Source organism: Cynocephalus volans, chromosome 1 (genome assembly GCF_027409185.1).
Source record: "Cynocephalus volans isolate mCynVol1 chromosome 1, mCynVol1.pri, whole genome shotgun sequence".
NCBI classification, from domain to species: domain Eukaryota; kingdom Metazoa; phylum Chordata; class Mammalia; order Dermoptera; family Cynocephalidae; genus Cynocephalus; species Cynocephalus volans.
The window spans coordinates 191,245,575-191,389,753 of record NC_084460.1 but is presented as its reverse complement, the minus strand read 5'-3'; the positions used below and the strand labels follow the sequence as shown (position 1 = coordinate 191,389,753).

The 144,179-nt window shown below is 43.9% G+C and overlaps 1 protein-coding gene across 1 annotated transcript; it reads left to right on the top strand.

The window, feature by feature from the left end:
- Positions 1 to 51,956: 51,956 nt before the first annotated feature.
- Positions 51,957 to 93,512, top strand: LOC134385562 (glycophorin-C-like). The gene is made up of 3 exons (XM_063107244.1): positions 51,957 to 52,330; positions 91,285 to 91,335; positions 92,822 to 93,512. The coding sequence occupies exons 1-3, from the start codon at positions 52,291 to 52,293 to the stop codon at positions 93,016 to 93,018; spliced, it is 288 nt and encodes a 95-aa protein (XP_062963314.1). The 5' UTR covers positions 51,957 to 52,290; the 3' UTR covers positions 93,019 to 93,512.
- The last annotated feature ends 50,667 nt before the right edge of the window (positions 93,513 to 144,179 follow it).

The window sequence follows — 144,179 nt, the reverse complement described above, 5'->3', positions numbered from 1 at the left end:
AAATGGAGAAGAAAAAAACAACTAAAAATGCTGGACAAATGTTGAAAAGTTATTTTTCAATATGTTGAATATCTGGCACAGAAGTAGGAATACTTCAAATGTCAAAAGCTAAATAAAATCTGGAACCTACGGAGTTAAGCCAAACACAGAAGCAGGTTTTCTCCTTGAGGTTATTGAGCAGGCATTATGACATTGCAGGACTCAAGGATCAAGATGCAAAGCCTGGGGCAAGCCAAGGTAAGAAGTCAAATTCTATGAGGCTGGAACCAGAAAGTGCTATACTTTCAGTGGAAGAGTGAACTGGAAATAGAAGCACATTCCACAATCATTCCCTCTGACACACATCTACATCCACTTTGAGGTCTGAAAGGACTCCAGGTGAAAACTCAGTTTAAAATATCAATCCCAGATAAGCAGTAGAAGTAAATGTCTAACATAGGCTTCAAAGAATCCTCACAGATAAACTTCCAAGGATTTGGATGTCACAGTCAAAAATAAAAAAATACACAAGGAAAACAGGCATCTTGTGTGAGAATCAACAGTAATAAAAGGAAGCAACACATTCTCACTAACTTCATATTCAAAATTACTAGCAAAAATGTAAAAGACATTCAGTTAATGAGTTTAAAGAAATAAACAGGGTACTGAGAAGAGGAGCAAAAAAATAAAGGACTATTAAAATGCCCAAACCATCTGACAAAAATATAGGATGCCAAAAGTTTTTTGAAAGATGTCTAACAATTAAAATAAAGAACAAAATGAATGGTTTTAACAGAAAAGTTTCTAAAGATGAAGAGATATTTAATAAAATGGAAGCTAGATTTAAATACATTATCTATAATGCAGTACATAAACACGAAGACTTGGGAAATAACACAGAGTGTTACAGGACATGGAGGAGAGAGTAAAGAAGTCTTATGTTTGTCCAATTAGAGGCCCAGAAAGAGTGAAGTGAGAAATGGGGTGAGATACTTGAAGGAATAATAACTGAGAAACTTTAGACTTGTAAACAACATTAATATTTACATTACAAAAGCAAATGTATCTAAAGCAGAATAAAAATAAAATCCACACTTAGAAACATCATCGTGAAACTGCACAGTACGGAAAGTAAAAACAGACAATCCTAAAAACCTTCAGAGAGAAAAGACAGAAAATAAAGGAATGGCAAATACAAATGGAAATTAGAAGACAGTGAATAATATCTTGAATGTGCTAAGAGAAAATAACTATGTATCTAGTGAAAATAACTTTCTAAAATGAGATGAAGTTAAAAAAAAAAAGATTCAGACTAACAAAAACTGAGTGCTGTACCCAAAACACCTTTAGCAAATGTTATTGCAAATGTTATCCTCTAGGTAAAATGAAAGCAATCAGATGGAAAGTCTCAGATGTAAGAATAAATGGAGATAATCATAAAGATATAATAAATTTAGCAATGATAAATATGCTAATTACCCTGATTCAATTATAACACATTGTATACATGTATCAAAATAAATCCCTGTACCTCATAAATATGTACAATCAATGCATATCAATTAAAAAATTAATTAATTTAAAATAAAGAATAAACGGAGAGCAAATAATATGGTAATATGAAGATAAATCTATTCAAATACTGACTATCCAAGACAATAATAATAATAATGTTCATCAATACTTGGGGTAAAAATAAAATAGATCTAAAACAATTATCTACAATGGCATATCAGAAGGAGACAGTGAGATTTATTATCAATTAATTTATTATCACCTCTTATATTGTTCATTAGAAGGGTAAAGATAGCAATCATCTTAAATGTTCCAAGGTAACCATTAAAATAACAAGAAATAGAATTAATTAGTTCCAAGATAGTAGAGAGAAAAAGGTGCAATGAGAAAATATGCTCAATCACTAAGAAAAAAAGGAAAAGAAAAGGCATATAAAATGCATAATACACAAAAAGCATAAATAAGGTGATATAAATAAATATAAATACAATGATAATTAGAATAACTGTAAAAAAACTAAATTCAATAATTAAAAGACTAAGATTGTCAGACTAGACAAAGAAATAAAGGCTAGCATATTTATTGGTAAGAAACACTTCTAAATCATCAGTATTAGAAAGAATAAAAGAATGCAGAAAACTAAACAAAACAACTATATAGCTGTATTAATAACAGAAAAAAAATTTACATTTTCTGTCTTTTTTTGTTGATTTTTGTGTCATATTTTTAAGTATTTTGTCTATTCATATAAGTTTTTGAATTTTTCCTTGTAAAATTCCTTATTAAATTCTTTTTTGGTTTTTACTTTGTGCAGTATCTGCACATTTGTACAGATTTATTATTACCCTTACAAAGGATTTGTCAATTTTTATTGAATTACTCTCTGCTCTATATTTCCTTCCTTTGATTTATGCTGTGACCTTTCAAGTTGGACTATTTAATCATTAAATTTCATACTTTTTTGTATTCTAATACAAATTACTAGTTTACACATTTTCCTCTAAATACTGCTTTAGTTGAATCTCACAAATTTGTTGTATTTTATTGCAGTATCATTATTGCTCAACTCTAAACATGAGGGGTCCTCAAAAAGTTCATGGAAATGTGTATTATGAATATGCATTGATTTAAAATTTTTTTGCACTAAAATAAAGTTGTACAAACTATTATAACATGTCTGAATAGGATCTAGTTTGAGGTACTAAAAAGGATAAGACATCAACTTTAAAAGAGCCCCTACCAGAGAAACATGAATTCTGCTAAAATTGAAATAAGAACAAACGATAAACTTATCATGAAGCTTGGGTTGGTGAGGATGGAATTATTGATGCTTTAAAAAGTTTATGGGGACAATGCAACCAAATAAATCAGCAGTTTACTAATGAGTAACTCATTTTAAAAAGGGATGAGATGATGTTGAAGATAAACAGTAGCAGACCATCTGCATCAATTTACAAGGAAAAAATTAATCTTGCTTGTGCCCTAATTGAAGAGGACTGATGATTAACAGCAGAAACAAGAGCCATCACTATAGACACCTCAACTGGCTCCGTTTACACAATTCTGGCTGAAAAGTTACAGTTGAGCAAACTCCATTCAATGTGTACCAACAACTGCTATGCCTAGATCAGCTGCAGACAACAGCTGAGCTTTCAATGGAAATTTTAAACAAGTGGGATCAAGATCCTGAAATGTTTCTCCCAAGAATTGTTACAGAGATGAAACATGGCTTTATTGGTACAATCCTGAAGACAAAGCACAATCAGAGCAACAGCTACCAAGAGGTAGAACTGGACCAGTCAAAACAAAAGTAGACTGGTCAAGAGCAAAGGTTATGACAATAGTTTGGGGGGATGTTCAAGGCATTTTGCTTACTGACTTTCTGGGGGGCCAAAGAACATCCACATCTGCTCATTAGATGAGATCAAGCGTGTTCAGGGTGGTATGGCCATAGACCACATCTGCTCATTAGATGAGATCGAGCGTGTTCAGGGTGGTATGGCCATAGACCACATCTGCTCATTAGATGAGATCAAGCGTGTTCAGGGTGGTATGGCCATAGACCACATCTGCTCATTAGATGAGATCGAGCGTGTTCAGGGTGGTAAGGCCATAGACCACATCTGCTCATTAGATGAGATCGAGCATGTTCAGGGTGGTATGGCCATAGGCCACATCTGCTCATTATAAGAGTGTTTGGAGAAAGTTAGACGAAGCTTTAGCACAAAAATGCCTGGGAAGATTCACCAGAGAGTCCCTCTCCAGAAGGACAATGCTCCTGCTCATTCCTCTCATCAAACAAGGGTAATTTTTGCAAGAGTTTTTATAGGAAATCATTAGGCATCCACCTTCCAGTCCTGATTTGGCTCCTTCTGACTTCTTTTTGTTTCCGCATCTTAAAAAAGGGAAACCATTTTTCTTTAGTTAATATTTTTTAAAAGACCATTTTGCTATGATTAAATTCCTAGGACCCTAAGTCATTTAAGAATGGACCGAATGGCAGGTATTATTACTTTTGAACTTGATAGAGGTTATGTTAAAAAATAAAGCTTTGAGGGACTTCCAAGAAGATGGTAGACTAGAAGTGCCCAGGATTCATTCCTCCCACAGAAAAAGAATGAAACAGGCTCATCATCACCACCATCACAGTCACCAGAACCATTGTCCATTCCAAGAAACATCAACCATTTCAGAGCAGGTCCCCACAGAGCAGCAGTCTTGTGGGTTACCCATCAGTATAGCCACAGACTCTCCACAAGCAAGGTAAGGGATGCAGCCACTGTCATCACTTCTGCTGCCAAGAGTTAACCCCACTGCTGCTGTACAGGCAGACCATTGACCACTCAGCTGCATTGACACAAGGAGAGTCACTAGCAGAATCCATGGAAGAATAATAAAAGAACCAACTGCTCTACCAGATGACCAAACATTAACATAGCATACTAGAAATCTGAGAAAACAAGAAAATGAGAGTCCACCAAAGGAATAAAATAATCTCAAGGAACAGACTCCATAGAGCAAGGAACGCTTGATATGACTGAAAAGGATTTTCAAGTAAAAATCTTAAGGAAACTCGATAATAAACAAGAAGACAGAATGATATAACATAATGAACAGAGCAAAACTAGGATTTAAAGGATGAAATTTACAAAGAGATTAATACTTTAAAAAAATGTAGCAGAACTCATGGAATGGAAGGAGTCATTTATCAAAATCAAAAAAAAAACACAACTGGGAGCTTAAGCAGCAGGCTACAGCAAGCAGAAGAAAGAATTTCTGATATGGAAGACAGTATCTTCAAAATGACTCAGTTGGACCCAAAAAAAAGGAAAAAAAATTTAAAAATGAAGAAAGTCTAAGAGATATAGCACACAACCTCAAGTGCACTAACATCAAAGACATGGGTATTTCAGAAGTGGAGCAGAAACATTGAGAACATGTTGCATAACATAATAGCAAATAATAGAAAATTCCCAGGTATAGGGAGAAACACAGACATTCATATTCAGGAGTCTCAAAGATCCCCAAAAGATTCAATCCAAGAAGGTCCTCTCCAAGGAACATTACAGTCAAACTGGCAAAACTGAATGACAAAGAGAGAAACCTAAAAACAGCCAAAGAAAAGCTTCAAATCATCTATAATGGAGTTTGCATCAGACTAGTAGCAGACTTCTAAACAGAAACTCTGCAGGCCAGGACAGAATGGGATAATATATTAAGATACTAAAAGAAATAAACTGCCAGCCAAGAATGTTATACCCATCAAAGCTATCCCGCAGAAATAAAGGAGTGTATTTTCCAGACAAACCAAAATTATAAGACAACCAGCCCTACAAGAAATCCCCAAGGGAGTCCTGCATCTGGAATCCAAAAAAATGATAATCACTTCCATGAACACACAAGAAAGAAAAAAAATCCACTGGTAGAACAAAAATGCAAATAAGAAAAACAAAAAAACCTATCTCACCACCTCCAAAAACCAACAAACATGGAAGACAAACAGTAAAAGGGAAAGAAAGAAAAAAAAGATATTTTTAAAAAACTAAATGAAAATCAGTAATAACCCAGAAGTAAGACAATATCTTTTAGTAACAACCCTAAATGTAAATGGATTAATTTTCCAACTCAAAAGACCCACCCTGGCTGACTGAATTAAAAAGCTAGACCCAACTGTATGCTGTTTACAAGAGACACATGTAGACTAAGAGTGAAGGGATGGAAAAATATATACCACACAAATGGAAATCAAAAACAAGCAGGAGTAGCTATTCTGATATTGGAAAATAGACTTTAAGCCAAAAACTATAAAAAGAGACAAAGAAGACCACTATGTAATGATAAAGGGGTCTATCCAGCAAAAAGACATAACAATCACAAATACATGTGCACCCAACATCAGAACACCCAGATATATAAAGCAAACACCTAAGGAAAAAGATAGATCCAAAGAGGATAATAGTTGGGTACCTCGGGGACCTGAACAACCCTCTCTCAACGTGGACAGGTCATCTAGGCAACAAATCAACACAGAAAGATGGGATTTAAAACACACTTTAGACCAATTTGACTTGGCAGATATCTACAGAACATTTCATCCAATAACCAAAGGATATACATTTTTCTCATGAGAGCATGGAACATTCTTCAGGACAGACCACATGTTAGGTTACAAATCAAGCTTCAACAAATTTTTAAAAATTGAAATTATTTCAAGTTTCTTCTCAGACCATAGTGGATCAAAACTAGAAATCAATAACAAGTGAAACATTGGAAACTATATGAACACATGGAAATTAAATAACATGCTCCTGAACAACACATGGGTCCAAGAAGAAATTAAACAGGGAATCAAAAAATGTCTTGACACTAATGAAAATATAGACACATCATACCAAAACATGTGGGACATTGCAGAAGCAATGCTAAGAAGGAAGTTTATTGTGATAAATACTTACATCAAAAGTACAGAAGGATTTCAAATAAAGATCCTAATATTAGACATCAAAGAAACAGGAAAACAAGAACAATCCAATCCCTAAATTAGAAGGAAATAAGTAATTAAGATCAGAGAAGAACTAAATAAAGTAGAAACCCCCAAAAAATGATACAGAAGATCAATGAAACAAAAAGTTGGGTTTTTTGAGAGATAAACAAAATAGACAGACCATTAGCTCAGGTAATTTGAAAAAAGAAGTAAAGACCCAAATAACAAAAATTAGAAATGAAAAGGGAGACCTTATAGCCAATACCACAAAAATGCAAAGAATCATTAGAGATTATTATAAACAACTATACACCAACAAATTTGAAAACCTGGAGGAAATGGATAAATTTCTGGACACACACAAACTACCAAGACTGAACCAAGAAGAAACAGAAAACCTGAACAGACCAATAACAAGCAATGAGATTAAAGCAATAATCAGCAGTCTCCCAACAAAGAAAAACCCAGAACCAAATGGCTTTACTGCTGAATTCTACCAAGCCTCTAAAGAGGAATTAATACCAATTCTCTTCCAACTATTCCAAAAAATTGAAACAGAGGCCATTCTCCCAAACTCATTTTGAGGCCAGCATCGCCCTGCTACCAAAACCAGACAAAGATACAACAAGAAAAGAAAACTATAGCCCAATATCTCAGATTAACATAGACACAAAAATCCTCAATAAAATATTAGCAAATAGAACATAGCAACACATCAAAAAAAAATTATACACCATGATCAAGTGGGATTCATCCCAGGGATGCAAGGATGGTTCAACATATGCAAGTCAGTAAATGTGATACACTGCATCAACAAAACTAAGGACAAAGACCATATGATTATCTCAACAGATGAAGAAAAAGTATTTGACAAAATTCAACATCCTTTCCTGATAAAGATAATTGGATAATTAGATATCAAAGGAAAGTATCTCAACACAATAAAAGCCATATATGATAAACCCACCACCAATGTCAAGCTTTTTCCTTAGGAACAAGAACAAGACAAGGATGGCCACTGTCACCATTCCTACTTAACATAGTATTGTAAGTAATAACCAGAGCAATCAGGCAAGAGAAAGAAATAAAGGGCATCCAGATTGGAAAAGACAAAGTCAAACTGTCCCTGTTTGCAGATGACATGATCCTACACATAGAACATCTAAAGACTTTACAAAAAGAAAACCTCTTAGAGCTTATAAACAACTTCAGTAAAGTTGCAGGATACAAAATCAACATGCAAAAATCAGTAGTGTTTATATATTTCAGCAACAAATTAGCATAAAAAGAAATCAAGAAAGCAAGCCCAATCAAGAAAGTAACACGAATAAAATAAAATACTTAGGAATCAATTTAACCAAGGAGGTGAAAGATCTCTACAAGGATAACTACAAATCAGTACTGATAGAAATTAAAGAGGACATAAAAAGATAGAAAGACATTCCATGCTCTTGGACTGGGAGATGTAACATTGCAAAAACGTACATACTACCTAAAGTGATCTACAGATTCAATACAATCTCCATTAAAATACAAACACTGAATATCAAACAATGATATTCTTCACAGAAGTAGAAAAACTATCCTATGATTCATACGGAACAAAAAAAGACTCTAAATAGCCAAAGCAATCCTGAGCAAAAAAAGTAAAGCCAGAGGCATAACACTACCTGACTTCAAATTATTCTACAAAGCTATAGAAACCAAATCAACATGGTAGTGGCATAAATACAGACACTCAGACCAATGGAACAGAATAGAAAACCCAGAAATCAACCCATAAACCTACAGACAACTGATCTTCAACAAAGGCACCAAGAACATAAATTGGGGAGAAGACTGCTTCTTTGGGAAAAGTGGACATCCATATGTAGAAGAATGAAAGTAGACCCATACCTCTTGCCATAAACCAAAATCAATTCAAAATGTACTAAAGACTTAAATATAAGACCTGAAACTATAGAACTCCTAAATGAAAACATAGGGGAAACACATCAGGAAGTAGGACTGGGCAAAGACTTTATGAATATGGCCCCCAAAGCACAGGCAACAAAAGAAAAAAAATAAACAAACAAGATTATATCAAACTACAAAGCCTCTGCACAACAAAACAAACAATTAACAGAGTGAAAAAACAACCTACAGAGTGGGAGAAAATGTTTGCAAACTATGCATCCCAAAAAGTACCACTAAAGAGAATATACAAGGAACTGAAACAACTTAGCAGTAAAAAACAACAACAACAACAATAATAATAATGATGACCCAATTAAAAAATGGGAAAAGGAGCTGAATGGGCATTTCTGAAATTCCTTTTCAGAATACAAATGGTATACAAATGGCCAACAGACACATGAGAAAATGCTCAACACCACTCAGCATGAGAGCAATGCAAATCAAAACCACATTGAGATATCATCTTACCCCAGTTAGATGGGATACTATCAAGAAGGAAGAGAATAACAAATGTTGGCAAGGATGCAGGGAAAGAGGAACCCTCCTACACTGTTGGTAGGACTGTAAATTGGTGCAGCCATTATGGAAAACCGTATGGAGCTTCTTCAAACAACTGCAGATAGAACTGCCATACAATCCAGCAATGCCACTACTGGGTGTATACCCAAAAGAATGGAAATCATAACGTCGAAGTGAATCTTGCACCCCGATGTTTGTCACTCTCTATTTACTATAGCCAAAATTGGAACCAACCTAAATGTCAGATGACTGAATGAGGTAAATGTGGTAAACATACACAGTGGAATACTATGCTGCCATAAAAAAGTGTGAAATACTGCCATTCACAGCCAAATGGATGAACTTAGAGAAATCATCTTAAGTGAAATAAGCCAGGCACAGAAAGAGAAATACTGCATATCCTCACTCATAAGTAGGAGCTAAAAAATAAATAAATAAATTTTAAAAAGAAAGATACAACACTCACAATAATATATTGAACTTTCAAAAGAAGAAAACAGAACTGAGGTTACCAGAGATGGGAAAGGAGGAGGGAGAGAGGGAGTACGGGAGGAATTTGTTACATTATGTAATGTTGAACATACTAATTATCCTCATTTAATCATCACCTATTACATACAGGTAATGAGAGTCAACTCTGTACTCCACAGACATGTATGATGAACTATGTTACAATAAAATAAATAAATAAATATAAATAAAATTTTTTAAACAGAGACAAAAGAGTACAAAGTACAAATTTTAAAAAAGGGAAATAGTTTATATTTTTTATTTTTATCTTTTAATTCCATTTTTTTCACAAATGCTTTATATCCTCATATTTTATTTAACATAGTTTTGACTTACTTGATCCACAAATTATTTAAATTGTATTTTAAAAAATATTTGCTTATCTTTTTGTGGTTGCTTTCTAATTTATAAAAATAAAAGACTAAATGAGAAATTCTATTTTCTAAGAATATCAAGAATTTTTAAAATTATCTTTTCGTTATTAATACATAATTTAATTACATTAATTCTTTGTTATGTGTGTGCCCAAACAAGATTTGTATTCTCTACTGCATGGGTTACTGTGCCAGCTTTGTGTGCTTAATTAAGTTTGCTAGTTGCATTGCTATAGTTTTATAGGTGTATAATAAATATTTTCCTGATAGATATATAATTTATTATGAAAGTTGTGTTAAAATCCCCTACTATGATATTGTTGTTGTTGACAATGATTTTTCCTTCTAGTTCTTTCAATTTTTGATTATTATATTTCAAGCTATATTATATAAATAATCCTGTAACCATTCAATAAGTTAAATAAGCAGTTAAAAATCTTTCTGTAAAGAAAATATGTCTCAGATAGTTTTCTCTATTAGTTTTAACTGTCAAGGGAAAATAATTCCAATCTTACACAAATATTTCAGAAAATAAAACTGTGGAAATATTCTACAACTCATTTTATAAGAGGACAAAATTATAGACCCATCTCACCCATGAACTTAAACACATACAAAAAATTAAATAATTGTTAGCAAACTGAATCTAAAATATATGGAAAAGATAATACACTATATCAATAGGAGCACAATGTTAATTTAACACTAGAAATCAGTTTATATAAGTTCTATATTAAATTTAAAAGATAATAGTCATAGAATTTTTTATTTGATGAAAAGACAATTTATCTCATGTTTAAAAAATAAATTCTTATCAAACTAAAAGTAGAGGCAAATTTCCTTAACTGGTAAAATTTATGTACAAATAACTTAAAACAAGCATCATACTAAATGGAAAAATGCTAAAAGCATTTCCTTTAGGAGCGTGAGAAGTCAAGGGTGCCAATTATCACAATTTCTAGTCAACATTCACTAGTGATTTGTCATGCAATAAGAAAAGATAAAGATATAAAAAGCATAAGGACAAAAAAAAGAAAGAAAAAGGAAGGAAAGAAGGGAGAAAGGAAGGAAGGAAAACTTTACAAATAATGTGATTGTCAAAGTAGACAGATAAATTATTACAATCAATAAGTGTATTTTCCATACTTGTTTGATTTAAAAATCAGTAATATACAACAGCAGCACACATTTTAAAGCTATAATTAAATGAAAGATACCATTTAAATATCGTGAAATTATAAAGCACCTAAAATAAATCTAGAACGAGATTCTAAGCTTTTTATGAAGAAAATTATAAAACCATACTAAAAGACATTAAGGAACATCCAAATAAGTGAGAGAACATACAATTTTCACGGATTAGAAGACTCAACAACTTAAAGACATCAATAATCTCCAAAGTGATATACAGTTCAGTGCAAATCCAACCTAAATCCTCAAAGCTATTTTGTGGTACTTGACAAGCAAATTCTAAAATGTATATGAAAGACCTTAGGAGTAAGAATTACCGAAATACTCCTGAAGAAGAAATCAGGTAGGAAGTTCTACCTAAAAAGCCATCATAATTAAGAAAATTGCTGAATTTGTGCAGGAAAGCATTAGTAGACCTACTAAGCAAAACAGAGAATCCATACACAGACCTGTGCGTATGAGAAACTTGCTATATAACAATGGAGTGTGAGCTTTTCAATAATATGTATTGAGGCAATCAGTTACCCACATTACAAGAAAAAAAGAGGAAGAAATTAGAGTATTGCCTCACACCATACATAAAAATTGATTCCAGGTTCATTAAAGATTTAAATGTGTAACATAAGACTATGAACATTTTAGAATACCTTATGAAAGAATATCTTTATGACTTCAGGTTAGAAATTTCTTAAGATTCAAAACAGATCATAATGAAAAAATTAAATGTAGACATATTAAAATGAAGAACTTCTAACTGTCATAAGAAACCATTTTTTAAATGAACATAAAAGACTTCTGGTGGAGATGGCAGTATAGATGGTCTCCAGCGTCACTCTCCCACAAATCAACAAATTTACAACTTAAAAAAAGCATCAACAGCCAAGCTGGGGCCGCTAGAGCTCAGGGGAAGAGAAGGAGAAACCTACGGAGTGTGTGAAGGTGGGAGAAGCCATGACGAGAGAAAGAAAAACCACTCTAGGGCCGGCCCGTGGCTCACATAGGAGAGTGTGGTGCTGATAACACCAAGTCAAGGGTTAAGATCCCCTTACTGGTCATCTTTAAGAAAAAAAGAAAGTAAGTAAAAACCACTCTGACCGTTTCGAGCCCTGGCTGCTTCCAGTCTGGGGCTGCTGAGCACACAGAGCAGGAACCAGCAAAAGCCGCAGCTGTGCCCTTCAGATGAAGTTGCTTGGAGGCAGCAGAGGAGAAGAGGGCCTTGGTGGCCCCCAGGCCAGCAAGACCACTAACGGTGTTCCCGTGGACCCACATAGGAGTGAGGGGCCACAGACAACTGAAAAAAAGGAGCCACTCAGAGGCCAGTGAGTCATCACAAGGGACCAGCACACAGCCCATCCCATGGGAAGTGTTTGCAGCATAGGTGGTGGGGAGATGAGCCCACTAGGAGAACACTGGGCACAGCAAGGACAGCTGATCTGTACCCCAATGAGCACAGGACCACTCAAACAAGAATGGTCAGGAATATAGAACTGCATGGGGTGCAGTTTGATGAAAAGACTCAGGCCCAGATCAGAGTTTCTACACAACCCAGGTGCACCTGATCTCTCCAGAGCCGGAAGTACCTATAAAACCATTAAAACCTGAGCTACACAAAAAGCCTTCCCCAGGGAATCAGCAGCAAAGCAGCAATTCAGCTCAACCACAGGGCTCAAGTGCTGGTCACCACAGGAAGTTCCTCGATTTTAGAAGTAAGCAAAGGACAACAATTTAGTTCCAGTGGAGAGTTTAAGTGGTGGGAACTGCAAATAATCCAACACAGAACTGAAAGAAAAAACAAAGTACCCACAACCAGAGACAAAGTTTCATATTAACTAGTAAAGGTCTTACTTCACCAAATAACACCTATAACACTTAGAAGGACCAGAAGTCCCCTGGGCTAAGCCAGAAATGGGGAAGGGCCAGGGGCCTCAGAAATGCCCCCTGACACTCGCCACCAATCCCAAGGATGCGGGCTGTGGGCCTCAGCCATGCCCCCATGACACATGCAGCCAGCCCAGTGGTGACCACCGAGCCACCACAGGAAGCACCCCAGGCTCTCCCAAGCTGGAGCAGTGGGGGCCTGAGGGCCTCAGCCATGACCCGCCAACATGTGCAACCAGCCCAGCAATGACCACCAAGCTGCAGCAAGAAGGTCCCTGGGTTCCTGAGCTGGGATGGTGGGGGGTAAGGGCTTTTGCCACACCCCCTTGACATCTGCACCCAGCCCAGCAATGACCAAGCCACCACTGGAAGTGGTCTCCCCTGTGGGAATGAGGGGGGTGCCACAGGCCTCAATCCCACACCTCTTCCTCCTTCTTCTATCCCATTTCCTTCCCTTTTCCCCTCTCCCCCCCAACTGCTCCACAGCAACATCCTAGAATGTAAAAAAGAATATTAATAAAATTACATTTTCTTTAAAAAAGAACATAATCCACAAATTGAAAATACATATACATATTTGCAACATGTATAACTGACAAAGAATTAGAAACAGAATACTTAAGGAACTACTACAAACTAATAGAAAAAAGGAAAAATCAAAAGAGAAATGTGCAAAAGACGTGAAGAAACACTTCACAAAGAAACACCAATGGCTAATAAAAATATGAAAAGATGCTCAACTTATTATTAGTCAAAAAATGCAAATTAAATCACAATTGACCATTTCACACCCATTGGATTGGCAACATTTTTAAAGTCTGACAATACCAAGTTTTGGCAAGGATGTTAGGAAAAACCTGTCTACTGCTGCAGGGTAACAATCTGGCATTATCTAGTAAAATTGAAGATGTGCTTTCCAAAGAAGCATGAATTCCTTCCCTAGGAATATGTGGAATGTTTGTGCACATGTGTTCCAGGGAATATCTATAAAATGTTCATGAGAGCACTGTTTATAATAGCAAAACCTCAGGAACAAGCCAAATGCCCAATGGCAGGAGAATGCATAAAGATTTTGGTAAAGATTCATTCCATGCTGTACTATACAGCTATGAAAATAAATGAACTACAGCAGTGAGCATATGGTGACTCACTCTCTGGAGAGTATGTTGAGCAGTATAAAGCAAGTTGCAGATGAATACTTATGTTATGATTCCATGTAAATAAAGTTTTAAATTTGCAACACTAAGCACTATATTCTTTTGGGGGGTGCAAGTCAGAGCTGTGTTGGCCCTGTACTGCACCATGTCAGCAGATAACTCCAGGAATTTTACAGTGCATATTCCTGAAAGCATTGTATAATGGCCCTGTTACAGATTCAGCCATAATTGTTAAAACTGTGGGGAAATGCAAGGAAATAACAGCAAAAAATTCAATATAGTGGTTACCTCTAGGGAAGGGAAGATGAGACCAGGGAGAGGTATTCCGTGGGCTTCAACGATCATGCTAATGTCGGTTCCTTAAACTGTGTGAGTATATATTGCCCTTTATTGTATAATTATTTTACATTTATTATATATATTTTATCATTATTTTGTACCAAACCAATATTTCATAAAAGCATTTAATAAAACGACTTGTTTAGCTGTGGCCTTACTTGTACAATGTGACCCATGATGTTACTATTTCTATGTAACATTTTTTTCTTCAGGATCCCTGCTGTCTTCTCTCCTCTCAGCATGAATAAACCTTTACTTCCAGGGACTACAGAAACCAGTGGACACCTAAAGAAGCCCTGATGGCACAGACAGTGAAACAAAAACAAGCCAACCTTGGAAAAATCTCCATTGGATTATATAAAACTTGTGTGACATTGAAAAACTTAACCTATCTATACCTTCTAATCTTTAAAATGGAGACGGTAATATGTAACTTGCAATGTTGTGGGAAATCAAACCATATAGGCAAAGGAAGTGTAAATCAGATGAAATATTTTGGGTGGACAATTTGTAGAAACTATTAGAATATTAAATGTTCTTGTCATTTAATCAGCAATCCAATTACTTCAAGTCTATTCCAGAAAAGTGCACTCCAAAGTTTATGTAGATTTATGGGCTAGCTAGTCCATTGCAGCATTGTTCTAGATCGAAAAAAATGAGAAACAACCTTCAATATGAAAATTTCTAAATAAATTATGATACATCAATATTAGAAAATATATTAGGTAGCCATTAAAAGGAATAAGGTAGATAATATATTGGCCTAGGAAAATCTCTGTGACATATGGCTAAGTGAAAAATAGTCTCAACCACGTACATGGAGTCTGAAGCCCAGAAAAGTTCAGAGATGTCTAGTATTTCCCAGTGAAGAGGCGGTAGAATAGGGACTGCTATTCACAAAACCTCATTCTCAAGCAAGAATTATTTCTGCTCCAACACACAACTGTCCTTAAAAATTCTACTGATACCTATGATTCACTCTTTTGCTCTCCTAAAAGGTTTTTGTTTGTTTGTTTGTTTAGTTATCCAAAGTCATAACTGCAACAATGAAAACATGATGATTTTAGGGGTATTCTGAAATCTAAAAAGCCACTTGTAAAAGACAAGTTCTGTGAGACTAGGGCACCTGTGTTCTGCGGGGCTTTGTGGAGAAGGAACTGCTGTATTTGGAACATGTGGTTTATCCTCCTTCACATGGTCACCACCTGTCTGTGGTACTATTTTTTGCCTGAACTATAGGTTGAAATGCCACATAAAGGCATCTCCAAGGCACTCAGATGGAAATTTCGTCATTCCTAGATGTTTCAATGGTGCTGAGCCTGTCTTGCAAGTGTGACCATAGAAGGGAACAAAAGGGTAACCCTGACCCTGTGTCTTCATCTGTCACTGCCACATCACACTGGTCTGTCTCCCTTGAGGGCAGTCTCAAAGAATGATTAGAAGAGTCCCTGGAGGTAGGGGGAAAACAGATCATTGCAGAAGGGGTTTCTTGAGTGTAGAGACGGAATAGTCCATACTGGGTCTCAAAGGCAGAGATGTCCTTGGAGTTAGTAAAGTGATTGGGTTTTGGTTTTTGTTTGGTTTTGGCATTTTGTTTTTATTTCTTGAAAGGGGGTGGCTGAACCCTTTTCAAAATTAACTGTGATATTGCCACAAAAAGGTCGCCCTTGTTAACCAGTTCCTTTTCCACAGGAAGAGATGAGACAGGCATGGAGGTGCTGGTTTGCACATGCCTAGGCAGCCAGGAGCAGGTATAGGGTCCAGCTCCCTCACATTCAGATGCCCTGCCCACTGCCCTCACCCACAGCTCTGGATCAGAGACATCTGAGACCTCTGAGAGAAGCCTGGTATAGGACACAGCCTCTGGAGGAAGCTCGGTCAGCCACCCTGTGGATGGACTTCTTTCTGGTAACTGTCGATGGTGCCAGACAATGACAAGCCTTACAAAAGGTGAGCTCCATCAGCACCAGCCTGCCCTGAGGACTTTCAGGCGAGGGCACAGGAAGTGGGACCAGTACTATTGATGAGCCAAGTCTCTACATAATCTCATATAATCCTCACAATAATTATACAAAGTCAGTGTTTATATCCTAATTTCATAGATGATGGATCTGAGACTCAAAGGTTAAGGAACCACCCAAGATCTCTCTATTCCTAAGTGGCAGGATTAGAATTTGAACCCAGCCGCATATAATTCCAGAACTTTTCCCACAACATCTCCTTCCACAGACTGATGTGGTCTGTGGAAGAGAGAGCTGTTCTGAGCCATCATGAATTAAATGTCATACATAGCATTTTCTACAAATTCCAGCCACAGCCAGGGTTCACAGAAGTCTAACCTTAGATCCTCAAAGACAGAAAACCCAATGGGGATTAATCTTCTCTCCCCATCCCACAAACAGGACCCCATTACCCCACATGAGGACAGAGGCTGCTGTTCTGCTTCCTCTACGTCGGTGCCAACAGGGACGTCCTCTAAGAACAGTTCCTCACCGTGCTGTTTCCACTAGTCCAGGACAGCCTTGTAAAAATTGTGGAAAGACGTGCTGCTTCTCGGGAAAAAAGTAAAAACATCGTTTCAGCAGCACTGTCAGGAAACGAGGGGTTGGGGTACCACAACAAACAGAACACCTAAAACCACTATATGAAATAATACCTGCATCAGTGCCTGGCACAAAACAGGGACTCAAAACTGCTTCCATATGCCAAAAACTGTTCTAGGGGCTTTTTGTAATTTAGATACCCCTATGAGATTTCAAAGTAAGCGTGATGACTTCCATTCAATTTAGGATGAGATCGAAGTTCCAAACCCATGTTCTGCATGAACCCACACTATCTATTCACCCATCTCATCCATCTACTGAGTGTATGAACCTGAGCCTTGTATTAATGAAGATGCAAAAAATGTACACAGAAAGGTCTTATTCTGCTCATCAAGGATCAATACAATATGAAAGAACTGCAGCAGCAAAAGATGACAAGTTGTCCGTGTCACATTGGCTCGAAGGCTCTCTGGCCAGGCAATACCTCCTCCAAGGAGTCCTCCCCCTACCCCCAGATGATATTAAACACTTTATCTTCTGAGCATTTCTACTCCCCCTGGATTCTATCTATGCACATTTCTTTCTTTATGTACATCACCTGTTTTGGAGGCAATTTGCTTATGTCTCCAATAGACTTTATAGGCTCACTGAGGCAGGCATTATAACTTTCGCTTTCTGTGTGTTCCTAAGATCCAGCAAAAAGCTGGTGCCAGAAGAAAGCATGTTTACTGGTGTAGGATGTGAAAGTGAGAGCAGGACTTCTGGGTCTGACTTAGGCTAGGAGCTCTATATAGAGCGATTTCTGCAGCAGAGAACAGGACAGTTAAAATAGTCAAAACCTCATCTAGTTGGAGACCTGTTTCTATTAGTCTCTCTCTCCTGTTACCCAGCTTTGCCTTTTTAAATGCTAATTCATGGTGGTGTGTGAATTATTTTTTTTTAACCTTAAAAAGTGTTCCAAAATAACAGAGTAGGAAAGGGGACACTACACTGAGCCTAGGGGTCTGAGTTTGAATATTGGTTTTGTCAACAACATGTTCTGACAGTGAGGTGACCCAACACTCTCTGAGCCTCAGCTTGCCCATCCATAAAATAAGAGTATTGAACTAGCTAAACCCAAGACCCTTCCCAATGCCCAAACTCTACCAACCTGAGATGAATGACATGGAGAGGCTGGTTAGCACTCCTAAAGCCAGTAAAGGATGATATTAAGCCTAGACAACAGGGAGAATGGGAGCCTTTTGAATAATGACTTTGCAGATAGGCAGTGGAGCATCATAAACCTCCCCTGCCATTTTCCAAGTTATAATTCCACCTTGTTGTCACTAACACCCAAGTTCCGGCAGTAATTTCATTTAATTTTATGGCCTGGCTCCTCCAGCCTTCCTAGTCAGATAAGCAGGTTAGACAGCACTGAGGACAATGCTGGACAATGATTTGCAAGGTTGGGAGCAGTGTATAAACCAGCCAGATCAACAGCACAGGTGGAGGGATTGATCTGCCTCTGGAGATGAGAGCCAGACCCGTTTGCAAGCAAAATGATCAGGCCAGTGTGGTTAAGGCTGGCTGGGGTGGAAGCTGATGGTGTGCCCACCAAAGGCGTAGAGCTCATAGGTTATCACCCGGACACAGATGAACAGGTAACATCTGGTCATGGGTACAAGGAAGGATCAATACCCAGTTCCTCCCTGGGAGGACCCTGCCATGCCCAAGCACAAGAGCAGGAAAGCATGTATGTTTGAGGTGGAGTGGGGGTCACTTATTGTTGCCATGTGTGAAAGAGGCAGGCACTGCTGGGTTCAACTCCCTTGGGCAGTTTACTTAACTTACCTGAGCATTAGGACACACTTGAAGAGGGCTGAGGGCACTCATGGCACATGGAAGGTCATGGAAATACTGCTTTCAAACAGATCTGGGAGTGGGAAGGAGGTACCCAGAAGGGAAAGGCCCATTTTCTCTTCTCTCCTAAAGAGCCCTGTCCAACTGAGGCTCTAAAGTGATTAAGTGCCTACCTGCCTTGGTTCTATCAAGCAGGTTTTCTGGAGGTGAGTTAACCAGTGGGTCAAGGTTAAACACACAGAAGGCCAACTCCAACTCACCAAGTGAGTTTGAAATGCAAATGTGGACCAGAGGAAAGAGAAATAGGTTCCCACATGTTGTACAGAGCCCTGACCAGGTAGGTGTGACTGGAGTCCAACAGAGCAGCTGATGCATGGGGTGTGATTAGAGGGATTATGGCTCCCTAAAGGCCCAGAACTCCAGCCCAGGGATTGTGTTGTGGGTCCAACAAGGCACTGTTACCAGGCATTGCTTTGAGCACACTGCAAGAATTAACTAATTTAGTCCCCTCAACAGCTGTAAGGCAGGTGCAAACCCATGTTACAGATGAGGAAGGGAGCCACAGAGAGGATGAGAAACCTACTCGGGAGCACACAGCTAGTAAACAGAGAGGAGGAATTTGATCTTCGAGCAGGCTGTCTCTGCTGCAGCACTATTGACATTTGGGGCCATATCATGCTTTGTTGTGGGGCTTTCCTGTGTGTTACAAAATGATTGGCAGCACCCCTGGCCTCCACCCACTGGATGTCAGGAGCACCCCTTTCCCAACTGACAACCCAAAATGTCACCAGACATTGTCAAATGTCTCCTGGGGAATAGAATCACCCTCAGTGAAAAACCACTGCCCCAGAGGTTTGTGGAGACAGATCAGGCAGCAGATGATTTCAATGTACAAATTTATTGCTTTCTGAGACGGAAACTAAAATCTGGGGTGAAGACCACTGAGAGAGCACAGGGGAGGGACACTGAGCTCAATCTGGTGGGTCAGGTGAAGGAGTGAGTTGGCCTGAGGATGGGGAGGAGTCAGCTAGGGAAAGGGGCTGGGGGAGGGTGTCCCAGTCAGAGGGACAAGGACATGAGAGTTTATCAGAACCATCTGAGAGTTTTTCACACACACAGTTGTGTAGAGCTGCCCTGTCCCGGTCAGCCTGCACTGAGGTCTGGAAATGCACAAATTTGGTGTAACTAATGCTTAAAGTGTGAGCAGAGGCTTATAGGACTCTCAGAGGACCCTCTGTATGTCCCACTTCTGTCACCGCTGTGGAACAGGCTGCTTCTTACCTGAAATTTAGTTATACCTGAGCTTCCTCACCTAACCAGACATGATCACAGCCTTTGCATGGTGGAGGGGGAAAAACATTTAGATTTTGGAGTCAAACAAAATTGAGCTTGAATCCACTATTTACAAACCATGATCACTGGCCTCTTTGAGATTTGGTTTTCTTATCTGTAATTTGAGTACAAAAACAGCTACCTCCTAGGCATTTAAAGGCAGGAATTATGTATTTGAAGCATGATAATTTAGTTGCCATCAAAAGTTTCTGCTGGCTGAATCCAGCACCAAGTGGCTTTTCAATACACAGACTTCCCAAGGTAATGATGCTTCTAAGAGGCATTTGGGGCTTATTAGAAAGAGCACCCATGGGGGTCACCAAGAGAGCTTATTAAAAACAGAGGTCCAGATTAGGACCACCACATGGGACTTTTCCTCCCAAATAACTTCTAGTTTTAGCATCCCAACCATAATTTCTAAATCACAACCCAGATCTGCCCATGCCTGGGGGCAAAGTTCTAGCTGGTGCCCGATCCAGGCCCAGAACCCATTTCCAGGCAGTTGGCCCGGCTTTCCCAAGGCCTAAGAAGCTGCCTCTGACCCACACCAACCCTTATCACTATCCTCCACTCACTTCCTAGAGTGCCCTAATTCAATCATTTCCAATTGTTTCCTGAGCATAAGTTCATTCCACCGCCACTAATGAAACCAAGACCAGTGCCTATATGTGAACATTATCATTTACTTTCCTCACTTCTTGGGGACTGCATATTAATCAGAAGCTCTTAAATCCTTCCACACTGGACCCTTCATTATCGGTGGCCCTGGTCTGGCTTAGTTTTCTCTGCAATATATCCCAAATCTGCTAGTTGCACCCAAAACCAACATTTTAAATATCTATTTGCTTCATGGTTAAGAAAAAAAAAAAAATTCAGTGCCTTCCCCCACAAATAAAATCACAGCTCTCAAGCATAACACGTTACTTTTTAGCTGGGCCTCCAATTTGTGCATATGTCCATTGAAAATGTGAAGGAGAATGCAGTATCTGAGGCAGCTTTGAAAATGGCACTATCAGGGTTACTTTCCAATTTAAACCCTTTTAGGTAACTAGTAAGCATAACTGAAGAGCTGATCCATTGATTGTTCCAAACCCAGAAAATCCCCCTCCCACAGCCATGATTATAGAGGTTTTCTTCAAGATGGACGGATGAAAGGGTGTGGGGCCAGGGAAGAAGCAGCAATACTGACACTGTGGAATGGGTGTGCTGTGCCAGGCTGTGTGTGGAGACTTTGAGCGCATATTAATTATTGCTTAAGGCAGTCGTTCTCAGTCTGGTGATTTTGTCTCCCAGGGTCAATAACAATGCCTGGAGTTATTTTTGGTTGTCACAGTTAGGATGAAGGTTTCTTCTGGTATCTAAAAGATAGAGGCAAGGGATGCTGCTAAACATTAAGCTCCCCACGATGAAGAATTATCCAGCCCCAAATGTCAATAGTGTCTAGACTGAGAAACTCTGGCTTTCAAAGCAGCTATTACTATCTTTATTTTCCAAAGGGTGGAAACTGAGGCTCAGAGAGACTACATCACTTCCCAAAGATCAGTACACAAAGGAAGCAGGGTTGAAGCTGAGTTCTGTCTGAGCTCACAGCTACAGCTCCATAGTAAACCTTAGGAAGTCACCATTTTAGCTATAGGGAATCCCTGAATTCAACATAAAGACATCTGTATGGACTGTTTTTAGCATAATCTCGAGCTATGTAATCAACCACATGCCTAAAGGGAAGCAGAGGTGAACAAATAAACAATTGCACACATAATATTTAAAGTCAAGAAGCCCTGATTTTGCAGTTGTTTTCTTTTCACAGAAAAGTTAAGGAGCACATTTTGCAGGTATCAAATTGCCATGTAGCATTAGTCAAGTCAATGAACTTCTCTAAACCTGTTTCTTTATTTAGAGAAAACAATTCATACTGAGGTTGTAATTATTGAAAATGACCTAATGTTGTCATACTTGTCTGAGATTCTTCCAGCTAATTAATCAGTATGAGTTCAATCTAAATTTTGATTTTCATGTTCAGAGGGAGCCATACCTTAACCCGAAAGAATGATGGGTGAGTGGGGGCACTTCAGGCACCATAGCACATGGCAAAGGAGGCACTGTTGGTGAGAGGTATCCTATCTATTTGTCCCAGAACTGCTTCATCCATCTTGGCATCAAGTGGAACCAGCATAAGGACAAACTTGATGGGCAGAAGAAGGTAGAAACTGCCAAAACTCCCAACCCACTGCAAACCTCAGGATCCACACCTTGATAACAGCCAGGCTCACTGCTGTCTTGTGAGCTCTCTGCACTTGCTCTGGGATAATACAATGTCACAGGATGCCTTGCTTTGTGGATTCTTCTCCTTCTGACATAGAGACCATTGCTCTCAGACCAAAGAGTTAGAGCTAACTTAGGCAACGGAGGGCTCTTGAGATCTTATGATTGTTGGACTAACATCATTACTTGTTTTCTAATAAAATGATTTAGAATATATTTGATGTAAACAGGTTTGTTCACAACATTTGCCAACATAATTGTTTATGTAGAAAACCGTCGTGAAACCACAAAATAAAAACCATAATAAATTTACATATCTAATAAATGAATTTAGCAAGGCTGCAGGATAAAGGATCATACACAAAAATAATTAAATTTTATGTAATTAGCAACAATTAGAGAAAAAAATTGTTTAACTTCACTAACAATAGTAACAAAGAATAATTAAATGTTTAGGAATAAAATTAATGAAATATGTTTAAGACCTCCTCACTGAAAACAACAGTCCTGAGAAATATTACTGACTAAATAAATGGAGAGATATACCACCTTCCTGGATTAAAGAATTCAAAATGTGTATTTTAATTCCCCTCAAATTGATCATTTAAAAATATAACCATAGTATTCTGTCTTCCATAACAGGTATTCTGTTTTCCTGCCGTCAAGGGAAAATAACTTCACCAGAGTCTCATCTGACCTAGGGAAGGGCAATTAGACAATTCCAAACCCTGTAGTCTTCCTTTCTCAGATGAGGGGAGAATAAAAAAGACTAAGAAACACTTATAAGGATCACAGAACAGGGACTCAGGCCCACTAAAAGAAAACTGAGATTTAATCAGAAAGATTACATGATGCTTTCCTTCCCCAATATCTTACCACCAACACGGCTACAATATAATTACAGTGGATTACAACCAAGAAAGCTGTAAGACAGAGACTCTTTTTACAAGGAAGTTCTCAGGGAAGCACAAAGACAACAGAAGAGGGAAAAAAAGAAATCTAGAGGAAACTGAAACCTGTGACACCTATAGCTGCAGCAATCAATAAACACAGCCCATATCTTAGGCTGATTAATACAAAAACTCACACCAACAGCCTGATTATCTCTCTTCCTATTACCAGATACGTCATGCCTGACTTTTAACAAAAACAAAAACAAACAAACAAAAAAAAAAATCACAATGCATGCTAAAAGGCAAAAACAAAAACAAAAACAAAAACCCCACATCATCTAAAAAGACAAAGCAAGCATCAGAATGATACTCAACTATAACACAAATTTTGGAATTATTAGGCAGGGAATCTAAACTAACTGTAATATGCTAAGGAGTCTATGGAAAAAGTATACAACATGTAAAAACATATGGGTAGACTAAGTAGAAGTAGGTCAACTCTAAGTATTGAAAGTAAATGCTAAAAATCAAAATGAAATGAAATGAAATCAAATGAAAACTGTCTAAGATGTTCTTATCAGCAGACTGGACAGGGCTGAGCAAAGAATCAGTGACCTTAAAGATATGCCAATAAAATCTTCTCAAACCAGCAAATACTGCTTCCACATGAGTGGTCCAACACCACCACTGCTGTTCAGATGGCCTGCCAACCACTCACACACTGCCAACCACTGCATTGACACAAGGGGAGTTACAAGAAGAGCCCAGGGAAAGAAGTGAGGAAATGCAAACTAGCAAACCAGAGCAAAAATCAAAGGGGAAGTATGCTACCATATGCAGTAGCACACCTGGGGGTGGGAGGTATGTGCATAGCCCACATGACTGCCTTGATCTAGGGAGAGACACAAGAGGAACCCCCCAAGGGTGCAGAAAGCCAGTATACCCAAGTAGAGTAATGAAGAAAATTCCTAATCACTACCAGCCCATTCCCCAATGGGGGGAAGCCAGGACTCAGGAGCTGCCTCTCTCTGCCGGTAGGGAAGAGAAAAGACAAACCCCACCCAGGGTCATGCATTCAAACTGAGGAACTCCAGTATACCCGACTGCACACATCAGGGTCACAGGGTGCCAACAAGCCTACCCAGGGTAACCCACCCCAGGCAAAGAGTGACAGAGCACTCAGGCACTTCTCCCAAGAACTCAAGAGCTCACCCATGTCCTCAACAAACCAACAGTGTCACTAACTTCAGCAAGGAATCACTAAGTGCCCGAGTGCCTAAGCCATGGAGGCATTTGCAACCCCAACACTGAATATGGCTGAAGGGTCCACATGGTGACTATACTACTGCGTCTGTGTGGAACCAATATTAAAACACCCTACTCAATGGTAATGGGTAGGCAAAAATGAACCAGTATTAAAACACATCTACAGGAGAAAGACTCTCTCCTTAAAGTCCACTGTGGAATAACGGAAGAAGCAACTGCTCTACCAGATGGCCAGACATCACAATAGACATACTAGAAATACAAAAAAAAAAAAAAGAGAGAGAGAGAGAGAAAGAATTCTGAGCAACAATCTTAAGGAAATTCAAGGTGATACAAACAGACTCAGGTAGATAATGAAACAAAATGAGAAAGAGAATCCAGGATTAAGGAGGAAATTTACAAAGAGATTAACTTAAAGAGATTTATAAGGATACCTTAAAGAATCTTTTCAAACTCCAGGAACTGAAAGATTCATTCAATGAAATAAAAAAATGCAACCAGGAGCTTAAGCTTAAGCAGCAGGTTAGAATAACCAGAAGAAAGAATTTCTGATCTTGAAGATGGTCTTTTTGAAATAACCCAAGCAGACAAAAAAGAAAGAAAGAAAGAAAGAGAAAAAGAAAAAAGAATTTTAAAAAATGAAGAAAATCTAAGAGAACTAGCAGATAACTGCATACAAACATTCAAAATATGGGTTCCAAAAGGGGAGGAGAAAGGAAAAGGTAATAAGAACATATTCAACAAAACAATAGCAGAAAACTTCCCAGGTATAAAGAGAGAACAGATCTTCAGATCCAGGAGGCTCAAAGATCCCCAAACAGATCCAATCCAAAAATGTCCTCTCTGAGAAACATCATAATCAAACTGGCAAAGTACAAAAGCAAGGAGAGAATCTTCAATGTAGCAAGAAAAAAGTGTCAAGTCCCCTATAAAGGAGCACCCATCAGACTAACAGAAGACTTCTCAACAGAAAATCCACTGGGCAGAAGAGGATGGGATGATACATTCAGAATACTAACAGAAATAAACTGCCAGCCAAGAATGCTATACTCAGCAAGGCTATATACTACAGAAATAAGGGAGAAATAGTGTATTTCTCAAACAAACAAAAACTGTTTGTTTTACACCACCACACAGCCAGCCCTACAAGAAATCCTCAAGGGAGTCCTGCATCTGGACTCTGAAAAACAATAACCATTACCATGAACACAACAAAGAACAAAACCAACTGGTAGACTACATATGCAAACAAGAAAGAGGAAGAAACTATATTTTATCACTTCAAAAAACCAACAAACACCAAAAACAAAAAATAAAAATGAAAGAAAGGAATAAAAGATAATTAAAACATCCAAGCAAAAATCAACAAAACCCCACGAGTAGTCAATAACAACACTAAATGTAAATAGATTCATTCCCACTCAAAAGACACAGACTGATTGATTGGATTTAAAAGCCAGACCCAACTGTGTGCTGTCTTCAACAGACTCTCCTCACCAGTAAAGAAACACACAGACTAGTAGTGAAGGGATGGAAAAAGATATACCACACAAATTGAAACCAAAAATGACAAGTAGCCAGTCTTTTATCAGTTAAAACAGCCATTAAGCCAAAAAGTATAAAATGAGACAAAGAAGGCTTTTACATAATGATAAAGGAGTCTATCCAGCAAGAAGGTACAACAATCATAAGTAAATATGCACCCATATTTGGAGCACCCAGATATATAAAGCAAACTCTATTAGACCTAAAGAAAGAGATAGAACTAAATGTGATAATAGTTTGGGACCTGAATGCCCCTCTGTCAGTATTGTACAGATGATCTAGTCAACAAATCAACAGAGAAACACAGGATTTAAATGACACATTAGACCAATTGGACCTAGCAGATATGTACAGAACATTTCATCCAACAACTACAGAATATACATTCTTCTCATCAGTACACAGAAGATTCTCCAGAATAGGACACATGCTAGGTAACAAATCAAGCCTCAATAAATATTTAAAAATTGAAATCATTTCAAGTATCTTTTCAGACCACAATGAATTAAAACTAGATATCAATAACAGGCAAAACTCTACAAACTATACAAATAAAGAGTAATTAAACATGCTCCTGAACAATCTGTGGGTCCAACAAGAAATTACATGGGAGATCAAAAATTTCTTGAAACTAATGAAAATAAAGACACATCATACCAACACATGTGGTACACTGCAAAAGTAGAACTGAGGGAAGTTTATTGCTATAAATGCTTACATCAAACAAATAGAAAGATTTCGAATAATCAACCTAATGCTATACCTCAAAGAACTAGAAAAACAAGAAAAATCCAATCCAAAATTAGTAGACAGAAAGAAATAATTAAGATTAGAGTAGAACAAAATGAAATAGCAACCCAAAAAATGATACAAAGATTAATGAAACAAAAAGTTGTTTTTTGAGAAGATAAACAAAATAGAAACCTGTTAGTTAAGCTAGCAAAAGAAGAAGAAGAAGAAAAGAGAAGAGAGAAGACCCAAATAGCAAAAATCAGAAAAGGAAAAGGAAACATTGCAACCAATACCACAGAAAGACAAAGTAAAATAAGAGGGTGTTATAAACAACTATATTCCAAGAAATTTTAAAACCTGGAGGAAGTGGATAAATTTCTGGACACATACAAAGTACCAAGACTAAACCAAGAAAAATAGAAAACCTGAACAGACCAATAACAAGTAATGAGATTTAAGAAGTAATCACCAGTCTCCCAACAAAGAAAAACTCAGGACTGGATGGCTTTACCAATGAATTCTACCAAACCTTCAAAGAAGAATTAATACTAATACTCTTTAAACTACTCAAAATTGAAACAGAAGCCATTCTCCCAAACTCATTCCATGAAACCAGCATCACCTCATTACCAAAGCCAGACAAAGACACAACCCAAAAAAAAAAGAAAAGAAAGAAAGAAGGAAAAGAAAAGAAACAGAAAACTGCAGGCCAATATCTCTGATGAACATAGATCCAAAACTACTCAATAAAATATTAGCAAATAAGAATACAGCAACATTTCAAAAAACTTATACACCAAAATCAAGTGGGATTCCTTCCAGGAGGAATTTTTTGCATGGATGGTTCAACACATACAAGTGATACACCACATCAACAAAATCAAGGCCAAAAACCATATGTTTATCTCAATAGATGTAGAAAAAAGCATTTGACAAAATTCAACCTCCCTTCATCAAATTAGACATAGAAGGAAAGTATCTCAACACAATGAAAGCCATATATGACAAACCCACCACCAATATTGTCCTAAATGGGGAAAAGACAAAAGCTGTTCCCTTAAGAACAGGAACAAGATAAGGATGCCCACTCTCATCACTCCTGTCTAATACAGTATTGGAAGTACTAGTCAGAGGAATTAGGCAAGAGAGAGAAAAAAAGGGCATCCAAATTGGAAAAGACAAAGTCAATTGTCCCTGTTTGCAGATGACATGATGCTATACATTGAAAATCTAGACTCTACAAACATACTCTTAGAGCTGAAAAACAATTTCAGTAAAGTTGTAGGACAAAAACATCAACACACAAAAATCAATAGCATTTTTATACTCTAATAATTAACTAGCAGAAAAAGAAATCAAGAAACCAAGCCCATTTGAGACAATAGTCTCAAAAAAAATTAAATTAAATTAAATGCCTAAGAATAAATTTAACCAAGGAGGTGAAAGATCTCTACAACAAGAACTACAAATCACTGCTGAAAGAAATTAAAGAGGACACAGAAAAATGGAAAGACATTCCATGCTCTTGCATTGGAAGAAGTAACATTGTGAAAATGTTCATACTACCCGAAACTATCTACAGATTCAATGCAATGCCCATTAAAATACCAATAACATTCTTCACAGAAATAGAAAAAACAAACCTAACATTCATATGAAATGACAAAAGGCCCCAAGTAACCAAAGAAATCCTAAGCAAAAATAAATAAATAAATAAATAAAGCTGGAAGCATAACACTACTTGACTGCAAATTATAGTACAAAGCTACAATAACCCAAAGAGCATGGTATTGACATAAAAAAAAGACATTCATACCAATGGAACAGAATAGAGAACCCAGAAATCAACCCATACACTTACAGTAATTGATCTTTCACAAAGGCAATAAGAATATACATTGGGGAAAAGAGTGCTTCTTCAATAAATGATGCTGGGAAAACTGGACATTCATACATAGAAGAATGAAACTAGACCTGTACCTCTTTCCATATATAAAAATCAACTCAAAGTGGATAAAAGATTTAAATATAAGACCTGAAACTATAAAACTCCTAAAAGGAAATATAGGAGAAACACTTCAGAAAGTAGTACTGGGCAAAGACTTTACGAATAAAACCCCAAAAGTACAAACAACAGAAGAAAAAATAAACAAATAGGATTACATCAAACTAAAAAGCTTCTGCACAGCAAAAGAAACATTTAACAGAGCATAAAGATGACCTACAGAATGGGTGAAAATTTTGCAAACTTCATCCAACAAGGGATTACTATCCATAGTATACAAGGAACTCAAGCAATTGAACAGTAAAAAAAAAAATAACTTAATTTAAAATGAACAGAGGAGCTGCATAAGCAATTCTCAAAGGAAGATATACAAATGGCCAACAGACAAATGAAGAAATGCTCAACATCACTAGGCATCAGGAAAACACAAGTCATAATCACATTGAGATATCCTCTCACCACCTCAGTGAGACTGTCCATTATCAAAAGGGACAGAGAAAAACAAATGCTGGCAAGGATGCAGAGAAAGAACAGTCCTACACTGTTGTTGGGACTGTAACTTGATGCAGCCACTATGGAAAACATTATGGAATTTCCTTAAACAACCACAGCTATCCCACTGCTGGGTATATACACAAATGAATGGAAATCATCATGTCAAAAGGATAACTACATTTCCAAGTTTATTGCAGCTCTACTTACATTAGCCAAGAGTTGGAACTAAACTAAATGTCCATCGACAGAAGACTCATTAAGGAAAATGTGGTATAAATACACAGTGCAATGCTACTCTGTCATAAAATAGAATGAAAGTCTGCCATTTGCAGCAGCATGGGTGAACTTTGAGAAAATTATGTTAAGTGAATGATGACAGACACAGAAAGTGAAATATCTCATGTTCTCACTCATAAGTGGGAACTAAAAAATGAAATAACAAATAAAGAAAGAAAGATACAAATCACAATGATTTATTGAGTTTTCAAAAGGGAAGAACAGAACTGAAGCCACCAGATATGAGAAAGGAGGAGAGGGAAGAGGGTAGTAGGAAATTGGTAAACAACCATGAAAAATGATCACATTGGGCAATGTTGAATATACTACTTATCTTGATTTGAGCATCACATATTACATACCAGTACTGATATTCAATGCTGTACCCTAAAGATATTTATGGTCAATTATGTTTCAATAATTTTTTTTAAATGATGGCATTTTCTAAAAGGTAGATGCAATAATAAAATAAACCATCACTATTAAATCACCTTTCAGTTTTCCTGTTGTTCTGTCCCAAATATCATAGCATCATTCAAGAGGATTTAAGAGAAGACTGAAAACACCTTCTTTATGGTTTTTTTCATATTTTAGTGTATACAGCTCAGCATTCATTATTTTCCACCCATCATGGCAAAAATAAAAAAACTTTACTGAGAAAGGTGTTTTACAATTATTAGACAAATGATAATATTTATTAATGTAAAGAGATTTTGTATAAGCAAAATCTCAGACTATGAGTTTTCAGATGATGATATCCTAGATGAATTTCCTCCAAGTCTAGAATCAGTGAGGGGACACTATATTTCTACTGACAAAAATAAAATATTGTATTCTCAACTAGTTAGTCACTTGACAGGAAGAACTTTAACATGCAATGTTTTGTGATCAGAACCTGGACCATCCTGTTTTGCTAAAAAGACATGTAACAATATTCTTTTGTCTCATGATGATAGTGCACTGATATTTGCTTGATATGGGTCATAAGCAGACAAGGCAAGTGTGCACGGAAAGGTGCATGGAAGAAAATAGATAACGTGGAAACCAAATAAATCCATTGAATCAGTTCTTCTAATCAACATTTATAAATCTAAATGTGAAAATGTTTTGCAACTATGAAACAAAGATGTTGTACTGTCTCTTAAATGAATTATGAGCCACTGAAGTTTTCAAAAGTATTATATTTTGATGATGTAACTGCAAGAAGATAAAATCAGAAGTAATGATAAGCTAAAACTTTTAGAGATGTATTCAAAATCTGGAATTGGTATTTACGTGATGAGTATGCTCCAGAATCATGCATGATAGTTGATGACAAGTTAATGGCATTCAGATAAAGTTGTCCATTTTAGGTATCTATGCCTTCTAAGCTAAAAAAAAAAAAAAATAGAAGAGAAAATTAGAGTTCTCTATGTTTCAGTTTTATTAAAATTTCTAATAAAATTGTTTTTCACAATGAAAAAGTTCCCAAAGTGATATGCAAAGAAAAAAAAAGAATTAAAAAAATGGAAGAGAATAGCCAAAAATTGTAGTACAGTGGTACAATTGCAAAAGCTGTAATGTACGTGTAATTAGTATACCAGAAATAGATGACATGGAGAAAGGAGAAGAAATGTGTGAAATAATAATGAGTAAGTACTTTCCAAAATTATTGACATTCACCAAACCATGGTCAGAAACCTCAGAGATACAAAAAATGAGGTCTCTAATATGCAAACTGCAGAAAACCATGGTTATATATTGCTATAAGGTTATATATTGTTGTCAGGTATGTATGTACTTGGCAACAAAGCATCAAAATATGTGAAGTGAAACCTGATAGAACTGCAAAGAGAAATAAATTAATTCACTGTTATATTTAAAGACTTCAACATCCTTCCATCATTAATTGACAAATCCAGAAAGCAGAAAATTGGTAAGAATGCAGTTGAACTGAACAGCTTCATCAATCTACTGGACCTAACTGACATTTATAAAATATTTTATTCAACCAAAGCAGAAAATAAATTCTCCTCTATCTCAAATTGAACATTCACCAAGACAGATCACTTTCTGGGCCATAAAAACACTTTAACAAATTTAAAGGAATAGAAATCAATGTCTGCTCTCTGACCACAGTGGAATTAAATTAGAAACGAATAACAGAAAGAGAGCTGGGAAATTTCAAAATATTTTCAGATTAAACTACACATTTCTAAATAACACATTGTTCAAAGAAGAAGTCTCAAGAGAAATGTAAAAATACTTTCAACAAAATAAAAATACAAACTATTGAAATTTATAGATGCACCAAACATAAAGTTAAGGGAGAAATCTACAGCTTCGAATGAATACATCAGAAAAGAAAAACAATCTGTAGCTAATAACAAAAACTTCCAAAATAAGAAACTAGAAGGAAGAAAATCAATATAGACCTAAAAAAAAGAAAAAGGCAGAAAATAATAATTTAAATTAAGGCAGAAATCAGTAAAATAGAAAATAGGATATTACTACAGAAAATCAATGAAATCAAAAGATAGTTCTTTGAAATCAAAAGCTAGTTTCCAGACTAACCAAGAGTGAGAGAGAGGAAGACACAAATTATTATTATCAGAAATGAAAGGGGCCCATCACTACTGATTTCATACATATTAAAAAGATATTAAAGAAATATTATAAACAACTTTATGCCCATAATTTTATAACTTAGATAAAGTGGAATAATTCTTTGAAAGATACTATCTTTCAAGAAGAAATAGGTAACCTTAATAGCCTATATCAAAAAAATTAAATCAACAATTAATAACCTTTCAAAACACAAAGTACCAGGCCCAGATGGTTTTACTGTTGAATTCTATCAAACATTTAAGGAAGAAACAATACCAATTCTCTACAGTCTCTTTCAGAAAATAGGAGCAGAGGGGACACTTTCCACCTTATTCTATGAGGTCAGCATTACCCTATTACCACAGTCATATAAAGAAATTATAAGAAAGGAATATCACAGACCAATATCTTTAATGAACATAAATGCAAAAGTTCCCATCAAAATACTACCTACTCTACTCTTTAATATATAAACAAAATTATACACCATAAACAAATGGGATTTATTCCAGGAATGCAAGACTGGTTCAACCATTTGAAAAACTCAATTAATACAATTCATTATATCAACAGGTTAATAAAGAAAAATCATAAGATCATATCAATAGATGCAGAAAATGCATCTTACAAAATCTAACACCAATTCATGTTAAAAACTCTCAGCAAACTAAAAATAAAGAGGAACTTACTAAACCTGATAAAGAACATCTACCAAAAAAAAAAAAAAAACTACAGCAAAAATCATATTTAATTATGAGAAAATAGATGATTTACCCTCAAGATCAGGAAAAAGGCAATATCCCCTTTCTCCACTCCTACTCAACATCATACTTGAAGTCCTGCTAATGCAATAAAACAAGAAAAGAAGGAAAAGGGCATACAGCCCAAGAAGTAAAAAATAAAATTGTATCTGTTTGTAGATTATATGACTGTCTATGTACAAAATCCTAAAGGATGGAGACAAAAGTTTTCTGGAATAAGTGAATATAGCATGTTTGCAGGATACATGGTTAATATACAAAAGTCAATTGATTTTCTATATATCAGCAACAAACAATTGAAATTTGAAAAGCACATTACCATTTACATTAACACCAAAAAATGAAATAGTTAGGTACAAATATGACAGAATATGCACTACATTAGTAGGGGGAAAACTATAAAACTCCAATGAAAGAAATAAAAAATCTAAATAAATAAAGAGATATTCCATTTTCATAAATAGGAAGACTCAATATTGCTAAAATGTCAAACTTGAGCTATGTTTTCAATGTAATCTCACTAAAAATTTCAAGAAGTTATTTTGTATATATGTACAAACTCTTTCTAAAATTTATAGTGAAAGGCAAAAGACCCAGAATAGCAAACACAGTACTGAAGAAGAACAAAATTGGATGACTGACACCACCTTAACTTCAAGAGTTACCATAAATAGTGCTAGCCATCTACAATTAACAATAATTTATTGCATGTTTTCAGATGACTAAAAGAGAGGAGCTCAAGTGCTCTTATCACTAAGAAATGTATGCTAGTTACCATGATTTGATCGTCACATATTGTATACATGTATTGAAATATAACTCTGTACCTCATAAATATGTACAATTAATACATGTCAAATAAACTATAAATAAAGATACTTAATAGAAAGCGATAGTAATCAAGACAGTGTGATAGTGGCAAAAAATAAATAAATAAATAAATGGATCAATGGAACAGAATAGAGAGCCCAGAAACAGACCCAAACAGACATATTCAACCAATCTTTGACAAAGAAAAAAGACAATATAATGGAAGAAAAAACAGTCTTGTCAACAAGTGTTGCTGCAACAATCAGACTTGCATATGAAAAAAATAAATGAATCTAGACACAATGCTTATATCTTTCACAAAAATTTACTCAAAATGAATCATCCACTATGTTATAAAACTAGAAGAAAACATAGACTAAATTCTCAGTGACCTCAGCTTTGGCAATAAATTTTTAGATAAAATGCCAACATCACCATCCATGAAAGAAAAAATAGTTAATTGTACTTTATTAAAATTAAAAACTTCTGGTCTGGCAAAGACAATGTTAAGATGATGCCAGAGGAAGGGTCTGGGGGTGCCCAGTAGCCAGCCTTGATCCACCCCATCCTCTTACCAGATTCTTGATTCCACCACAGGAAAGAATTCAAGAGCAGAGTCACAGTAAAAAGAGAGAACAGGTTTAATACAACGAATAAGAGATACGGATTTCACAGAGAAGTGTGGCCTAGCTCCACAGACTGAGCAGGGCCGACACCAAGATTAACACAAAAGTAAGAAATATACGCATAAAGTTCAGTACAGAGTGCAGGCTGACTCAAGAGTGTGAGCAGCCTCTTGCTGAAAGTTTGATACTAAAGAAATGCACACTCCACAGGCAGAGCATTAGCTGGCTGGAGGAGACTGAACAACAGCCCCATCTTCTCCTGGGATTTGGATTTTATAGTTTTGCTCTCTAATGAATATTCAATTAAGGAGGTGGTTCCCAGTTATGTAACATAGTCTTGAACATGCCTCAGTTGGTCTCTTCTTGGAGCATGTTCATTGGCCAAGTCCTATCACATGCACCAAGCACATTTAAGAATATTCTGTGCTCTTTAGCACCTCCAGTGGGAGGCATTCAACTACCAGGGTTATATAACCTCTCCCCACTGAGCATGCCCAGCCACTGGACTTGCATAAGCCAGCCTCTTGAGGTCTCATCTTCCCTGTGTTGGTGTCAAAAATAGGTCTAACTAGCAGTAGTAACTTTCCTTTAGTGGAGGGCCTAAAGGAAGGGCCTGAAACTTTGGGGAATGGCTTGAAACCCAGAGCTGTGTCCTGTAACCTGAGCTCATTGAAACTGAACACCCACTATCTCAAAAATACTGAAAAAAACAAGCCACAGACTGGGAAAAAAATCTTTGTAAAACACATATCTGATAAAGGACTGGTATCCAAAGTATACAAAGAAATCTTAAAACTCAGTAATAAGAATACAAATAACCCCATTAAAAACTGGGCAAGCAGTCTGGATGGATACCTCACTCAAGAAGGTATACAGATATCAAATAATATATGAAAAGACACTCAATATTGTATGTCCTTAGGGAATTGCAAATTACAATTAGAATGTTATGTTACTACACACCTATTAAAATTGCTAAAATCCAAAAAATTGACAATATGAAGTGTTAGCAAGGAGGTGGAGCATCCTGGTGGGAATGCAATGATAGAGCCACTTTAGAAGACAGTTTGTCAGCTTCTTACAAAGCTAAACAGTCTACCATACAATCTAGTAGTCACACTAATATTTACCAATTGAATTGAAAACTAATATCCGCAGAAAAACCTGCTCATGAATGTTTATAGGGCTTTACTCATAATGCCAAAAATTGAAAGCAACCAATATGTGTTTCAATAGATGAATGGATAAGCAAACTTCAGTATGTCTGTACAATGGAATGAAATTGTTCAGTGATTTTTGAAAAATGAGCTAACAAGCCACAAGAAGAAATGAAAGAACCATAAATGTACATTACTAAGCATAAAAGGCCAATCTGAAAAGGCTACATTCTGTACTATTCCACCTGCATGACATTATGGAAATGGCAAAACTATAGAAACAAAAAGATCAATGGTTTCCAAGAACTCAAGGGAGGGGGAAGACAAATAGGTAAAGCAGAGGAGATTTTTAGGACAATGAGACTATTCTTTTTGATACTGTTATCATGAATACATAACATTATGCATTTGTCAAAGCCCATAGCATGATACAACACAAAGGGCGAACCTTCATATAAACTACAGACTTTATTATTTTGGGGGGGGAGGTTATTTGTGTTTCAAATTTTAAACAATGAAACAAACTGCAAACTGCAAGGTATAATTTTGTTTAGTAAGTGCAAACTTTACCTCATGCATAAACTATTTTTATTTAATTTTAGTATTTTTTTTCTCATGAGGCCACAACATCCAAAGATAGGGAGGACCTAGGTTTTTTGTTTTTTGTTTTATTGATTATATGTATTCACAGGACACAGAGCTGATCCATCAGCACTTGTGCCCAAGATGTGGTGATCAGATCAATACTATCAGCATGCTAGTTCATAATAATACACCCATATTAGTCCATTGACTATAGCAAATGCACCACACTAATGCAGGATATTAACATGTCAGAGACACCACCTAAATGCTGGGGTGTTTACTAGAGTTCCTTCTCCTTTATGGGCCCAGAACTCCATGTTTTCCCCAGCCTCAACAGATTAGTGTCAACTCTTAGCTTTCTCAGACACCACTTGTGTATGAGCAAATGCCTCTGGAGAAAAACTGGTACCAAATGTCAGATCTACCTCCCTGCACTTCTCTTTAGTATGTACTCTTAGCCCTTTAAGTTCTCCTGCCTTAGTAGTTCTCCTGTTACCTCAGACTGATTTTCTTAATATTGTGTCCATGTTTTATAATTGTTCTTGGCTTGAGAATTTGTATCCTGTGCTATCCTAAAATTAATTGGAAGCTGTATACAGAGTGAGAAGATCAGTGGGGCACAGTTAAAAGACCACGACAAGAAGAAAACATTTGCATATGTAACAGTGAAAAAGTTATTCACAACATATAAAGAGCTCCAATAAGTCAATAATAATAGAGAGAAGCAACATGAAGAAAAAATGGACAAAGGATTTAAATAAGCAATTCACAAAGCAAGCACAAATAGGCTCTGCATAAATAAGTCTAACAGATGTGCAGGCTAACTTTTTACCAAGAAAGTGCAAATTAAGATAGCCAAAAGATGCTGTTTTTCATACACTGAATTTTAAGAATTTTACAAATTAATACATAATTTACCTATGGTGGTGAAACTGGGATTTTCACATTTTATGAAAGTGGGAGTGAAAATTGCCGATCAGCAGATATGTACCTATATTTCAAATTTACTTACTCTTTGACTCAGCAAGCCCATCTTTAAGACTGTCATTTAGAAATTTTCATATAATTACACAAAGATATATTAGCTAAAAAAATTTTGGTGAAAGCCCACTATTTGCCAGACATTGTTTGGTGCTTTACATGAACCAACTCATATAATTCTCACAGTGACATAGAGACAATGGATGTATCCCAGTCTGAATGATAGTTGAAATAGGAAACTAAAGCTGGAATAGAAATACACTATATTACTATAAACTATACAATAGTTTGCTGTTTTCTCAAACACTAGGTAGTAGCAGAAAATTTTAAAAGAAAAAATAATGGCTAAATGTAGACCAGGCTTGGTTATGGAGGTTGGGAACAGATCAGAAATTGTTGCCCAGGTGAATCAAGGTGACAGGGAACCAGGTGAAGAAAACCACAGGGCTGACTAGCCAACCCCTAAAATTTGATAACCACAGGGGAAGATTTCACTGCTTCCACACCAAATACTTTTATCACCTGCCACCTTCTTGCACTCTACTGTGCCAACGGCTGTGGAGTTTGGGGAAGAAGCACAGGACCTAGTCTCTGTTTCTAAGGGTCTAGACTTTGTTGTAGGAACACTGTACTTTGCTCCAGCCTCCCAGGGAAGGAGCTCTGGCCAGGCATTTAGGCAGCATCTAGAGCACTGTGTGTGATTTTGTGTAAAGTGATGTTCTCCACTGCTTGACGTTGCCCTTCTTGAAGGCAGCTCTGTATCTGATTTACATCTGTGTCTGCCACACTTAACACATCAGTGAACAGCATTGAATAAATGAATGGTTGGATCCATGGATGGACAGATGGATGAACAGGTGAGTGGGTGGTGGATGGGAGGTAAACAAGTACTTCATACTTATTATCATTAACCCTTTCCTTATTATATGTAGGTGAGAGGGTTGCACTAGAGGATGTCCCAGTTTACTGTTCTGCGAATGTTTCTATATTCTGATCTACCTTGTTTCCATGCTTAAAGATTCCAGTTTTGTGGAATTTATTTTCGCCCTTCAAGCTGCATCGGTACAGAGAAAACTATGATTTAAAATGGTGCTGATTCCTTTCATTGCCTTTCCTCTTTTAAAAGCAGAAAGATTTTTTGTACTTATGTTCCATATTTCTGAGAAGACAAACACTAACAGCTTTGGGGATGAATATCAGAGTATCTGTCCACTGTCAAATTTATTCTTATCTGAAGAGAAACTATTTCACATTTATTATTTTTTATTGTTGCCATGCACAATAAGATTCTGATGTATTTCAGATTGTCATGATTTCCAGCTATTCTCAATACAGGCATACACAGCTGAGTCAAGGCATCGAGATGGCAAGGTAAGAGCTGTCCAAGCTTTCGGGGGCTTAGGCTGAAGAAGCAGTGGCTATCTGGTGTATGTTCTTCCCAGGGTGGAGAGCTGGAAGACAAACCATGCAAGCACATTCCAAGCCTCTGCTGGGACACAGCTTAGGTCATGTCCACTCACATTCCATTAGACAAAGCAAATCCTACAGAACTAGGGCAGGCAAGTGCACTGAGCTCATGCTGGGGAAGGGAAGAGTAAATATTTGTTGGACAATACTACAAGCTGTCACAGGGGGACCATTCAGCTAGACCCCTGCTGCTTCCTCACTGTCCCCTGGAGGTCTTCCTGCTTTATCTGTGTTGGCAGCTTTTACCACTCAATGAGTAAAGATACTAAGTAAAAAGAGTCACCATTTATTGAGTATCTATTATGTCCCAGCCACTTTATATATACTATTTTTAATCCTCAACACAGATCTATACGGTAACAGCTGTTATGCCCACATTAAATAAGAAAAAGCTACAAATCAAAGACTGAAAGTAACTAATCCAATAGCACTGAGTACATGCGAAAAACAGATGTCAAGGCCAGTTCTACCAGCGCATCTAATTGCCCATGAGCTCTTTCCAGTTTATTTGTGTGCTCAGCCACATTGATCATCATATTTGATTTATTTATCAACCTATGCCAATTGAGACTATAATGAAATACTCCTACACATCAAATTGAATAACTAAATTTTAAAAACTCAAAATATCAAGTACTTAGAAGATGTAAACTATCAGGAACTCTATACTCTGTTGGTGGCAATGGAAATTGACACTCTGGAAAACAATTCAACGTTAACTAATAAAGTTGGGCTGGCCGGTTAGCTCAGGTGGTTAGAGTGCTGCCTGGTAACACCAAAGGCAAGGGTTTGGATGCCCATACCCACCAGCCACTAAAAGAAAAAAAAGTCAAATGCACACTGGATAACCCAGCAAGTCCACCCCTCCTGCGTATACAGATGAGCCAAGGCATCAAGATGTCAAGTTACGAGCCATCTCAAGATGTGATACGTATATATGTGTGTATAAAATGTGTGGTAAGTGTGTATATGTTATGTGTAGTATGTGTTTATATATATTATGCATAGTGTTTGTGTATATATGTTGCACATTGTAGTGGTGAGTTATATCCCCCCAAAACTCACTGGAGCTTGAATTGTGTCCTCCAAGTTTTATGTATTAGAAACTTAGCCCCCACTGTAACTGTTAAGAAAAGTGGAAAATCCTATTATGGTAGTTGAAAGATGGAGCCTTGAAGAGGTGATTAGATTGTAGGACCATGCAGTAGTGAATGGATTAAAAATGGTGGCCAGGGCATGGTTCTGAGGGCTTTAAAAGAAGAGAGTCTGTCTCTCTCTGCTCTCTCTGCTTCCACCATCTTGCAACATGAGACCCCTGGGTCACTGTTGCCACCACCAGATGGACTTTGGACTTCCTAGCCTCAGAAACTGTAAGCAATAAATTTCATTTTCTTATAAATTACCCAGTTCCAGGTATTTCTGTTATAGCAACACAAAACGGACTAATACTTTCATATAGTATAATATGTGTATATGTTATGTGCTCACATAGTACGTATATACATATATATTATATGTAGAATGTCTGTATATATATGTTATGCATAGTGTATGTGTGTGTGTCCAACAGAATGCATGTACCTGGACACCAGCATACATATACATGCACAAGAATTTTCATGGCAATGTTACTTATAATTGCCCCAAACGGAAATAATCCAAATGTCCATTGGTGGTAGAATGGATCAAATTAATTTTAATCTATTAATATATTTAAATACCTTACAGCAATAAAAACGAATGAACTACAGCTACAGACAATAAAATGGATTGATCTCATAGACATAAGTTGAGTGAAAAAAGCCAGGCTCCAATGAGTATATGCTATATGAGTATAAATTATATACTCCAATCAGTATAAACATTACTCAATTTAAGTAAAGTTTAAAAAGCAAACAAAACCATATTTTGCTTAGGTGAAAAAACTAAAAAGAAAAGCGAGAAAAATGAATACAGGAAAGTAGGCATAGCAGCTACCTTTGCATGGGGAAAAGGAAAGTAAGATTGGGTGGAGGCATGAGGAAGCTTCTGGGATGCTGGTCATATTCTTTTCGTGACCTAGATGGTACTTCCACGAGTGCTACTCCATGATAATTTGCTGAACTGTACGTTTTTATTTTGTGCATGTTTTATATGTATTTAGTGCTTCACGATTTAAAAAACACAGCAAAAAGAGAAAGACAGAATGAGAGATACAGAAGTGGAGGCAGTGACTCTAGACAACTTTCTTAAGAAGGTTTGCTGTAACAGAGAACAGAGAAATGGATTGGCAGCTGCAGAGGAACATGGAAGTGGTGTCAGAGCAAGGTGGTGGACAGTTGTGCTCTGATTCAAATGACCCAGAAGCGTGAGTGGCAAGATCCGATATGAACGTAAGAAGAGATGGCATCCAATGCACCTGTGAAAAGATGGCCATAGGTAGAAGCAAGACTGTCCTTCCAAGCCTGCTGAATCATAGATTCACATAGATTTGGTGGAGGGAAGAAGTGGATCTATTCTAGTTGCTTCTGTTTTGAGAGTAATAAGATGTATGATTATCAGCTGAGAATGAGAAGGGGAAAGGGCTTCAGGGGTCTGAGAAAAAAACAAACAGTAAAAATGTGCAATAACATTCTCAGAGAGAGATCAAATTGACCAGCAAATATAATAGGCCACCTTGCAGAGCTGGGAGTTTATATTAGTTTGGTGCTTATAAATTTAACATGAAATCAGCCAGCATGCATTGAGCTGCTGCGGTGAAAGTGTGGGGTAGGAGGCAAATCAGGTTTAATTGGGGTCAGGCTTCATCAAGACAGTGTATCTCAAGGAGAGAAGGGCGTGGTTGCTAAAGGTGAGGAGAAGATGGGTATGATGTTGGACTCCAGTGTCTCATCTGGATAAGGAGAGAATTGTGGACAAGAGGTGGGATAGATGATGACAGAGTGGTACAGTCAATGGATTGAAGATGCCAACAGCTTGAGGGATTGTTAGAATCAGTTCCACAGAGAGTGATGGGAAGATGGGCTGCAGATGGTCAGAGATGGAACACTTGCTACATTGAAGACGGAGCAGTTGTAAGGTCTGCATGTGACCACCAGAGTGGGGGCCTCTGCGGATGGAGGGAAGGTTGATGTTGAAATCACCAAGAATCACAACAAAAGTGCTGAAGAGAAAAACACTAAGCCATGTGTTATCTTCAGGAAACAAAGGAGAATGACTGGAGAGCAGGGAAGCAGGAATTATAACATAATGAAGAGCATTGCAAATATCTGGGGCTTTTGCAAGAAGGATGAGAAATAGTAAACAGGAGAGTTCAGAAGCAAGAAGGACAACTGCCCCTCCGTTGGTCTCAGAAGTATTTAGGGTGAGAAAAACAGAGAAGCAAAAAAACTCTCTCCTCATTTGAGTGGACTGAAGAGGAAGCAATGATCTTTAAGAAAGCCAGCCTCTAGAAACAGCAAGAACATGAAGGTAACATTTAATAAAAAATTATAGAACACAGAGAAACTTGCCACTAGGACTGTGAGTTCCAGAGCACTTGGTGGAAGGACTTGGAGAGTCAGAAGTGATAGGTGATAGATTTCCAATAAGGGGTTTAAGAAGAGATTGGGAAGCTTGGATCTTTGGGTGGAGACCAAGTAAACAGGGATGCAGATGGTATTAATCTGGATGGTGTATTGGGAGAAGGTGGTTATCATTTCTCCTTAGAGCCTCCAAAATTGGTCATGGGGTGGGGAGTCAGGGTCAGTCCTTCAAGGAGACCACAGAGCTTGGGACACCCATTCACACCCCTTAACCATGCTGTGGTTGAGGGTGGGAGGCTGGGCTGAGTTATACTTCCATGACCTTTTTTTTGAAACAAAGTCAAGGATTTAAATTAATTGCTGCTAAATTTATCTTGCTAAAGCGAGCCTATTTTCTCAGCCCACTGAGGTCTTTTTGATACTCTATGCTTTCCCTGTGGTTTATAAGTTTTCTTCAAAAATTAAAAAAATAATCATAGTTCAAATAGTACAGAGAACTTTTGTTTTAAAAGCAACCCTCTCCCACCACATATACCCCACCCACAGTCCTGCTCTCCAAAGGCCCCCTTTCACCATCTCTGGTGGTAGGTCTCCAGTTGGTTACTTCATGCTTATTATTTTAGTTTTTGACTTGCCAACTTCAGATAACGTCTATTGACTTCTCATGCTGGTTACTCTTCATTGACTCCCCACCCCAGATTCATTCTCCCCCTACCCTGTGCCTGGGGGAGGAAGACGGACAGGAGGGGCTTTATTCTCAGAGCCTCCAGGTAGGTTAGGCCAAAGAGGCCTTGCAGTGGATTGAATTATGTCCTCCCAAAACTCACTGAAGCTTGAATTGTGTCCCCAATTTTCGTATCTTAGAAGCTTAATCCCCACTGTAACTGTTGAGGGTGGGAAATCCTATTATAGTCATTGAAGGGTGGAGCCTTGAAGAGATGATTGGATTGTAGGACCATGCAGTAGTGAATGGATTAATAATGGTGGCCAGGGGTGTGGTTCTAAGGGCTTTAAAAGAAGAGAGAGGAGAGTCTGTCTTTCTCTCTCTCACTCCCTCTCTCTGCTTCTACTATCTTGCAATGTGAGGCCCCTGGGTCACTGTCACCACCACCACATGGACTTTGGACTTCCCAGCCTCAGAAACTGTTTATGTCCCTTGTAAATCCCCCAGTTTTAGGTATTTTGTTATAAGCAACAGAAATGGAATAAAATAGGCTTCAACTGCTCCTGCCCTCCCCCTGTGGCTCTGCAGTGTTGGGGTCCTCTACAGCAACAACTCTCAGGAGGCCTCCCACACGATGTCCCTGCGGAGCCCAGCCCTAATAACACCGTTCATTCCTCCCCTGCCCCTTGAGAATGGAAGGTGGTGCTCATCCCAGGATGCAAGGCCCAGAACCCACCCACACCTCTGAAATGAGCCCCCTCAAAGATCTGAACATTCCTCCTTTTAAGCGGGTCACCTTTTCAGTGCAGGAGCTTGCAGACGTGCCCCACATAGGAATGAGGGAAGTTCAGCACCTGGGCACCACTCCCGCTTTCTTGCCCCCTCTTTCTCCAAATGTCAGATACTTTTATTATTATATTTGTTTTTTCTCTTTGTTGATTGTCATCATAACTTCGGTAGAGCACACCTCCTTGTGTTGCACATGCCACCTGCTTCCCCATCCCCACTGCACAAAGTGAGACTGGCTGCATCCTCACCCTTCCCTCGCATTTTGCCGCCTTCTCCTTCCTTCTCTGTCACCGGTGGGCCTGGGCTTTCACAGTGTCTCAGCACTGTCCAAAATCACATTCTATTCAGTGACCCCAATTGTCTTCTGTATTTGTTTGTTTGTTTCCCAACTGGCTTATTCTAAACCTGAATGCCAACTAACAGTGACTGCGCTGTGGAACAGCTATGGAAATATTTCCCCCACAGAGCCAAGTGGCGTGAGTGGTTTATGTCTTCTGCCTCCAGTCTTCAGGTGTGTATTAGTCCATTTTCTGTCACTCATAACAAAATACCTGAAACTGAGTAATTTATAAAGAATAAAGTTTATTTCTTACAGTTTTGGAGGCCAGGAAGTCTAAGGTCCAGGGGACATATCTGGTGAGGGCCGCCTTCTTGGTGGGAATTCTGTACAGGGTCCCCTGTCGACTCAGTGTATCACATGGTTAAAAACAGCTGGGTGAGAGTGTTTGTAAATGTACTCACTTGCTCTCCTTATATAAAGCCACCAGTCCACACCCATGATAACCCACTAAACCATTAACCCATTACTCTGTGAGTGGATTAATCTATTCACAAGAGCATAGTCCTCATGAACCTATCACCTCTTTAAGGCCCCACCTTTCAACAGTGCCACATTGGGGATCAAGCTCCCACATGAGCTTTGGAGCAGAAAGATATTTGAGCCATGTCAAAATGCAATGGATTATCTTTTCTCATACTTCATCAGTATCCCAAAGTGATGCCATACTTTCGTTAGCTTATCTGTAGATTTTGGGGATTTTTTTCTGAGTTTTTAGCCAACATTTTTTTTCCTTTTGGGAAAAATGTGTTATCACCACATTTTCAGATGTATCCAGCCACCCACTCATCCTGTCTCCTCATCCTGTAATCTCCTTTCTTTTCTATTTTTCTACAGCATTATGCCTCCTGAAGTTCACCATCCTCAATACTAAACTAAAGCCCTGCAACCTCCCTGTTCTGCTCTCCAGTCACATCCACGCCTGGATCCTGGGCTCTTCGTCCTGGGCATTCTCCTTTGCTTTGATGGATTTTATTCTCCAACAGCTTTCTTCTGTATAAGAAGTAAACTTTTTCAGTCTTTACATGTCCAAAGACATCTTTATTCTTCTTTCATAGTCAATTGATCTTTAGCCAGGTATAAGATTCAAAGTCATCTCCACCCCATGAACTTTGAAGGCACTGTCCTGTTGTCTTCCAGCATCCTGTATTATTAATGTGAGTTCTGACACCAGGCTGATTTCATTCTTCTGTGGAAGGCTCTCTCTCTCTCTCTCTCTCTCTCTCTCTCTCTCTCTCTCTCTCTCTCTCTCTCTCCCCCTCTACCTTGTCAGTCTGTAAAAGCTTTTAAAAATCTCTTTATCATTGTTCTGAAATCTCATCATATGTAAATATATATATTTTTTAAATTCAGCCATTTCAGTCCAAAGTACTATATTCTTTATTAGCTCTGAAGTATTTCCTGCTCTTTCTTCTCATCATTTTCTTTATCTTCTTCATGTATATCTGTACTGTATGTAATTTTATCCCATTTCCTCTGTTCTCTCTTTGCAAAATTTATATTAGTTGAACCTCCTGTATTATCTCTCGTCTTTTCTTGCTTTGCTCTCAGTCTAGGAAAATTTCTTTCGCTTTAACTTTCAATTCTTTAATTGAATTTTCATTTCAGCCATTATATTATTAATTTTCAAGAATTCTTTCTTATTACTTGCTTTTCTTTTTCATACTACACTCTTATTTTGTGGTGTTAATATTTTCTCAGATCTTTGAGCATATTAGAGTTCTGCTTTGTTCCTTTGTTTTCTTTGCATCCTCTTCTTATCTCTGTATCTTTCACTAAAGTTAGTTTTCTCTTTTGTTCAACCTGGTCTTTTTCTTCCATGTTATGACTTTCATGTATGACTTGGTTGTCATATATAGTTGTCTATCAGTGTTTAAAAATGAGACGAGGCTAATTATTCTAAAGGGTTTTAATGCCTTCCTTTTCTATTGTCTGAATCCATCTGTTTCCTGATCTGCCTCTCTGCTAAGAAAAAAATCTGGCTTAGAGATCTGTGTTTCTGGACCATGTGGTCTCTGCCTTGGCGGGGGGGTGAGTGGCAGGGGAGTGCTGCCTGACAGGCTGCGGGCCCCCACATCCCAAGAAGTCGAGGGTTTTACTTCCCACACTAGCAACCTTAGCTCTCTTACTCAGTTTCTTAATTTTCTTAGAAACATTTACACTTTTTTGTTTCTGGAGGAAAACTTCTGTGGCCTGCCTGATATTTTATAACCAAAGCTGGGGAAATGGGAAGGTGCTGCCCCCACCCCCAAACCAACCTTCAGTCAACCTCTTTAATTCCCCACCCTCCAACCAGCCAACCCACCAACTCTGAGCCCACACCCCTGTGGCTCTGGCAGGCTTAGCCCCACACACTCCCTCCTGCTGCTTGTCCTCTGGGCTGCAGTGTCCAACTCTCTCTTGCTGCCCCTCAGCACGCTTCCACACCCATCCATCCTCCAGGAAATCTCACCCATGGCTGAAGGGACCCCTTATAGCCTCTTTACTTTGCAAGCTTGTTTCTTTCATTATTCCTTCATATAATTGTAATGAGCTATCAAACAAGAGAGAGCTCAAAATGTGCTATGTCTCCTGTCTTGAGCCAGATAGTTGGAGGAACTTATAAATGAAAGAAATAGAGAAATAAACCATCTCCCACATTCCCACAGCCTTGGCATGACCATCCCCACCTGTAGGAGGACATAGTTATATCTGGTTGTGGTCATGGCACACCTACATCCATGCATGTATTATTTTATGTGTGCATTACTTCACATGATATTGTGTAGTTGTTTTCTTTTTACAGTGCAATGAAGGTCTTGTCTTTATCATTGTTAATGAATGTGCAAACCTCCTATGGGAGCCTGCACCTGTCCTTCAGGGCACATCAGATGTACATGTCCTTAACCTACTTGGAGGCAAAGTCACTCAGCAAAGTGGCAAGTGGTGAGCTAGGAATGAAAGGCCATGTCTACCCCATTCCAAATCCTGCTCTGCCCTGGCTTGTGAGTTCATTCTGGGAATTAAATGAGATAAAATATGCAAACTCATAGCAAAAGTCTGGCAAATGTAATTGCCATTCCTGTTCCCCCTTCTTAGTCACAGAGCTATCTTCCCCAAATTCCTCCCTCCTCTTGGCCAAAGAGAGAAAAAGCCACCACAAAAGTTCCAAGGAGCTCTTTCCTTCCCTTAGTGAGTGCAAGAGCTCAGCTGGATGCAGATGCAGATGCAGTTTTTAGTTCAGTTTCACACCAACAACTTAAATCAAAGGGAAAGGGCTGTGACTTTAACAAGGCTTCCTGAAAGTTATCAACTCACTCCTTCACTGCTGGAAGATGTTCATTTCTGACTGTTCCAATGGGAGCCATCTGAAACCCATTCAGCAGCCCTCTGCCTCCTTGAGTTCTGCATGAACAGCTGCCATCGGCTATGCAGTAGTCCCAGCAGCCCACCAGGGACACTGGGGTATGCAGGGGTGGGGTGGGGTGGCCAAGGAAAGTGAACTGGTAGCACTGCCCCACAGCAGAGCTTTAGGGATAGACAGACCTGATGGAATTCCAGCTGTCACTGAGCAGCTGTGTGAACACGCACAGCTACTTCATCTCTCTGGTCCTCAGTTTGCTTTTCTGTAAAGTGAAGAAGAGGGCAAAGGAAAAATAAAAACAAAGCACCACCTACTGTGACAATTAACTGTAACAAGTAACAATGACCCTAGGTGCTCAGGACATTGTCCTTATTTGTATAAACTGACAACTACTGGGATGCATTTTTATGGAAAATTACACACCTCCTGGAGTAGACACCCTGGTTGTCTATATATAGTCTCCTCCTTTTCACTGATTTCCCTGCTAGAGATTCTAGCTCCCCCTGACATTTCTCTAGGCTTTTTTCCTTTTTTTTTTTTTTTTTTTCCCTCCAGTCTGAAGCTTCCCGGCTTTTCTCAATCCCAGTCCATACAGAATTGGCTTTGAGAGCTCACATGAACAGACGAGATTTTTCCTATGCATCATCTGGGGTTCTCCAGGGGTTTCTATGTCCTTCTGGTTCTCTTAGAGATGCCCTTTAGGAAGCTTTCAGAAGTGGGCCCATTCTGGAGGCTTAAAGCTCCACCCTTGGATGAGGTGCTACTATAAATTAGAGGCATAGGCTGCAGCTCTGGGGATATCATGTGTCCCTCAGCCTCAACTGATGTGTGGTGCCCTCCCCTTTGAGCTGGCCTGGTAAGAGAAAAAAAAAGCCAGCCTTTAGCAAGGTCTGGAAGAAAGAGGACCTAGCAACTCAGTTCCAGCAAGCAGCATAAGGTTTCCTTCCTTGCCTCGAGGCATTCATCTAGCCTTGAAACCTCTCCAAGCAATGGATTCTTCTCAGAAAGAATGTTCTTCTGTGAAAGGGAAGAGGTTCCTGGTCAGGCTTGTGGCCATTGATATCTCTTTGCCTGGATACAGGCTGCCTCTCTGTCCCCCATCCTCCCCACTCCCCATCTAGTGCTCCTCATTATTGGAGGAGCTTGTGACAGCATGAACAAGCCAAACCCCTGTTTCTTCTCTCCATCCCACTTAAATATGCACAACTACACTTGGGTTTTCTTAAAAGCTGCCAACTTGCCAATCAGAGAAGTCAAACTATTTCTGTGCTAATGGGAGAGAACCTGAAAAAGGCCAAAGGAGAAAATATTTTCAACACACTAGAAAAGCTGTTGTTGTCTTTTGAGTATATTGAGTTCAAATAAATCAATAAGAAAAACAACAGCCACCCTCCGAATGAGGAGACGGCACAAACAACACATTCACCTGAGAAAACGTGTGATTTGTAAATAAGCATATGACAGTACCTTTGACCTTACTGGTAATCAAAAAAATGCAAAACAAATAACTACATATGTTACTCATCTACAGAATTAATAACGACTTAAAATCTGATGTTTAATTCTGGCGAGAGGCTCTGAGATGAGCACTGGAATTCTTGATTGGGGAACATGTAAATTGCTACAGCCACAACTCATGAGTGTATCAAAAACCTTAAACACACTCTTAACCTTCGATCTAGTCATTCTACTTGCTGGAGTACAAAGTAAGAAAAAAAATATGAAATGCAGACATTTATGTTCACGTGGTTTATCACAGCACTGTTTAACTAGCAAAGCCAAGGAAAAACCTAGTAATTAAACCAAATTAAAGAGCTTTTATAATTTCATATGGAAAAATGGTTATGACATAATGTTTGGTATTGAAAGCTCAGCAATTGAAATCACATATTCAGTAAAATCTCAATAAGTATAAAACAAATATTCATAAATGCATAAAAAGACTAAAAGTAAATAATTTTAATGTGCCAGAGATTATGAGCAATTATTAGGGTTTGGAGGCATTTTCCATTATTTATTATTTTTTATATAAAGAGCATCTATTACTGTGATGAAGAGTAAAACTCTTCATTAAAAATGTTAGGGCCGACCCCGTGGCGCACTCGGGAGAGTGCAGCGCTGGGAGCGCAGCAGTGCTCCCACCGCGGGTTCGGATCCTGTATAGGGATGGCCGGTGAGCTCACTGGCTGAGCTTGGTGCGGCCAGTCACAAAAAGACAAAAAAAAAAAAAAAAATGTCAAAGGACCCAAGTAGCAGCTACCCACCTCTGCCTGTAAGGACTCACACCCAGGAGAGAGCAATAGCAGTAGGGGACCTCCAAGCCCCCTCCCATAAAGGAGCCAGCACTGCGTGTTAGTTTGCAGTGGGGATGTGGAGGGTAGGGGTCCCCTTCCCATGGGCAGTTCCTTCCCTGTATAGTGCTGGGATGGAGGAAAAATTCCTCCCCAGGACTGGATCACATCCTCTCACCCCTTGGAGGACTCAGCAGCTTTTACCAGCCATGAGGTACAGTCATTGAAGGGACAGCCAGAGCTGAGTCTCAATCCTGGTTGCACTGCCCTGGAAAAATTCTTGTCACTCCTCTGAACCTCAGTTTTCTCACCTTTAAAATGGGCCCTTGGCAATACCCTCTTTGAGAGAAATTAAATGAGATAAGAACTGTTTTATTGTTACAAGATATAGCTGAGTTTTTTCGCTTCGTGATTAAATATCCAACACATGAAGACACATTAGTAGTGCATTTCTGTGACTTAATGTCAGACTCTTACCACATAATCTAATTTTTCATAGTTATTTTACCTTCTTAAAATAGCAATCATTTCTTTAAAATTGGACATTTCCATGGTTTAATTTTCTAAAATATATCCATTTCCCGTCTAGCTAAACTGCTACTCACTTAAACACTACTTACTTTCTTTTCTGAATGGCCTGGTGTCCCTACTAAAAAGTGTGTGTGTGAAGAAGAAGACAAATATATTTAAATAACTCCTATGTGCTGAGTAAGACACTGGATTATCTCATTAATTATTAATTATCTAATGTATTGCAACCACCTCACTTCACAGATTGCTACAATTTTGTGGATGAGAAAATTGAGGCTCAGAGAAGTGAAGTGCGATGCTGAAGGTTACCCAGCTAGTAGGCACTAGAGTAACCCAGATCCAGTCCCAAAGCTCCTCAACAGGATATGGAGGTCATATCCTCCAGTTATGGCTGGAGCTGAGATGCTTTAGTTCTATAATAAATGCTGCTCTTCTTTTATATCTGACGTTTATGGTTTGTAGGGCTTTCTATGTTTGCTGTCTATTAGTTAGCTAGTTGGTTAGTTTATTTTTTTTGGCTTCCTTTCTGTAAGGAATTCTTGTTAAGTTTTGGTGCTTTTAACCTGTCCCACTCTGAGAAATTAAATAAGCAAACCTCTTATGATTATGTCAGTGAATTCTAACTGAGCTTCTAAAAGGTCCTGCTACAAGTGAGTGCAGTGCTTGTTCTTTGATTACCTGGGGGGACTTCCCTACAGCTCTCCAGCTGCATCTCAGGTAACTGAACTTATTATCTCTGAATACAGGGCGTACTATGGTCCAACAGGGACATATATGTATTATTAAACAAAATGTTAAACTGTTACATTAATCATTGCTAGTTTCTATTAAATGCCTTTTCTATTCCATTGGGATTTTATAGACATTGCCTCTGTAAAACACTTGAATGTAGTTATTCCTGTCTCCATCTTATAGATGAGGAAACTGAGACTCAAAAGTTTCCATACCTGGCCAAAGGCATTCTGTGACTATTTCACTTCAAATCAACGTGTATACGATGAGCATGGAAGTTTGACTAAAGGTCTATAAGCAGTGCGGGTCCTTCATGATCTAACTAAAGTGAATCATGTTGCCCTCCCACTGTCACAACTGCAATTCTACCGAGTACGCCTGGAGTTTGTCCAGCCCAGGTAGAGCTGGGCAAGGCCTCTCTGCATTGCACACCTCGAGGGGGCAGCCTTGCTTTGTGTTCAGCCGTGAATAATACTCCTAAGGGCAGGCACATTGTGCAAACAGCTGGAATGGTGCCCCACCATGGTGCAAGAGCGACCTTAATGGCAGGTGGGGGAGGGGAGTCACAGCACGTTGTTGGGGACTGTCAAGAAAACAATGACAAGCAGCACAGGAAGGATGAAGCATCAGACATGAGAAGTACAAAGTATTCTCCTGGAGCTGGAATTCAAAAACGAGGGTAGCATGGTCTCAAGCTCCCCTGCCCTTTTCTAGGGGGTAGAAGGGGTAATTCAATGCATAACATTTTTTGTGGGTAGTGCGGGTTGACTCCGTTTAACTAACCAAAGTATCAAAATCCATGTGGAGTTTTAATTGTGTAAGTAAAGTGAATTCTCCACAAACTCCACTAGGTCAGGAAGCTGCATACAAAGGTGATCCTAACAAATCACATGGCCCTTGACCCAGAAATCTTTCCTTTTTTCTAATATGTTTCTCAAACTTTAGCCTTTTGAGTGGCACCGTTCCCCTGAGAGGCCAGCAAGATGGACTCTTCCCAGGCACAGATGACCTGTGGCTGGCTAGAGAAGTCCGCAGAACTACCAAGTGCCGCAGCAGCCAGCCAAGATTCAAACGCAGGTCTGTCCCTATTTGGTCACCAGCCCTGATGGTGTCCGACCAGGCCATCATGTCACATGTGGGAGTTTTTCCGCTCACACAGGGGGGAATTCTCAGCCACATCCTCTGTATCTGGCAGTCGCAGATGGAAACAGAAACATAGTTAGAAAAATGTGATCCTCGCGCAGGAAAGCTGGAGCACAGCAGAGTTCAGGAGTGGGCGGGTGCGTGCGTGTTTGTTTGTTTTTTTTAAGGGTGGAAACCCCACCAGCCAAGTTTGCAGAAAAAAAATAAGTGAAGTCTGCCTATCTCCGGGCCGGAGCCCCTCCCCTCGGGCCGCGCCAGAGGAGTGTGACCAGGGGCCGCTCCCTCCCACTGCCGAGGGTCAGGAGCCCGCGAGCGCGACCCTCGCCGCCGCCGCTCCGTCCCGTCCCCTCGTCCCCTCGGCCTCTGCCCGGCCCGCGCCCAGGACCAGCGGGCGATGAGCAGCCTCAACGGCACGTCGCCGCCCCCCGGCTCCGGTGAGTACCCGCCGCGGGGAGCGTCCCGGGGACCCACGGGAGGCCGCGGCCCGAGAGGGGCGCAGGGACCGAGCCGCGGACACCGAGTGTCCTGGCCCGCGCTCGCCCTCCTGACGGACGAGGCGCCCGCGGGGCTCAGAGCCCCGACACCAGCCTCGGTCCCGGCTCGGGGATCCCCGTCCCGCGCGCCCGAGCTCGAAGAGGCCGCCCGCCCCGGGCGCGTCCGCTCGCTTTCTGTTTCTTAGTGCGGGGCTAGTGAAGTGTCTGCGGCCAGAACTTGTCCCCCTGAGAGAAAAAAAGGCGCCTCCTAGGAAGGAGAAGCCGAGCGTTAAGCAGCCAAGAGTCGACGTCACAACAAGTTGCTTTCCTGCGGCTGCCAGGCCGGAACCGGGCAGCGCTCCGGGTGCAGCGGGCCCGCGGGGACCTTCTCAGGGACTTGCTCCCCACTCCTGCTGCGGGGCAGGCGCGCGATGGTGGAGGGATCCGCTGGCCCTGACTTTCTTGTCGGTTGCAGTACCTCACTGCTTGCTTGCTTGCTTGCTTGCTTGCTTGCTTTTTAAAACCAGCACATGCTTCCTTCTTGACAGGAAATCATATGCGGTGAGATTCTTTGTAGATGCTCGGAAGCACGGCTGGGCCTCTCCCCGCGCCCCCGCCACTGGGCTTTTGCAGTATAAACTAAAAATTTAAATAATGAATTATATCCCTTTCATTCCCGACCCTGGCTAAGTCTGATCACTAGAGGCTGTCTGGCTATGACAGGGGCTACTGCAAGACTAAGGCTAAGGCTGATGTCGCATATCCTGCTCACAGCACCAATTATCTAGCTCTTAATCCTGTTGTGACACCAATTGTAAAGCCAGGCGACCACGCTAGTTGTCGCGGCTCTTTTACCTGCCGGTAATCCTGCACCAACAGGGCTGATGGTTCAGCTAAGGCTGGGTCTGTAGCTCCCAGACCCCTCAAGCCCATTCACAGACTGGGTCACAAACTTTTCACACACCAGGCTGGGTCACCAGACCCCTCCATGCCAGGCTGGGTCACCGGACCCCTTCATGCAGGTCTATGAGCTAGGTAACCGGCCACATGGTTCTTGGAAGCTGCAGGTCTGGAAAAACATGGCCGTGCAGGGTGGGTGCCCGAGGCAGTAAACACCAAAGTGGCACCACCTTGCAGGCAATGTGCTCCACTCACACACACAATGTTTACTGAACTGCCCTGAACCGGCTCCCAGGCAGGGGAGCCTGACCAAATTGTTCCATTTTCCCAACAATGCACCCCTTCAGGGTCCCTTGCCATACAATCTACGAGTTCAGAATCTTCCACGATGTTCCCTCAGCGAGAATAAATGACCCTTACATTTACATAACTTATTGTCCATTCGATATGCTTTAAGGCTTGTAGCTCTGTCCTTTTGACTGTCAGCCGCATATGTCCAGTTAATAGTCACCATTAGTATGATCCTCCATGCAAATCCTGCAGTCATACTGATGGGCAGTTCAATGCATATTCAGCAGGCCAACACGTTGATCACACAACTCTGGTGCAGTGCCTGCAACCAGAACACTATGGGCAAAAAGACAGAAGAGTTATTGGTACTAATAGGGGAAGTTCTTGCCCCTCTGGTAAGATACATGTCAGTTTGCCATCCTGAGAAAGGATGGTTGCAGGAGTAGGTATCTTACCTGGCTTATGATACCATATTTTACCTGCTAATACTATTGGATCTGTAGGTTCTACATGTAACAGTATAGGGGAACTCATAATTGGCCATATTGATAGTACAAATGTGCCCTTTGGAATAGAGCACTCATCTGTTCCAGGCCATGTCACCTTTACTTGAGGAGGCCAGGTACTTGTCACCCAAGGTGTAACTTGCAAGTCTTCCTCTAATCCTTTTCCCCAAGGCCCTATTAAACTTACCTAGCATATGTGGGAGGCTTTTATTCTCCAAGGCCATTCCCATTAGTCTGTCCCTGTTGCAAACAGGTTGGGGGGCCAGTAAGAGAATATTTCCATTCTTGCCATATCCTGGCTTCAAAAGCTTATCTTTAGTAGTGATTTGCAGCTGCGTAGGTGCTGCAGCCCTATGCAACAGAGCTTCCACTGGAGAGGGTCTGCCCTTGCAGGGTCTCTCATTTAGAATTCTGACTGTCGGCCATAATCACTGTGCCCACCCCTTCAGGGATGGGGGTTGGATAGATAGCCTTAGTCCCCTTTTTAAAAGGCCATTTTACCGTTCAATCATTCTCGCCGCCTGGGATAATATGGCACATGTAACTTCCACTGAATGGACAACTGGGAGGCCCACCTCTGAACCCCATGTCCAGTAAAGTGGTTTCCATTATCACTTTCTATAACTATAGGCCGGCCATACACAGCAGTAAGGCTATTCAGTGACTTCACAGTGTTTACCTTGTCTGGGGCCTTACAAGGCCATACAAACAAAAGACCAGTAGCTGTATCAACAGCTGTGAAGATGTATCTGAAATTCTCTGACCTTGGCAGAGGTCCAACAAAGTCCACTTGCCATCAAGTCAGGGGCAACCTTCCTCGAGTTATTTGCCCATCTGTATGGGGCATCCACCGGGTTTGTGGACTCTCTTGAGCACACACTGGACAAGCCCAACAGGCATTCACTACATCTTCCCACTTTATAGGCAAGGCCCATCTTTGAGCCGCCATCTACATGGTTTTACTGCCAGCATACTGCATTTGTCGATGTAACCATTGGCTACATCAGTATCTGGGGCTCTCTACAGCCATCTTACCTTAGCCAAGGCATCGGCTTCATCATTTCCTGGACTGGCTAAGGGGAAGTGCCCCGTGACATGGAAGAGTTACTTCTTTCTCATGTCCCAATTCCCATAACTCTTGCCACATGGCTTGTCCCCATAGGGGATGGTGGCCTACCATCCACCATTGATACTTCCAAGTAGAAATCCAAAGGGTTAAACCTTTGTACACAGCCCAGCTGTCAGTACAGGTGGTTAAGGGCCCAGGTTCATTCTGTATCACCATCCATACTGCTCTCAATTCAGCCTATTGACTGCTTTGCCCTGTACCATTTTCATACCACATGTTATCTGTTAAGGGCTGGACAGCAACCGCTGTCCATGATGCTGAAAGTCCCATGCTAGAGCCATCTGTATACCAAGCTTGCTCTGTGATAGGTCCCTGTCCCTCATGGAAAGGTATAGGCTCCACTTCCATGGGTAACGGTTGAGTCAAAGTTTCCTCCACATCCTCTACTGGGCCTAGCACAGTTTGCAACTCTTTAGACAGAGGACTCATTGACACAGTGCTCCTTGTTCTATATATGCTCCCCATTTAGACAAAGTGAGAGTCTGAGCTATACCCATTTTAGGGTTGGTTGCCCACATGTGCAGCCAACCTGTTATGGGGTATGTCATCCTTACTAGGACTTTGGCAGTTCCTGTGAAAGCTTCAGTGGCTATCAAGGCAGAATAGACAGCTGCTAACTGCTTTTCTGTTAGGGTGTAGTGCACTTCAGCCCCCTTCCAGAGCTGAGACCAGAATCCTACAGGTGTGCAGAATCAGTCTTGTTTCTAACACAAACCCCATCCTAACCCCTCCTGGGTTATATGTACATCTAACTCAAATGGCTTAGTGGGGTCAGCCACTTGTAAAGCTTGTACTTGCTGTATTGCCCTTTTTGTAGCCTGATAAGCTTGTTCTACTTCCTCGGTCCAATCCCAAAGGGCTCCTTTCTTTGTCAATGCATATAGTGGGCATGCCATTTGGGCCATATGGGGTACAAAAGCTCTCTAATACCCCAAAAGTCCCAAATATGTCTGTAGCTGAGCTACCATTGTAGGTTGAGGGTATGCCTGTATCTTATCTATAATAGCTTCTGGGATGACCCTCATCTTACCCAACCAGACCACTCCCAGGAATTTGACTGATAGCCCAGGTCCTTGTACATTGGCTGTGTTCACAACCCACCCACATTGTTTCAAGTGACTTAGCAGCATTGGAGCTACCTGGGTTAAATCTGCAAGAGAGTCAGAGGCTAATAACACATCATCAATATAGTGAAACATTATAACCATGCTGGGCCTAGTCCACTTGGCTAGGTCCCCGGCCACCAAACCATGACAGATGGTTGGGCTATGCAGATAACTTTGGGGCAATACTTGTAAGGTCCACTGTCTTCCTTCCCACATGAAGGGGAACTGATCTTGGCTATCAGCCAAGATTGGAATGGAGAAAAAAGCATTTGCAAGGTCCAATACATAATGATAAGTTCCCAGCTGAGTCATCAACTGATCCATCAAGTCATGAACTGAAGGCACAGCTGCATGCAAAGGAGGCATTACTTTGTTCAGTTCTCGATAATCTTCAGTCATTCTCCAGGTACTATCCGGCTTTTTCACTGGTCATACAGGAGCATTAAATGGGCTATGAGCCAGACAAATAATACCAACTTTCTCTAATTCCAATATAGTAGCACTTATCTCTGCATGTCCTCCTGGTAGGCGATACTGCTTTGCATTAACTACATGGCTTGGCTTGGGTAACACCTGTGGGTCATGTTTAGCATATCCTCATAACATAGGCTTTACTGTCTGTATTTGCAGCCGAAACGCTCCAACTGTTGTTTGCGGGTGCAAACCATAAAGTACATCCATACCCAAGATGTATTCAGCTACAAGAGATATATATACAGTATATACATGAGGAGGTAATCTTCCTGTGCCCAACGGCAATGACACAGCCTTGATCTCAGTAGTATGTCCCCTTAGCCATCTATCTAAGGCCCCTGGAAACTTATCTGGATTGCCATATATCAGGCTACATTCTGCACCTGTATCCACCAATGCCAAAACATGCTGCACATTCATCCTCGACCAATATACTGCCAATTCAAAATGAGGCCTCCATCCTCTCCTGCCCCCAAAAGACGAGCACCTTAACCTGCTCCCTAATCAGAATGGAACAGTTCATCTGCCTCCTCAGGAGCAACCAAAAAGTCCTTTAAATCCACTGAGCATACCTTGCTACCTGTTTCTGGACATTTGGTGAAACGCTGTTCAGGGCACAATTGCTGGCACAAGACAAACAGGACTGCATTTGGCTGCCGGTCAATTTTCTTTTTATCAACCCCTGCTGCAAGCAAGTCAAGCCACAGCTGCTTATGACTAGTCTTGCTCAGTCCCTTTGGGATAAAATTCCAAGTATTTCTTGGGGATTTGGCCTTAGACCCCTTTTCCTTGTCTGCTATCTTCTACACCACCCAAGCCAGCTATCATGGTCATTACCTCATGTATAGGATGACCAATGTATGTGGCCAGTATGGCCATCAGTGACCCAAAGGACATTGACGGGGCATTTTGCAGCACTATGTCTCTTATGCTGCCTGTAAAGTTTTCATTGTCCGGGCCACGAGTGTTCACATTAAACATGGACTGCCGTATCCCCAGCTCCCAGATGATTTGGACCAGCTCAGAATACGTTTGCCATTTACTCACAATCTTGGGCAGTTCTCCAGCATTTGCCCACATGGTTCGGGCAGCTGTATTCACCCAGTCCATCAAGGAGTGATTACCTTGTCCAGGTGCATATCTGCGGCTATTTGGCAGCCGTTGTCTCAGGGATGGGTGCATGATGATGGAGACCAATTTCTCCACCTCCTTACTAGAGCACATTACACTATCCACCCCTAGGTCCCATAAGTGCAACAGCCAAACAGCCAGGGTCTCCCCATGTTTCTGCCTGAACTGTCTCCCCAAGTCAACCAGTTCAAGCTGGGTATACGGGATATAGGTAGTGAACTGGGTCACCTGTGGATCGCCCACCGGTTGTCCGTCTGTTCGCATAGGTTGCTTGTGCCTCACTTTCTCGTGCACAACAGGTGGTGCCTGGAGATGCACAGTTTCCCCCAACTCACCATTGGGTTGGTTGTCTTGCCTGGTGTGAGAGGCAGGAGTGGCCAGTCGCCACACGTCGTCCTCCAGTACATTTATCCATGCTTCCAATGACTCTGCTTTCTGCCTCGATTCTGCCAATAGCTGCACATCATCCAACAACTCTGCTTTCCACTTCAGCTCTCCATCAGTTTGCAGCAGAGTGAGCAAAAGCCAGGCTCCGATCAGCAGAAAAGTAGCCACTGGGCACCACACGCTCAAAGACAGCCACATTTCCTCTCCCTCCCAAGGGGTTTTGCATTGTAGTACCTGGTTTATGCTGCCTTGCACTACAGTGTGCAGCAACCAGGTCCCAGTCAACAGAAAGGTGGCCAGAGGGCACAGCATATTCACAAATAGCCACATTTCCTCCTTCTTCCAAGTGCTTTTAGCTCCTGCACCTGCTCAGAGTTCTGTCACAGGCTATGCCAAATGTGGCGTAATCCTGCCCAACTACACCAATTTGTCTGGCTACACCATGGGCTACTGCGAGGCTAAGGCTAAGGCTGATGTTGCATATCCTGCTCACAGCACCAATTGTCTAGCTCTTAATCCTGTTGTGACACCAATTGTAAAGCTAGATGACCACGCTAGTTGTCGGGCTCTTTTACCTGCTGGTAATCCTGCACCAACTGGGCCAATGGTTGACCTAGGACTGGGTCTGTAGCTCCCAGACCCCTCAAGCCCATTCACAGACTGGGTCACAAACCCTTCACATGCCAGGCTGGGTCACCAGACCCCTTCATGCAGTTCTATAAGCTGGGTAACTGCCCACATGGTCCTTGGAAGCTGCAGGTCTGGAAAAACATGGCCATGCAGGGTGGGTGCCTGAGGCAGTAAAAACCAGCCAAAGTGGTGCTACCCTGCAGGTGCACATACTCCACCCATACACACAATGTTTACTGAACCGCCGTGAACTGGCTGCAAGGCAAGAGGAGCCTAACCAATTTGTTCCATTTTCCCAACAGAGGCTTTCAGAGAGGAGATACTTTGAGCCTATATGATTACGTTAAATTATTACTATGTTAATTATGTGGGTAGTGGAGACACTGACTCTCCACTTATAAGTCTTTGAAATCAAGGTGGTCATGAGACCTCACCCTGCCCAAACTTGGGCACCAGTGAGTGTGGCTTAGGTCTGCAGGTATGTGCTATGTGCCTGTGTGTGCACAGGGCAGTGTGTGTGCCCATGAGCTTGCTTGGGTCAGTCCAGGTGTGCACAGATACCAGTCGTGCATGGAAGCCCGGGCCTGTCTGCTTTGGGATCACCTGTGCCACTTATTAGCAAGCCAACCTCACTTATCTCCAGTTTTGTCTTCTTCAAAATGGTAATGATAATAAGATACTACTCATCAGGTTGTGAGAATTAAGTGTGCATAAATGGCTTACCACAAATACTGACACATACTGAGTGCTCAGTAAATGTCAGGCACTTTTATCTTAATTTCACATGAGATTGTGGATCCATGAGTTCATGGGTGTCAGTGCTTACATGTGTGTGCCTGACTTGAGCTTTTGGGGGGGGGGGGGGAGGCCTGAGTTAAGGAGACAGAGACACTGTAACCATTCCAGTTCAGGCACTGAGGAAGTGCAGGCTACAGACATTCCCATGTTTGAAGAAGACAGCCTGGCCTGCCTCGGCCCCCATCCCGCAAGCCATTCTCTAGGATTCCTTTCAGACCTTGACCAATGGCTGCAGATCCTCCCTTCCTGGACTGGTGAGGTTGCAGCCTTCACTTGCATACCATCTGGATTACCCTTCAGATTTGATTTATGGCAAGATCTCTACTGTGGAAGAACCTTGGGGCCCTATTTCTTGCTGCTAACTCAGGCAGGATGTGTCTATATCCTGTCTCAGTTTACATAGCTGTTCCTCAGAACCAGAGATTAGAGCGCAAAGGACCTGCTTCCGCTGGCCAGGCCTTCCCTACCCAGCTGGCTCAGCCGACTCTCTTAGGCCCGAATGCCACAGTTATTGTGAGTCATGCACAGCAAGGCAACAGCCTTACCCTTGGATGGAAGGGGTCAGCGCTCAGTGAGGAGGCGGCCAGGTTTGGCAGCTTTATATAGAATTCACTGCCTCCGGCAGAAGCAGAGAGAATTGCATTAAGTGCCAGATGAAATTCCAGCCCAGCCATTGCTCAATCCCTCCAGATATGGTGGCGTTGGGAGTCTCATGGCGTTGGCACAGTCAGCACTGGAACTTTCCAAGGGTCCCATGTGTTTCTGGGAACTTGCAAAACAGCCTGAGAAGCAGAGTGTTGTGGACTCGTGTGTTTGCAATAGGAACACGTAAACCCGTCTGCAAGGAGCAGGAGGCCCCTCAGCAGCAGTGAGAGCTTGGACAAGCCAAGTCAGTTTGCCTCTGGGTGGCAAAACACATACACATCTAATGCCCTTCTGAGGCCCCAACCAAAACACCTTCCCAGCTCAACAAGCTCAAGCGAAAAACAAAACCAAACAAACAAAAGAGTTTGAACAATGAATGAAGAGTTAATAAAAGGAAAGAGAAAGACATCTTCTCACCTCAAGGGCAATTACTTTATTGTCTGATGAGAATCCTTCAGAAGTATTATATGCATATACAATTACTTCTTATTTTACATAATGAAGGCTATTTTATATATTCCACTTCGTCTTGCTTTTTTCTGTAAGAATATATCTTAAAAATTATACCTTATCACCATATATGGACTAATTCATTCTTCTCAGGGCTGCAGAGTATGAATTATATGAAAATATGAATGTACTGGTTCTTTGATTTAACCAGTTCCTCTGCTAATGGACATTCAGGTTGTGTACAGACTTCATTAATTTTTTTTTTAACCAGACACAGTGCTGCCATGACAATCCTTGTAAGTAGGGTTTTACATGCATATATTTCCATACCTTTAGGATAAATTCCCCCACTCCAGAATTTAATTTCTGGGACAGAGTGTATACATTTAAAATGTTACTAGATACTGAGAAACTGTCCTCCTAAAGGTCATACCAGTTTCTAATGCTCACGAGTGGCCTGTGACAGCTTCCACTTCCCAACATCCTCACTCACACTATGTAGTCTTTATCTCAAACTGATGGGTAAAAAAACATTGTCGCTTTGGACTGTGCCTGTGCAAGTACACCTGAGGCTGCACATGTTTTCTTACCTCCACAGACATTACGTTACTTTCTGGGGAAGTGCCTGCTTACCTCCTTTGTCCGTTTCCTATCAGCTCCCTGGCCCCCCATGAGGAAGTGTGCCCCAGAAGTGACATGATGTGTCCTCATCATGGGGTGAGTTGGAATCAGAGACCAGAGCCCCGCCCATGCTGTGGAGTCAGACCTGGGTTTGACCCCATCCCCAACATTTACTGGCTTTAGGAGGGATACAAAAAACCCTCAGAGCCTGTTTTCTCATCTGTAAGTGGAAGTAATAACAGCTCCTTCATGGGAGTCACATGAAGAGCGGGCGCCTAAGAGCCTGGCCCCGTGCCCAGCAGCAGTGGTATCTGAGGTGGTGGTTGCTAATGGCACTTACCGTGGTGAGTCTGGCCTGCGGCCGCTGGTGACCTCAAGAATCTCCCTTGCAGACAGCTGTTGTTTTTTGCTGTTCTTTGATAATGTAACAACATTGGTGCTGACATGCCAAGCCCTGGCAAGGGCCTTACACCAGTCACCCCTCCATCCTGGTGTGACAGGCATTTTCTTACCTGTTTTGCAGATGAAACACTGGAGGCTCAGGGGAGATAACCTGCTACAGGGCTCCCAGGCACTGAGGGCACAGCCAGGCTGTGGGCACAGGCTGTCAGACCCCACAGCCAGCACAGACCAGCCTGAGGAGCGGGGAGTGTGCCAACCACAGGAGCTGTGCCTGGAAAGTCACTGCCAGAGCTCCACACTCAGACACTCAGACCCTGCCAGCCTGCAGTCCAGCACCAATCCACTGTCACCCACTATCACTCCCTTTCCTGTGGTCAAGACCACTCCACAATGTGGCTGCTGCCACCCTCTGCCAACCTTCACTCCTGCCTGCATCAGGCTCCCTGGGCTTTCTGGGTACCCACACACACACCTGCATGTCTGTTAAGGCCCAATTTATACATTCCCACCTCACATAAAATTTTTCCAACCCTAGAAAGCCACCTACCATGGCCCTGGGGACATTTTGCAACCCTGACAGATTCCTATGTCTGTCTCCTTCCCAGAATTCTGACCTCCCGAGGGGCTCCGTGACCCCACCTACCCCCCACATGGGGCCTGGCACAAAGAGGTGTTCGGTGAGAGGCTTTGAAACAAACTGGTGATTGCATGGGTGACCAGAAGATCAACTCTCAGGACTACTGCAATGCTAATGCCAGAAGTGCCTTTTAACATTCATACACTCAGTAGCTCCTAGGCCAGGTCTTGGCCTGTACTCAGAGGCCAGTAAATAATAAATTGAAATGGACAGAAGTTAAACCAAAACAAATTCTACAAACACAGCTGGTGGGCACCGGAAGTCCCTACCCAGTCCTTCCCACTCTCCCACTCCAGCACTGACTCCTCTGTCCTGTCCTCTCCCCGACCTCTCTCTCACCTTGGCCTGGGGTCTTCTTCTGATCCGTATGCAATGGGAACTTCTGAGGGAATGCTCCTGCCCTTAGTTATTGTAAATTTTAATTTCTGCACGTTTTTCCAGAACAACATTCACATACAAAAGTTTAGCCAGTGCTGACACTGACAAGAACCCATTTCCCCTCGAGCTACCTAGAGCCCAGCCCAGGACCCTGGACTCCAGCTCGGGCAAGGCAAGAGGTGGCAGCGACTTCACAGGCAGGCCTCTGCCTCCAGGCCCAGGTCCCACAGGCATGGACGGTGGCTGAGCAAGGATTGCTGCTGGCCCGCCCAGCTCTGAGGTCTCTGTTCTTTCTCCTTCCCTGACATCTTCACACCCTCATCTTCACCACATTCATTCATACTTCTTTAAGGCACTTTATGACAGTGTCTCTCATTTCTGCTTATCTAGCAAACTCCTCTGTGTTGAAACCACACACTTCTTCTCTTATTGCCAAAACATTGTGGTCCCACACTAGCTGGGGCTCAGCAGGCACACTGCTCACCGCAGTCTAGGGCTCTGAGGGCAGGAAGCTTCCGTTCGACTCCAGGGCACATGCATGGAGCCAGCCTGGGCAAGGCTGCCTCAGTATCTCCCTGTGTCCCTGGCATACTCTGAGGGAGCCGCTTATCTCTGCTTTGCAGGTGATGGTACTGACTGACACATCTTCCACAGACAACCACCACCAGAACCCCTGGGACCCCTCCTCCTGCATGCAGTACATGTTTTTATGAGGGGCTCAAGTATGGGGCTTCCAGTGACCCCAGGCCCCAGCACTGCCATTCTTCCTCAGATGCTGGAAGGGAGGATTTTCACATTTTATTAGCAACCTATGGGCACACGTATTCTAGGCAGAGTCTTGAAGGGAATTATGGTCTGCCAGATCAAATCCTGGTAGAACAATCTTGCCTGCCTGCCTTTTGTGCTGGGCCCAGTCAGTGGCTTCTCCTATGTACACCAGGCTGCAGAGTATACTTGTGAAATCCATTCACTGGAGATGCTTGCCCAGCCCTCTGCTGAAATCTATACACAGCCTTCAGCAATGTGAGAGGTTTCAAGTTGAGGTTTCCCTTTCATGTTTTTTTTAAACCATTTAGCCCAAATACACTTTGTATTAACTTGCTAGTGATGAGGAAGTTACTTTGGAGTCCGCGAACGTGGTTTTGATCTGGATCCACCAAGCTGGCCGGAACCCTGAACAAGTTGCTGGTTCTCTTTAAGTCTGTTCACTGTCCAGGACAGGGCTGGCTTCGAGAGTGCGTGACCAGAGCTGTGACACAGGGCCCCATGCCCAGTAAGACGCTGCACTCACTTGGTGCAAAGATCTGCTGTTGCCATCGTGAAATTCTTAATTTTTGAAAGAAGGTCCCCACATTTTAATTTCGTGCTGGGCTCTACAAATTCAATAGCTAGTCCTGATTCCGTAAACAGGGATAGTAATAATCTCTATCTCAAGGGTTTGTTCTGAGAATTAAATGTGTTCTCATAGATAAAACTCCTAATGTGGTGCCTGGTACATGTTCGTAATTGTGCTTAAGCACAGCCACTTACTGAGTGTGCGAGCATGTCCTACGGGAGCGCTGTTCACTCCCCGCTGCTCTGCACGCTCCGAGCTTCCCAGCCTTTTCTATCTTGTCTGTCGGCCACTGAAAATAGCACCCAAGGCCAGGGGACAGTCTGCACAGATCCCTCCGCCTGGCAGCAGCTCCCTCTGAGCTAGGACAGCTGCCCCCAACCCCAGCCCTTCAGGTTTTTCTCACACAGAGGCTGGAGGTGGTGGGGAGCTGCCCAGAAAACACGTGCGGGCCCCGCTCGTGGCCTCACAGCCTAGCTGTGCGCCTTGGGGCAAACCTCCTACCTTCTGAGGCTCTGTTTCCCCACGTTACCCTGGGTGGGTGGTCATCTTTGCCCTGTACCTCATCTGACCCACAGCCACCCCTTAACAGCGGAAGTTGGGGCTGTCATATTCTTTTCTTCTTTTCTTAAATTCATGATCTCTTTTGTTTTCCTTTTTCACGAATTTTCTGTATAAATTGTCCTAACCCATGACTGTATCCCTGACTCAAAGCATATAGTCATAGGCTTCACTTGGCATATGTAGGCTCATTTCACCCTCTGGCAGCCCCAGGGGAGGTATTTCTGTCTTCATTTTGCTTATGATGATACCAAAACTGAACAGTAGATGTGACTTGCAGAGAGCCGTGCCCCGCACTCCACCCTTCTCTTCACCCAGGGCACCATCAGGTTTCTAGGAGGGGCTGGGCCAGTTCCCACTTGCCCTCAGCAGATGGCTGAGGGCCCCCAGTGCTTTTAGAAGCCCACAGAGAAGTTTTAGATCTTTTAAAATCAGAAGGAAGAAAATGAACCTTATGGTCAAAGAATATGTTTGTCTTTATACCAATGCAGCCATACAATATAATTTTTAATACCTGGGAGGAGAAGGAATTCATAAAAGCAAAGCATCTAGGCCCATGGAAGTCACACTGTGGCTTGGGCTTGACCCACCCAAGACCGAGGGGCTAGGCCACTGGTCCCTGCTATCCCTGCCTGACTCTGCCTCTGCATGGCTGTCCTGCTTCTCTAGCAGACCTGCCCATCACAGTGGACCCCTTGGGCTGGGCAGCTGCAGGAGCTGCTCTCTGTCTATACCGGCCTTTACCTCTGCCTGGTGGAGATTCACAACCAGAGTTGGAAGTAAATGCTCGGGAGACCCAGACACACACAGTGTCTGTCTGTCTCTCTCTCTCTCTCTTACTCTTTTAGCCATTTAAGCCTTAAAATTAGATTATTCTTCACCTAAAAGTTTAAAAGTAAGTTTCCTTTGCCCTCTTTTATTCTTACAGAAGCAATCCATGATTGTTATAGAATTGCAGGTATAAGACCAAGAGAAATGATGTAGGAAAATTCTCTCTGAGGAAGAGGGTGACATTGAGATACTCATGGGACAGATGGGTGACAACTGGAAAGCTGTTGAGAGGGAGATTTGGGCAGAGAGAGGCTGGGGGACCTCCATGTGAAGCAGCCCCCAGGGAGGGCTCAGAGGGGAGCCCTGCAGAGCCTGCTGGGGTCACACAGATCACTACAGACTGGGGTCTAGAGTGGTACATGGAGCAAAGCCCAAAGCCAGGGTCCCAGCACAGGTGCCAAGGGACATGTGGTGTGTGGCACTGGGGACGTCCCCCCTCTGTTCTGCTCCATGCCCAGAAAAGAAATATATGCATGGTACCTGGTTTAACCCTGAAGATGTACATGGAGGTAGATATTATAATTCTAGTTTAGAAATATAGATACTCAGGTTCAGAGAGATCATTTCTCAGGGCCCCACTGGGCATCCTTGACTCTGTCCAGCCTTGAAGCTAAGTGTGCCCCCTCTAGCTTTGGGAATCTGCAGCCTGACATGCTGAGGGGAGGGAGTTGCCCATGACCCCATGCCCTTCTGCTGTGCTCCATGCAGTCCTCAGAAGAAGAGGCCCGTCTTTGCCCACCTGCCCCCAGCCACTTCTGCCCTCCTCCCCAGCGCCCACCTGGTAGCCCCGCAGCTGCTAATGCGCTGTTCATAGTGGCGCACAAGGGCTGGGTTGTGACTGTGCCCCTGCCAACCCACTTTCCCCGGGGAAGCAGTGGGCAGCTGCCTCTGGGGGTCACTGCAAGGGCACGAGGAGAGAATAATGCCCTCACCAACTCCTGGCCAATTCCTGGAATGCCTCCACCACAGAGCCACTCCTGGCTGGCAGCTTTGTCGCGTGCTAAAACTAACAAACTGGAGGGCCATTGCTGACACACAACTGCATTTTGTGTTATGCTTTGCTAATCACTTTCAAATTTGTTTTCTGTCTTCACTCAAGAGGTACTACTCTCCCTCTCTCACGGGTAGAGGGAAGCTCAGGGAAGTTACATGACAGAATTGGCAGAATTCACTCAACCAGCTTGTAGTAAAGGGAGCCAGACTGGAGCACGGGTCTCTGCCTCGTTTGTGAGTGCCACAGGAGCTCATCCATCACCTTCTTAAGTGGGAGGGGCTGAGGCTGGGACTGAAGGGTCTCTGAAAGGAAGCCCCTGTGATGCTGGCCCTACATTCTCCTGTCCTTTCTCCCTCCGTCCATGCGTATGCACGCACACATGCACATACACACTCCTTCCCACACATCACCTCCACATTCCTCAACAACACACAGGTGTCAGTCCCAGGCCCAAGGCAGAGGGCAGCTCTCTTGATGATCTGGTTTGGGACAGCACAGCCATTTGGTCCTTGGGTCCTACTGATCTCCCAGAGAAAACTGGAAACAAACATAAGAACTGATGCCTACAGCATCTTTGAGCCTCAGGCATAAGGTGCCCTCTGCTTTTGAAACTTTCCTCTGCTCTACTGTTTTGGGGCCACCATTCCCATCTCTTTGCCTCAGTGTAGAAAATCTGCAGTATGCCCGACTGTCAGCAGTGTGCTCAGCTCCTCACAGCCTCTGCCACCAGTGATCTCATGCAAAGTCAGTGCGGCCATCAGATCCCACCTGGCAACAGGGACACATGGGTTTGGAGAATTCAGCAAGGTTATTTTGGTTATTTTTGGTTTGGGTTCAGCATTGCCTCTCCCACACCCTCCTCCACTGAGCCCACCCTGAGTCTGTTAATAAAGACAACAGGGATGGCCTTCCCCCTGGCCAGTTATCTGTGCCCCACAATCATGTACCAGTAGTTAAATTCTTGGGTCAGTTTCCAGATATGACTCCTACACACATCCCTCTTTATTCCCAGCCTGTCATATGATCTGGAGTCCTTTCATAAGTCCCAAGTCTGCTGGGGCCTCTTGGGTAGCAGGTGACATGAGCCATGAGACTTTGGCTTTCTGTCACTTGCAGTGAATTCAGCCCAGAGCACCATGGTACAGATCACCACAGCCCAATGTTGATTTTAATCTGTGAGTCCCTTTTGTGTTCAAGATGCTGCACAGGTGACACAAGAGGACACAGACCCTCTCTTTAGAAGGTCTTCAGCCTCATTAGGGAGGCAAGACCCAAGAACACCAGAGAACAAAAGCAAGTCGAAATGCCATTCAGAGACACTTGGCCCAGCAGGTCACTTGCAGTGTGGGCTCAGGCACAGGTAACAGTGCTGATCACCTCTGGAATGAAGGCTACATATCCCAGGACCTTTAACAGAAGTGGCTTCCCACCTGGGGTCCCTGACCCAAAAGGCACCCACAAAAAAATGGTGTCACAACTACAAATCTCCTTTGCAGTTATTTTTATTTTTGATTTTTTTTAGCAGCAGTGACAGTTTCACAAAATTAATTCTTAGATGGAGAGATAAAAGCCCACCTGATCCATTTCAGTGGGGAATGAGAGAGGCCTGGTGACCACGTCCCACGGGCCCCTTGTGACGGCTCGCTCCTGAGACAAGTGTGAAAACTCCTGCCTGGTGCTTTCCAGCACCAGAGCACTTAACTATTTGTTTAGTGATGCCTGGTCACTATTTGTTGTCAGTGATGCCACTTTGGGACTTTGATCTCAGGGGATCCTTCCATATTAGATGTTTCTACCACATGAAGTTATAAAATACTCTCATGGTTAAGTGTCTGCCTGTAGCCACACAACGATGGGCACACAGCTGTTTACCACTTTACCAATTAATTCCATGGGAAAAGTCCCTATCAAAATTCAGGAACCCCATGCTCGGACTCCATGAAGAAAACCTAAGGAGTTGGAAAATGAACTGGGTAGAAAATTCTATTATGAAAGCAACTCATCCACAAATGTTTGCTAATCACCTTATACATCTGGTTCCAACATCATTGTTAACACATAGGGTTAATGGTGGAGCTACCCTGTCATCGGTCCTCAGAACTGAGAGGAGACAAAGACAGTGGAAGACAGGTCCCAGCACCGCTGGGCTTCTTGGGGCAACAGTGCACATCGTGATAGGAATAAAAAGCATCCAGTCCTCCCGTGAGAAACTTCTTATCGCAAGAATTCAGGTTTCAGATCAAATTGCCTGTGACTTATTGTGGATAATTCACAGAAATAACTAAATAGATATCTAGATATTTAAAGAATAACTTCAAGTAATATAACTAACCCCATGTAAACTGGTACCTTTCTTGCTAATGTTAGTTTATAGTGAACTACTCCTTAACTAGATAGAGCTGTATCTTGTTGAATTAAAATCTTGTGCTTGAAGAGACAAGTTGTCAATGATCAATATAGATTGTCGAGAATGTTCTAATTCTGGGGAATGTCTTAAATCAAGACACATTGCAAGGATGTAAAACAGAAAGAATAGTGCCTGTATCTAGAGCCCCCGCTGCGTGCATGGTGGCCTGGCCCTCTGTGTGAGCAAACGCTGTGTAGCAGCATTCGGAGTTGGCCATTGTCTTGCGCTGTGAATTGGGTGCTGTGGGCATTACCCCCATCACGTACCCCATTAGGCAGGGCTGTTATTAGAACCTCGGTAGCCTGACCCCTGGGCCAACTTTAAACCCCTGCACACCACCACCCGTCATATGTGCAGGAAGGGGGAAGTTTAACAGAAGAACAAAGTTCTCTTTCACAGGAGGAGTGAAAGAAAGTTGGGTCGAATAGGCTAAGTCCATTTATTTATATCATGCTTTGGTAATTACCCCTGGTCATTTCCTATTTAAGAATCCTGGAGCCTCAGAAAAACCCTTTAGGAACATGCTATTTTTATGCAATTTGAGTGAAATGATGTTTGTCACTCACTGAGAAAACAAACAATGCTGGAGGAAGTCAGAATACGTCACTGGGGACATCACAGTCCAAGGCAATGAACTCCCTGGTGCTCCTTCAAAGTTCAGATACCCTGTGAGCTGGTGTTTCCCACTCATGGGCACGTTGGAGCCTCATTCTTATTATTATTTCCTGGAGGCTTTGGTCTCTGACTCTGTTCACCATCCTTTACTCCCTCTGTTTCCAGGGTGGTGCTTTGGGTAAAAGCCATCACTGAGGCTGCACCATGTTGGGGGCACCATTTTCTGAGTTCTTGGCCACGTCTTGCCCTCCTTGTCTGGGGGCTGTGGGAACAGAGGTGCAACTGTCTGGGCAGATAAAGGGCTGGCCTCTCACTGACCTGCCACCTGCCCCAGGAGCCCCCCTGGTTCTCAGAGATGGTTCTCTCCTTTGAACTCCTCTCGTGTGGGGCCCTCCCCAAGGAGAAAGGAGTTCTCCTCTGCCCCAGTTCATGGGGTCTCCTTCTGGGACAGCAGCTCCCACTCAGGGACCCTTGGGCTACAGCAGAGTGCCAGAGTGCTGCCCAGAGCTCCTCTGGCCTCCCTGGACCGAGCCCTCAGTTTAGCCAGGCTGGGGCCATGTGGATAGGCCCTTTCTGGGACCCTGACACCCCGGGGCTCGGGATACTCTGGGGCCTCACCAGCCAGTGCAATGACCAGAGGAGGTCTGCAGAGCCACATCAAAGCCTCCACCATGCTCCTCAGCAGTGGTTGCCTGGGCCCCACCACTGACCAATGAGGGTGGACCTCAGGGACTGATTTCTCCCCCTTTGTCCTACGCTCCCCAGCCAATGCCTGTGTCCTCACAGCCTTGCGGGTATTCAAGAATGACGTGAGACCGAATGCAATCTCTGATCTGTAGGAGGGACGGAGGCAGTGGGGAGTGTGCCTGTTCCAATGGGGAGCAGAGTGTTGTGCAGGGCACTGGAATCTAGTGAGACGGACCTGGGTTAAAGGCACAACTTGGATATGCAGTGGCTCTGACTTAATGGGCACCTTAAATGAAAAGACATGGGTGAAGGCCCAGGCCTAACACAGGGCATGCACTCAGTAAATGTTAACCTGAGAAGGAAGAGAGAGACTCAGAGACAGACAGCCTTAAACTAAAGATCTGCAAACTGAGGCCCGTGGGCCAAATCCAGCTGCAGCCTGTTTTATAAATAAAGTTTTATCAGAACACAGCTGTGCCCACTCATTTACATAGTCTCCATGGCTGCTTTTGTGCTATGATGGCAGAGCTGAGTAGTTGCTGCAGAGACCCTGTAGCCCACAAAGCCTAAACTATTTACTAACTGGCCCTTTATAGAAAAAGTCTGTTGACTCCTCACTTAAACCAACAGGAAAATCTCTAATGGCACAACTTGTAGGTCTAGAGCCCACCTGGCCCCAATTGCACCCTTATCCAGGGACAGCACAGCCTCATGGATGGATGGGAAGCTATGGAAGAAAGACCTGCAGCCAAGGTCAGGGAGCAGGCAGCAGCCAGGAGGCCCACTGCGACCGGGCCCCACTACCCTGTGCACAGAAGAAGAACATTGGTTCCCATTACCTGATCTGACACAACTCAGGCTACTGGGGAGGAGCCCTCTTGTTGTCTTCCCCTTCCTCCTGTCCTTCTGTCACCCCCTCTGTAAATACAGGCACTCGGGGCTTCACCACTGCCCTGCAGAAAATCCTCATCTCACCTGGACAGGTGCAAGAAAAAGAGCCAGAGCAGGTGCACAGCATGTCAGACAAGCTCTCCCTGTGCCCTACAGCCAGGAGCCAGCCAGCTTACCCCCATGTCCACCACTGGCATGGACAAGTGGATCAATCTCTCCACATGGCAGGTGTCAGGCCAGGCGCATTGCACATTTCTTATTGAAACCCCTGCTCCACCTCAGGAGGTTATCACCAGATTTGGAGATGGAGATTCAGGGGTGAAGTGTGTCCACACTTGGCCAGTTATACAGCAGTGGATCCTGAGGTCACTGTGGTCTCCCCAAGTCGACGCCTATGTTCTTTGCCTCTGCCAACTGCACCAGCAAGACTGTGGCCCAGAGGTCACATTCCACAGATGTGTGTTAAGCACCAACTGTGTGTCAGGCCCCAGTCAAGGCCCTGGGGATACAACAGAAACAAACCAGCAGCAATATCAGCAGGGAGCTTACATTCCAGTGGGGGTGGACAGATAGACACAGACACGCGCATAGAACGCCCAGCACGTCAGATGGTGCTAAGGGCTGGGGAGGACCAGCCAGCCAGAAAGGGAGACAGGAAAGGCGAAGCATGAGAGGGGGTGCCATGTTAAAGAGTGCGGCCAGAGCAGGGTTCACTGAGGTAGGTAATCTTTGAGAAAGACCTGAAGGAAGTCAGAGAGCCAAGTGTGGGAGTGTCTGAGAGCAGCATGACAGGCAGAGAGCACAGCAAGCACAAAGGTCCTGAGATAGGAGCCAGCCTGGCCTCATCCAGGAACAGCCAGGGGGCCAGTGTGTCTGGGAGAGGAGGATGAAAGAGGTAACTGGGAGATGAAGTCAGACAGGTGAGGTGGCAGAGAGATGATGGGACTATCTCCTGGCACCTGCTGTAGAGTCCAGAATCCCACCATCCCCCTGAGTCTTGGAGACTTCAAGCCTCCCCTGAGAGATGCCTTTCGGCATCTCAGCGAACACTCGAGCCAGGGGCTGAGAGAGATGCCTGGGCAAGCCGTGATACGTTGGGAGCTGGGAAAGAGGAGGGGGATGATGGAGACTTCCTAGAGTCCCTGGAATGGGGGCAAGGAGCAGGAGGACTTCACCAAGTGCCCAATTTGCACATACACACATTTGCACATGCTCACACACACACACAGGCCAGCTTTCAGAACTTGTCTGACATTGCTGGTTGCATCTTCTGAGTGAGGCTTTTCTGCAGCCCTGAGGGCTATGCCAGGCTCTGCGGGGCATGGTGAGTGTGGGGCCAGGTGCAGCACCTGCAGTCCACAGAGCACGGAGGACTCTCAGTGGCCTCAAGGAGCCCCATGCAGGGCCAGGGAGATATGCATGGTCCCCACACCCTGGGGGTGCCAGCCCAGCAGAGAGCCAGAGCAACGGCCTCCCCTCGGGGTGGAAGGTCTGGCCCAGCAGCAGGAGAAGAGAACAATGAGAGGGTGTGGACAAGGGTGGTCCAAGCGGCCACCTGCCTGGGGGAGGAGGGCCTGGCCCCACACTCAGCCTCACTCGGTCTTCCCTGGCACTATGAAAGCACAGTCCAGAAACACAGGCTCCTTCTCCTCCCTGAGATCAGAGAGGTGAAGAGAGCAGCTCGGACTCACACAGCTCAGGTTAGAGGCCAGGATACCACCACTCAGTCTTGGCCGACTACGATGTTAGAGGTGCAGTTATTTTATCATTATTATTATTGAAACATAATTGATTATACATGTTTTGGAGGTATAGCATTGACTACCATTGATTTGCAATAATGAATACACTAATAATATTGATTTGATCAACACATGTTGTACACAGAGGTGCAAATTAATATAACTCACCCAGGAGGCAAATCACATTCCAGGTCAGGATCATAAGACCGGGAAAGGTGTTAGAAGGTTATTTCTATCTGTTCTGTATTCAAATGCCATTCTGCTTAATCTGATGGGCAGTCCAGGAGAGTAAGTGAGCAAAGCCTTTTAAATATGGGCTCATGGGCTCTTCCTGTGCCTCTCTCCTCAAGTAATGTGATCCCAGGACGAGAATCCAGTTGCTCCTGCAGTGACTGGCTCCTGACCCTGTGCTTTTCATCGGTGTTGGCAGTCTGGCCCCTGGCGTCTGTCCATACTTGGAATTGCTGCTGCATGCCAGAGCACATCCACATTTCCCATCCCTCTATCCTGGCTGCAGCCTGGTATGGTGGCGTGGAGGGGTGGAGAGGGCATTCGTATTCACAAGTTTGCTCTGTGCTGGAGTGGGCCGGCCACGTGTTACCCACTCGCTCAGAAGATGGGTCAGGGGTCCTAATACAGCTTGGTATCCTGAGTGTGTCTGAGTAAATGGGGCTTGGAAAGGTGTAAAGTAACTGTCCCAAGGCCACAGCAATAGCAAAGGGCAGAGCCAGGACTGGGTTTCCACAAGCTCTGTACCCCAAAGGCTCACCTCCTCTTCTCAACTGCACCATGTGCTTTAGATAGCATCATTTTAAGAGGAGAAATGCCACACACACACACACACACACACACACACACACACACACACACACACACACACACACACACACACACACACACACACACACGTGAGACCTAAATGGTACCGACTGCAGAGGGTCAGGCTCTTGGTTTTAAGCCCCGGTCTCTGCTGAGCTTCAGATCCCATGCTGTGTGATGTCTCTCTACTCGTTCCTGAGTAGGGATGTAAGTGGTACATTGTTGTAAGGAGAGTCTTGGGGACCCTGTCTCTGAGTGGCAGGTGAGACACCCACCCGCTGCCTGTACTGACAGGACACGGAGTGGGGGAGCGTGGCCTCGCATGCAGGGAGCTTGTGTGGCTGTGTCTGCGTGTGCAAGGGTGTCATGTTTCCTCTCAGGGCCTTTTTTCCCTCCATGGAAATGGCTCCCCCACCCAGGCCTGCCCCTGATAAGCCTCCAGGGTGGTGGAAGAAGCAGAGCTGAGCCCCTTATCTGGCAGCCCTGGCCTGGAGGCACAGTGCTGATAAAGTGGGGCTGGTCCCGCCTCTCACTGCTGCCTCCTCGAACCTGTCTCCAGGGCCCAACCTCTCAGAAATAGGAGCAGTGAGCCCCAAGAAACTTCTTTACTTTCTTAGACACCAAAGCAGGGAAGGCTTCTGGTGGCCACAGGCAACAGGATCTGATTGGGAGCAAATGGGGATAAAGGGCCCTTGGGCTCTGACGGTGGGGGTGGGGGGCCGCCTGCAGGTGGAACAGACTGTGAGTGTGGTTTGAGCCCACTCAAAACTCCCTGTGAGGCAGATGCTACTGTGCCTGTTTTATGGCTAAGACACTGGGAGCCGGAAAAGAAGGAAGGTATTAGGGTACTTCGTCTCATGTGGTGTGGTCAGGTTGGAAGCCAGGCCGCCTTCCTCCCTCCTGGGAGCTCTGACAGGAGGAGTCCATCTTCCCACTCGCACACACCCTGCTTGACAACAGCACATTCTACCCTCAGAAGTTAACTTTCTCTTCTAAGCATCTATCATTCTAAATCCCAGCATATCTGGTGAGTCCAAAGAACTGAATGGTCTGTGGAGTCGGCATGAAATATTTGGGACATACTTATACTAAAAATATTTTATTGTTTATCTGAAATTCAAATTTAATTGGCATCCTGCATTTCATCCCAAGTAGGACAGGACCTGGACATGAGTGTTTCACAGTCCAGGTGATTGCAGTGTGCAGCCAGAGCTCAGAACCAGGAGCAAGAGGCTTCTACTGCAAGTGAGCCCATCCCCTGAAGCCCAGACCAGTCCCAAACCACAAAGCCCTCTACGTGGATGATGCTTCCTAGTCTTCCAAAAACATCCTCAGGGAAGCTTTTCCAGATTCCCTTTTTACCTATCCTTTTCATCCATCTTGTGGATTTTTTATGTACACTTGAAAATCTGAGACACATCTTAATTTTTAGTACTTTAAATAATGTAACTGGGGAAGTGATTCAATAATTGGATACATGGAAATTTAGAATAAATTATTATTCATAATCCTCCTGCCCCTCCCACTGAACTGTTTCCTTCATTAACTTTTAATCACACTCCTGCCTGGACCTCAAACTCCCAGACCCACAGCCTCTGAGCTTTGTTAGGACTGTCTTCCTGCAGCCCCTACCTCACACCCAGACTTCCTTGTCCATGTCCACCACTCTCAACCCCTCTGGCCTCTCATCATGTCATTCTAGTCCTTTCTTGGGAATTTCCAAGTGCTCTTCTAAAGTGTGGGCTCTACTTCTCCCCATCTCTGGCCTACTTCAAAATTTCTAGAGAATCCCCTTTTCTATAATCTCTCACATGTAGTGGCTGCTTATTGCCTGCCTGGTATTCAAGACCTGCCATTGCCCATCACTTGCCCACGTGTGTGAATAATAAAATGTAGTAATGATATTGAACCTGGTAGTGATGGTGGAAGATGTAATAAGATAAGGAGAAAGGAAGAAAGGAAAATAAGTTTATGATATGTACTGGGTTTAGCCATTCATATTCTTTCCTTTTTCTCTCCTAAAATCACAGGTTTTACTTTTCCCAAAACAAAATTCAAAAGTAGTTATTTAAAAAGTATAAAATTTTAAAATTTCATTTGTTTCAGTACAAAATCACTCATACTTAAAAAGAATACAATTATTTGAAATCTGTACAGTTTTAGAAAATCCGGCTTATCTGGGGAGCCCTTAATTCCCCCCTAATTCTTTGTTTTTTGTTGGCTGGCCAGTAGGGGGGTCCAAGCCCTTGACCTTGGTGTTACAAGGCAGCACTCTAACCAACTGAGCTAACCAGGCAGTCCTGGCCCCTAATTCTGATTGTCCAAACAGATCCAACCCTACAGCTGCCTAATGTCTTTTGGGGTAATGCTATTTCTTGGTTGCTTAAGCAAAGGATTCTTGCCTTTATCAAATAAATTAGCATAGCAATCTGACAAAAGAGTAGACTGTGTTTGTGCTTACCCTTCTTCCCCTAAGATTATGTGTTAGGTTTCAAACCTGCTACTAAAGTGCCAAGACCCCTGATGAGAAATTATGAGCAAAGCATCCTGTTTGTATTGGCAGCATTAACACAGCAGGACTGTGCCAATTCATCCACTCCTGTTGGTCATTAGACATCAATGGGTTGTCTGACTTCAGCCATATCACCTACAAAATTCTGAAGGGAAACAAAGTCCAAGTTTGTTGGCTTTTCATTGGTTAGTCTCCAGGGCATTTATCACTTTCTATGAAAGGAACATTTAATTTAGATGGCAGTTGATTTGTGTCATGGGATTTCAACCAACAAGAGGCAGAGTTATGCATGTGTTTATGTCTTCTTTGCTTTTAAAAGATTAATGCTGCACAAATATAAATCACAAGACCTAGACAGGGGGCTGGGAGGACAGACCAGGAGCTTGCCAGGGAGATGGATTGAGACGTATTATGGAGTATTTTCATCAGCTAGAAAGACAGTGGAGGGTGGGGAGTGGTGGGGGAGCAGGGGTGGTGAAGAGAAATGGCTTTTCTTCCCCAAGCACAGAGAAAAGACAGAACAGGGGCTTGAACAGGGGCAGGCAGCTTCCTGGCTGTGTTGCAGATGCAAAATGAGGAAGTGAATTGGTGACTTCCTGCCCTGATACCCAGAAGGCAGGATTTGGAGGACAAAGGAAGGCTAATGGCAGGGCAGGAAGCACTCAGGAAACCTGACTGCTCAAGAAGATAAACGAGCATCCCCTGCCTTCCCAGTCACGGGAACTGGCCCCTGAAGCTTCCTTCCCAGCGCCCCCCCCCCATGGGGGGAGGCACTGCTCCTGGGAGCCATACACAGATGATCTGTACATGTCACCTGCCATCATTCTTCTTTACAGATGAGCAAGCTGAGGGACAGACAGGGGTGCATGCTGCTGGGACACAGGCATCCAAATCTCTCTGGCACCAAGACCCACGTCCCCCATGCCACCCATCAGAATGCCCCTTGAAGCACTTTAAGATGTCTTTCATAAAAAACAGTTTGTAGATGTGGGTGTGTGTTGCTTTGCCTCCCATGGATTTGTCGCCCCTTTTCCCCTGGGTGATGTAGCTGCCAAAGATTACTCAAAGCTCATCTCTTCTGAGCACTGAGTAGCCCTGAAAAGGGGTTAATCTCCCAGAACCCTCAAGAGCGAGGCATTCCTTCCATTTGGGAAATTAACCATAAATTGGGGTTCTCTTCCCACATTTATTCTCTAGACCAGGAAGCTACAAGAAGAGACATAGGTGGGGTTTTTGCTAAGTACAGTTTAACAAGTTTATCAATAGAAGCTGGTAACATTCAGTAAGGTGACATTCTATAATGCAATTAAGTCGATCCACCAACAAAAGCTTGATTTTAGCAAACATTCTGTTCTTACAGCACTCCCAGTATCCTTACATGTCAATCAGTAACCTGTCTGTCTTTGAGCCAGCAACCTTGCTGTGTTACAATTCTTTATCTTACAACAGAGACTATAGCCTGGGGAAAATTTCCTGTCCTGTGCAAGGTCAATATTTGAAACTGCAAGGCTTAGAAAACCAGGTCCTGTGAAGTACCTTTGTTTTATGCACACTTCACAGGTGTGTCCCTCTCTTCACCACCACCCCAGCAGTATGCTCCCAATATTCAGAAAAAAAAGCACCCTGTCCTTCCTAGCACCCTTTTTAAACACTCCTCCAGCATCCAAGACAAATCACATTAGTATCAATAACAATAGTGCTGGCATTTATCACATATCAACTCCCACCAGGCCTTCATACGCATCTCCTCTGGTGAGCCTGACCACCACCCTCTGAGCCCCCTGCCTGGCTCAGGAGGAGGAGAAGCATACTAGGCAAGGAGGAGAAGCGATATCCAGCTCCTGCCCCTCTGCCTTTCCTTCCTTCCAGGACATGTCACCATCACATCTTTACCCTTATCTCCCATCACCTTAGGGTCCTGCTGTCCCTTGGCCACGTTAGCCTCCCTTCCTCAACATGTCTTGCAGGAAGTGCGGCTGTCTGCCTTGGAATGTGGGCACTCAATGCCCTGAGTGTTTGGACTGAGGTTCCAAGCAGCAGAAGTCCCCTCCAGCCCTCTTCTGCCCCTGCCTTCCTGCTCACTCCCCACACAGGGGCTCTGCAGCTCTTGCCTGTCAAACCCAGTGAAGGAAGGAGAAAAACACTTTCCACATCCTGTTCACCAATGGATGAACCTTCTGGAAACCCAATAAAAAGCGTGGCTAACTAAATCATCATTATTTATACATGCAGCCTGATAGAGGACATTTAGTCATGTAATTAGGTACCTAATTATGCTGAAAATGCAATTATATGATTTTTTAAGTGAATTAAGTCCTCCAGAGAAGTGGTAAAGATTAGAATGCACAATCCAGCTGGAGAGCAGGGACCTCAGAGAGCACATCAGTGTGACTCTGGGCTGCACAGGGGCCAAGGGATCTGAACCACATGTGTGAGCACATGCAAGAACACAGGGGCACACACACACATACCACACCTCTGCTCCACTTCTCCCTTCCCGTGTCCCCAGGACTCTACAAAGGCCTGACATTAGTATCACTGGAAGTTTAGTGTGCATCTGTGGAGTGACTGTTTAGTGACTTGGAGAATCTTAGGGAGGTCATCTATCCAGCATGCGAGAGGCAGGTGTGTAGGAAGAAAATAACGGTAAAAGAATCAGCTGGGACACATAGAGGATATTTTGCACAAAATCACTTATTCATTCAGCTGACATCGTGTCAGCGGTTGAGGCATGCAATACAGTTCTTGTCCTCTAGTAGCTAAAGAACTAGTGCAGAGGCAGCTGCAAAGCACTTTCATGGTGATATGGACAGATTGTTCAACAAATTGCAGCCTGTGGGCTAAATGCAACCAGTAGCCTGCTTTTTGTACTGTTAACTAGCTTAGAATGATGTTTACATTTTTAAGGGTTTTTAAATAAAAACAAAGAAGAACATGCAACAGAGACTGTATGTGGCCTATAAAGCCTAAAACATTAACTGCATGGCCCTTTACAAGAAAGCTCACCACCATCAGCACACAGTCCTCGTGCAGAAGTCACAGAAGGCTTCTTGGAGGAGGTGATGGCGATCTGAACTCAAAAGTTGAGCAGGAGTTTGCAGACTCAGAGTCTCCGTGGTATGGTGCAGAGCCTCTGCCTCCCAGGAGGTTTCCTTCCAGCCAGCTTGTCCCCCCACACAAGAAACATTGATAAAGGGCAAATTTAGAGGATTCATACCTGAAATAAGGGAGTCCAAAGAGTCTGAAATGTCAGACAGTGGAACTTGGACTATACCTTTTGCAGAAGGATAAACAGCCATCCATCCAGGTGTGGTCAGCCCATCACCCCCCACTAAGGTGGTGGGGCAGGGATGGACAGCCAGATTCCCAGGTCACCTCTGACCTTGCTGCCAGTGACTTTAGCCCTTGAGTAACTAGAGGGTCCATTTCAGGGACTGAGTGATGTGGGAGGGAAGAGCCACTGAAGGGAAGAGAGCAGAGCACACAGATGACTCCAAGAACATCCCAGGCCTTTGGTAAAGACGACTGTGACACCCAGAGGCAAAGACACCCAATGCCCAAACCTTCTGGGCCCTTCCTCATGCCCAGCCCTCCCTGTGCAGCCCTGCACATCTCTTACTGCTCAGGTGGGAGCCACTCACCTCTCCCTCCCACCCCACAAACCTCCCACCCTGCCCACTGAACCACAGATGCCACCACCAAGCTTTTGCCTCGGCCTCTGCTTGGATGCACCTTCCCTCCTCCTGGTACAGGGGCCCAGCTCACCCGAGGACACTGCTGACCCTCTCACTTGGTGGCCACTTCTCTGTCCCCTCTTTATACCACCCTCCTTGCTCCTCCAGGCCACTTCCGAGACACGGTTCCTCCTCCTCCCTCAAAGCCCCTTCCTTCCAAAAAGCACACATCAGCTCCTCCTCAAGGCATCCATTATGCTCTCTGTCTCATGTGACTTCCTTTGAGCTGTTGACACACACAAGACTCATCTCCATTTGACGCCAGCTTCCCACTCCTGCTGTCATATGGCAGGACGGCATTACCAGTGACCACACCAAATCCAAAGTCTCCCAGCCATGCTGCTCGGGGTCTTCCTCCAGTGTGTCCAGCTCATGCCCCATCGGTTCCATGTGTCCCCTCCGGCAACTCTTCAGCCCATGGGCACCTCTAGTCCAGTGACCTGACACCTGTCTCACTGTGAAACTCCCCTCCTCTCCTCAGGTCTACCCTACGCAGCTCAGCTCCCATGGCCCGCCCTGTTAGTCCCTCACTGTGTGACCTCAACTCCTGTGAGGGATACAGAGAGTGTCATTGTTTCAAGAGACCAAACCTCACTATTTCTTTATAAATATGGAGCAAAATCATTGGTGAAAGCTTTACTATACTTTGGAAAAAGAAGCAGGAGATGTGGATGAGGATAAAGAAATTGAAGGTAGCCACAGGGATCAAGAGAAAAGGAGGAGACAGAAAGCAGAGGCCCCGGGGAGAAACTGAGTCTGTACATTCAGTGTAAGTTTCTCTCCCATGAGACCAAAACCAGGCCTCTCCTCAGAGAATCCCGGCCAGAATTTCAACTAGTCTAGGAAGTGAGGAGCCTTTCTAGAGTCTCTAGAAGATATTCAAAGCCAGGGATCCCTCAGAAGCCAGCTGAGTAGGACTCCAGTGGCGACCCAAAGAAGCTCCAGAGAAGTGAAACCTGTGGGCCAAGAGCGCTGTGACTTCTAATACCCAACCTCTGACCCGCTCCACCTGCAGAAGCAAAGGCCTGTGTGAGAATTGCTGGACTCAAGCCCCAGCTCGTGTTCCTCAATCTCCAGCTGCAGTCCAGGGAAAGCATGAAAGGAGCTGAGGTCACTGAACACACTAGCTCTGTTCCACGTTGTGCGTTTCCCTACTGGAGATGAAAACATCTCCTTGAAGCATTTCCTTACGGGGTTAAGCAGAGGATGTGTGAACACAACTGAGAGAGTCATTCAGGGAGGGCGGCTGTGGTCCTGCTCTCCAACAGTGGGAGACACAGTGGAGGAGGTGCAGGCACCCAGGGGGACATGCAGTGAGGCAGGGGAAGGGGCCTTCTCAGGCCTTCTAGTCCGGGGCTTTGAAGATTCTGTGAGTTGACAGCCAGTTCTGAAAAGTCATCCCATTTCTTGACTGTAAAAGTAACATGTGTATTTTAGATGGCTTGGAGAGTACAGAAAACTAGAAGAAAACAAAACCACCCATAACTCCCATCCACCACCCAAAAGCCACCACCTAACATTTTAAGTGTGTTTCCTTTCATTCTTTTGTCTAAGACATTTTGGGGACATTTAGTCTCCTTTCTATTTACAAGGTCCTGTTCCTCTCGCTTAACACAGTACTTTAAGCATTTCCTCCTGTCCCTAAGAATTCACATGCATCAATCCAATAACTGCATAATATTCTATCAGAGGGACGTATCATCATTTACACAACCAGTTCCCTAATGTGGAACATTTAGATTGTTCTCTCTCTTATTTTTCACTTTAAACCACATTGCAATACACTTTCCTGAGCATGGATTTTTCTTTGCAGATGATTTCTCTAGGATCAATTATTAGAAGTGGGTTGTTTGATTCTCAGCGTGGTACATTTCCCAAATTGTGCACGAGAGCATTGAAGATGCACATTTTTGAGAATCCTACTTTGACTGAGCCATGCCAACATAATCGACAATGATAATTAATATTCAAATAGCCTGACCTGTGCCAAACGCTATACTGAGCACTTACCACATACTAACTCCCAACGAGCCTGCACAGTAGTGCTGCCACATTTTACTTGTGAGGAAACTGAGATTGGAAAGGCCACCTTGCCCCCCAAGGTGGTCTAGGCATGAGTGTGGGACCTGAACCTGTCCGCTCCATGCCTGGCAAGCGTGCTGACCTCACAGGGTTACAGGCCAGGTACTCAGCCCTGAGCCCAGTAGGTGGGGCTCCGGGGTCACTGTCTGCCTTCCTGTGCACCCTCACTCCTTGGGGAGGTATCTGGATGGAGGAGGGGCTGGAAAGAGGTACGTTCAGGGCCTCCTGTGCTACATCCGCCCCTCGTGGACCTCAGGGCTGGGTAGCCAAGCAGACACTGACAGGATACACAGCCCCCTCCTGGTTCCTCATAATATCTGCAAACATCTACCTCCTTTGCCATTTAGATGCCCCAGACAACCTTCTTCTGGAGAAGCATTGCCCCACTGCATCACTGGAGCCAGCTATTCTTAAATCAACCAGCAGTGATTGTTTTTCGTTCTGATTGGTCTCACTGCGGTCACACGTGGAGATCTGGGGGGTGGGGGTGGGGAACTAGCTGAGAACACTTGCTTATTTTCCAGAGAACGAGGCTGAGGAGGCGCAGTCTCATGAACCATTGATTAGAAGTGTGGGTGCATCTACTAGACCGTTACAAGGGCCCCCCATCCCCACACCCAGCACCTCATGGGAACAGTCAGAGTGTCCATTTGTGTTGCTACAACAGAAATAACTGAGACTGGGTAATTTATAAAGAACAGAGATTTATTTGGCTTATGATTCTGGGACAGCTGCATCTGGTATGGGCCTCAGGCTGCTTCTATTCATGGTGGAAAGCACCAGGCAGCGGTGGGTACAAGATGATCACATGGCGAGAGGAAGCAAGAGAGAGAGAGAGGAGGTGCCAGGATCTTTTAAGCAACGAGCTCTGGTGGGAACTAACCAAGCGAGAACTCACTCACTACCCCCCCTCCCCCAGGGAGAGCATTAATCCATTCACAAGGGATCCGCCCCCATGACTCAAACAGCTCCCAACACTGCCACATTGGGGATCAGGTTCCACATGAGTTTTGGCAGGGACAATATATCCAAAGTCTATCACAGAGGTGACAGATTCTCAGGGTTTTTGACTGTCTCAGGTCTCCAACTACATCACTGACCAATGGAAGAAAGGACGCTAAGCTCAAAGGTGTGGCCAAGGTGTTTGTGACTCTGACTTCTTATCTGCATGGATAAGAGGGTACCAGTCCCCCTGGTTCTGTTTATGGAAGCCTAATATCACCCTCTTGCAAAGCGGCAGGGGGTAACAGTTAGCACTGGAGCTGTTCCACATGGTCTACGGACCACCTTCACAGTTGTGAGCTCAGGGGTTCTGTACCAGCAGCCTCAGCAGCACCTGGAACATGTTAGGAATGCTCATTCTCAGGCCCACCCCGGGCCTACTGACTGCTCAGAATCTTGGTGGCGGGGGCAGTGCTCTGTGGTGTAACAAGTCCCCCAGCAATTGTGATGCAGGCTCAGGTCTGAGGACTGGTGCCTCAGCACCTCAGCCCCACAGTAGCCCTGTTAGGCAGGGGTTTTACTGCCTCTGTCTTCTAGACAAGAAAAGAAGGCTCTTAGAAATGAGGCGACTTGCCTGAGAAAGCTTGCCCTGCATCACAGGTGTGACCCTACCTTGAGATGGGAAGGTAGGATAAGGTGCCATTCGAGAAGGAGCCTGAGACTCCTAAGGTGTTTAATTCCTTCCCTTCTCAGGGTCTTGCATTTTGTACTCAGTAGATGGTGAATACTTTAATCTCCTCCCTTATTATCCATAATCCAGCAAATTCTAAGCAAGTGCTGCCAGGCACTCAGCCTCCTGTTAGCCCCTGAAAGAGAAACATGAGGCGTGTTCTTTTCCTCAAGGACCCACAGGTACGAACACTCGTATGAGTCACGCACCCTGTGAATGTCCACCCGGAGGGTTGGGCAGCCTTTACCCTACAATCAGAGGTCGGAGGTCAGAGAGGTGACTGGTCCACAGTTCCCCAGATGGGAGGTCCATGTTTCCCCAGAATGCGTGTTCTCCTCATTACTCCAGCTGTAGAGAGATCAGGCAAAAAGACCCAAAATCAGTAACAAGGAAAACAGCCCCATGAGGTCTTAGTCTCTGTAGAGGGGCCGTGAAGGGAGTATAAGGAGAGTTCAGAGAGGGCACAGGAGTGAGTGTCTGGGGAGGGCAGAAGTCCCCCTTGAAGCGTTTGACACCCTTGGTGGAGGGCTGAGCCCGTGGCTCACTCGGGAGAGTGTGGCGCTGGGAGTGCCGAGGCTGCGGGTTCGGATCCCATATAGGGATGGCCGGTTTGCTCACTGGGTGAGCGTGGTGCTGACACCCTTGGTGGGGGATCTTGGTGATAGATGAGTCAGGGGCGCAGGGTTCTCCTGAGCCTGGGTCCTGACCAGGTCAGAGCAGCTATGCTGTCTTGTCTTATGAGCAGATGGCACGTGCTGCTTCTCTGCCCCCAGCTTAGTTCTCTCCTAGTGACTGACCATTCTCCTTTCCCTGTGAACATCAGTCAGCCTGATAAAGAACAGGTGGAAATTAGAAATTAAGAAGCTGGGCCCCTCTCCCAGTGGTGTGCTGAAGCCACAGCGACTGTTTCAATGGTCGATTTTCTTCTCCTGCTAGGAAGAGCAATCTATAAGCTCCCTTTGGGGGTCTGGCCATTGTCTTAAGTCTGAGCTTCTTAGGCTGCCTGCTGATACTGGACACGCCAGCCCCCTATCCCCACCCAAACAGCCAGCTGTCATCAAGCCCCAGGCAGCTTCTCAACCGTACAGCTTCCTCCCTGAGAGCCAGACACAGAAACCTAACCAGAATCTTCTCCTCCCCCTCTTCTGTCTCTTTTAAATTTGATCTTCCTAGAAACCCTCCTGCAGGGTGTGTCTGTAGAGGGTGGGGAATGGGTGAACAGTAGTTCTCTTCACTCTAAACCATGACTAAAGGGAGGGTATTTGCTGTCTCCCTTAATAAACCACAAACCCCACACAATCCAGAGTTGACAAGGTCTCCCCACCCCCCAGCAGAATCCCCATGGGGATAGCCGTATTTCATCTTGCTCAGCCAACCCTTTTATCCCAAGACTCATCTTCCCTTTAGGGTTTATTGCTGTTTTCAGCTGCTGTCACCATCCTGGACTTAGAAGGGGGTGACTCCATTTCTTTATGCTCTGGCCCAAGAACGGAGACAAAGCATTCTTTCACTTAAACCCTGTTGCTCAACTGAAGCAGATTTGTCGTGGTGTTGAACTAAGGCTCTGTGTGTCTGAAAGAGAGACTTAGAGAAAACCTTGAAACCAGATACTTTGAGTTGTAAGTTATGACAAGCTCGCTGTCTTCCCAGTCGCCCTCCTGCAAATGCCTAGATATGAAACATTCCTGGGCAACGCGCGGAGGTGTACACAGGGAAGAGAGGCCCTTTCTTGACTCTGCCTTCTGAGCAGGCTTTAATGCTTCCACCACAATGCAGGGTTTTGATGTGGTTAGTGTAGTGCAGCCTGCAAGGCTTCACTACCAACATCTGTGCCATGTTTTTATACAGCAGCAACAGGCAAGACAGGAGAAGGGTCAGGAGGAGGAACACATGGCTGGATCATTTTACAGGGGGTCAGAGCAGTAGGACTACATTGCACAGCACTTTGGCAGCCCTGGGATCGGGGAGATTGTTTACAAGGGCAATCAATTTAACCTTGAGACTGGCAAGCGCATTCTGACTGGGATGGTCAAGTTCACTTTGTCCTCACCTGTCCAATACCACCTTACCTGTGAATTTCATCCACAAGCCCAGGTGAGTGGACACATGCTTTCTGCACAGATGGAAAGGACAGTCATGCTGGAGAGTGTGGGCAGGTGATGCCTCCAAAGCATACATCTGGCAGCTGCCTGGAGCCCAGCCTCTGACACACGGTGAGCAGGCATTACGGCCACTGGGTCCCAAGTGAGGGAGGCCCTCTGCCCCACCCAGAAGGCTCGCTGGCTCTCCACCACCTGCAGACCTTCCCTCCTCGTCCCTCTTTCACCACCATGCCCACTTTCCTCTGCTGACATTGCTCACCCACCATCTCAGCAGGCCAGATGTGGGACCATCTCCTCCAGGAAGCCTTTCCTGAGGACATGGAAGAACCATAGGCTTCATCAGAGAACAACCTTTTCTGAACTTACCCTCGGATGCATTTGTCCCCACCAGTTACACTCCTGACAGCAGGGCCTGGCCTTAACTACAGAGCGTATTGCTGGAACATAGTAGGTGCTAGAAAGGTGTGCTGAAGGAAGGAATGTAGGAGCACCAACATGAGATGAGCGCTCACTGTCCTGGGGCTGTGTCTGGTGGCTGAGCCCCTCCACAACATTGCCGGCACCTCTTTACCGCTCATAGTGATACTTTCTATAGAGAGTGTCAGCATCTAACTTCACCCAAGTCCTGGGGACAGATGCCAACTTCCCCTCTTCCCTTTAAGCCTTGGGCTAGGTAAATGCTAACTGCTCGGCTGACACTGGCTGGCTTCCAGGAAAAATGGATGGATGGGTAATAAACCATTCATTTATTTCTTTGGGGCACTTATATTCTAAGACCTACAGCCTGAATGCTACATCCTTTCAGGGAGCAATAATTGCAAATCATCAAGGAAAAGTAAATGTATTTGACCTTTCCCACCAGAAAGAAAAGTCAGTTAATGAACTTCAATCGTCAACTGATTTCTGCTTCTCTTGCACGAGGATGTTGAGGAACCTGGAGCGGGAAGAAAAAATCCCAGCACAGGCCAAGGAGACCTTTCCATGGCCACAGAGGCCATGGCTTCTTCCCCAGCAGCTGTCCTGCTCCTGAACCCCAAATTAGACTCACTGAAAGCCATCGCTGCCTCAGAGCACTTGGCAAAGTGACTTCTCCAACCAGATCTGTAGGTTCCTTGAAACTGAATACTCAATAACTGGCACCACCTTGACACACCATCAAGCAATAGATGCTGCTACTGTGTTGATGTCACCAACACAGTTTGTCATTGCAGGAATTTGCTCTCCAAGGGCCCCTGTGATAAACCTGAGTTTCCTGTCATGATTTTAAGACTAAAATGGTCTCGCCTCTCCCAGAACACCCAGGCATCCTGTGTGAAGCTATCTTCACTCTCAACTCTAAAGGAACTCATTCCCTGAGTCCTCGCCCGGTGCCTGAATTCTTCCTCCTTTGCTGGGCCAGATGGAAATGGAAGTCAGGAAGTGGAAAGCTCCCTCAGGGACCCTCATGGAAAACCATGAGAAATGGGCTGGTAGGTATAGAGATGCAGCCTTGAAGGAATAAAGAGCTTCCCAGCACAGCATCATCTGAAAACACAAGACAAGGGAGGCTCTTGGTAGCAACAGAGGAGCATCACTTCCATCGCCAGGGCCAGCACCTGACCACTGCTCTCCATCCACATCTGAGAAACACCCCTGGCCCCAAGGACCCAGCTGCAGCTGAGGTCTTGTAACCCATTAGCTGCCCTCAAGCTGTCAACTGAAGCAGAGTGTCACTGGCATTGTGGGGCAGCACCTGTGTGCCCTGCTGCCTCCCAGGGACTGCTGTCCTTGACCAGAGAACGAGCAGCTGACTTCACAGAGGATATGTGGAATCAGCACCCACTTGGCTGCTGCCAGTGCAGATTCCATGAGAGAAAATCCATGCCCAGCTCCACAAAGTTGTGGATAGTGAAGGGTGCGGTTCAGTTGGTTCTTGGCTCCCCAGAAAATGCTAGGCTTTCAAACATAAAACAATTGCCACTCAGTGCCAGGCACTCAGACAATGCTGTGAGCAAGACAGATGCAGTGTCTGGACTTGTGGAGCTTCCTGTCTGGTGGAGACCTTGTGACCTTGAGGAGAGCTGTGAAAGGAAAACAGGGCACCCTGTGTCTTCACAAAAATGGGTCCTCTCTTGCCTATCCAATCACAGGGCTAGGCAGTTATCCATTTCTTTTTTTTTTTTTTTTTTTTTTGTCGTTTTGTGACCGGTAAGGGAATCTCAACCCTTGGCTTGGTGTCGCCTGCACCGCGCTCAGCCAGTGAGCGCACCGGCCATTCCTATATAGGATCCGAACCCGCGGCGGGAACGCCACTGCGATCCCAAGTGCTGCACTCTCCCAAGTGCACCACGGGGCTGGCCCTCCATTTCTGATCCTAGACCCAACCCTGGCCATAAATAACACCTTATTGTACCATAAACCCTCCCCCAAGGCTGCCCATAGATCATCCCCATCCTAGTTCCTGAGCTCAAAATAATCCTAATCCCAATCTTATACTTATCCCTCAGCTCCGGCAAGGAATGGACTTTCATGCCAGACTCCTTAATCTGATCGCAGACCAACCCATCAGCTTCCTGGGTAGGATATGAGCTCACTCCAGCCCGCCTTCTTCAAATGCCCATTATCACTGCTGCTGGCTGAATAGGAACAGCTCAAGGGAGTGCAGCCATCAAGGGTGCTCACCCCACCTTCACCAGAGGCAAGAGCTACAGGCCTGGCTTCAAGGAGCCTCACTGTCACAATGGCAAGCAGACACTTGGGGAGAAATCTGAGAAGTAGGGAGTGGTGAACACTGACGTGGATGCTGAGCTTTCTGCCTGGAAAGCTTAATCTCTGTGCAGCAAACTCCTATTTATCCCTCAAGGGCCAATCTGAAAAGCCCTCTCTTACACCAGCCATTCTCAGCCTTGAGAGAATCCCCTGGAGGCCTTGTTATCACACCCATTCTTGGGTCACAGCCTTGGTGTTCCTGTATCGGGTCTGGGCTAGGCCCAGGAATTTGTGTTCCTAACAGGCTCTGCAGGAGGCCGCTGGTCCAGGGACCTCTCTCACCTTCCCAGGTAGGCCTGCACTTCTTCCTCTGTGCCCATTCTGGCCTACAGGGCAGTTGTGTCGGGCTGAAGATGGTCACATCCCTGGAGACCATTGCACTGTGCAACGTGTGCAAATTCAGCTGCACACAACACTTGGAGGGTGGGACCTAGAGAGAGCAATGTTAACTGAGGGGCTCTCCTGACCACCATGCCCCTCAGTAGGTAGAGGGAGCCCTTGCTGGGAGGCCCCGTTGGTGATCCCCGGAGGTCTCAGACCCCACCTTCCTCCCAGCCTGGCTGGCCTGCCAGAAGGGCATCTAGCATCCCAGTACAGAGATCTGGATACGGGGTCCCTAGAGACAAGCCAAGCAATGCACCCAAAGTGGTCCAAGCCAATTACCTCATCTGGAAGCCAGCTCTGCACTGGGTAGTGCCCTGCAGGGCTAATCACACTGATTGATTGCCTCCTGACTCTCATGGCAGCTGTCTGACCCCCAGAAAACAATAGCACTTTTATGGAATTCAGCTTCAAAATCTGTCTAGTGGGGACAATAATAACTCTCTCCAGATGGGACTGTTGCAGGGACTGAGTGAGTTAAAACATGTGAAATGCTGAGAACAGTACCTGGCGCAGGGTAAGCAATAGCTAATTATTTTTAAAAGAGACAATCACAGTCCCTTCTAATCCTGGATGCACTGGACAAACTAACATAAGAAGTGCTAGTCTTCACCTGGAAGATTCCTAAGGGCAGTTCTGGGTATTCAAGCTTCTGTAACTAACCATCACGTCAATTTGAGTAAGGTGCTATTCTTTCTTAACGAGTTGTGAGGTGCTTCGTGATTGAGAAGGTCTAGAGCTCCACCTCTAAATCCATTCAGTGAGTGTTTATTGACACCTACTATGTGCTAGATACTAAATCACAGCTGCACTTGCTCACGCTGAGTCGCAGAGTCCAGCATCGGCTTGAACATGCTGCTCCTCCTGCTTCAGGTCCTGCTGCTGAGAAGCACTCTGAACACCGCGCCCCCTCCCCGCCCGGACTCCTGGCGTGTGCCCACTCTGTGTCTTTGCTGACTGGGTGCCTTGCTTCAGCCTCTTCTCCACCTCCAGGCTCCGCGCTGGCCCCAGACCCCCGGCCTGGCTCTCCTGCTCCCCTGCTGCCGGCCTCCAGCCTGGAGTCCGTCTCTCCCCCGCTCCCCCCACCACCAGCCCTCCAGACACCAGCAACCGGTTTCTTATCAGAAAGAGGCATCTGGCAGCTACACTGGAGAGAATGACCTCATAGCACTATAATTAAGGTGATTATCTGAGTGGAAATGACTATTATGAAACATCCTTCTCTGTTTTAATATGCGTAGTCGTTGTAACGGGAACATGGGACTTCCATGTTAACACTGATATTTCCATGGTATAATAAATCCTTCTCACTCATCTCTCAGAGGAAAGGAGACATTCTGTGGAGCAGCTCAAGGTAATGTACGGGTCCCAGCTGTCCTTGAGTTTCTAGCCCTCTGGCCAGATCATTGAGCAGTGGAAAAATACTCGGTAATTTGGATAGCATCACAGGATGGCCCATCCCACAGGAGGGTCGATACAAAGACCTATGGATGGTTCTCAGGGAGGAATCCCCAGACAAGAGCCCTGGAAGGTGCTTCTAAAAGAGGGAAAGACAGAAAGTACACTCCAGAGGCAAGAGCAGAGGCTGGGTCCCTACCCACCATTGGATAAGCTGTGTGATGTGTGCCTGTCACATCTCTAAGCCTCAGTGTCCTACCTGTGAAATGGGCTAATAACACCAGGCAACTCACAGTACTGCTATGAAGACCACATGATGTAGTTGATGGAAGACAACCAAACCTACACCTGGTATGAGCGGACACTCCTCAAATGGTCTGTGTTAAACTCAACAGTACACACCTTCATACACACCACAGACACCTACTGAGCATCTGCCTGGTGTAGGCACCAGCCTCAGCACAGAAACACAGCAGGAAGCTCACATGGTCCTGGAGTGATCTGGGGACTTGCACGGTGCTCTCCAGCTCATGCATCAGCAGAGTCTGGACCTGTGCATCTGGCCGGAGGTCTATGTGTGCACCACACCACAACTGTCCACCTGGGCATATTCACAGAGCTGCTTACATGTGACCAGAGGGTGCAGGTACCAGCCATAGTGCAGGGATACGGCAGGGAGCTCACACAATCCTGGGGTGACCTGGTGTTTTGCACCACGCTCTCATGTCATTGGTGGCCAAGCAGAGCCTGGGTCCAGGTCTGTGTACCTGGCCAGAGGTCTATGCTCCATGCCATTCCTGTTGACCTGGGCCTGTTCACAGAGCTGCTCACATGACAGCAGAGAGTGCAGGTTTGGCCCAAGTGCTTCCAGGTGTGGAGAGCCTCCTTCCCTCACCTCAGCCTCTTCTCTTCTGTTCCCAGAGCTCAGCCCATTGATAGCCTTCACCGTGATGGACATCGCCATCATTGCAGGTAAGCTGTCATTGCAGGGATGCTTCAAGCAGCTGGGAAGGTCAGAGGGAATACCAAAGGGACAACTGGCCTGAGGACTCGGGTGGGTGTGGCTATGGCCAGGGCTTTTCCTCCCTCAGAAGAATGTGGAATATGAGTCTAGCCCTGGTAAGAAATATCCAGTATTTGTCCTGATGAAGGGGGTGTAGCCAGAGGGGACAGGGGTGAGTGAGAGGGGCCTGGACCATGTGTCAGGAGGTGTCCTTCACAGGACTGTTGACCCATAGGGACTCAGGGGATGGGGACAGAGCCACTCTCATGACAGAGGTGTGGGTGGGAGGGTGGGAGGGCAGACCGGGGCTGCCTGGATTTCTCCCCCATCTCCCACATCCCACACTGTTCCCTTGCCCTGAGTCACACACACCGTCCCTTCATCCTAAAGGAAATACAATCCTGCCCTTGCCTTGCTTTAAACCCTGTGCAGCTGTGACCCCAAACTGTGTTTCAGGAACAACGAAGTTCAGGTGGTATTGCTTGCTCTGTGCCCTTCTTTGAGATCCGTGCTTCCCGCTAGTTTATTCATCGCTCGGGGAACTCCCTCAATTAAAAAGCAGTAGCAGCAGCAAGCAGTCAAAGACACCAGTTCAGTTTTCTCCAGCCTGGCATTCTCCACCTCACTGGACCACCAAGCCCTTCTCTTCTTACTGGCCAGCCCCCTCCTCACCTCCCTGCCCTTCCCAAGTCCCAACAGAGGTGAAAGGCCAGCCAATTCCCAGCACATTCCAGCCTTGGCACATTGTCCTCTGCAGGGATCGCTTCCCTCTTCAGTTGTTTCTGTGGCCAGGTTCTGCTCCTCCTGCCAGAACTATCTCAGTCCTCACCTCCCAGCAGGGTGGGTGGGGAGTGGTGTCATGCCTTTGGAAAACACAAACCACAGCTCACATGACAAACCCCCATATGCGCAGTTAACAGCCCTCGTCTTTTTCCCCCCTATGGGGTGCACATAGGGCAATCAACTCTTTGCAGGTTTCTGGGACTTTCCTGGCTTTAGCATGGAAGGTCCCATGCCCCAGGAAACCCCTCAACTGGGACTGAGCAGCTTTGAAACATGAAGCTCTGAGTCCCATGAGCCCTCAGCTTCAGGCCCCCACACGCGCATTGCACTCATTATGCACACACTGCAGGGACCCCTTATAGATCTGTGATCCCCTCTAGCCAGGCTCAATCCTGGGACACTGCTCTATCCTGTCTGCAGAGTGCTTAGCGGAGGAAGGAAAGGGAAGAAAAGAAAGAGGGAGGGAGGGACGGGACGGGAGAGAAGGGATCATTTTACGTGGGCACAGGTGAGGGGCGAGCTCTCACACCGGGCAGCGAGAAGCCTGAGGAAGGAATGAAGCAGTCTGTCTGTTATAGCAGCACGTCTGTCCCGACACAACCTCTGTGGGTCCTGACCCCCTGCCCCAGGTTCCAGGGCCCCAGACCAAACTGCATTTCTTCCCACCTGCAGGTGTGATCGCCGCTGTGGCCATCGTTCTGGTTGGCCTGATCTTCGTCATACTATGCTACGTGTACCGGCACAAGGGTACATACCATACCAACGAGGCCAAGGGCACAGAATTTGCTGAAAGTGCAGATGTGGCTCTACAGGGTGACCCTGCCCTCCAGGACGCCGGTGACAGCAGTAGAAAGGAGTATTTTATCTGAGGGACATGAGACCTCACCTCCCTGAGTGCCTCCTCTGATTCCACAAAGGAAAATGCACCCCACCACCACTACCGGCGCCACCAGGCAGACCGTGAGATCACCTGCCTCCTCCCAAGATACACACCTAGAACACTAGGTGCCTGCCTGGGAAGGAAAAGAGGAGGACCCAAGCTGCATGAGGCCTCTCCCAGGGACCCAGTGAGGCAGCGGCCACCCACGAGGCCAGCCTTTGTTCTGCCAAGGAGAAAGGAAGAATGGGCACACAGGTCTCCCTGGGCAGGATGTCATCTCATTGTCGTGAAAGTCCGTGTTGGGGTGAATGGGGTGGGTGGTCCAGGGGCTGGAGAAGCAAGGAAGTGAGTCATCATACACTGACTGGGATAATGTCAGTCCTTGACATTTGAGGGGAACAGCAGGTGCCAGAGCTAAAAGGTATCTTTGTCTCCCATTGATCCAGCTCGAAACAATTGGAAATAAATTTGAAATGTAACTGAGTACTCAGAGTCAAATGGCATCACCGTAATTGTCTGGGGAAACATAAATGCCACCCAGAGCTTGCTTCCCCACCCACACGACTTTGTGTTTTCTGATGGCATCTGTGTGGGGGGTGGCTAGGATGGTCCACTTCTGGCTCCCATGGGCCAGTTCTCTGAGAGCGCAGACCCAGACCATGCAGCCGGCTCCTGGGCCTGCTGAGGAAGGGAGGTCGAGTGACCAGCATTCCCTCCCCGACGTGGCACCAGCTGCATGAAACAAATAGAGGGGTGAGGCGTCCCTCCAGAAATAGATTGTCCCAGTGGCCAGGGCCTTGGCTGAAGCATTGACTTTCTAATGCACAATTTTATAAAATAGCGGACATGTTAACAAATCTGAGTGAGCCCATCCTTACCAAAATGCCAGTGACAATGGCATTGAGTGGTGGAGCTCGTGCGTCCCTGCTTCCCTTTTCTGGTCCCAGGACCTTGGGCAACTTGCTTGACTTCTCTTGCCCAATGTCCTCCTCCCTCCAGTGAAAATGGAAGCTCTGTGAACCTGAGTCCCAGTGGTGAGGGCAGGCACCAGTGTGCCCAGGGCTCTGTGCTCACTACCTTCTGATGTCCGTCATTGGCACTGATCAGAAAGTGTGTGTGTGTTGATTAGCAAACATTCCCTATTGCACCACATCTAAGTGCTTCCTGAGGAGCAACCATGATTGAAAATGAATAGCAGAGAGAGAAGATGGACTCGTTAACCATTCCCTCCCATGCCAGTCTTTCTAAAATTCCAAACAGCTCAATGATCATTCAGAAACCAGCAGCTCCAAGATTAAAGTCTACACCCCAGGGGTCCAGGGTCACCTCAGGAGCCCCAGGCAGCTCAGGTTATTGAGGCTGCACTGTCTCCACCTGAGGGTCGGCAAAAAAGTCCCTCATCTCTCTCCCTAAGAGGAAGATGGGGATCTAAGCTCAGCCAGGAAGGCCACCAACACAAGAAGCTGGAGGTTGAAAGGCTGTGGTGCGGAGAGATGTAGAGAGAGCTTGCAGAAGCTGATGCAGAACTGATGCTGGAGCCTGGTCAAAAGGCCAGACCCTTCTCTGGGTGAGCTGAGCTCCCCGGCCCTGCACTTTCTCATCTATAAAATAAAGGACTTGGCTATATCCATATGTCTCAAACTGTGATCTGTAGAACACCAGCCTGGCAAAATGATTACAGAATCATTTCAACAAAAAGGTATTCCATGTGCAAATAAATTTGGAAAATGACATATTAAGGGAATTTAAGCCAGTGCAGGGCTTCTCAGTATCTTGAGTAATCCAATGTGGACCATGACTTGGGGCAGAGGAGCAGAGTAACGCAGCATTTCCCAAACACATTTGGGCAGAGACCTCATTCCTTCACAGAATACCTGTTACAAACTTATGCACCGATTGTTCCTTGGAACACATTTGGGAGACACGATACTAAATGACCTCTCACATCTCTTTCGGTTGTGACATCACTGCAGGATCTTGAGTATAGGTGGGCATAAGCCCTTGTCTTCAAGGCACATGAGCACAGATGTCTGTCCAGTGGGCACAGAGGTGACACCCAGAGCCCACACACCACCTTGGTTTGGAAAAGGCTCCAGGGAGAGGATGACCCTGGAGCCCCTGAGCCTCCCTGGGGGCTGGTACCCTGTGGGGAAGGGAGACTGGTCATTTGTCCTCCCTCCCTGGACAGCCCAGGAGCCATCTTTTCTGCCTGTGCTCATGGAACTGGCCAAGGAGCCCAGCTCCTTGGCCCCTCTCCTCCCCTGCATTAACCCCTCATCCTCCTGCCTGCTGTCCTGAAGAACTACTGAAACCCACTGGGTCCTGGGCTGAGCCAGAATCAAGCCCAATAGCAGCAAGCAGCCGTGACACAGAAGCTGCAGGCCCAGGTCATCCAAGGTGGCCCAGTCCAGTTGCCACCAAGAGGATTGCTGTCAAAGACTAACTGCAGAGGAGAGATGGCCACACTGAGAAGTAGAGCAGCTTAGTGAGATGATGCGCGTGCAGCTTGCACGCACATACACATGCATCCAGTGCACACTGGTGGATGATAAATAATGCTACCTCTGGTCAGGCACCTGCTTGCTTTATCTTTAATCCCTCCCCCAACAGTGCACTATAGTCACACGGCAGGACCACAGCACATCTTGATTGGGATAAATATGCACAAGTATGCACACACAGAAGTTTCCAAAAACTGTTTAAGGAGGCAAGAGGAAAGGAAAGGAAGAGAGGGGAGATAAACAGAGGGAATGGGAGAGAGAAGGGCTGGAAGAAGAGGGAAGGGCTGGAGCACACTCTGCAGGGAATCCCAGCTTCTTTGCACCTGAGCCTCCTTTAACCCTCACAGTAACCCTGGCAGGGGGATATTTTCCATCTCCCCCTTTAGATCTGTAGAAACTGAGTCACAGAATGGTCAAAGGGCTTGCTGGAGGCCACTCAGCTTCTAATGGCAGAGGGAGCATTTGAACCCAGACCTGTCTGGCAAGGGGCCTGGAGAGAGGACCCTCCTCCCTTCAGCATGCTGAAGGTGATCAACAGGACTTCTTCCACAGCAGAGCAGGTGGCACCAGGACTCCTGGATGCTGGAATGACTCATCAGAGCTGGGATCAGAGCACCCCAAGCCAGGTCTCAGCCATCCTAGGTGAGCGCTGGCCCAGAATGAGAGGCTACTCCAGTGGTGGGAGAGGAGGACCAAGTGGAGCCTGTCCGCCCTTGGCAGGATGATTAGGAAGCTCTTGGCAGCAAGTGTTGTGGGGTCATTCACACTGCATCCACACCTCAGGCACCCAGGAAGCTACCACCCAGACCACTCTTAAAAGGAAAATGATCAGCTAGACCACAGCATGCCAAATCATCTGTACTAACCATTCTGGGGTGATTTGTGCTTCTTAACAGTATTCATTGCTAAAATAAGAGTGATAAAATTTCAGACCTGGAGACATAGATTATATATGTGTGTGTGTCTGAGTATCTAGCTGCAATCCACCCACATGTATTAGGTGCCCATGTAAGTGTGGGATTACACAGCTGAATACAACAAATCCTGCCTTGAGGGGTCTGAGGCTCATTGGGAATGATAAGCATGTATACAGCCTAAAAGTGTTATAAATGCTGAGAGAGAAGTGGTACAGATACAGTAGAAAACAAAGGAGGGAGGGACCAGTTCCACCTGGGGAATGGTATGGACTTAGGAAAGGCTTCGGAGAGGAAGGGAGGCTTGGGTCAGTTGCACAGTAGATGAGGGCTGGACCATGGAGGGGCTTGGGCCCCAAGCTGAGAAATTTGGACTTGGCTGCATAGGCAATAGGGAGTCACTGAAGGTAGAGGTCAGTCTCTAATACTAGGGTAAGGCAATGGTCAAACTAAACAGGACACAAGATGAAAATGCACCATGGAAATTTACAAGGGGACTTCCAAAGGCTTATCAAGGTGTAGACCCTGCTTAGGGAGCTGGAGACCTCCCCCTCCTCGGAGCCCACCCACCGCGCCGCCTACCCTTTGTTCAATCCGGATGACTTAGCCCATCCCACCTGGTGAGGAGTGGATCTCATCATTCACCAGAGGAAAGGGCAGTAGGTCAGGGCTTTGAGCCAACTCTTATGTAAATATGCGAGAAGAACTTTTTCGTCTTTTTCTAATGGAAGGAACTCCTGATGATTTTATCTTTCTATGCTCCTTGGAAGAGACGCGGCTCAACTGTTTTCCATTCCTGCCTGAACATTTTTATCATCACAGCAACAGGGATGACTCAGGGGCCAACAGGACTTTAACTGGCCCAGTGCCACAAGTAGAACTACAGGCATTTTAATGTTTGCAATTTAACATGTCAACGTGATGTTATGAAAAGAGAGTAGTTCTAGAATGGGACAGAGTTGGCCAGAAATCTCATCACAGGCACTAACTAGCTCTTAGAGCAAGAAAGAGTTACTTAACTGCTCCATGTTCCAGTCTTCTTATCAACAACATGAAGATCAAAATATTTGAGTTTTAGGGTGTTTTGAATATAAACAAGGATATAAGCTTGCAAAGCACTGTAAAGGGTCTGAGACTTTACCCCGCTCACTTTCAAGTGAGCGAGTTAGCCTGTAACAGTTTCATGGATGCTGACAGAAGACACAAGACTCCTTGGTAAGACAAAGGACTGTGATACAGCCCAGCAAGCAGCGTGAACATCAGCATATTTACATCAGATCTCCTTGCCCCCAAGTCCCACTTGGATGATATGGATGGCTTCAGAGGATGCTTGCCCACACAGTGGTTTGAGTTTCAGAAGAGAAACCTCGAACTAAGAAAACTAGAATCTGTTATACTTGGCAGTAAGTATGAAGGGAGGCCCTGTCTTCTGTCTTCCAAGACTGTTTAATGAAAAGGTAGTCAGAACAAAGGGCGGTTCCTGCCTCACTCACCAGACGTGAAAAATGCGAGAGACCCATGTACGACTGTCTCCCAACAAGGTAGGCACTGTCTAACACAGTGCCTGGCACGCTGAGAGTGCTCAGTAAATACTTCCTGAATGAGCCATGTGCTAAATAAATGGGCTCATAGCCCTTAAGGTATCCCAGTCTTTGCACCAGAAAATCAGAAACATCTTCTGCTTCTTAAGCCGCATGGAGAATTTAAAGTAGAGAACTTTTCTTCATCCTTTTGCTGGTGTATGGGAGATAGGACTGCAGATTTGGTTGGTTTTATTGTTTTATGATCACAAGAACACATAGAGGCAAACAGTTGTGGTAATGTTTTAGTTCATGTGAGGATTCATAAATCCAGAGCTCGGGTAATGAGGTTGGGTGGAATTTGCCAGCATCTATTTCTAAGATCATCCTCAAGTTCATCAGGAGATCTCTCTTGACAACATTATAGTCCTCAAAGGAAAGTTGATGCTTAAAATATTCAGACCTCTCAGTCTTCAACTTTGAACCAAACACACTGGTCACCTTTTATTTTTCAAATAGCTGAAATTGTTACTCTTTTTCCCTCCAAGTGAAAAACAACTCAGGAAAGAGTTCTATATTCATTCCTCTCCAGATAAAGCACCGTCTGGGCCTCCTGAGATGCCTGAGATGCCCCAGGGTCAGACTCCTGCTTCCCCCAGGGAAGGACCATTTAGTTCACAGCTGTTGTGCATCAGGCATTGCCTTCTTAAGACGGTAAGCACCCAAACCTCAGTCCTCAGGCAGGAACAACACCTTTATTCATGGCACACACATTCTCTTAGTTCACTGGCCTGCACAATGCCAGAGATCCAGAGCGAAGGTCAGCCTTGCCGCTGCCCTGGAGAACACTCCCTGCCATAGGAAATGTGTTAAAATCCCTCGAGTTGCTATGGATCCACCTGACGGGGAGATCAGGGAAGGTCCCTGGAGGAGGAGTTCTGGGCCAGGTTCCTAAGGAGTTATCCCGGTGAGGGGACGACACATGCAGGGAAGGAGAAGCAAGACTGGAAGCTGCAAGTGTTGTTCTTCCCAGAGCACAAGTGTGTGTGGAAGTGACCAGTATGAGGCTGGGCCCAGAGACTGCAAAGAACCAGATGATGAAGGGCCCAGCCACCAAGCTGTGGAGCTTGGATGCTGCCTTGCAGAGGATGACAGCCCTTGGAGGTGTTTACGGGACGGAAGGTGGTGCAGATTTGGTCAGATTTGCAGATCATTTGGCAGCCAGTGTTGAAGATGAATTAGAATGTGCACTCTGGGCAGGAAGAGAGCCTAGAAATTATTGAGGCCTGAATAGGGAAAAGCACCTTATAAGAGATCCCTCAAGGTGGAGGCAAAATCCTCTTTTGACACAATTGTGAATACAACTGATCCTGTATTGGTTGTGAGGTGCTATGTATACAGAATGCTATGGCCCCTGGAGCAAAAGATCAAAGTGGACTTGTTGGGTTTGTGGATAGAGACTGTTCATCCACGTTTGGAACCAAAATCTTTATAAAACAAACCAAGTTTTTCAGTATTATATACACACATCTGCATCTCCTCTGGGACAAAAGACACCCGGCTAGAATCCCAGAGGGAAAATAAAACAAAGGATTCAAAAGGGCTCCCTCATAAAGCCTGCCCTATCTGGCATCTGAAATACCAAAGAAGGCCATTCTACCCAAACTTTCAAAGCCAATTATGTCAGAAATTCCATATGCAAGTTTTCCTCTTTAGAAGTACTGTGAAGCTCTGTGCCACACTCGCCCTCCAGGCATGGGGGCAGGAGAATGGTGAGGCGCATGGTCTCTCTTCTTCTCCATCCAGAACCAGGAGGTGGGAGAACAGAAGACATGCTCAGGAACGTCTGCGTGGTGCAGGTGGATGGACACAGGAGGGCAGAGAATGCAGATGATTCCCACTTCACTCCTTTGCCAAGGCTCAGCTCTGACACCTTTCTCAGGTCAGAATGCCATTCTGGCCCATGTGGGAACATGATACAGAAAAAAAGCTGCACTTGAAGTCAGGCAAAATACCCAGGAGCAATTTAGACAAGGTCACAGAAACCAATATGGGATTTATGTCCAACATTCTCATTTTCCTGAGAGAGAAAGTAATGGGATCCTGCAGACTCCCGAGAAAGCAGATTCCACGTATGTTGTAAATACTGGCACCTGTGCAGTATAGCATATGTGCTATATAGACATCTGTGCAATTCTGGGCACCTGGGCAATACCGGACACCTAAGCAATATTGGGCATCTGTACAATACTGGCACCTGTGCAGTACTGGGCACCTGGGCAATGCTGGCACCCGGGCAACACTGGGCACCTGAACAATACTGAGCACCTGGGCAATACTGGGCACCTGGGAAAAACTGGGCACCTGGCCAATATTGGGCAGCTATGCAATACTGATACCTGGGCAATACTGACACCTGTGTAATACTGACACCTGGGCAACACTGGGCACCTGGGAAATACTGATCCTGGGCATCTGGGCAACACTTGCAGCTGAGAAATACTGGCACCTGGGCAATACTGGGCACTGGGGCAATACTGTCACCTGGGCAATAATGGGCACCTGTGCGATACCAGCACCTGAGTGATACTAGGCACCTGTGCAATACTGGCACCTGAGCAAAACTGGGCACCTGGGAAATACTGGAACCTTGGCAGTACTAGGCACCTGGGCAATACTGGGCACCTATGCAATACTGGCACCTGAGCAATACTGGGCACCTGAACAATACTAGACACCTGTGCAATAGTGGACACCAGATGTGGGGCTGACAAGTAAAATGAATTTGTTGGTATCTTGCAGTTGATTGTCACTGGTTGAAGAAAAGTTAGTTCCTAGGAGATGACATGAGGCAGAGTCAGGTCTCTTTCAGAGCTTTGCTTTCCTGTTAGTAAAGAAGAGATGGCCCTCCCTTTCTTCATGAAACTGTTAGAGTTAGCCAATGCCAGGAGACACAAAGGTGCCTGAAAGTGCTGAAAGTCCTCTACCATGAGTATTTTTCCATTCTTTTCAATACTATGTTGAAATATACCATCAGAAAAATAATTTTTGGTTATTTATATGGAGGGTTTTTTTCCCACACACAAACATGTTTGATTTTCAAATAAAGGCCAGAAATTTTAAGCCAGAAATTTTAAACAGCCAAGCTGAATTGGAATTCTTGGCAGCTAACTGCAGCTGTCCCCTAGGGAAGTAGAAGGAAGGTCTCTAACTTGTTTATCTCACCCACTATTAATCACCTGCTGATGGAGTTTGGATGTGTTGTCCCCTTCAAAACTCATGTGGACATTTGATCTCCAATGTGGCAGTGTTGGAAACTGATTGAGTCATGAGGGCGGATCCCTCATGAATGGATTAATGCTCTCCCTGGGAGAGGGGAGATTAATGAGTGAGTTCTCGCTCTATTAGTTCCCGCGAAATCTGATTGTTTAAAAGACACCAGCACCTCCTCCCTCCCTCCCTCTCTTGCTTCCTTTCGCCATGTGATCTGCTTGTACCTGCCAGCTGCCTGCTGTTTTTCTGCCATGAGTAGAAGCAGTCTGAGGCCCACACCAAATGCAGCTGTCCCAGAATCGTAAGCCAAATAAACCTCTTTCCTTTATAAGTTACTCAGTCTCAGGTATTTCTTTCATAGCAACACAAAACGGACTAAAACACCTGCCATTGAAAAAAATGATTCTAACAGGAAAAAATGTGTAGCTGCATTACTAATCAAAAAAATACAAATATATATGTGTGTGTGTGTATCACATTTTAACATATTAATTAAGGCAGAGATTATTTAATAGAAGCTTACCCAAATCCACTAAGGGTCCAATGGGCCCACACTGGCTGGTGAGAACAGACCTGAGCATAACTTCTCCGGCAGTAAATTTGTCAGTGTACAAGGAATCTTGTAAATGTTCACATTCTTTGATCCAGAAATTCTAAAAGTCTATCCTAAGAAAATGTCCTGGAATATGGGCCAAGACTTCTGTTAAAAAAATGGCTTATAATAGCTCTATTTATAGTAGGGAAAATATAGAACTGTGTTAAGTGTTCATCATTAGAGGAACGTTAAAAGAGTTATGATGCAGATTTGCACTTAAGTGTTCTGCAGCAAGAAAATACTGTTACAAAGAAGTTTTTAAAAGTAGGGGAAGTGCTTGTGATATACTGTTAAGTGAAAAACATTAAAATACACAATATACCCAATGTAAACCCAAGCATGCTAAAAAGCACAGCAAACATTGGGAAAGTCCACCTGCATGTTAACAGTAACTACTCTAGGTGCTAAGACCATTAAGAGGAGTTTCCACAGGAATAAGGAAGCTTTTCCAAGATTCCGCCCTCTTTGGAGGCTGAGACTGGAGCTTCAGTGTGTGCCTCTTCTCTCTGCCCTCCAGGATTAGGCACTGTTACAGGTTCCCTCATCCTGCTGCCTACTTTCTGTCAAAGTGGCCCACACTGTAACATTGTGAGGTCCACAGTCTCTGGCGATTTTGTAAACCAGGCCATCTTTGCTCCATTTACTCTGCGAAGAGCCTTAACTCCTGAAGGAGAGCTTCTTTAGCAAACAATAGCAGGTTATGAGTCATTGTTTTCTGATACTTTCCTCCTGTCAAGTACTTTTCCAAATCTTCTACTAAAAATACATAATCAGAAAAAAATCAAAAATTAGATGAGCCTCACCAAGAATTGACACTGTTGCAAAATGCAGAGTATTATACCATCTACCTTCTCAAAAGGGTGGTCTTTAGAATCAAACAGAAAAAAAAATGAGTCTTCATGACCATCACCCAAATTACAGTCAAGGCCATTCAAAGAGTGATTTCAGACCTATGCCATGCTGCACTGCATAGCAAACATGCCATCAGTGTTCAAAAGTTAACCGGGGGTGGGGCTAGTGAGATAGTAGAGAACCAGGGGGCTCCAGCTGCTAGGAGGCACAGAAGAGGTTTATGCAGCTCAGCTCCATCCCTGAGCAGATGGGGAGACCAGGGAGAGATGGGGTAAGGGCCTATCTGAGGCTACAAAATGCATTTGAAATGAGCTATGACTAACATTTCTAAGTGTACTAAGCACTTACTATGTACCAGGTATAATCTGTTAATTTATTTAATTATCTCAGCAATCCTTTCAAGTAGGTGTTATTATTTTCTCCCTATCTTACAGGTGAGGAGACTGAGAAAAACATTAGGAATTGTATCCAGATTGTATAGCACAATGTGGCAGAGATAGGATCTGAACCCAGGCTTCAGACAGTACACTTCACCACTACATGATTTTCTAGAAACTTCTGTTTCTGAAATGGAATAGTGACCCTGAGTTTCTGGCACCCTGGTGTCTGTTCCACCTGGGGGCCTGCAGGAAAAGTGGTCTAAGAGGGCCCCAGACACGTGAGCGGGCACATCTACAGTAATGATCCAGCCAAGCCAGCATCCCTATTTGCAAAACTAGGCCCAAAGATCATGCAGCTTAGGAAAGTTCATTTAATTTCTTTTTAATATCATTTTTATCATTTTTATATACTTTAAGAAATAGTGACTCCAGTCAAGATAGTACAAGAAAATTTCTCTCTAGAGGCATCGCTTCTGTTCTAAATATATGGTTGTAAGAGATAAAGCACAAAGGCAGAAAGTAGCCTTAAAAGCAAGGAAGACATTTCTGTGGACTCAGAAAAGGACCAGAAATGCAGAGAGACATTGGCTTGCTGACTCGAAATACCTCCTGCTGGATAATAGGAAGTAAAAGTATTTGTCTGGAAACGGAGACCCAGAGTTCAGAAAGCCAGACTCTAAGAGAAAGTGGGCTGTCTAAGCACCAAGAAAGATGAGCAAAATTAACTTCACACCCTGATATATCCTGGTGAAAATACAGAAGAGGAGGGGGGGATATTGCCTCTGAAAAAATGACAATTGGGCTAATGGATGACTTCTCAACAGCAACAAAGGAAGCCAGAAGGCAATGGATTGTATACAATCTGCTGAGCGAAAATTATCCAGAAAGCAGCAAATAGAAACAAAAAGAGGAAGAGAGAAGTTAAGAGATGAAAGATATATGGAGAACTGAGTAAGAAGATCTTGTATATATCTAGTCATATTTCAAAAAGGGAAAGAGAGGAATGGAGAGAGGCAATAGGTAGCTGGAAATTTTCCAGAATTAATTAAAGACACCAATCTTCAGAGTACAGGAATCCCCAAGATTCCCAAGCAAGCTAAATACAAAGAACCCACATCATAGAAAAACTGCTGAACAGTGATGCAAATGAGAATATATTACAAGTAACGCAAGAGAAAAAATAGGTTACATTTTAAAGTACCAATAATTATTTTGACAGATAGCATCTCCACAGCAACAAAGGAAGCCACAAAAATTGAAATAATATCTTCAAGGAGAAAGTAGACAAAACTGTCAACTTAGAATTGTATATTTATCAAAACTATCTTTCAAGAACATGATGAAAGAAAGACATCTTTAGACAAACAAGAAATTCTCACTAAAGGAAATTCTAAAATAATTCAGGCAGAGGAAAATCCCAGATGGAAAGTGTAAGATGCAAGATGAAATGATAAGCAAAATAACACAAGTAGATCTAAACAAATATTGACTTTAAAACAATAATAACAATTATGTTTTGTGTGGTAAATATGGTAAATGTGGTAAATATGGTAAAACTAAAATACTGGACATCAACATATTTAGAAAGAGGAGTTAAAACTGAAATGTACTTGTGTTCTGTATTGTTAGGGAAAATGACAATACTATTAATTAAATTTTGACTTTGATAAGTTAAACATACATGTTAAATAACAGAAAAAATATACGTAAATTCTAAATCAGAGCCAAAAAATGGAATGAAGAAACATATTTAATCAATTCGAAAGGAAGCAAGAAAAACAAATATGGAAAAGATTGGACAGAAAATATAGAGTGAGTTATTGAAAATCAACTCAATTAAATCAGAAATATAATATATTTAAATTTATTAAATTATTTAAAAGAGAAGATTGTCATAATGGAAAGTAAAACAGATGCTATTTACCAGAAATAGGTCTAAAACATATCAACACAGAAAGGATAAAAGAAAAAGAGAAAAAATAAATACCACACAAATACTAATTCCCCCAAAAGTTATTATAATTACAGTTATAAACTTGTATGCATCTAAAAATATGGTCTCAAAATATATAAAGCAAAAATTGACAGAAATAGACAAACTCACCATTATTTTAAGAAATAATGACACAGCTATCTTTGGGAATAGATAGATGAAAAAAGCACAAAAAATTTTTTAAAAAAGAAAGAAAGAAAAGGAAAACAGACATAAAAGATTTGGTGAACACATTACTCTTGATATAATAGAGATCAGGGAGGTAAGTATGTAGGTAGGTAGAGACGATAGATACGATAGATAACTTTAGGTAGATAGATAATTAATATTCATAACCTCCAACAGTAAAGACATACACATTCTCTTTAACTGCACATAGAATATTTACAAATATTGTCCACATACTAAAGCCAAGAAATAAAAGTCTCAACTACTTTCAATGGATTGGCATCTTGGTATTTTACAAACTCCATTCTCTGATTACCATGTAGTTAAGTTAGAAATCAATAACATAAAGATAATTTCTATATGTTTATAAATTCAACAACATACTTCTGAGTAACAAATGAGTCAAAGAAAAAATCATAATAGAAATTAGAAAATATTTAAAATTGAAAGATAATAAAAGACCATACATCAAAATGAAGTGGAATGATAATTTGATATATGAGGGTACTTCAACAAGTTCAAGGGAAGATTCATGTTACTTTTTAATTCTATTTTTCCATGAACTTGTTGAAGTACCTTCATATAGATAGGAATTTGTAGCCTTAAATATTAAGAACAAGAAAGACTATAATTTAATAAGCTAAGTATCTGACTTAAGAGCAATAGAATATACCTAAAGAAAATGGAAAGATGAGTATACTGAAGATGAAATCAAAAATTCATGAAAACGAAGCATGTACAATAGAAAAATAATACCAAAGACTGATTCTTTGAAAAGGCCAATTTTAAAACTTTAGGCAAAAGTAATCAAGAAAAATATGAGAAGGCATGAATAAATAATTTAGGAACAAAACAGAAAACATGACTTTGAATGCTGCCAATATTTTTTAAAAAGGCACTACAAGGACATTACGAGCAACATTATACCAATAAATTTAAAAACTAAGATGAAATGTGCAAAATCATAAAAAAATAACTTACCAATGATGAAGAAAAATTAAAAACAGAAATTCTGAAGGGTCCTATAACTGTTAAAGAAACTGGAGCAGTAGTTAGAAAGATCTCTTCCCACAGGGAGACCACAAGATCCATGGATTTCCACAGAGAACTGTACCAAATATTCAAGAAATACACAATTCTAATTTTACTTGGACTCTTCCAGAAAACAGGCAATGGACTCATTTTATGAGGTTGGCATAACCTGGATACCAAAATTCAACCACAACAGTACAAGAAAATAAAATTACAGGCATTCTGTTTTTCAAGAATCTAGATGTAAGAAATCCTTAAAGTATATTAGGGAACTAAATCCAGCAATGTATAAGAAAGCTTATATATCATTACCACATTAAGTTTATTCTAGAAATATAGGATTGATTTGATGAATGAAAGTCATACATTCACAGATCAAAGGAAAAAATCATAGGTTTATCTACTATATGCAGAAAAAGCATTTGATAACATTTAAAATATGTACATTATAAAAATCCTTAGCAAGCTAGAAATAGAAGGAAAATTTCTCAACCTGAGAAATTGAAAGCATTTCCTCAAGGTTAGGAACAGGTAAAGGGCCCACTGTCACCACTTCCAGTGAACATCATACTGGAAGTCCCAGCTAGCATAAAAACACAAGGAAAATATTGTTATAAGATTGGACAAGAAGAGCCAAAACCATCAGTGCTTGGAGAACGTTACTGTTCAAATAGAAAACCCAGAGAACCTGCAGATGAATTATTGAATTAATAAAAAAGTTTACCATCACTCTCATAAATTAAATTACTGGATAAAGGTCAGCTTTTTAAACTCCATATCTAGGCAATAACAACAATGTTTAAAAATGTTAGTTTTAAAAGTATTTAAAATTGCTTCAGGAATATAAAGTTCACAAGAATAAATCTAACAAAGGATGTACCTGACCTATATGGACAAAATTATAAACTTAATTAAGAGACATTAACGAATACCAGTTGTCTATGTCTTTAATGCATTCTAATCAAAACACAAAAGTGGTTGAGGGTTTTTGTGGTTGTGTTGTGTTTGTGGTTGTATAACTTGACCTGGTGTTTCTAATACTGACACAGAAGAACAAGGGTAAGAGTAGCCAAGGTAGTCCTGAAGAAACAAAACTAGGTAGAAGGACTTGTCCTGTCAAATACTAAGAATTATTATCAATCTCCAGTTATCAGGCAATGAGGTACTGGGGCAGGAGAGAGAAAACAGACGACAAATGGAAATGAACAGAGAACCACAAAACAGAACCACAGGTGCCTGAAACCTAATGTCCGACAGAACTAAGATTGCACTTCCACGAGAAAACCTGGACCTCTGAGGAAATAAAGAACTGGTGGTTTCCACACATGCTGGTCTTTATTTGGACTTTCTCATCCCTGCTCCTGGTGCAGGTGTCTCTGAACCCGCAGGAGGGCCGCGTGGGTCTGGGCCCAGGCCTGAGGGGGGGTGCTGCCCGGTGGTGCCAGTGAATCCAAGGGGAACATGAGGCCGGTTCTGCAAGTGATGGAAAACTTGCAGACTAGATTCAGCGGCTGCACGAGAAGGATGCGTCACTGATGTGGAGAAGAATCATTGCGGGGTGACACTTGCAGGTGCAGGAATAGACAGAAAACCCACGGAAGCAAGGATCAAGCCCCTTTTCATCCCTCCAGCCTCGCAGTCACCCACAGCACCTGACTGGCAGATCCTAACAAGGAGTAGCGGGCAAAGCAGCAACGTGGTTGGCAGAGTTTCAACCTCAGCACCACAACGTAGATTACAAAAGGGTGGGCTTGGGGCTGAGGAACAGTAGTCTCACGGTAAACTGCCACAACCACAAAATGAAGGGGCCAGTGGCATGGTGCTCTGTGTCCCTCTTGCTGAGTCCCTGTCTCCTGGAGCTTCTGTTCCAGGTTTTGCTCACTCTTCAGGGTACGAGCCAAACTGTCACCCCTCCCCAGGATGACCTCAGCCTGCCACAAATTCCTTCCTGGACACCCCAAGACCTGGCTGCTGGTGGTCAGCATCAGCCTTTGCCTTCTCAAGGTTGGTGGAGAACCCAGGGACACCAGCAAGCTGGAGACATGTTACCAGGGTGAGATTCAGGTGAGGGTCCTGATGCATGACCAAGAAATATCATTTCTTCCCACTGGATATCAAGATCAACCTCTGCCAGCTTGGGTTGAATGAAAGCCTGAGCCTTGCTTTAACAGCACAGGTGGACAAGACTCTCCTGAAACTGGACACTCAAAGCACCATGTCACTGTCAAATGTGGTTCCACCAAGCCCTGTATACCTGGATGCCTCTAACCCCTGGTGTCCCCAAAGTGCCACGGGACCATTAGCACAATGATCAATGCTGCACTCACACCAAAGTAGCACTAAGTTAGCAACTGAGGCAAAACAGGCTAATGAAATTGATTACAGTGGTAGCTGCTGCCATTTATATAACTAAACCAGCATCACCAGCATCACCCCCAAGACATGGGGGACAGAATAAAAATGTCAACAAAAGCCATAGCAGTAATAATGACAACAGGAGCAACAGCAAGATATTGTTTAATATGCTAAGGGCTATATTAGGTATTCTAAAAGTGTTATCTCATTTAGTCCTTACAACAGTACCAGGTTACACATATAATTAGCCTTGTTACAGAAATTAAAACTCTGAGGCTCAGCATAAACAATAAAACAAAACAAATAAAAAAAACTTGCCCAATGTGACAGAACTAGTAAGTGTCAGAGCTTGGCATTCACAAAGATTGTTTTCAGCAATTAGTTCATGTTCATGTTCAAGGAAACAACAGGACTGATTCTCTTAACAAGTACAGTTTGCCTGTGGCAGTGTATCAGTTGGCTTGGGCTGCTTTAACAAAATACCACAGAGTGGGAGGTTTCAACAACAGACATTTGTTTCTCACAGTTCTGGAGGCTGCAGGTCCATGACCTTAGCCTCTGGTGAGGGCTCTCTTCCTGGCTAGCAGACAGCTGCCTTCTTGCTGTGTTCTCACATGGTGGGGAGGTGGAGGGGGAGAGAGAGAGAGAGAGAGAGAGAGAGAGAGGGCAAAGCGGCCAAGCGCACACAGTCTGGTTTCTTCTTATAAAGGCACCAATCCCATCGTGAGGACTCCACCTTCATGACCTCATCTAAACCTAATTACTTCCCAAAGGCCCCACCTCCTAATACCATCATATTGGGGGTTAGGGCTTCAACATGTGAATGGGGGAGGCCACAAATATTTATTCTATAACAGGTAGAATCCCTCTTTTTCTTACTACTGGGGATACTTTAGACCCTGCCTGCTCAGCACCCCTCCCTTTTTCAAGGACATTCCCCCTCCTTCCCCTCCTTTGCAGTTTTTTTGGGACTCACCCTGTTCATGGATACTCACCCTCTGGCCATAGTTGATTTGTACAGAACGGAGCCCCTGACCCAAACTGGGCCAATCATAGTACTTCAAATCCCACCCCACTTGATAGCGGACTCATCCAGAAGAGGGAATTAGGCTCAAGTTGGGCTAACTCTGAGCCTTTCTGTGGGATTTGGAATTCAGTGCTCAGTCCTCCTGTGCTGGTAGGTAATGCAAGGTTATGCTAGGTGACCTGATTTGAAGCTCTGGGCAGGCATGTTGCCCACCACTAGCCGAGTGGAGAAAGTAACAGTTTTGTAAGTGAAATTCCATGGAAGACTAGAGTAACCTGGCTCCTATATGTAGGTGTCACATGCATTGTCCTTGTGAGTGATGCTTGGAGAAGCTGGGGGAAGGACTAGGCAGCCTCCTGCTCTGATCCTCTAGAACAGAGCTCTACATCCCACCCACAGCCACGTAGGGTTTGGATCTCACAGTGTTGTTCTGCACAGGGATTTTAAAAACAGTAAATTGCTAGTCCACATTTAAAAATTGGGAGATATCCCATAAATATTTGGATTTCTAGATTCTCTTGAAAAATTAAAGAAGCCAGAACATTGGGCTTTCATCCCTGCTGGCAACAATATGCTGGAGGCAAGTGATGGCTGCCTGCTTTAGGCTGGGCATGTTCTCGTGTGTGACCACAGTCTTCCCCAATCTCTGTCACCTCTTTACCTGAAGCCACATCAGCTGCCATTTGTCACTGTCTCTGCACTGTTTCTTTTTGGGAGATAAAGGCCAGGAGGCTGTGCATTTCAAGAAATGTCAGAGAGAGTATGCTCCTTTGTGGAAGAAAAGAGTGCTCCTGCACGATTAACAAGGAATGACGTCTGTGCCTAAAGAACACAGCTAAAGGTGTCGTTATGAGATGAATGAGTGTTACTCTTACACCCTGCCCAGTTCATGCAGTGTGATGCTGGCTTGGCCCTTCTGCTTCTAGCTGCCTTGGCCTTCTAGCTGCTCTAGAATATTAATCATCCTAGGCACCATTAATTCAAACTCAAAGTCAGCAGTTAGTACCCAAAGGGCAGGATTCTGTACTATATTTACAGAAGATGCATTCTGGGATCTATATTCTACTATCTTAGTTTCATTTCTGCTGCTATAACAAAATACCTGAGACAGGTAATTTATAAAGAATAGAAATTGATTTCTCACAGTTCTGGAGACTGGGAAGTCCAAGGTCAGGGCATTGGCAGGTTTGGTATCTGCTGAGGGTCCAGTCTCTGCTTCCAAGATGGTGTCTTGAATGCTGTGTTCTCCAGAGGAGGAGAATGCTGTGTCCTCATAAGGCAGAAAAGATGAAAGGGGAAAAGGCACTTGCCTAGTCTCTCCAGCCCTTTATAAGGGACTAATCCCATTCAGAAAGCAGAGCCCTTATAACCTAATCACCTTCTAAAGGCCCAACCTCTTAATACTGTTGCATTGGGGATTAAGTTTCAACATGAATTTTGGAGGAGACACAAACATTCCAAAGATAGCATTTACATATGGAAAATTAAAACATGAGGTTTGTTTATGAACAGCAAGATCCTGCTTTGCATCCCTTAAAGGTTTGTGGCCAGGAATGTCAAATTCCCCATTCTTATAGAAGAAAAAGAATCTCCAAGAAGCAGAAACATAATCTTTCAGGATAGAGTTAGTAAATGTCCAAAAGATGTTTTATATTAGTAAGATCTGCTAGAACATAAATAAAAATTCGTATATCTTATTTCCCTAGCAGTGTTGGCCTACCCGCCTCAGCATAACTTCTCACAGTCTCTACTAAAAATGGAAGTTACTAACTCACTTTTCATCTGCCATCCTGTGTTTTTCTAATCCCACTCAACCACTGCATGAAAGTCCCTGCATCCCCCCGTCCAGCCCTGCTACAGGCCACTAAATGCCAGGAGTAACTGGAGGAGGCAGAGAGGCAAAAGTTTCCAAAAGGCACAAAAGTACAATAAGAGCTCTTCGTTTAATGCTTAGTGTGTGGAAAGCATGCATTACATATGCCAGCATGGGCTAAGTACACATTATCTAATTTAATCCTAATAGTAACCACGTGCAGATATATTATTTTATCCTTTAATAAATGAGGAGATGCTGGATTGCAGCTGCTCCAGCACATTAGTTCTTTTCTATTCCTCAGATAAGACAAGGCTGGCTCCTTCTCATTCAGATGTCACCTCCTCAGAAGTCTGCTCTGGTCATCCAGCTGCCTTGCCTTTCCCAACCTTCTCCCTCAGATCCTTCATAAGTACCTAATGAGTGTTCGTTGGTTGGAGGACCCTTGATCCTTGGGTTATTTCGATTTTCATGTAACTTCCTGCTCAGAAACCTCCCCTAACTAAAATAATAGTGGCCTCAAGATCAAATTCATACTGAGTAGCACAGTAGTCAAGGTACTCATTGCCTGGGTCCAATCAGCCCTTCCAATGTTATCATCCACCCCAGTCAACCTCTTGGGCCACCTCCACCCCTGCCATACAAATGAGATGGGATTTAAATAGACATCAAGGGCAGTTTAGAAAGAAAAATGAAGCCCAAGCAAGAATGTGGTGTAGGAAGGGTCCATCCAGCTCTTCAGCCACAGTGACAGTGATGGAGTTGTGATAAAGCTAGACAAGGTAACAGTGGGAATGGGCATGGGCATGGGAGAGGGTATAGTAATTGTGGGGGTGGGGTGGGTGCTGCTGATGGTGATGCGCTGGTGACAGTCTTGGTATTTGGGGTGGGCGCTGCTGCAGCTGCCAAGGGTAGTGATTTGCCAGTCTTGGAGTTGGGATGGGGTATCAGTGATGGTGGTGGTGGTGGTTTTGAGATCAGGAGGGGTACTGATAGTGGTGATGATGGTATTTGGTGGCAGCAGAGGGGGCAGTGGAGACAGGAAGGGGGATGACAAAGATGGTGGGCATCACATTTGGACTATTTGTATCTAACCTCAGGTCACTGAGCTGACAGAGTCGCCCAGGTCTCCTTCACACAGGTCCTCACCTAAATCATTAGCCAGGTTGGATACCTGAGGGTACCCCATCACAAGGCACTTGATAATCACCCAATCCCTTAGGACACTTGAAATGACACAGGATGTATTGGCCAAGGAACGCACACAATTTGGGTGTGGAAAACCTATGACTTGTATAGTGAGGTGCTGGCAAACCCACCACATACAGATTCAGGTGCCAACCCCACAGGGCTCCTTCAACCCAACCTCCTCTCAAGTGTCCTTCCACCGCCAGTATTCAGAGAAGTCAGCCAGGGGATCAGACTGCTTACTGTGCATTGTTCCAAGGCAGCTGACCGGCAAAGTGTAAATAGCTCCTGGGACACTGGCAACAGCCGGCCGGAAAAAGTAGGCAGAGGCTGTTTATAATCTGGCTGTGGAATCCCAGGCCAGAATGTGTCACACTAAGAGCAGAAAGCCTGGGGATATAACAGGGCTGTCTGCTGGACATCGGATGAGGGTGAACAGGTCAAGTGGAGGCTTCTTCGTGAGGCCTATTTGCACCTGGTTGGATTTAGTCAATAAGTACTGAGCAGATCAAATCAAATCAAATAAAGCTCACCCCCAATCGCAGCCATTTTATAAAGAGGGAAGAGGCTCGGGAAGAAAGATGAGAGAAGTGACCGGGTTTGGGCTATTTTCAGAAGGGGCCCGGGGTGCAGTGAGGTCTGCAATCATCCATTCATTCCTTCATTGATTCACTTGTTCTCTCAGCCTATATCCACTCACTCAGGTGGGCATTCGTTTCTTCTTATTTCATTTGCTCAGTAAATGTCACATTTGGCTAGGTGTTCTAAGAAACAGAAACAGGGCATAATAAGAGGCAGCAGTCACCTGACTTGAAGCTGAGAAGCAGGATGTAGTGAATGTCAACCCAGGGGCACAGTGTGTGAGTGAAGCAGGAAGTCACCAGATTAGGATGGAGGGACCAGGGGAGGCTTCCTGCAGGAGGGAGAGCAGTAGGCGTTCTAAGCCAAAAGAATGTCGTAAGCAAAGGGCGGACGGCAGAAATAAACAAAATGTGTTCAGGATGAATGGAGCAGGCTCAAGTGGAACCTGGAGGAAGCAGGAGCCCCAGTTAGAGGTATCGGGGTGAGAGAGGGAGCTGCCATGCACCCAGCCCAGTCCTGCCAGATCTCAGACCAGTCAGCCTCGACCCCCAGCTGCTGAATCTTGTGCAGAAAAAACAGGTTTGAGGATCATGGTCTCGTGCATTTGAATCAAGCAGGGAGAATTTCAAAATTGTCACAGCCAGTCCCCATCTCAGACTCCAGATTGAGAATCCCTGCATGTCAATTTGGGGGAAAGGAGCTCCATGGGAGATTTTGAAGACCCCCATGATTAAGAAGCACTGCTCTGAAGGACACAGAAAGGCCAACAAGGAAACAGATAGATGGAACATGTCCCCGGAGGCCATCCTGGTGGTCATCACCCTTGATTTTCAAACTGTTGCCTAACCCGTAACAGACTGTATGGTATCCAGCATCAACAAGGACCACAAGAATGCATTCCAAACTCCCTAGCTGAGTCCAGTTTCTTGCAGAGCTGCAGCCTCCATCTGAGAGCTGACATTGGTGAGCTTGTGGGGCCAGCACCAGCCCCAGCTACCCACCCATAAGGCTCCTCTTTCTGCATGATTGGAGCTGCTACCACCACAGACTCTATCCACAGCTTCACCCTATCGGGAGGGACATGGACCAGGTCTACAGGGCTGCAGTGGCTATCTCATCTCTGCCAGTGCTGGCCTTTCATGTCACCCTCTTCCCACCTGCCCTGAGAACGCTACAGTGACTTGAGCTAAGGGAAGCCCCCTCCAGGCTCCATCACACAGCCCAGGGGAGTCTGGAGATGGACTCATAGTTCAGGGAGTTTCAGGGCCCCCAGCCCCAGCCATGATGGGGCCACCAGGGCTCTGTGAAATTCAAGAGTGAAATTGAAGTTCCAATTTCTTCTCCCTTCTTACCCTTAATGTCTTCGACAGTAAATGAGCTAGCTGCACACTGAGATCTCCAAGGTTCCCCATCTCGAAGACTCCATGTGAGGTGTGGAAAACACTTCCTTCAATTGGCTTTTGGCCACTGAGCCTCCCCAAGCAGAGGCCAAGTCTTCAGTGGGACTTTTGGTTATACAGGTAAAGCCCAAATCCTCTTCTAGAAAAGGAGAAATTGAGACAAGGAGAGGCACACCCCATAGTCTGCCCAGGAGTCAGGACATCTTCGGGGGTGATTGGGGGATTTATGAGAAGAACTGTGGCTGAGAGGTCAGGATGGGATGCCTTGGCATTCTCTTCCTGCTGACCTAGCAGTGTACTGGGGCCTGGAGACTCAGGGAGGGAGTTCAGTAGAAACAGTGGTGCCTGGTCTCAGGTTTGTTTATTGTTTGATTGATTTATTAAGTTGAAAAAGGGAATGCAAAATTTTAAAAGTTTTGACCAGAAAGCAAGTTTCCCTTTCACCCTTCTCTCCAGCAATCTAATCCCCGACTACATCACTCAGGACCTGTGCTTCCTTCCTTAGATATTCCACACGTGTGCATAAAATTCCATGTGAAACCTTCCTCTTCTGCCTTGTAATCTCCCAGTCATGGCCAAGCTTCAAAAGAAGTCTTGTAAAATGCTGGATCTTAGCATTAGTTATGCCTTGAAAACAAAGGAGAAACCTGTTTCCATGCTCGGGGGAAGAGGGAAGCTAGGGCCAGGAGAGTGGGCAATAGTGTTCAGTCAAAAAGGTGAACACCAAACAAGGCCACGGCTCCAGAGGGGGATCCTCAGCAATGCTGGGCAGAGTGGCTCTCGTGGACCCTGGAGTGTTCTGCAGTTCCAGCTTTCTACCTTTCCTCACAGTAGCCCAACAAGGAGCAGGTTAGCACCCCCGTGAGAGCTGGGCCATCTGCTACAGACCACAGTAACGCTTGCAAGCACCAGTGGAAAACTCACAAACGATGACACCTAAGTGTCCCCATGCCGAGCTCCTAGACCAGGAAAAACCTGGAGTGCCAGCATCTCCCTCCTGGGAAATCAGGCATCTTCAGAGCCTCATGGGAGATGGGGGTAGTGGCCAACGAGTGAAACAGAGAAGGGGCTGTTGGCCAACAGGTGATAACAGAAAACCTTTAGTCTTTATTGGCAAACCTGGTGTAATAACCTCTTGGCGAGAAGAGGATTAAGGGTAACGTGTGCAAAGAACTAACCACCCAGCCTGGCACATACACAGCAGTTTCTCAAAGGATGGCTCTTCCTGGAACCATTAGTTCTTCCTTATAGCTAAGCATCACCCAGTTCAGAACACCTTATGGTGGCTAACAAGCCCCTGACTCCCTCGGAGTCCCTTTTCTTGCTCCCACAGGATCAGTCTGCCTTCTTTTCCTAGTGGACCAGACACTTAGTGCCAATGGTTCCCTGGAGATTCCCCAAGCCTGTCTGTGAAGCAGGATGTGGACTCCTCAGCATCCCCACCCCTATAAAAATATGTTCCCCAGGTGTCATTAGAATTCCATTGTGAATCCCAACAGGGGGGCAACAGAAATGACCCATGAGGGGCTGTCGTGTGTGGGATGTGCAGGCGCTGTGGGCCTGACCAGTACCCCCTCTCCGGGTTTGGTGCACAACCCACATTCTGCTCTGAGGCTGAGGACAGCACATCCTCACCAGCCCTCAGCCTGCTGGTCCTGCGTATAAGCCAGCCTTGGCCAGTGACACAGGTGGGGATTCTGCAGCAGACTCCGAGGGAAGCATTGTTTTCCTACTAATAAGGAATGGCCAAGAAGAATCACCCTTTCTCCTGCTGCCTGGAGAGGCTGCAGCCTTCCTGCAGCCACTGAGAGTGGCACCGCAGCAGGTAGGGGCACTGAGGGGAAAGGTGGAAAACCTGTGAGTCCGCAAGGACCTCTGGAGCCACCACGCCAACTCTGGAACCACCCTCACCTATGCTTTCACTATGGCTCATCATACACGTCCTGTTCTTAAAGCCACTTTCCTTTGGGTCTTCTTTGCTTTCAGACCACAGCATCCTGAGCAACTTTTATAAATGTTTGTTTTCAGAGTCATCCTCCCAGTCTTATTCCCTGATTCCCCTGCTCGAGAGGGCCAGTGGCAGGGCCTTTTCCTCTCCTCCTTCCTCCCTGAGGGAGGCTCATTCCCACCCTCACTTGGTCCCTCATATCTAACCCCAAAGGTGTTAAATCAGAGCAGTAGGTAAGTCCCAGCCCGGCACCCCCAAGCCTCAGGTGGTAGTGTGCCCCTGAGAAGGAGATCATTGTAAAATAAAATCTGTCCATGTCTCTTTCCCGTTTGATCTCTTTTAGCAACTCCCTATTTTCCACAAGGAAAAGCATCAGTTCAAGCTCCACATACAAGCCCTACAAGGCAGTCCTATAAACTTCCGTGGAAATGCATCCTGTTGCAACCTGGCAGCACAGAGGCCAGCAGAAAGTGGCCGCTGCTCCCAGATGCTCCAGCTTTGCTGCATTCAGAGCATTGTATGTGCACAGGCAGCTTTGGGCCTGTCTCGGGGAAGAGCACAGAAACCTCGGGACACAGACAGCCCTGAGAAGACTGGTGAAGGATAGGTGTTCTCCAAGTCACCCATAACATGCCTGACAACACAACAGTGCTAAAGAATTTATGGTCCTCAAACCCCCAGGGCAGCTTCCCATCATTCTGCTCTAGCGTGGCTGTGTCCTCAGAAATCACCTGCTCCAGGCCATGTGCCCCGCTCCTGTTCATCTGACAAGACCCGCCCGAGCTCTTTCTTCCCACCCTGGAAGCCTTCCCTGGTCACTTCTCTCACCCCCTCTTTTGTGCTGCCAGAGGACTGAGTCAATTTTACTATTACAGGTATTCTGTATTATTACTATTCAGATTATTATTCAAAATATTATTCAGATAACTGTTTGTCTCCCCCAACCTAAGGGCAACATGTTTTTATTTACTTTTAAATACCTAGAGATTGTTAACGCAAGGACTGGGGGGCTACTATAGGCTTGGCATAATCATATAGGTTTGAGAGAAAATGGAAGGAAGGCAGGAAGGCAGTCCAGCCCGCATTATGACTGCAATAGACTTGTCTCCCAACCCTTTTAGAAATTTGAGACTTTTCTGTCCAGACATTAACACACCTTCACACTTTAGTGAAAATAAGTGCTACATTTTCTCTTCTTTGAGGTCAAGGGGCAGAAACTGCAGTCAAATTCACAGATGCTCAGAGGGAGCCTGGCTAAGGAAGCAAAAGCAGCTCCCACGGGCTCTGAGACTCAGCATGAATCCCCCCCACCCCAATCTTTTCCTGGCTCTGGGCTGCAGCAGCACCTGGGTCAGGTTTCGCACCTGCACACTGAGGGGCAAAAATGCCAACCCTAAGTGTGCCACTGCCACAACACCACGGGGCTCCTGGAGAGAGAGGTGCAGCCATGGCCAGCACTTGTTTAATTGAAGGTAAGTGTGACACATTGGTTCCAACATTAGGACTGCACAAGCTCCTCTAATTCCATCCTCATCCTGAATCTGTGACAAACACACCTGCAGGAGACACCAGGCACCATAAGGATGGCCCAGAACAAATAACGTCTGGACATGATCTAAAGGGATGGCAGACGGACTGGGTCTCTGATAGGTGAAAATCACAAGCTCCACTCTGGTTTTCCGATGAACTATTCAGAAAAATAGGCCCCCTGTCTCTAGGCATGGTGATAACAATGCTGATGGTTGTTGAGGGCTCACTGTGTGCCTGCACTGGACTATGTTCTGATGGATTTATTGTAATAAGCCTGCCAGGGCTCCCACTCGGGTTGCTGTACTTAAGCACCCACACTCCACTCTGAGCTGCACCATCGCTCCACCTGAGAGGATGGGGCCTCTTGCAAACTCTGCCCTCCCCCCCCACCCCCCCACCCCCGGGAACTCACATCCCAGAGAGAAGAGTGGAAAGAATGCCACCCCCTGCTGCTGGAGGCACCTGGATGCTCGGTGCTGCTGACTCACTCCCTGTGAGGAAGAAGCAAGTGAATGCCTCCCCATCGTGTTAGGGGCCCCGCATCTGTAACTGGAGCTACCTGCCACTCCCTGAGTTCTCACCTCATGGAATGCCCCTGGGAGAAAAAATAAAGATATGGATACAAAGGTGCATTGGGAAGCCTGTGGCTCTTCAAGCTCTTTTTAGTCTGGGATATTTCTTAGGCCCCTGCCTCCTAAGTCTCTTTCCTCCTGGACTTCATTTCTCCTGTTTAAAAATGCCAGACTTAGCAAATAAAAACACAGATTGTTCAGTTAAATTTGAATTTTTGATAAACGAAAAACAAATTTTTTATAGAAGTAATTTGCAATATTTGGAACATACTTATACCCAAAAATTATTTATGTTCATCTGAAATTCAAATTTAACCCAAAGTTCTATGTTTTATCTGCTAACCCTACTCCTGGGCCTCTTACCTCCTGTGTCTTATCGTTTTAGTTCAATAGCCAGGAAGTTTGTAGCTTTAAAATCCCCAGTAATGCTTCCAATGAGTGGGTCATCTCCTCATAAATTTTAGGTCCCTTCTGTATAAAACAGAGATGCACCTTGTCATGCAAACGTTTGCAGTCTGACCTCAGGAGTAAGCATCCACCCCCAGGTTTTCTATGTGTGGGATACTCTGGTCCTTTCCCACCAGGACCCTGACTGCTGGGACCTGATCTGTGCAGAGAAACAACAGCCTGCCCTGGGAGGGAGGTTCAGGGCTCCCTTACCTGGTGGGCTGTGTGGCTGATCCGCCCAGGCAATGGTGAAGCAAAGGGTCTGAGCACAGTCTTGGTGGTTGGCCCGTAGACGTTTATGATTTCCCCCTACTCTGAGGATCAAGGTTCTGTGGATGCAGCAGCTTCAGTGAGTAGAGCCAGAGCAAAGAGGGAACAAAACTACATGTGCTGGAAGGATGCTGACTCTGGGGAGGAGGGGAGGGCTGTCGGCAGCAGAGCCTGCCCACCTGGACAGGAGCAAGGAAAGAGCAGGGGATGGCTGGAGCAGAGGCCCCCCATTCCTCTGCCTGTGCCTCTCCACCCTTCCCATTTCCTTCTCTTCCACCTTCTGTTTTCTCCCCTTTCCCACCTCCTCTCTAGTACTTTTGGCCTCCCAATTTTTCCTCTCCTTCGGTTGCTTCCTCCTATCTGGTGGCTCCATCCTCTCTCACACACCATGGATGACATGTTCCGAGATGAATGTCCTGAGATGGCTTTGACTGCAGTCTGACCTTAGGCAGCTGCAGCCTTTGCCACAGTTGGGGGCAGTTGGGGCTCTTATGATATTGTTGAGTCCTAACACGTAATTTCTAGTTGGAGGCTAGTGTTCAGAAACAGCATGTGCAGCAGGATTTAAATTGGTAGTTTGTCTGAGCTGCCAAAATATACAACAACCAGGGAGAATGACATCTGCAACATGGCAGAGTAGGAAGCCCTGGATTTTTCTTTCTTTTTCTTTTTTTTTTTTTTTTCTTTTGCAGCTGGCCAGTGTGGGGATCTGAACACTAGACCTTGGTGTTAGCAGCACCAAGTCAGCTAATCAGCAAGCCTATCCCTGGTTTCTTTTCCCCAAAACACACTGATTCAGCAACAATTTACAGACAAGTTGCTTTTGTGACAATTCAGAAACTAATTGAAAGTCTCCTGCACCCAGGAGAACGTGAAATCAGATTCCACCTCTGGGCATTTAAATAAAATAAATCCCATTTCTGGGTGTTTATCCAAAATAATGAAAATCCGGATCTTGAAGAGATATTAGCACTCCTATGTTCATTGCAGCACTGTTCGCAATAGCCAAGATGTGGAAACAATCTAAATGTCCATTGGCAGATAAATGGATAGAGAAAATGTGGTGTGTATACACACACACACACACACACACACACACACACAGTAGAATACCTTTCAGCCTTTGAAAAGGAGGAAATTCTTCAATATGCAACAACATGGATAAACAAAATAAGCAAAATAAGCTGGCCACAAAAAGACAAATACTACATGATTCCACTTATGTGAGGTATCCAAAACAGTTACAGGGGCTGCGGAGGGGAAAATGGGAAATTACTAATCAACAGGCGTAAAGTTTCAGTTCGTCAAGATGAATAAGCTCTAGAAACAATTAACAGAGTGAAAAGACAACCAACAAAGTGGGAGAAAATATTTGCAAAATAAGCATCTGACAAAGGATTAACATCCAGAATATACTAGGAACTCAAACAACTTAACAGCAAAAAAACAAGCTCATTTAAAAAAAATGGGCAAAGGAGCTAAGTAGGCATTTCTCAAAGGAAGACATACAAACAGCCAACAAACACATAAAAAAAATGCTCTGCTTCACTCAGCATTTGGGAAATGCAAATCAAAACCACACTGAGATATCATCTCACTCCAGTCAGGCTGGCCAATATCCAAATAAGAATAATAAATCTGGAGAGGATGCAGAGAAAAGGGAGCCCTCCTACACTGTTGGTGGGACTATAAATTGGAGTAGCCACTATGGAAAATGGTATGGAGGTTCCTCAAACAACTACAGATAGATCTACCATATGACCCAACTATCCCACTGCTGGGTATTTATCCAGAGGAATGGAAGTCATCAAGTTGAACAGATACCTGCACTCCCATGTTTACCGCTGCTCTATTTACAATAACCAAGAGGAAGAACCAGCCTAAATACCCATCATCAGATGGGTGGATATGGAAACTGTGGTATATCTACACAATGGAACATTACTCTGCTATAAAAAAAAATGAAATACTGCCATTCATGGTAACATGGATGGACTTAGAGAAATTAAGTGAAATAAGCCAGGTACAGAAAGAGAAATACTGCATGTTCTCATTTATATGTGGAAGCTAATAAAAATAAATAAATAAACAAATAAATAGAAAAAAAAAAAGAACCAATAATCACAATAATTCCCTGAACTTGTTAAGAGATGAGAACAGATATGATGTTGATGGCAGTGGGAAAGGAGGGAGAGAGAAGGGAGAAAGGGAGGAATTAGTAAAGGGCCACAAAAATCAACTACATTGTATAATGATAAGTAAAAAATATAAAAATAAATAAATTCAAAAAAAAGTTTCAATTTGTCAAGATGAATGAGTTCTAGAGACCTTCTGTACAACAGCAGACCTATACTCAACAATAATGTATTGTCCATTAAAAAATGTATTAAGAAGGCAAATTTTATGTTAAGTGTTCTTAACACAATATAATATAATATATTTTTACAAAAAGATACATAAAACAGACCACCACATTGCAACCTGTCAAAGGAAGTATCTGAGGACTGATTACAGTCATGAAGCACTTCACCCACTCTGCAGGGAGCCAAAGCCAGCCACACCTAGTCTGGCCCCTTTGGGGCTCAGGTGCTGTGGGAGGCACATTCACACGCTCAGGCCCTATCCTGCCTGCTCAAAGAACGGCCTCCCCACCATTGCCTCCTCACAGCTCGGAATCCCTCCTTTACCAAGGAATGGGCTACTGTAAATGACTCACACAGGGGTCTTGGGCCACATGCCTTAATGGTGGAACTTCAGACAGAGGGAAAGAGCATATTTAAGAACAAAACCTATTCTGGCTTCCCAAATGAGACTACAGCGGAGGTTCCATGTTCTGTCTCTACTCTGTGCCTCCTCATGGATACAAACCACACCAGCTCCCACTGCTGGTCTGTATGGCAGCACAGTGCTGCAGCCATGCAGGGTCTGGTGCATTCTATGAGGCTATGTGCATTGTCCTCAGAAAACTCATGCCAGGCCAGGAGAGCAACGCCTGGTGTGCACAGTGGTTCATGGTATGGACTCATCTTCCAGGACTCAAATCTAAGCTCTAGCTTACCAACTGTATGACCTTGGGTAGTGTACTTAACCTCTGTGCCTCAGTAGATGCAGGATAAGATGGGCATGATGAGGACATCTAGTCAAGCAGGTTGATGTGAGGCTAAAGGACTTCAAGCAGGCTTGCACAAAGAAAGGACTCCTCACGTGTGAATTACCCTGCTGCTGCTTCCACAGTGTTGTTCTAAGAAGCAGGATATATGGTACCCCCTTAGCACCCCATAAAACTTGCACGTGAAAGGGGTGAAGGAACTAGAGAAGACCCGGGTGGTACCCCAGACTCAGTCGGGGTGTCTCCTAAGGCTGGGAAAGAAGACAGAGCCTCCGAACCGTTCAGCAGGTCGAGGAGGCTCAACTGTCACGGCCCAAGAACTCAATCATCCTAGGAATGAGGATGTATCCCAGAGGCTGCAGCTGAGCAGAGGTCAGAGAAAAACAGATTCAGACCCAGGGCTCTGGGAGGGATGATGGTCGCCATGTCCCCACGTCTATCCCTGGCCAACTGGACCAGACAAGTCCGGAACTGGACTGGACATTGCCTGAGGCACAAAGAGATCTCCTGCTATTCGTTGCTAACGTGCTGCTCTTGCCAACCCGGGTACAGCAGGGGCCACCTGCAGAGGCTGAGATGGGAGCCTCATGGGACAGAGGCCAGAGGTAGCTTGTTGGGGGAGGAAAAACCTTGTCTGGGGAAGGCTTGGAGACATCACTCCCATCTGACAGCTGCTGAACCTGTCCTGGGAAAACCATAGGGAAGAGAAAGAGAAGGCTGTGGAAGCAGTGAGGGAATAAAGGCCCAGCCTCCTGTCATATCTCCTGCAGCGCTCAGCCACAGAACAAGCCGGACCCCAGGAGAGAAGCCTCTGAGGTGAAGGGGTGGGGGAGTGGGGAATCTGTCTACTTGCTCACTCAAGCCACAGACACTTCCTGAACATCTCGATGAAGTGAGTCACAAGACAGACACTACTGAGAGGGGCAAGCTACCCCCCACCCCACTCCACTCCACCTCACCCCAGCAGGAACAGCTAACTCCTGAAATCACCATGGGGGGAGTATTCATCGGTATTCACCCGCACACCCTGACTGTGGCACGGCATGATCAGTGCTGAAGGCAGGGCAGTGAATGATCTGACCCAGTCTGAGGGTCAGCGCAGGCGATGCAAGGGAGTAGGAACCTTGCATGCAAGCTGGCAGGGAGAAGTGCATTCCAGGCAGGGCATATAAACGACAGAGTCCAAGAGGCAAGAATCATCCCATCAGGGTCCAGCACAGGGTACTTGGGACCCTCATTGGACAACAGAGACCAGAGGCCCTTAGTGGGCACACCCTTGGCTGATTTTACTAGGAACCAGCCTCTGCTTGGCTCCAGGGGCCTCAGATGGGATCAGCAGGACCCAGGGCCCACTTCAAATTGGATCTACCTCAAGGTGTCTAGAAGTGAAATCTACACTCAAGTCCAGCATTCTGGTTGGCCCACTTGCTTTCCCAGACCCTTTTTATACCTTGGAAATGAGACATTCCTGAAATCAAATGACAGACCAGTTGGCATATGTATGTCTCCCGTTCCTCTCTAGTAGTCACTGAATGTCACAGGGAAATGCCCTGACACTGTCCACAACAAGGAGAGAATAAGGAGACCCAGAGGGAGACCCAGAGAGATTCCCAGAGAACTGCCTGCAAAAGGGCTTGATGGGGTAGAGGAGCCCTGAGCATCTGGCACTTAGAGGGAGCCACAGTCACAGGACATTCAGCTCACCTGAAAAATAAGGGGATAGATCCTAACCAGGGCTCTCAACCCTACCTGCCTATTAAAATCTCCCCAGGTGAGCCTTATTAATGAAAGGCTCAGACTGGCACACCTTAGAGGGACAACTGGACAGGATGTGCTCCTGATGTGAGGCAGCAGATTTGCACCAACCACAGTGTCACCTAATAAGGATTCTTGCCAAATTGAAAGTGGGTCCAAGCAGCCTCCAAATTTAACCACCAATTTTCAACAAGTAGGGGGGGATAGAAGAACAAGTAAAATTACACCACAAAGATGCAATCAGCCAGACCCAGTATGTGTGACATTCTAAGAACACATAACCCAGCTTCTTCAGCAAATGAAGAAAGAATGGAGGAGAGGGATTCTCATAGGATAAATGAATCTGGGGAGACAATCAAATGCAGTATGCAGGCTTGTTTGGACTCTGATCCAAACAAAAGAACATAAAAATCTGTCTTTGAGAACACTGGTGAAATTTCAGTATGGACTGAGTATTAAATGATGTTCAGTAATCATTGTTAATCCTTTTAGGTGTCCACCAAAACTTAGTGGTTAAAATAATAACCATTTATTCTGCAATCTCAACCGGGTGGTTCTTCTGTTGAATGTGGTGCCAGACAAGGTCATTCATATGGCTCCATTCAACAGGGAGCCCAGATGGGCTGGAATATTCTAGAGGCCTTCATTCACATGTCTACTGCCTTCACTGTGGTGGCTGGGGCTCCTGTAGCTATCTGAGCCTCTCTCTTCATGGAGTCTCAGAATTCCTGCTGTAGCCTAAGATTCCCTACATGGCAGCTGGGTCCCATGAAAGGAAAAGCAGAAGCTACAAGGCCTGTTAAACCTGAGTTTGGTTGGCAGCGATGTCAGAGCAGATGACCTTTGCCCAGTAGCTGGACTAGGACAGGAGAACTGAGCAGAGTGCATCTAGCTGAACAGATAGTCATGTGGTGGACAGTGTCTGGACAACTCCTGCAGCCCGGTTGCCCTTGGGAACATCCTTCCTCTCTGTGGGAAGGAGGGATAACAGAGAGGGTTGCTGGGGATAACGTTGTAAAGCATACAGGAAGTGCTCAGCCACCATCGGTTCACAAGATCTGGAAGGTATCACTGTTGAGCTTTCAAATGAGCATCCCTCTGGCAGTGGCACGTTGAGTCCAGGGGATTAAAAAATGAGCACTCTGTTCTACCCCATCAGGGGACAACACCCCACTCCCAGAGGCAGCCACAGGGACTGCCATGTGAAATAATGAGCAAGGCATCAGCACATGCTTTACCAGAAGAGCTGCAGCTCCGCCTTCTTCTTAATGCCTGGGCCACCTAGACTCCTCCAGCCTCCACGAGCACAGTTCATGCCTGTCGGCTGACTCTCCCTAGCTGGCAGGATTCAGTTTTCTCTCCCTGGAAAAGCTATGGAGACCTAACAAGAACAGATACCACTGTTCAATTGCCAGCCACCTGCCAGCCTAGGGATACTGGGGTGAGTATAACTCAGTACTTACCCCAAGAGCTCCAAGTCTGGGAATGGAGACACACAAGTGAGTCAGCAGTTTGTGGTCTATGGTCTTTGTCAGCCTCAGGACAGCCAGTGAGTGGGAGCTCTACCATGTGGCAAATGGAGGCCCAGGACAGGGGGTTGCTTTGCACAGGCTTGCAGACAAATCACTGCAATTGCATGCAGTACATTCTACCATCACTGCCTACATGGCTGCAGGGATGGGGTGGGCCTGGGCAGCCCTGCCCTGCCCCCTCTGGGCCCCATGTTTCCCGTCTATGGAATCAGGGTGGACTTGGGCTGTGGGTTCTGAGGTCTAGTGGCCATTCTTCTCTAGTTCATGCCTGCTCCCTTCCCCTCATATCCCAGTCCTCCCTGCAGGCAGCATTAATGTATCCCCCAGTCAGAAGCCAGCTCTCCACTCAAAGCAGAAGCTCTAATGGTGAGCCACTGATGTTCAGGAAAGGCTTAATTACAAACTTTCTTTTTTCTAGCACTGAATAAAGAACAAAACTCAAGTTGTCTCTACCTTGCTGGCTGGCCTTTTATTCTGTCCCACCCCCTACCCCACCTCTTCAAGGCTTTCTCTCTGCTAATTAGTTATTTCATAATGCAGTCTTAATAGCTCAATAAAAAAAATGCATGGCATGGGCATTTGGGGTGTGCAGTCACGTGCCCACTGTTGGACAGCTGCTGCGGGATGGCCGGGTCTGAGCAGGGATGGCCACTTGGAGAGGGGAACCTCTCGTGGAAGAGGCCGCCTTGGCAGAAGGGGGTCAAATTGCTGGTGTGGAAGGGCCCAGGCACAGGATGGGAGGCTCACAGGGTGAAACGAGGCCAGTGCAGTGAAGGGCTGCATCAGGGTGGGAGTTGGGAGAAGCTCTGCAAGTGCTGGGGAGAAGATGCCTCCCTGCCCAGGGTGAGACAGCAAGACCATCTTAGCACCAGCATGTGCACGGGCTGCATAAACACCCTCAAAGAAGAGCCAAGAAAGATAGCAGCAGCTGTGAGCAGAGGGATGGGGATAAGAGGAAGCTGGGCCTGCTTCAGGCAGGCCCAGTCCAGTGACCCAGGCCCAAAGCCCATCCTGGCCTGCACTCAGGCCATGAAAACCCCATTGCCCCAGCCCTGATGCCTCTGTTTCCACCTACACCACGGCCAAGGGAAGGATTCCTGTTCCTCACACTGTACCCTCCCAACCCAACCCAACCATCTCTCCTGGATCAGCTCAGCCCTCACCCTGCTTGCAGAGAAGGGCAGCTCTGTCCCTTGCTCAGTGTGTGTGTGGCCCAGGGGAGGAAGAAGGGGAGGGCAGGAGTGCAGATGCACAGGAGACTAGGCACCATGGTTCATTGTCACAGCAGTGGGGGCAGAATAGGACCGGAGGACATGAGGGTGCTGAGCAATTTTGAAGACATAGCCAGTGGTGGGAACCATCTCTCCTCATGCAGCCTCTCTGTGTCAGGCATTTGAATATTCAGTAGGTCATGTGTTCCTAGAAGTAAGTTTACTGAGTGACAGAAATTTGAAGACAAGGACTTTGGGGTTCAAAGAGGTGAAGCAATTTGCTCAGTGTCACTGAGAACTCACACTGTCTGACTCCACAAACATTCCGTTTGTCCTCACACCACACTCAGCAAGACAGGCAGAGTCCAGGCAGGGTGGGAGAGGAGAGGCTGCCGTGAGCCATCCTGCTATAGGGAATGGCATGGGAGCCTGAGTGATACCCCTTGTTCTGCAGGCTACAAGGGGGTCTCGTGTGTGTGGTACGGTTCCATGGAAGTTCTTGTTTGTTCACCTTTGGTTGCTTGACAAGGCTTCGCAGAATTAACAGCCTAACCTTTTGGCTTAGTATGGCTTTGGGAAATTCCCTGGAGTTTCTCAAAGGACATGTTAAATACATCAAAATTAACTGGTTTATTTAAAGGGCATTGTCAGTACTACAGGTGTTTTTGATGCATGTTCCCGGTATGGGTTGGCTCCATTTAATTTTGTCATTAATCTTCCTTGTTAGTGATGTGTGCATGGACCCATTGTGGCTGTGGTCATGCTCTTGCACGTGTGGAATGAAGCTATTATGTTGGATTTCTATCCACATCCCCCAGGGAGACGGTGGGTCTGGGTGCAGTAATGTTTATAACTAATGGATCACGACCAGTTACAGATTTCTTTGTTTCTCCCCACTCTCACAGTTTCACTTGATTTACCAAGAACACGTTCTTTCCCTAGTAATAATAAGAATAATATAGTGTGTTTTTGTTAGTTTGAGTAGGATCATTTAACTTTTCACTTTGTCCCCTGTGCTGTTCCCGGAGTCTATTGGCAGGGAAATAAAAGGAATAAACATTGTGATTTTGATTATAAATTTAAATGATCAATATAGAGTATAAGCAATATTAAATTGTTAACCATAACTAATCAATGTTATTAAAATCAAGTATAGTAAGTATAAGTAAGATTAAAAAAGGGTTAAATTGTAAGTTAAGAAGGTTAAGAATTATAGTTTAAACTAAGAGTCTGATGCTCTTTAAAGCCAAGCATGCTGCTATTGTATAGTTTCCTGGCCATGAGCCACAGGCTTTGGGGTGAACTATTGATGCATGAGTAGATGTTTTTGTCACAGCATGAGTGCCTTGGAACGTTTTGACCTTTCTTTTTCAATAGAAACAAAATAAAAAATGTTTTGATTAAAAGATAAGTCGATGTGTAAAAGATTAGGTAAAAAACATATAAATAAAGCAAGATTTTTGTGGTTGTCATCCACACTTGCACTAAGACATCCGTGGTCCATCTCTTTCTTTCCTCGCCGATGCCACACCACCTATTCAGGTCCATCAAATCCTGCGGAGCTGGTCTCCGGCAAGAGGGGACTGCCTCACACCAGAGGAGAGGAGAGGAGAGGAGGGGAGGGGAGGGGAGGGGAGGGGAGGGGAGGGGAGAGGGGAGGAGAGGGGAGGAGAGGAGGGGAGAGGAGGGGAGGGGAGAGGGGAGGAGAGGGGAGGAGAGGAGGGGAGAGGAGGGGAGAGGAGGGGAGAGGAGGGGAGGGCAGGGCAGGGGAGGGGAGGGGAGGAGAGGAGAAGCTGCTTGTTCGAGGACACGAGGGAGGGACAGGATGGCGGGCACCCACTGACGTTTAGGCTTCTGAGACAGAGAGACTGATAGAAGCCATGTCATCTGCTCTCCATCTTCCCAGTGAGGTTGGAGGAGCTCGTGGCTGAGAAAGTGGGGGGCCGGGGTGGGTGTGGACACTGGGTGAAGATGGTGAGGTTTATGATTCCAGGGAGAGAAGCCAGTCAGAAAACGAAGTCCCAGGGAAGCAGGAAACCAAGTGTTCGGCCGACAGAAAGCAGCCATCTGGAAGTGAGGAGGCACCCGGAGGCTCTGGGGAGCCGGGGAAGACCCCCAAGATGAAGCAGGCCCGCGTGTCTCCACGAGGCCCCCAGCCAGGGAGCACACGGAGCAGGCAGGCTTGAGTGCTCTCCTGGAGTCTGGATGGGACTCCTGACGTTGGGAGGGGACTGCAGAACACCAGCAGGGCAGAAGGCTCACCTTCACAGAAACATCCAGAACAGTGTTTAATATCTGGGCACTGCGGCCAAACCAAGTCAACATGTAAAACTAACCTTCACACTGAGCTTCAGTTTTCTTGACTAATAAATGAAAATAATTCTTTCCTCACAGATTGGTTAAAAGGATGTCATAAAATAGTGCATAAAGGCTGCCCCAGAAAGCCTGTCCCAGCAGCATTTTCTGTCCCCTGCCAGACTCTCTGGAGCCCCAGCTGACCGTCACCACTGGACCCCAGGCTGCTGAGGGCAGGGCTGTGTCTTCCTCCCAATAAACCCTCCCAGAGGCCCGGGAGGGGCTTCAGCCAGCTCTCTGCTGTGACTATGACACGGCTATTACACTGGACAGTCAGCCCGTCTGCCCCGCCAGACATTCTTGAGCATGGGCAGTTTCCTGCTCATCTCTGCAGCTGGTGCCCTGCACAGACCCTGGCACACAGGAGGTGTGGGGAGTGACTGCAGGACCGGGTGTATTGAGAGGATTTTAGGTGGGACACGGGGACTCCATCCACTGCCTTCCCAAAGCTCGACTCCCCCTTGCACCGACCTGCTGCCCACCTGCTTCCCCCGCCCTCTCAGCTGACCAGCAGGACTCGTGCTCTATGCTCTGGGCAATCACGCTCACCTCCCCCAGTCCTCCCTCCCCTGGGTTCCTTGGCAGCTTTCTGTCATTTAAAAACACCAGGGTCTGCCCTGTGTACACACACACACACACACACACACACACACACACACACACACACACACACACACACACACACACACACACACACAGCTGTTTCCATTTCTCTGGAGAATCCAGAGAAATACACTCAGAAGTTAAGCACTGTGCCCAAAGACAGGTAAATTCTATGAGGCCAGGTTTGAATCTGGGACAGCCTGAAACCCTCTCAGCTTTCCTCCTCCCCAACGAACTTTCCACCGATCTTTGGAGAAAAGAGAAAAAGGAGAGAAAGAAAAATATCAGAAATTTAGTCTATTTAGTAAACATAAAATTGTCCTACATTCTGAGATAATATTTTCTTTCTCTCAGTGTCAAAATGCCCCTTCTTTGAAGAAATGATTAGCTGTAGTTAGCAATAGTTGATTTTTTTTTTCATGTCCTAATTTGGAAAAATTAACAGGGAATAATCCTTTTGATCTACCCATTTTTAAAAATTTCACTGACTTCTCAAAAAACACAAAGTCTGGGACCCTGCCCTCAAATGGTTCACCTCCTAGTACAAATGCTCTGGCTCCAGATCGTGGGGTTATTTTAGCCACAGACACAGGCAGGGTGCAGGTAACACCAATGCCGGTCACAGTTCAGGACAGACAGTTCATGCCCCTCTAGGGCACAGGCAGCAAAGACTGGAGGTTGCAGAGGAGGGGTGGAGGCTGCAAAGGAATGTGGAGGAGGGGCACCTGCTGCCCAGGAAACTCATGCACCTTGGGCATTCCCCCAAGCTCCTCAACCACTGCTGTGTATCCTGGCACTGCAGCCTGCGTGCTGCGACTGAGCAGAACTCAATTGCCTTGATTCACTTGCTCACCTCTTTGAAAATGCACTTAACCTCTGGCTCTCAGGTGTTGAATACATCTAATCACACAGCCTCTGGGCCTCTTTATTTTACAGGATTTCTTCTCCCAGGCTGTTACCTGGGGTTGTCGCTCATAAAGGGCTTCCTGCCAACCTACCTCCAACCTGTGTTCATCACCATTACCTTCTGTTTCACCTCCTAAGATATCTAGGGCTTCGTCCTTCAGGATCCAGGGACCTCTGCAGCACCAAGAGCCCTAAATGTAACATATCTCACATACACACTCAGAGTCTATTCCAAGTTAAAGATGGCTCTCCTGACCAGCAGTGTGGTTCCCTGGACTGAGGACCTGCAGGTCCCAATATTTCAAATAGAGATCATAATAACTTCTATTTCTAATGACAAATATAGCTGAGTTGAAGCCAAATAATAAAAAAGCGTTTCTTGGTGATTCAAAACTTTTGTTCTTTTTTATTTTGTTGATGGAAATATTTCCACATCACCCCACCTCTAGCACCCTAAATGCAACTGAACATGCCACTAGGACTGGGGACCATCTTTCTGCATTGCCATGACTGTGCTGTGCTGCTCCTGGACATTTCTGGGGGTGAGGGGCACTCTGTCTCCCCTAAAGGGACTCAGGGGAGTGTTCCCTTTCTCAGCAGCTTGCCCTGCCTAGGGAATCAGGGCAGCCTGGTGGTGCAGTCTGGACGCCAATATGTTGTACAGATGGAACATGAGCTCAGAGCTTGACACAAACACGGCCATGCAGGCAATGCAGGTTGGAGTGCAACATGGAGTCTGATGGGCAAAACACCAGGAGCATCACTGAGGCAGGCTGGATGACAGGCCGAGGATACTCTGTGGTCAGGGGGCTGTGGCAGCTTTTTAAAGTTTCCCGCTCCAACCAACACAGGTTGGGTGCATCAAAGAAGCAGAAGCCTAGTCATAGGTGTCTCTTTTTCTTTTTCTTTCTTTCTTTCTTTCTTTCTTTCTTTCTTTCTTTTCTTTCTTTCTTTCCTTTTTCTTCTCTCTCTCTTTCTTTCTCCTTTTTGCCAACCTCAGCTATATTTGCTCAGTGCTGTCTGAATGTCCGTGTGGGCAGACCCCTTCCCACAATTACCACCGATACCAACACCACACCTTCTACAAATCTGTTGTGAGCTGGAGACAAAAGAAATAGGAACTTAGAAACACTGATCGAGCAAGCGCCCAGTTGAGCACAGGCTCCCACCTGAGCCCCAGAGGGGATGAACACCAACTGAGCTGGTACCCAGGTGAATGCAGGCTCCCACACAGCCAACCCCCAACACAGCGCAGGCCTGTTCAGGCTCACCTGAGCCCTGGAGGGGATGAACAACAACCAAGCCAGTGCCCAGGTGAGCACAGGCTCCAACGCGAGCCCCAGAGGGGATGAACACCTACCAAGCTGGCACCCAGTTGAGTGCAGGCTCCCACCCAAAGCCCAGGGGGGAAAAACACCAACCAATCCAGCACCCAGGTGAGTACAGGCTCTCACACAGCCAACCCTGGACACAGCCTCAGGCCCACCCAGTCCCACCTGAGGCCCACAAGGGTTGTGCACCAACTGAGCCAGTGCCCAGGTGAGTGCAGGCTCCCACCCAAGACCCAGAAGAGTTGCACACTGACTGACCTGGGGCACTGGTGAGCACAAGCTCCCACCTGAGCCCCAGAGGGGACGAACACTGACCAAGAAGGTGCACAGTTGAGCACAGGCTCCCACAAGGCCTATCCCCAACAGGACTGCAAGCCCTCCCAGGCCCACCCAAGCCCCAGAGGGGCCCACACACCAAATGAACAGGAGCCAAAGCAGCCCACTGCACATATAACTTCACTGATACAAGAAGATTCATCAGCAGAGCCTACAAATAGAGGAGGAAGTCTTTCTCTTCATAGGACACTACAGGATAATAGAAGAAACAAGTGTTCTACTAGATGACCAAACATCAACAAAAAAATTCTAGAACTACAAATAAACAAGAAGATATGACACCACCAAAGGAATATGGTAATTCTCAAATACACGATCCTATAGAGCAAGAGACCCTTGAGATGTCTGAAAAGGAATTCCAAGCACTGATCTTAAGAAAACTCAAAGAGATAAGAGAAGAATCAATGAGAGAACACAATGAAACAAGAAAAAATATCCAGGATGTGAAGGAGGAAATTTACAAAGAGAGTAATACCTTAAAAAGGAATGTAACAGAACTCCTAGAAATGAAGGATTCAGTCAATAAAATAAAAAATAGAACAGAAAGCTTGAGCAACTGGCTAGAACAAGCAGAAAATAGAATTTCAGACCTCGAAGATAGTTTTTTTGAAATAATGCAGGCAGATAAGAAAAAGGAAAAAAGAATTTTAAAAAATGAAGAAAATTTAAGACAGCTAGCAGACACCTCAAGTGTGCAAACATCCGAATCATGTGTATTCCAGAAAAGGAGGAAAAAGGAAAAAGTATTGAAAACATATTCAAGGAAGTAATAACAGAAAACTTCCCAGGTATATGGAGGGATGCAGACCTTCAGATCCAGGAAGCCCAAAGATCCCCAAACAGATTCAATCCAAAAAGATTCCCTCCAAGACACATGATAGTTGACCCAGCAAAATTCAGACAAAGGCAAAAATTTTAAAAGCAGCAAGGGAAAAGCATCAATTCACCTATAAGGGAACCCCCGTTAGACTAATGGCAGACTTCTAAACTGAAACTTTACACACCAGAAGAAAATGGAATGATACATTCAAAAGACTAAAAGAAAATAATTGCCAGCCAACAATTCTATACCCAGCACAGTTATCCTTCAGAAATAAGGGAGAAATAGTGTATTTCCCTAACAAACAAAAATTATGGAAGCTCACCACCACATGACCAGCCCTGCAAGAAACACTCAAGGGAGTCCTGCATCTGGAATCTGAAAAACAATAATCAATGTCACAGATTCACAAGAAAGAGCTAAACTTGCCATTAAAACCAAAATGCAAACAAGAAAGAGAAAGAAGCTAAATCATGTCACCTCAAAAATCCAACTAACATTGAAGAAGAAAAATAAAAGGGGAAGAAAGCGACAAATGTTTAAAACATCTAAGCAAAAAGCAGCATAATGACAGGAGTAAAGCAATACTTATCAATAACAACTCTAAATGTAAATGGATTAAACTCCCCATTCAAAAGACACAGACTGACTGATTGGATTAAGAAGCTAGACCCAACTATACACTATCTTCAAGAGACCTGCCTCATTTATAAAGATAAGCACAGACTAAAAGTGAAGGGATGGCAAAAGATTTACCATGCAAACAGAAACCAAAAACATGCAGAGGTAGCTATCCTTATATCAGATAAAGTACACTTCAAACCAAAAACCATAAAAAGAGACAAAAAAGGCCATTATGTGATGATAATGGGATCTATCCAGTTAGAGGACATAATAATCATAAATATGTATGCACCGAACAGTGGAGCACCTAGATATGTAAAACAAACACTCTCAGACATAAAAAAAGAGACAGACCCAAATATGATAATAGTGGATGACCTGAAACACCTCTCTCTTAGCATTAGACAGATTTTTCAGGCAACAAATCAAGAAAGAAATACAGGATTTAAACTACACTTTACACCAATCGGACCTGGCAGACATCTATAGAACATTTCAGCCAACAACTAGAGAATACACATTCTTCTCATCAGCACATGAAACATTCTCCAGGATAGACCACATCCTAGGTCATAAATCAAGTCTTAGCAGATTTTTAAAAATTGAAATTATCCCAAGTATCTTTGCAGACCACAATGGATTAAAACTGGAAATCAATAAAAAGCAAAATTCTGATAGCTACTCAAGTGCATGGAAACTGAACAACAGACTCCTGAACAACCTATGGGTCCAATAAGAAACTAAACAGGAAATAAAAAATTTCCTGAAACTAATGAGAATAAAGATACATCATACAAAAACATATGGGATACTGCAAATGCAGTACTAAGAGGGAAGTTTAATGCAATAAATGCTAACATCAAAAGAATGGGAAGATTTCAAATAAATGACCTAAAACTATGCCTCAAAGAACTAGAAAAACAATAACAGTGCAATCTCAAAAGTAGTCAATGGAAAGAAATAAGATCAGGGCAGAACTAAATGAAATAGAGACCCAAACAAACAATACAAAAGATCAATGAAACAAAAAGTTAGTTTTTCTGAGAAGATACATAAAATAGACAAGCCATTAGTTAGGTTAACAAAAAAAAAAAGAGAGAAGACCCAAATAAAAAAAATCAGAAAAGAAAAGGGAGACATTACAACTGATACCACAGAAATGCAAAGAATCATTAGAGATTATTATAAACAATTGTACACCAACAAATATGAAAACCTGGAGTTCTGGACAGATACAACCTACCAAGACAAACCAAGAAGAAATAGAGAACCTGAACAGACCAATAACGAGCAATGAAATTGAAGCAGTAATCAGAAATCTTCCAACAAAGAAAAGCCCAGGAACAGATGGCTTTACAGCTGAATTCTATCGAACTTTTAAAGAAGAATTAATACCACTTCTCTTCAAACTTTTCCCCAAAAAATGAAGCAGAAGCTATTCTCCCAAACTCATTCTATGAGGCCAGCATCACCCTTATACCAAAACCAGATAAAGATACAAAAAAAATAAAAACCATAGGCCAATATCCTTGATGAACATATATGCAAAAATCCTCAACAAAATACCAGCAATCAGATTACAGCAACACATCAAAAAAAATTATATACCATGAGCAAGTAGGATTCATTCCAGGGATGTAAGTTTGGTTCAACATATGCAAGTCAATGAATATGATATACCACAGTAACAAAACCATGGATAAAAACCATATGATCATCTTAATTGATGCAGAAAAGAAATTCAACAAAATTCACCATGGCTTCATGATTAAAACTCTCAGCAAATTAGGTATAGAAGGAAATTATCTCAATACAATAAAAATCATTTATGACAAACCAGTTGCCAGTATCATCCTGATACTACCCAAAGTAATCTGCAGATTCAATGCAATCCCCGTCAAAATACCAATGACATTCTTCACAGAAATAGAAAAAGCAATCCAAACATTTATACGGAAAAACAAAAGACCCCAAATAGCCTAAGCAATTCTAAGCAAAAAAAGTTCAAGCCAGAGGCATAACACTACTTGACTTCAAATTATATTACAAAGCTATTGTAACCAAAATGGCATGGTACTGGCATAAAAACAGACACTTGAATCAACGGATTAGAATATAAAACCCAGGAATCAAACCACACACTTACAGCCAACTAATCTTTGACAAAGGCAGCAAGAATGTACAATGGGGAAAAGGCTGCCCCTTCAATAAATGGCACTGGGAAAATTGGACATCCATATGCAGAAAAATGAAACTAGGCCTGTATCTCTCACCATATACCAAAATCAACTCAAAATGGGTTAAAGACTTAAGTATAAGAACTGAAACCATAAAATTACTAAAGGAGAATATAGGGGAAACACTCTGGGTAATAGAACTGGGCAAAGGCTTTATGAATAAGACACCAAAAGCACAAGCAACAAAAGAAAAAATAAATAAATTGGATTATATCAAACTATAAAGCTTCTGCATAACAAAGGATACAATCAACAGAACAGAAAGATAACCTACGGAATGGGAGAAAATATTCGCACACTATACATCCGACAAGGGATTGATATCCAGAATATACAAGGAACTCAAACAACTGTACAGTAAAAAAAACAATCCATTTTAAAAATGGACAAAAGAGATGAATAGACACTTTTCAAAGGAAGACATACAAATGGCCAAGAGGTGCATGAAAAAATGCTCTGCATCACTAGTCATCAGAGAAATGAAAGTCAAAACCACATTGAGATATCATCTCACCCCAGTTAGGCTGGCCATTATTAAAAACACCAAGGATTACAAATGCTGGCAAGGATGAGGGGAAAGAGGAACTCTTCTATACTGCTAGTGGGACTGTAAATTAGCACAGCCATTATGGAAAACAGTATCGAGGTTCCTCAAACACCTACAGATGGAGCATCCATATGGTCCAGCAATCCCACTACTGGGGATATATCCAAAGGAATGGAGATCATCATGTCGAAGGCATACCTGCACTACCATGTATATTGCAGTTCTATTTGCAATAGCCAAAATATAGAACCAACCTGTGTCCATTGACAGATGACTGAATAAGGAAAATGTGGTATATATACCCAGTGGAATACTACTCAGCCATAAAAAAAGAATGAAATACTTTCATTTGCTGCAACATGGATGAGTCTGGAGAAAATAATGTTAAGTAAAATAAGCAAAACTAGGAAAGATAAATACCACATGTTTTCACTTATAACTGAAAGAAAGAAAGAAAGAAAGAAAGAAAGACGAAGGAAGGAAGGAAGGAAGGAAGGAAGGAAGGAAGGAAGGAAGGAAGGAAGGAAGGAAGGAAGGAAGGAAGGAAGGAAGGAAGGAAGGAAGGAAGGAAGGAAGGAAGGAAGGAAGGAAAAAAAGAAAGAAACAAACAAACAAACAAGACCACAACAATTCACTGAACTTTCAGAAGGAGAAAACAAACCTAAGGATACTGGAGATGGGGGGAGAGAGGGAGGGGGTTGGGGAAGGGACAGGTCTGGTAAAGAGCATAAATAAAAATCATGATTTGTAACAATGAATATGCTAATAATAATAATAATAAAATGAAAGTGTCATTATGGCAGAAACGAAATTATGAGTGGGCCCAACAAAAGAAAAAAGAAATAGAAACTTATAACTCAATGAAAAATAGGAAGAACTGGGCTTTCACTAAGGCCCTCAGCACCTTTATAAACCTCCAGAACCAGAAGTTTAGTGCAGAGGCCTCATGGCAGTAGCTTTGACTGCATGCAAGCCTGTGGTGTCACCTGGAAGTCCTCCTCACGTGCTCACCCCCACCTGCGGATGTGTCCACAACAGTAACCGTAGCAGCTGTTTACTGCACCCTGCCATGCGTTAGGCTAGATGCTCAGTTAGGCCCGTCGCATGCCTGACTCCATTTCACTCCCTTCAGCAGCCCTGCGAAGCTGGGCAGCATCAACCCCACAGACCATGAGGAAGTCATCTGCCTTGCTTGATGGCCCACAGTCAGTCAGTGACAGACGCAGCATTCAATCCCAGGCCTTTCTGGTTCCAAAGCACCTTCATGTTCTTCCTTCCAATACTTCCTGTGACCAGCACATGCCTGCCAGGCCGATCTCGGAGCTGGCAAAAAGGTTTGCAGAGAACTTAGAGGATCAAGGCCCTTGCCAGAATTCCAATTAAAGCACAGTTCATCAAAGGAAATTAATTCACCAAATAAGTAAAGAAATAAGTAAATAAAACCCGGTTTTGGAAGACTGGCAGTATCTACTGAACCTGAACATACCCAGTCCACTCCTCAGCATTTTCCCAGCAGAAATGTGTATACACATGTACCAAATGATACATTTGAATATTCATACCAGACAATCCGTGGTGATCACCACATGGGGAACAACCCAATGTCCATCAGCAGGGTATAGATATATACATGGTGTGTGTTCATACAATGGAATACTACTAGCAGTAAGAATCAGCAAGCTGCAGCTCCATGCAGCAGCCTGGGCAGAGCCAGCTGCAGAGGACACAGAGCCACAGCTGAGGTCAGGACCAGAATGTCCCTGCGTTGCTCCGTCTCTGCACTGTGTGTCCTCTCCACCAGCCTGGAATCCTCCCTTTCATTCTGGACTCACCCAAGTGCCATCACCTTGGGAACATTCCCTGACTACCCACTCTCCGGCTTAGTTAACTGTTCCCTTTCTGCATTGCCGATATATCCATTCATCTTTCTTCCATGTTTATTGGACAGTATTAAGCTCATCTTATTACTTGTCTGCTCCTTGGGCTGAAATTAAGTCTTTTATCTGTGCAATGCTCGATCTACAGGGACTGGCCCCAGGGAAGAGCTCAATAGCTGTTTGTTGAATGAATGTGTGAGGCATAGAGGAACCAGTCCAACACCTAGGATGGGAGTATAAGAGCTATAAAGGAATCTAGGAAAAAATAAGACATCATCAATAAGAAAAGTCTTAGGACATTCAGAGGAGGACACTCCAAGTGTATTAGTGCATTTCTGTTGCTTATAACAAAACACCTGGAACTAGGTAATTTGTAAGAAAATGAAATTTATTGCTTACAGTTTTAGAGGCTGGGAAGGTCACAATCCAGGGAACACATCTGGTAAGGTGACTCTGCAAAAACACAGGGTGTCACATGGTGAGAATGGTGGAGCAGAGAGAGAGAGAGAGAGCTCCTCATGTGCTCTCCTTTCAGAGCCCCCAGAACCACACCATGACCACTATTATTAATCCATTTACTAAGACATGGTCATCATAATCTAATTACCTCTTCAAGGCCCCACCTTTCCATTACCATAATAGGACTTCCCACCCTCGGCAGCTACTGTGGGGATTAAGCTTCAACACATGGACTTTGGGGGACACAGTTCAATCCATGGCACCAAAGAAAGAAATTGCAGCTGAATGACTGAGCATCTCACATCTGCTGGCTTCTCTCACTCTGGTCCCTCTGCCTCCTTCACACTGACCCCAAGGAACCTCCTTTGACCCACTGACCCCAGTAAGTTCACAAGCTAGTATTTTGGAAGCTGGACCCAATCGTTATAGGAAGGAACTCTGCAGACTTTACTAAATCATAAGGAAAAAGAAGAAAATTAAACAATTTTTTCTTTGAACAAAAATATAGCTTGTCTCACATAGCACAGGCAATGTGGTCATATTCAAGTGAACACATTCTCCAGATCTTCCAAAACCTGTAGTGTGCCATACTAGATACTAAGGATGAGAAGGTTTTTTTTGGCTTTCTCATATTTCAGCTATCTTTTGCTGCATAACAAACCACCCCAAAACTTGGTGGTTTAATACAAAAACTATTTTATTTGCTCAAAATTCTATTGGTCAGTCATTTGAAGTAGGCTCAAGTAGGAGGTTATTCTGCTTGTCTTGACTGGTCTAGTTGGTCAAAGATGCCTTCAGTCACATGTCTGGCAATTGGCACTGATTTGGGGTTGGCTGATCTAGGGGATCTTAGCTGGGAAGAGTCATCTCTGTTCCATGTAGTCTTTCATACTCTAGGAAACTAGACCAGCTGCTATGGGTTGAATGTGTCCCCCAAAAGTTCATGTGTTAGAAACTTGATCCCCACTATAACAGTATTAAGAGGGTGGGAAATCTAATTAAGGTATTTGAAAGATGGGGCCTTTGAGGGGTGATAGGATCATGAAGACTGTGCCCTCATGAAAGGATTGATCCATTCATGGAGTAATGGGTTACTGGCTTAGTGGCTTGTCATGGGCATGGACTGGTGACTTTATAAGGACAGCACATGAAGGAGCTCTTGCTATCCTGGCCATATGACACCCTCCATCACCACAGGACTCTGTACAGAGCCCCCACCAAGAGGAAAGCTCTCACCACATGTACCTGCCTGGACTTTGAACTTCCCAACCTCCAAAACTGTAAGAAATAAATTTCATTTCTTGATAAATTACCCAGTTTTAGGTATTGAGTTATGAGCCACAGAAAATGGACTAATATGCCTCCTTTTTCCAGAGAAGTATTCCAAAAGAATGAAAACAGAAGCTGTAAAGTCTCTTGAGGTCTAGGCTCAGAAGTTACACAGCATCTCTTCTTCCACATTCTGCTGGCCAAAGGAAGTCACATGGCCACACCTGATGTCAGTGTGGGAGGAGACGACACAAGAACCTGCATAAAGGAAAGAGAAGAGTGACCACTACATAGCAAGTTGCCTACCTTGCAACTGCAGGAGGCATTGCTGGCTTGTCCTACATTACAGCCCCCAGACAGTTTCCCATAGCCCAGGAAAATGCTGACCCCTTGGCAATTGCCAGTAACTGAAATGAGAAGACTCTATGAGGTGCAAGCCTTGAGGCAGAAATGAGGAATTTTTATTAAGGCCCACTAGGTTCCAGATGCAATCAATGTAGAGATTTAATCAGTCATATATGAATCTGTAATTAAGAAAACAGGTCCTAGAGGAAATAAACATTTGTAAGGCAACATTACATGGATGACATTTAAAGACACAGAACTTGTGCTGGATGATTAACTCAGTTGGTCAGAGCATGGTGCTGATAACACCAAGGTCCAGCGTTCGATCCAGCCAGCTGCCAAAATGGAAGGAAGGAAGGAAGGAATGACACAGGATGGGATAAAGTCACTAAGAGTGTAAGCATATATAGAAAAATGAAATAATCATAAGACTATTAAGCCCTGGAGCACTCTTACATTAATAGATCAAAGAAGTAAGGAGAAATCAGCAAAGGGGACCGAGAAAGAGTCTCTAATAATGTGGGGGGGGGGGGAGTTTGAGATGTCCTAGAAGCCAATCACGGTATAAACCACTTTGTCATGCTACTTATAAATCAAACGAGAACCAGAACTTTAATTTTTTGCAAGACAAAAATCTGCCCCCAAATCTAGATGACCTTGTGTTTGGTGGTGAGTTGTTAGACACAACAATAAAAGCACAACTCATGTAATAAAAGAGTGAAAATGAGGAATTTATTAAAGTGTAAAACTTCTGCTCAGTGAAAGCCACTATGAAGAGAATCAAAAGACAAGCCACAGACTGGCAGAGAATACTTTCAAAACACATATTACATAAAAGATTTGTATCCAAAATATATAAAAAAAATCCCTAAAATGCAATCTAATTAAAACAAAAAACCCAATCCCAAAAAAATAGTCAAAAGAACTGAACAGACATCTCAGCAAGGAAGATATACAGATGGCAAATAAGCATATAAAAAGATGCTCAATATCGTTTTGTCATTAGGGAATCACAAATTAAAACAAAAATGAGATACGACTACACACCTACTAAAATGTTTAAAATTCAAAAAACTAACAATTCTCATTTATTCATATGGGAATGCAGAATGGTAGAGTCACTTTGGAAGACAGTTTGGCAGTTCCTTAGAAAACTAAACATAGTCTTATCACACAATCTAGAAATTGTACTCATGAGTATTTACCAATTGAATTGAAAACTTATGACAACATAAAAACCTGCACATGGTGTTTTTAGCTGCTTTGTTCATAATAACCAAAAACTGGAAGCAACCAAGATGTCATTTAATAGGTGAATGAACTAACTATAGTACATCCATACAAAGGAAAATTATTCAATTATAAAAAGAAATGAGATATTAAGCCATGAAAGATATATATGAATCTTAAATATGTATTGATAACTGAAAGAAGCCAGTTCTGAAAAAGCTATATATGATTCCAACTATCTGACATTGTAAAAAGGAAAAATTATAGTGATAACAAAAAGATCACTGGTTGCCAGGCTTTGAGAGGCAAGGGGAGAAATGAATAAGTGAAACACAGGGGACTTTTTAGAGCGGAGAAGTATTTTGTACGGTGGTGAAATGGTGGATACACAACATGAAGCATTTGTCAAAAGCCATAGAACTTTAGATCACTAAGAGTGAAATCTTAATGTATGTAAATGTTTTAAATTATCATTTAGGAGATTGAGGGATTCCAGGACACAAATGTAGACCATGACAAAAGAATCTAATTGTCTTACAAATGTATGATACAGCCTCACTGGAGAGGGTGGTGCTGACCTAAATAACTTCGGCAATGAGAGAAGTCTGTAAGACTAAAATCAAAAGAAATTGTATGTAAATGCTAGTTGATAAAGATTTATTTATACATGGGGCACTGGTGAACATTTCTGATATTGCTATATGTATATATAGGAATTCAACAATTGAGTAGAAAAATGGGAGATGCTGAGAGCCAGATTTCTCACTGTTGTGGTGAAAATTTACAGATAAGCAAGGGAAGGGGACTAGAATGATCAATGTGGTGATGGATTAGAGTCAAAGAATCAGTATAAACTCATGCTTAGCTTAATATAGATACAGATCGTTATATATAGAAATATATGTTATTATACACACATGTACTTCCTTGTTCTGCCAATTGACAGGACCTAAAAACAATGATATCCCAGTAGCAATGAGCACACCTAGTGCCTAGATCTTGGTTTCTAATACCATTCTCCAAAAAGAAGAACCAAAGATCCTTAGACAAATGGCTGATTCTAGGACAGAAACATCCATAGTGGCTAAACATGTTATGATGCTAGAAAGTAAGGAAGTGCTCCATAAAAAAAACCCACAATGATGGAGGTATGTCAAAAGGTCAAAAGATTGTAATTCATAGTGCTTGGATGTATTGTCCCCGCCAAAACACATGTGGAAATCTGATCCCCAATGTGGCAGTGCTGGAAGCTGTTTCAGTCATGTGGGCAGATCCCTCATGAATGGATTAATGCTCTCCCTAGGTGGGGGGATTAATGAGTGAGATCTCGCTCTATTGGTTCCCACAAGAGTTGGTTGTTTAAAAGACCCTGGCACCTCCTCTTTCTCTCTTGCTTCCTCTTGCCACATGATCTGCTTGTACCTGCCGGTTGCCTGCTGCTTTCTGCCATGAGTAGAAGCAGCCTGAGGCCCATGCCAGATGCAGCTGTCCCAGAATTGTAAGCCAAATAAACCTCTGTTCTTTATAAATTACCCAGTCTCTGGTGTTTGTGTTCTAGCAACACAAAATAGACTAATACAGTAATGCACTAAATGCCACTGAATTGTTGACTTTAAAATGGTTAATTTTATTTTATGTGAATTTCACTCAAATAAGTTTTTTTTAAGGACAACACAAACGATCCTTGTGCTGATGGAACTGCTCTATATCTTTACTGTGATGGTGGACACAGGAACCTACACATAAGACAACATTGCACAGAACTAAATGCACTTGTACACACACTCACAGACACACATATACACACACACTCACTCATCAGTATAAGTAGAACTGTGGAAATATAAATCAGCCCTGTGGATTGTATCCGTGTCAATGTCCTGGTTATGGCATTGCACTATAATTTTCTAAGGGTACACAGGATCTCTCTACATTATTTCTTAAGCTGCACATGAATCTACAATTATCTTAAAATTAGAAGTTTCGTTTGAAAATAAAAAATAACTCCCTCTTCCCAGCTTTAATGATCCACTTCTTGGGGAGCTGGTGAGAAACTCAGAGGGGTGGCCCAGCCACCATCTCTCTCACCAGGAAAGGCCAGGTGGATCTCCTACTGACAGAGTTTCCAGAAACTTTAAAAGGCCTCCTGTGATCCACCATCTATTATGTTTATACCTATTCATTTAATGTTGCTACAATTTTTTTCAAATTTCCTGGTTTTACATTTTCTCTATGCCTGAGTAT

What these genes read in the sequence shown, in the direction of transcription:
- LOC134385562 (XM_063107244.1), top strand. Translation starts at nt 52,291, where the DNA reads ATGAGCAGCCTCAACGGCACGTCGCCGCCCCCCGGCTCCG. An exon ending in GTCGCCGCCCCCCGGCTCCG is followed by an intron (nt 52,331 to 91,284) that starts GTGAGTACCCGC and finishes TTCTGTTCCCAG; the next exon opens with AGCTCAGCCCATTGATAGCC. An exon ending in GGACATCGCCATCATTGCAG is followed by an intron (nt 91,336 to 92,821) that starts GTAAGCTGTCAT and finishes TCCCACCTGCAG; the next exon opens with GTGTGATCGCCGCTGTGGCC.